Here is a 117157-nt window from a genome sequence, read left to right on the forward strand (position 1 = left end):
TTAACCAACTAAGCCCAGGCATGCCAGTTTCTTTTTTTATTTTTCTATAGGCTTATTTCTTATTTCCTATAGGTTTATTTCCAAAGAGGCAAGTTTTGCCCTTTTTGAGTATTCAAGATACATAATTTGGAATGAATACTCTGATTGCTACTATATACTGTAGATCATGGGGGTTGTTAAAATGCTGTATTAAGGGTTTTTTCAGGAAACTTAATCATTATTATTATCCAAAGCTCAATTTTTCATATTGGCCTAGAGAAAATAGTTCCAGACTTAAGGAGTCTCTTTATATATGTTTTATATTTATAATTAATGTATTTTCCCCAAGCAGTTGATAAGTTTGAATTTATTTGGAGGAAATACCTAGAATTTAGGTTGTTTTAGTTAAAACAACAATCTGTACCTCTGGTACCATCCAGTGAAGATTTTGTTCAGTAGACAGTTGTAAAGGGTGCTGACTTCAAGAAAATTATCCTCTCTGCATCCAGAACAGTCAGTTGTCAGAGGTCATTATAAAGCCAGCAAGTGCTGCCCATGATAGCATTTTATGGACAGGAGAGACAGTCAAAGTTTGCTACGATTGAGGGAAATGAAAACGTGAGGTGTCTACAGGCCTCAGATATCAGGATGAGAACATTCTGTTAGTTTCAGAGCATGAGAGAGAACACAAAGTTCAATAAAAGAAATACTAAAGAAAGCAAAGACTCTTAGTGGTTCAAAAGGAAAATACAATGGAAGAAACCGTTTCCATTCTGAGTAACGGGGAGCAAGGAGAAAAGCCCCAAGTCAGCATTTGTGAAATGTTTCTTTATGGACAGATCCCCATCATTTCTAGTGAACTCCCAACATGGGAACCCTGGATGTAAAAGGGTTAAGAGCAACATTTTAGTAGGATGAATTTGTAAGACGACAGTTTCAACATCATTCCTTACAAAACCAACCTGCGGGGCCGTTCTGCCTCCCAAGGTGGATGGCAGAGTTTCTGTCAGAAGTCCTCATGCCGGGGCGCCTGGGTAGCTCAGAGGGTTAAAGCCTCTGCCTTCAGCTCAGGTCATGATGATCCCAGGGTCCTGGGATTGAGCCCCACATCGGGCTCTCTGCTCAGCGGGGAGCCTGCTTCCCCCTCTCTCTGCCTGCCTCTCTGCCTACTTGTGATCTCTGTCAAATAAATAAATAAAAACCAAAAAAAAAAAAAAAAAAAAAGAAGTCCCCATGCCATTCCCTCCTGCCCACAGGCACTGGTGAGGGGAGCACCTCACCCGAGAGAGTGAGGGCTCAGGGAAGCGCTGTTATGAGCTGCTGGCAGGCACTCAGTATTGCGGGCAGGCTGAGCGGGGACTCTGTTTAACGAAGGGCCCTGATGACATTTTAGACATACGCGAAAATACTATGGCTTTGTGTCAGGAGGTAAAGACCTGAGCTGCTCTTCTTAAGAAATGAACAAGATTTCTGAAGGTGGGGGCTGCCAAAAGAAAGGGAAGAAAGACCAGAGAAGAGGGGGCAGAAAGCTGGGGTCCGGAGAAGGGTAAGTGGAAGGATAGTTGACATTAAAAATTATTAGATGTTAGGAAACAGAAAGATAGCCATAGAGAAGTACCTAGTGGCAGAAACAACCAAAGGACTTTTAAGAAGATGGATACATTTTATAACATCATCGTTTTACAGATGAGAAAACGGAGGCTCAGAGAGGTTAAGTGACTTGCTCCAGACCACACAGGAAGCTCTTCAGACCTGAGCTCGCTCAGCTCCAGAACCCAGGCTCGCAATCTACGCTACCAGCCTCAGGATCCAAATCTTAAAATATTCTGCTTTGTATTCCTGAGTAATATTGTGTCCCATATTGCGTAAAGGAATAAATAGGCTGTATTTTTTTTTGAAGACCGCAAAGGTACAACTTTCCTTACAGTGACACAAGTTTAAATCCTGCATGGGTGGACAGGAATGAAGGAAACTTCTTTCTGAGGGTGTCCAAACCAAGAGGGAGTTAGCATGACAATGTAAGTTAACAGTGTGTTAAAATACAGCATATAGGGGCACCTGGATGGCTCAGTCGATTGGGCGTCTGTCTTCGGCTCAGGTCATGATCTCAGGGTCCTGGGATTAAGCCCCTCATCAGTCTCTTTGCTCAGCAGGGAGCCTGCTTCTCCCTCTCATTCTGCCCCTTCCCCCTACCTCTGCTTGTGTGTGCTTTCTCTCTTTCTCTCAAAGAAAAATTTTTTTTTAAGATTTTATTTATTTGTCAGAGAGAGAGAGATCACAGCAGCCAGCAGAGAGAGAGGAGGAAGCAAGCTCCTTGCCAAGCAGAGAGCCCGATGCGGAGCTCCATCCCAGGACCCTGAGATCACGACCCGAGCTGAAAGCAGAGGCCTAACCCACAGAGCCACCCAGGCGCCCCTCTCTCAAAGAAATTTTTTAAAAATATGAAATATAATACATTTGGATCTATTTATCAACAAGTTTTTTTTTTGTTGTTTTTGTTTTTGTTTTTCAGTGAGATTTTGAACAAGCCCTTGCCAAACCTCTGATGCCTCCAAACAGCTTGGGAATCATGTCTTAGGGAATATCCAGCCAGGTCAGCAACTGGGGGCAATTAAGCCTGCGGACCCGAGAGATAGATGCTTTACAGCTTATGTTTCTGGGCGGTTTTCAACACCCTTAACTTATTCTCTTGTCATAGCTAGAAGCCATCCAGCCCTAAAAGGGTGATTTCCCACCCGCAAAGCCTAGCCTGGGCTTTCTGTGTCCAAATCACCAGCACTGCAGGAGGAAGGGTGGTTTATTTTCGCCAAACTGTCCGGGGAGAGGGTTTTAGGGGACAAGGTCAAGATTGTTTGACTTTCGACCCTATACTTGTCCATATTATTTGTGTTTTCCCAATGGATGTAAACTATTTTAGGCATCTACAAAGTTAAATGAAACAACAACAACAAAAACTAAATATGGTACCCGTTTTTAAAAAAAAAGAGACTCCAAACTGTGGGAACTTCTAAGGGCAGCTCTGGGCTGTAATTAAATCCTGCTTCTTTACTTCAGTAGAAACTTCATCCTAAGAGAGAAAAAGCTTTTAGTCTCTCACAGGTTTGTTTGAAAAGCTAACCTCGGGTGCACCTAGGTGGCCCAGTGGGTTAAGGCCTCTGCCTTTGGCTTAGGTCATGATCTTAGGGTCCTGGGATGGAGCCCCACATTGCATCAGGCTCTCTGCTCAGCAGGGAGCCTGCTTCCTCCTCTCTCTCTCTGCCTGCCTCTTTGCCTACTTGTGATCTCTCTGTCAAATAAATGTTTTTAAAAAAATCTTAAAAATAAAAAGATTAATTATACTAAAAAAAAAGATAAAGAAAAGCTACCCTCGCAATCAGGGCTATCCGACTGGAATTTCAAATTCACTTACCGACGTTACATATCTGCAAGCTCTCTCTAACACAGAAGCAGTAGGACTGAGAGGGGAGGACCCGGGGTGGGCCCTTCTCTCTCCTCAAAATTAAGAGAGTAGCCTTGGGCAAAGGGGTCCTCCTTTCAAGGCGCACTTTCCTCCGTTATTAGATGAGGCTCCTGATTAAAGACCAGCCCTTGTTGAAATCTGAGGAAGGTCATGAACATCTCTCTATCATCCTGCTGCCACTTCACCACTCCAAAAACAGAAAAGGGAAAGGAAAAGAAAAATGATGTTAGAAAAAACGTTAGTGAATTAGGCTTGTGCTAAACTTAGGAATAATAGGCATTGTTGAACCCCTTCCTTTCTTTTAATAAACCTTAAACTCCTGCTACATGCAGTCGTGATTTCAGCAGCTCGCTTTACAAAAGCAAATGGTGCTGGAAATTTTTAGTAACAAGTCCACAAGACTCAGATGTACAAAGACATTCTTTATTCCTATAAAACGGAAATCATCTTGAGCCCTGAGCTCACATTTTCCACCAAAGGTGGGAAAACTTAAAATTCACCTCTTGAGGCAAGTTAGTCACTTCTGATTTGAAACATGATCAACCCTAGATTAAAACCCAGTAAATCCAAGACCCCCTCCTCCTGACGCTTCCACCCACTTCTTTGCCCAGGGGAGACCTAGACTGGGGGCAGAGGGCGCCTTACCTCTCGTGTAGGTCAAGAGAGTATTTTGGGGCCCTCTTGCTGTCCCCCAACCTCAGTGGCCTCCCTGGCCTCTCGCTGGTCCCACCTGCTCCACCATTGGCCGCTGACATCATGGGCGCACCACAGCCTCCAGACCCCAGGTCCAAGGGCTTGTCCTCCTGGTTGTCCTGATTGTCCAGGCCGGCCCTTCACCTCTTCGCTCCTCTGCAGCCTGTTCACCTGGAGGGTCAGTAATTCCAGGCCACTTTTCCCCAGCCCTGCCCTGAGCCCCAGCCCCTGGGAGCCCTCTAGGTCTTGGCCAGTCCGGCTCCCGTGCAACTTCACACCAGGAGTCCCTGGAAATTGCAGTCTCCAGGCTATACCCTGGAAGCGACCTTGAGATTTCCTATTCTGGCCCTCGGAGTTACTGGTGTGCTGGCAAACTGGCTCGCAGGGAGCAGGCAAGGAAATTCTGATTTGCAGCTTTTGCCCTGTTGTCATATCCAGACTGTCCTCATGGTTGATTTCAAGCTGGGAGGCACCCCAGTAAGCTTTTGTGAGCCATGATACAGCAAACTCCAACTCTGTGTACCTGGGAAGCAAGGGGGTGGGCAGGGGGGTTTACACAGCTTTCCCCACACCCCTCGAGAAATCTTCCCCTTTTGTCTCATCTCCTCCGCTGGACTGTTAGCTCTTTTGGGGCAAGATTACATCTCAAAGCCTCATTTCCCAAAGCATTTTTCCCAGGGGCTTGGCAGGGGGCTCTCAGTGCTTACGTTGACTGATTACATTGTTTTTTTTTTTTTTTTTAAAGATTTTATTTATTTATTTGTCAGAGAGAGAGGGAGAGAGAGCGAGCACAGGCAGACAGAGAGGCAGGCAGAGGCAGAGGGAGAAGCAGGCTCCCTGCCGAGCAAGGAGCCCGATGCGGGACTCGATCCCAGGACGCTGGGATCATGACCTGAGCCGAAGGCAGCTGCTTAACCAACTGAGCCACCCAGGCGTCCCTACATTCTTTAACAATATTGCCACTAAAGACACTTTAATTACATTTTGTTTTTTTTTTACTAAAGTATAATTGACATACAGTATTACATTAGTTTCAGGTGCACATCATAGTGATTCAGTAATTTTATACGTTATGAAATGATCCCAGTGATGGGTTTAGTTACCACCTGCTGCTAAGGACTTAAAATCTCTTTGTTTTGCTGTTAGAGTCATGAAGGTGGCTCATTCCTTGTGATTTGTCCCTGCAGATCCGATGAAATTAATCCAGTGCCCCATAGCTCCTGAACGCGCACAGAGAGCATGCCGGCCACATTGCTAGGGACTTTTTTTTTTTTTGAGATTCTATTGTTTAAGTAATGTCTACACCCAACGTGGGGCTTAAAGTTACAAGCCTGAGATCAAGAGTCTCTCCACCAACTGAGCCGGCCAGGCGCCCCACCCAGGGAATTTTTTAATACAGCAAGGTGTGCAGTTTCGTGAAATGTGTTTAGTGGGATGGATTTGGTAGAAATCAAGTTAATTTCATCGCGATTTTAATTTCTAGGCAGAAAGACCTGACTGAGTTCACTAGCAGCCTCCAGTCAACATTATCAAATCGGTGTTAAGTCTTTGATCAACTTTTTAGCCCCAAGTGTATGAGTCATTGCAACAAAGACTGATTAAACACTTAATATTTGCAAAGAAGGTGCTTTATGAACTGAGGAAATGTGGGGTGCCTGGGTGGCTCAGTGGGTTAAAGCCTCTGCCTTTGGCTCAGGTCATGATCCCAGGGTCCTGGGATCGAGCCCCACATCAGCCCCACATCAGCCCCACAGCCTCTCTGCTTGGCAGGGAGCCTCTTTCCCCCCATCTCTCTGCCTACCTCTCTGCCTACTTATGATCTCTCTCTGTCAAATAAATGAATTTTTAAAAATCTTATTAAAAAAAAAATGAACTGAGGAAATGTGTAGGACCATGATTCTTGAAGCGGGGTCTGGGACCAGCAGCCCCGGGCCCGACGGTTCCTTGACGGGCAGCTGCAACATTGCCCCCTCCCTTATCCCGAAAGACTGACTGAGCTGGGAATTGCTTAGAGCCTCGCCTGGTGCACGTCTGCAGTCAAAAGGAGAACAGATTTGGGAAGTGACTCTTCTTTTCCTCCTTCCTTACACACCTACTCTCGCTCCATAAAATCGGCGCTCCTACCATTTATTGAGCACTTACAATAAACCAAGTACTTCTTCAGTCATTTAAAAGCATTTTATTTCAAACTCACGATGACCCTTCGGAGAAACTTTTTTTTTTTTTTTTTTACATAGGCTCCACACCCAGCATGGAGCCCAGTGTAGGGCTCAAACTCATGACCATGAGTTCAAGACCTGAGCCAAGATCAAGATCAATTAGCCGACTGAGCCACCCAGGTGCCCCCAGGACAAACATTTTATCCCCATATTATGAAAAAGGAAATGTGCTCATACAGTATTACATTAGTTTCAGGTGCACATCACCTGAAGGTGATATAAATCACCTTAAGTAAACCATCTAATACCATAGTCATGTTGCCTTATGGTCCCCCAAAGATATGTCCCTCCAGAGCCCGAGAATATGACTTTATTTGGCATAGATTCTTTTTATATGTATTAAGGTAATTAAGGCAAAGTAATTAAGGTAAGGAAATGAGAATATCTGCATTAGGGTGGGTCCTAAAGCCAATGCCAAGTCCTTGCAAGAGAAGGGGAAGAGGACAGAGACACACAGAGAAAAGGAGACCAAGTGAAGACGGAGGCAGACACGGAGTTACAGAGCCGCGAGCTAAGGAAGGCCAGTGCTTGTTGGCAGCTACCGGAATTAGGAAAGTGGCAGAAAGGGATTCTCCCTCAGCCTCCAGAGGGAACCTATCCTAATGACATCTTGATTTTGGACTTCCAGCCTTCAGAACTGTGAGAGAACACATGTCTGCCGTTGGGGGCCGCCCAGCTTGTAAAACTTGCTATGGCCGCTGCAGGAAACAGATCCTAAGAGCGGAACCCACATGCAGCCGGGGGCCTGACTTCTGAGCCCATACCCTTTGCCACCACATGACAAGGCTTTGGCCTGGTGTAATCTGGCCTCCTTCTACTATCTCTGCACTTACATCTCTTTACCCTCCTGTGTGCTCTAGGCACCCTGAACTTGGCCTTCTCTGAGTACATTGTACTGTTGATGGCTCTGTGCGTTTGTAACTCCTGCCCCCTTCCACCTAACACAGTGTGATGGACTGAGTGTTTGTCGTCCCCCCTCCCCAGCCCCCCAGAGTCCTATGCTGAAGCCCTCATCCCCAGTGTGATGGTATCGGAGGTGGGACTATTTGGAGGTCATGAGCGTGGAGCCCCTACAATGGGGCTGGTGTCCTTCTAAGTAGAGGAAGAGACGCCAGAGCTTCCTCCACCCACCACATGAAGACGCAGGAAGAAAGCAGCCATCTGCCAGCGGGGAGGAGCGCTCCCACCGAAGTCTGGGTCCGCTGGCACCTTGATCTGGGACTTCCAGCCTTCAGAACTGTGAGAAATGCATGCTTGCTGTCTAAGCCCCCCCGTTCTAACGGCCTCGAAGGCACACCCTCTTTCCCTTCTCCTCCTGGAGAAGGCAAACTCTTACTGTCCCCCAATATGTTGCTCATTAACTAATCAAATCTTGGTGTAATTTTCTTGATGAAATTTGTCTCAGTGTCTTCCTGGTTTGTGGAAGTTCCTTACAAAAATGACAAGCGAGGGGGCTTTGCTGGGAATCAGGCCTGGCCTGTGAGGGGCACCAGCACTGTTGATGGCCTGTCCAATCGTCGTTCCTCCCTCCTTCCTTGCTGGCAGATTTGTTATGCTACCCAGGAACGTATCCCTCCACAGGCTGGCTCAGTAGCGACTCGGGAGCTATTGGAACTGTCCACGGTGGGACCAGCTCCATGGTCAATGATTGGCTTGGAAATGGGCATGTGACCCTGCTCTGGCCAAAAAGACATAATGGGCATTTTTTCCCCAAGATTTTATGTATTTATTTGAGAGACAGGGAGAGCACAAGTTGGGGGAGGACAAAAGGAGAGGGAGAAGCAGACTCTCAGCTGAGCACAATGTCTGTCCATTCCAGGACCCCGAGATCACGACTTGAGCCGAAGTCAGAGGCTTAACCAACTGAGCCACCCAGGGACCCCCTTATGGGGAGCTTTTAGGAAGAACTTTGTACTCCTGGAAAAAGAGGCATGGGAGGAAACTGTTCCTCTTCTGTGGTACAATGTCCTATCTGCCTATGATGCTGGATTGTGGCGCCATCTTGTAGCCATGGGGAGTCTTAACTTTCGATGGTGACGCAGATATGCTAAGGGCAGCACGGTGTGAGGTGGAAAGTCACATGGACCTTAAAGACAGTATTTTACCACTGAATAACTAACCTTAGGCCTGCGCTGTCCAAAGACTGGGTAGACGTCCTATCCGAAGACGCAGCATAGGGGTAATACGTTTCTCTACCATTTAAGACATGTTGTAGTGAGTTTGGGATTACTTAAGACAGAAATCATCCCAACAACTATTGTACAACCCAACTGCCAAAAATATCTCCAGGCCCACCCTGGGAGAGAAGTCTGAGAACTCCACCGTTTTCAAATTATTGACGAAAACTTCCACATGTCAGACAGCAAGTGTACCCTAGAGAGGGATCGGTCACCGAGCTCTTCACACTTCAGAATGTGTTTATTGATTCCTAAGCAGCCTTTCCCCCGCACATTTATTCTGTGTCTTTTCTATGACAGTCACTCGGCTAGACTCTGGGATGAAGATATAATGAACAGTAAGTATCAACCTATAGCTAGCATGTAAATCTTCCTTTATGTCATTCTCTCTGAAGTTATTTTTTTTAAAAGAGTTTATTTATTTATTTGACAGAGATCACAAGTAGGCAGAGAGGCAGGCAGAGAGAGGGGAAAGGAAGCAGGCTCCCCGCTGAGCAGAGAGCCCTATGTGGGGCTCGATCCCAGGACCCTGGGATCATGACCTGAGCCGAAGGCAGAGGCTTTAACCCACTGAGCCACCCAGGCAACCCTCTCTGAAGTTATTTTAATGTGCAGCTGAACTTGAATGGCAGGGAGCGGTTAAAGACACCAACCTCCAAGCCTTTGAAGATCTGAGTATAACTTCTGACTCCCCCCCAAATTAGCTACTGATAGTCTACCTTTGACCAGAAGCCTTAGTGATAACATAAAGATTTGAACACATATTTTGTGTTCATACGCATTACTACTGTATTCTTATGAAAAAGTAAACCAGAGAAAAGAAAATGTCTTCAAAAAAATCATTAGGAAGCGAACATACATTTATAGTATATACTGTATTTTTTAAAAATCCACGTATAAGTGGATGCATGCAGTTCAAAACTGTGTTATTCAAGGATCAACTGTAAATTATTTTTTTAAAGATTTTTATTTATTTATTTATTTGACAGACAGAGACCACAAGTAGGTGGAGAGGCAGGCAGAGAGAGAGAAGGGGAAGCAGGCTCCCCGCTGAGCAGAAAAGCCCTATGTGGGGCTTGATCCCAGGACCCAGAGAGCAAGAACTGAGCCGAAGGCAGAGGCTTAACCCACTGAGCCACCTGGGCGCCCCTAAATTATTTTTGTTTAAAGGCATATTTGAACTTAGACTCCATTAAAATAAAAACCAAAACAAAACAAAACCCTAACTCCCACTTAGAGCTACATGAATACAAAATTATGAACAAGATGAAAAGTCTCGGGGCGCCTGGGTGGCTCAGTGGGTTAAGCCTCTGCCTTCGGCTCAGGTCATGATCTCAGGGTCCTGGGATCGAGCCCCACATAGGGCTCTCTGCTCAGCAGGGAGTCTGCTTCCCTTCCTCTCTCTCTCTGCCTGCCTGTCTGCCTACTTGTGATCTCTGTCTGTCAAATAAATAATAAATAAAATCTTTAAAAAAAAAATAAAGATGAAAAGTCTCCAGTTCCATCCAGGTTAGTGCGTGATTTGTGGAGTTTTTATTAAGAGATCTCAGCTCAGGTCTTGAGCTCAGAGTCGTGAGTTCAAGCCCTGTGTCAGACTCCATGCTGGGTGTGGAGCCTACTTTAAAAAAAAAAAAATGGAGAAGCAAGGAAATGCAGCTCCTGAAGTGCCCCTACCCCATGAAAATAACAAACAGGGGGATGCAGGCCAAAGCTGAGCAAGCCAGGGAGACAGGAGATGAGCTCAGCACTCTAAGACGGGAGCAAGTCCCTGACAGCGCGGGAAGGAGAGAGCAGAGGGCTGCAAGCCAGCAGAGAGACTGAGTCCATGCTGGCAGCTCCTAAAAATAGCAGAGCAGGGCTGTACGCATTCCTGTGCAAACAGATTTAAAGCTGACAGGTAGCGTGGGCTCTGTGGGGCTCCTAACAAAGGGAAGGGCTGGAGTCATCTTGACCGGAACGCCTCCCGCTGGAAGTTCCGGGCCCTCGCTTGGCAGCGAGGAAAGCCGCCGGGGTGGGTGGCACGTAAAGCCAGGGGCATCCTAGAGGGAAGGGAGGGGGAGAGACACACCTGCTAAAACCCACTCTGAACTCTGAACCCATTTCCCTGAGAGGAGTTTGAATCAAACGAAAAAGTTATAAATTAAAAACACTCAATAAGGGACGCCTGGGTGGCTCAGTTGGTTAAGCAGCTGCCTTCGGCTCATGTCATGATCCCAGCGTCCTGGGATCGAGTCCCATATCGGGCTCCTTGCTCGGCAGGGAGCCTGCTTCTCCCTCTGCCTATGTCTGCCTCTCTGTCTGCCTGTGCTCGCTCTCTCCCTCTCTCTATGACAAATAAATAAATAAAATCTTTAAAAAAAAAAACACTCAATAAAGGAAAAAAAGGACTAAGCTCTTGATCTGGTTTTGAGAAAGCTCAGCACGGGGTCCACTGAAGATAACACTTTTGGAAGGTGCCTGGCCTCCCCCACGTGGCACAGCAAGATTGAAAAAAGGATGACAAAGTGGGTAGCTGATTTATTTCCGCCAGCCCTTGCGCAGTAAACAGCCTCTTTTTTAAGAACTCAAGACGGAAAACAATGCCAGCATGAATTATTTAACAACGATAAAAATTACTATCTGTAAAAACACGTGAATGTGCTTACCCGAAACCCCGTGCGTCTGGGTGTAAGTCAGCATGACAGCTCACAAGCGAGACCTGAGCACTTTGTGGAATGAATCCTAGAGAGCATTACTTAATCTGGACCGCTGTCTTCCAGTAGTTTTTCTTTTGCGCCTTCTTGCCAGTTTTCCCTTGATAGTCTCTTCCTTTTCCAAACCATCTTTCATTCCAAATCAATCCTCTGAGAGAACGTAGCTGGTCAGGACCTGTGGTTTGTCGAAATGAATCCCCAGCGACTGTCAAATGGGAAGCCCTTGCTTTAGCTCGGCATTCAAGGCCTCTGGTGGTCTGGCCCCATTCTACGTCCCTTGCCTCACCACGACCTCCCTTTCTACACTCCACCTGCATGCCTCATCCCCAGGTCCAGGCTGGACTTCCCCGCCAACCTGTCTGCACTCACGGAGGCTCCCTCTGGGCCGGCTGTCCTTCCCTCATTCTGGGCAAATGCTCTTTCCCTTTCTCCTTCCCAGATGCGCCCTACTGCACACAGCCTTTCCTGGTTGCCTTTTTTGAGTAAACATTACGAATGCTGCTTAGTAGATTTCCACGAGACACCTGACCTGGAAGAAAGGAGTTAAGGCGGCAGCCGGAGGGAATGAAGAACATAGAAGCGTTGTCATTTGTTTGTGATTGATGATAAGAGCAGCCTTGTCTGTTGAGAGGGAAGTGCCTGGAGAGAAGGGGAAAAGGGGAAGGTCCAGAGTGGGGTGAGGGGTCAGTCCTGGACGGGAGGCAAGGACTTCTCTCTCCAATCCCCACTGTAGTTTTCAGATCATATACGCTCCGATATAATGGTAGTGGGAGTGGAGGTGGGGGTGCTTGGAAGGCCACTCTGCCTGTAGACTGCTGTCTTCCCTCACCTACTTAGTGCAGTTGGAAAGGCCATCGATCTGACTTTTATTCCTTTGACCATCAATTGAAGGTGTGTATGCAGGTATGTGTGTGTGTGTGTGTGTGTATAGATCACTGGAAGTGGGCTACCTCTCCCTCTTCTGCTTCTACAGAGATCCCTGGGGGGGTTCTCCTGGCCTCATTAACTTTCTTCTGGTGAAATGGAGAACAGGAACTGATCCCCATCTTCTTGGCCTTCTCACTCTGTTTTCCTTTGCAGGTTGGATGAGAGATGGCGTGCACTTTGTCCTCGCCCTTCTGTATCCCTGGGACAGGTTCTGTCCCCCTGGGGGGACCTTTGGCCAGCCCCGAGGCCTGGGACCGAGTAAAGGGGTTCAGGTCCAGAGAGAAGCAGGACTGCAGACTGTGGCCACATGTCCAAGTGCCAAGCTCCGGCTCAGCCTCCATCCTTTGGGATCTGTGCGTCCCATCTGCCTGCTTCCAGGGTCTGCTTCCTACAGGCGGAAGCGAGATGGATGCAGTAGCATGTAAATCGCTCCAGCTTTGGGGCGGGTCATCCTCTGGAGTCTGGTCCTGAGGAGGGAGAGACAAGAAGAGAAGGTGAGAGTCTCCAACACGGAGGTGAGGGCGGGGAGCCTTGCCCTTAAAAACCAAGGGAGACAATAAACCTCAGCTCTGCAGTCCTGGGCCTCACTGTGTGCTGCTGACTTAATAAATACAATCACTAAAGCTTGTACTCAGTGTTTCTTATTTTAAGATATTGAAAATGGGTCAGCGGTATGTAAATTAAGCTGACCTGAGTCCTTCCTGGGCTAGAACGCAGGCCTCCCCTCGGGTATTGCCCTGTCATGGGCCTGCTCTCTGGTTTTCCACCCCCCGACCTGGGTTGCCTTCCTGCCTCCCAGGCTGGGGGATGACTCTGGATTTGAACAGACACGCCTGAAGGCAAAGGCTCAGCTTCTCTCCTGCTTTGCTTTCCCCCGCCTGTGATCCAGCACTAACTTGACCCCTACCCAAGCAGTGGGGGAAGGTTACTGAGTCGGCCATTCCCGTAGCAATGACTGACAGGCGGGTGGATCAGATTGCTTGGTACATAGGTGCCAGGCCCTAAGGTCAGGTACATGGGTATAAACTTGGCAGTGCCCTTTATGGACTATGGAACCTTAGGTAAGTTCTGAACCTAGTCTCAGTTTTCTCATCTGTGAAATGGACATAATAAACATTTTACACCACAAAACTGTTGTGAAGATTGCAGGAGATAAGGAGCTTGGGACCCAACCAAGGAATAATATCCTGGATGCTAAGGACTTTAGAATCAAATCTGAAAACAGTAAGAAAACCACAGACATTCTTGAGGAAGTGCAACAATGGAAACTGGGCTTCTGGGAGACAATTCCAGGGGCAGCATGACGGGGATTGGAGAGTCTGGGAATGAATCCCATGAACCTCAGGTGTCCGGTCTGCTGCTGGGGTCACCTCGTGTTCCCAACCAGCCTTCCTGGAACATCAGATCTGTCCTGTTAATGCAGATTAGGTAACACGGAATGGAAGCCCCAGAGATCTCGGGCAGATGAGTTCCTTCTGCAGCTTGCTCTTGCATTAAAAGATTTCAAGGGCTCCTTCCCTATCAAAAAAAAAAAAAAAAAAGAAAAAGAAAAGCACCCTTTTACAGATTTTTAAGACGATTTATGATCTCCACATTTAACCTGCTAATACCATTGAGCACAACTCCAAGGTTGGAAACATCCAGGGAAGATTTGTTTAGGAAAAATAAGCTCACATGGGTCCTTGCTCTAATAGGCACCACCTGGACATCCTAGCAGGCGCTTACTGGGGGAGGCAGAGCAACGACCCCCTCACCCCAAGCTCAGTATTCTAATCTCTAGAATGTTACTTTACATGGCGAAAGGGATTTTGCAAGTATGATGAAGGACCTTGAGATGGGGAAATTATCCAGGTGGGTCTAACCTCATGCCATGGGTCCCTAAAACGGGAAAAACTTGCCAGGCTCTGGTCGGAGGGAGATGTGGCTATGGAAGAATGGCAGAGAGGTGTAATGTTGCTGGCTTCGAAGAAGGGGGCCATGAGCTAAGGAATGTGGGTGGTGTCTAGAAGCTGGAAAAACTGGATTTCCCTAGTCTCCAAAAAAGAACGCAGCTCTGCCAAAGGCATGACTTCTGCCCAATGAGATCCGTTTTGAACTTCTGACCTCCAGAACTGTAAAATAATAAATCTGTGCTATTTAGACCCTACATTTATAGTAATTTGTTATGGGAGCTTCAGTAAAGGAGTACATTCACTATGGGCTGACTTGATGCTAAGCACGTGAAAATCAACAGTTGAAAAAACCAAAACAAGGGTCACCTGGGTGGCTCAGTCAGTTAAATGTCCAGCTCTTGAGTTCCGCTCAGGTCGTGATCTCAGGTCTACGGGATGGAGCCCCGTGTCCGGCTCCATGCTCAGCTGGGAGTCTGCTGGAGAGTCTCTCTCTCTCCCTTCCCCTCTGCCCCTCCCCTCACTCTCTCTCTCAAATTAATTAAAAAATCTTAAAAGAAAAAAAAAGTGAAACAAGGCCCTTTTTCCAGCAGAACTCACATTCTATGGGGAAGAAACAAAACTTGTGAGCAAACAATTCCGCACTGTTGTTCCAGGCGGGCCGCGCCATCAAGAAACAAGAAGCAGGGGAGGGGAGGGATGGGGACACTTTGTCCACTTCTGAGGGCCTCGGCCAAGTGGAAGACAGACGAGCAGACTGTCCTCACAGTGGTTCCCAAAGGGCTGCCCCTGCTGGAGATCCGAGAAGACCTCACGGACCAGGTGACACGGGAAGGGGGTCTTTGAGGATGAGGAGGAGTGTGTCAGGTGGACAGTGGGGGCGGAGAGACCTGGGCAGAGGGAATGGCATATGCAAAGTATGGGGGCATGAGGGCATGAAGAGTGTGCTGGGGAGGGTGAGGAGCACCAAGTGGCTGGGCTCAGGAGGAGTATCGGGGCAGGTCCGGGGAGTGGCGTGGACCGTGGGCATCCCCAGCATTGCTGCAGGTGTAGAGAGAACGAGCCCCCATGAGAGCTGGAGGCGTGACCCAGAGATAGCCCCTTGTGTCCGTTTTCTTGCAGTCCTGCAACGACCAAACAGATACAAATCCATGGGTTCCACTCACCAGTCAAGCCCTGAAATCAATCCCTGGTTTCGTGATAAAAATAGTGATTAAAATTACTTACCAGTTAAATCATTCCACTTCCTGCCAAGGGTGTGTGTGTGGGGGGAATCACTTCTGGTAAAACTGAAGTCTGGGAATAACCAGGAGGTGGATCTTGCCACCTCCTGGCACATCTCTGGGTAATTGAAGAAGCTCTGGGATTGGGAAAGAGGACCCAACAGATCAGTTATTTATTTTATTTTATTTATTTATTTATTTTTAAGATTTTATTTATTTGACAGAGAGAGGTCACAAGTAGGCAGAGAGGCAGGCAGAGAGAGAGGAGGAAGCAGGCTCCCTGCTGAGCAGAGAGCCCGATGCGGGACTCGATCCCAGGACCCTGAGATCATGACCTGAGCCGAAGGCAGCGGCTCAACCCACTGAGCCACCCAGGCGCCCCAGATCAGTTATTTTAATTCAACGAGGCTCACTGATAACCTCGCAGGGCGGGCACTCCAGGTGTGAAGGTGAATCAAGGCCTTGAACCTGGGCTCAAAGTCCAGTGAATGGGGTGACAGGTAAAATTACACAAAATCCTAATAAGCGTTCAATAAAGGCCTAGAAAATGTGCTGTTGGATCCTGTCTTAGGTTTCTGCAGCTGTCATAACAACCACAGCCGGGTGGTTTAAAACAACAGGATTTATTTTCTTGCCATTCCAGAGTCCAGAAGCCTGCAATCAACATGGTCAGCAGGACTGCGCCTCCTCTGGAGGCTCAAGGGGAAATCGCCTTCTTGCCACGTGGCATTTTTGGTGGTTCCAGGGGCTTCCTGGCGTGGGGCCCCATCCCCCAAACCCTGCCTCCATCTTCACATGATCTGCTCTGTGCCTGTCTCTCCAAAGGACGCTAAGCTTTGGGATGACGGCCATCCAAGCAGTCCGGGATGGTCTTCTCTCAAAATCCGTAACTCAATTACACCTGCAAAGACGCTTGTTTCAAACAGTCACAGTCACAGGTTCCAGGGATCTGGACCCCCTTTGGGGGTCACCATTCAACCTAAGTAAAAATATCACTGAAGTTCCTTCAGTGCAACTTGAAAGGGAAGGTGACATCTGAGCATTTTACTAGTATTTTCTTATTTAATCCCCTAGCAGGTGGGAACTGGGCAGTCCTCCTACCTGGGAACAGGGACAGCTAGGGACCGAATATTCAAAGAAGATAGCGATGAGAACAGATCTGAATTTGGAAGGATCAGCCTGGTTGCAGGGTAGAGATTTGGCTGGCAGGGTGAGAAGGGCAGGGTCTAGGGTGATTCCCGAGATGGGCGTGGCACCCGTGGAGAGGGGAGGCTAGGGGCATGGGAGATCGTTCTCATCTGCTGGGAGAGCCCTAGACCACTCCTCTCTTTGCCCCTCCAGCCTGATGACCCCGTGGCGGTCTGAGCCTTGCTCTTCAGGGTGTTGTGACTTTCCACCTGTGAGAGGGACCGTGAAGGTGGAGGCCCCCAGCTCCTCCCCGCCTGGACCTTGTCTCACCATCTCTTGTTGTTCTCAGATCTGTGTCTGCTCCCTCTTATCCCCAGCAGGCCGGGGGAGAGGCTCGTTAGCACGGATTTCTATGGTGCCTCTTCCCAGAGGGGCCCTGGCTTGAGTGCTTTTGGAAACGTGACATTTCCACAGAGGCCCCGGGATTACTCAGCATTCACACATTGTTTCACGCTCCATGGGCATGGGTCTTGCCTTCCCCAAATCTAACCTGTCTGGGCTTTGACTTCCTCATCGGGCTGGAACAGGATGATGCCTCGTGTCCCCTCTGACATCCGGGGAGCCACGATTCTACAGGTGGCCTCTGGCTGTCAACTAAACACCAGGTCTCTGAGATTGAGTACACCCTTGGTTAAGGAAGCAGCAAATGACCAGAGGAAGCTTCTTGAGGATTCCTGCTTGAGTCAGACTTCTGCGTGGCCTAGTGCACATTCGGCATCCAAGCCTCTCTCTGCTGCCCCTAGCTGTGAGGTCACCGTGTCCTGAGGACGCTGGTGCTTATCTGGTTAAGCTAAAGGAGAGCCACAAACCACTGGGCCCATAAGGCCCGACCCCACACAGCATGGCGGCTGCGGATACTGACCTCACCGCCGACCCCACTAGGAGGCCCAGGTCCAGCGCAGGAACACTGACACGCGGTTAGGGTTTACTTGATGTCATTTTGGTGGCAAGTTAAGGAATAGCTGGTCTGTGTCTAATACTGAGCAGGAGGGACCAGGGGGCCCGGTCCTGCTCCTGAGGGGACGCTCATACCCAGGCACGGGACAGACCCAGAAACGCACCCGGTCCCGGAAGGCCGGTGCTGTGCTCTCTCTCTCTACTCGCTTCCCTCTGCCCACATGAGAGGCCGTGGAAGGGCCCACAGGCAGCGAGCAGGCCGTACCAGTGGGCAGCACAAGTGGGGCACGGGGACCCGAAGGGGAGGCCGGAGCCACATCTGCGGGACGCATGCGCACCTGCACACGTGCTCACTCACACGCGTGCTGACATACAGATCACACACGCCCACACTCAGCACGTTTGCTCACACGGCACATACACCACACTGAGCAGACGAGCTCACACTCAACACACCTACTCTCGCACTGATCACACATGCTTAGTCACAATGATCACACACACTGCACACCAACTGCACATACATGCAAGTGCACACTGACCTCATTCGCTCCCAACTCACACTGATCACACATACACAAAACACATACTCCTACACACAACACTCACACACATGCACTTCCTATCACGCTCCCCTTTATCAACACACACACACACACAGTGGCCTTGTCAGTGTCCCAGAAGCAGAGGCACCAAAAGGCACAGAAAGGGACATGGAGGACAGCAAGGACATTGGCGGATAGGCCGATGCTGTTGGAGAAGAAAACGGCAGCGGAATCAGGAGAGGCTCCCAGATGCAACCAGGGAGGGCTCCCGGGAGGTGGCAGCCCAGCCCAGCATGCATCACGCAAGGACAGCTGAGGCCAGAGCGCCATGGGGATCCCACCATGAGGTGGACCCGAGCTCCCTCAGACTGACTTGTTCTGTGGAGATTTGCCACCCACTTTGGTTCGCATTAAGTTCCTCCTTCCTGGGGCACCTGGGTGGCTCAGTGGGTTAAGCCGCTGCCTTCGGCTCATGTCATGATCTCAGGGTCCTGGGATCGAGTCCCACGTCGGGCTCTCTGTTCAGCAGGGAGCCTGCTTCCCTCTCTCTCTCTGCCTGCCTCTCCATCTACTTGTGATTTCTCTCTGTCAAATAAATACATAAAATCTTAAAAAAAAAAAAAAGTTCCTCCTTCCTCCCAGTGACCCCACTTGGGTGTGGGTGTGAGTGCTGTGTCATCGCACCCCCAGGACCCATGTTTGGGGAGGGTGAGTAACTGAGATCCCGCAGCCTCAGCTGCTTAGCCAGGGCCCAGGCTGAGTTCTCGGACTGCGGAGGGCCGGCTTCCTCCCGGACCACGTGGCGCTCTCCTCCAGTGACAGGGCTTGAACCTCCAAGCCGGTAGGAGTGGATGCAGGGTCTGGGTCCCTTCCTCTTGGCCCACTGCTCTCCTCCACCCTGCAGCATAGGCATCTAGGTCCTCTGTGCTGTCCTGTTTCCCGCCTCTGAGCCCATCACTCGGCCCCCTGCAGCTTGCACACACCTGCCAGTACTCCAGAGTGAATGTGCCACTCGACAACCCCTTCAGCACGGGATAGGAAGCAGGGATCAATGTCCCCCAACCTCCAGTCCTCCAGTGGAAAGTTCTGAGGTGCTCTGTGCACAAAGGAAATGAGCCCTACCAGCCACTGTGCCCCCTGTTCACACACCCTTGTCTTTACTGGGTTTCCTATCTTCTTTCCCTGGCAATCACTTGTCCAGCCAAACCAACTGCATGTAGGCCCTGGTCTCAGGCTCTGCCTTTAGCTAAGGCCCCAAACAGGGCCCTCCTGGGGCCCAGCAGCAGGGGAGCTAAAGACCTTCTCTCCTCCCTCTTCTCTTTCCCCAGGACACCAGGGCTCTGCTCTGATCTATTGTTTGCAGGGTTCAGGAGCCACCGCATCTCTCCAGGGGGCCAAACCACTCTTGTTTACGCAACAGCAATTACTGCTCTGCAATCATCTCCAGTCTCAAGCCGTACAAACAAGAGGTGTCTTCAGCAAAGAGATATCCTGTCCCCTATCCTGAGTGAGGGTGGGGGTCAGGACGCCCACCAAGCTTCTACCCAAGCTCAAGATTCCATCTTCACTTTAGAACATGCGTCCTAGGCAAGTCACCACACAACCATTCGTAGTCCTAGGTTGTGTGGGTGCGTGCCTATGTGTGTAACGTGTGTGTTTGAAGATAGACTCACTGTATCTTTGCATTATGAAAGCAAATGCTTGCCAGTTGTCCGGATTACAGCAACAGAAAATGTATAGCTTGGGAACAGAAGGCACCTCCTATCCTATTCTTGAATGGAGTTGTTTTGAATATTCTTGGACCAGGGCATTTTCAGCACCAATGAATGAGGTCTATTGGCTTCCTCATCAGCAGGAGGTGCCCTTATAAAGTGTCGTTTCTTCTTAGGGAAATCATTCATTCCTTGACTGTTTGGCTCCAGGTGCCGGAGACGTTGCCAAGAGTGAGACAGACAAGGAAGGCTCTCAGGCCTGTCGGCCTGTCTCCCAATATTGTGTTTTTCCCAGTCTCTGTGCACAGCACCTCAAGCAGCTTGCTTGCTCTGGAATACTCACTCAGTTGCCTCTGGCTCTTAGGGAGGTCCACGGAGCTTCCCATATCCACAGGGAAGGGCTGCACCCATTACCCAGAATGCAGAGCGGTGGTAGGGGGCTTGTCAGTCTTTGTCAGGAGGCTCCAGGCCTCTGAGGGTGCCCCTTTCAGGACAAGTCCCAAAAGGCCCAGTGTCAGGTCGCCTCTGATTGCTGCCCCCGCCCAGGGTCTGTCTTGTTGGGGGATCTGGTGCTCAGAGCCAGCGGGCATCCTGAGGGCAGGGGCCGGGGGTGGGGGGGTATCTCTGGCCTTCCCTGATACCTGGCTCAGCTGCTGAAGAGGTGCCCACAACAAAGAGAGGAAGAGTAGGGAAGGTCAGGGAGTTGGAGCAGTATAGGAGAGCAATAGGGCAGGAGCGTCAGGAGACTGTTTTTTTTTTTTTTTTAAATCAGAGATAACTGTGTGGAATCCTCTCCCTTCCCTCGGGGGGTTTGGAGCTGAGGCTGGGGCACAAGGGCAAAAACCCAGCAAGGAACACACACGGCCCAGGAGCTGGGCATGGTCTTGCCAAGTAGGGAGCCGCACAGGAGAACTCCAAGGGTAGTCACATGTACCAGGAGGGGGGGGTATCCTTTGTGCCAACGCAGACCCAAACAGTATTTTTTTAATTTAAATTCAATTTAGTTAACATATAGTGTATTATTAGTTTCAGGGGTAGAGTGTAATGAGTCATCAGTTTCATACAACACCCAGTGCCCGTTACATCAAATGCCCTCCTTAATGCCCATCGCCCTATCGTTCCATCCCCCAATCGAGGCCTAAACGTCACCCTCTTTTATTAACACCTGTCTCTTTGTTAAACATAGAAATCATGCCTCCTTTCACTGCACGCAACAATTCAAAATAAAAAACACTGGGACTCCAAACAAATGAAAACAATGGGAAAAGGTGTTTTATTCAAATTATGTTTCTCCTAAGTTTGAGCTGACGCCCCCCAACCTTGGTAATCAGAGCCCTGACAAGTTTGGACTGATGTTGGCTGCATTTCAGAATTAGTGTGAGGGACGGAGAGAAACAACTGTGATAGGATCCATTCTCTGACGAATCTTCTTCCTGAGGGCTGAGTTAACTGAGGTTCTGGAAAGGGATCACTCTTTCCAGGACCTGGATGGCTGAGTTTTCTCTCCTTTCTGATCCGTGTCTTCTGCTCTCCCTGATGCTGCTGGCTGTCCTCAGCAACCCCCCTCCCCGCCCCCCATGCTTTGTTCCCCTTTCCCTAAATTCTTAAAGCCTGTGGCCTGTAGTGGCGCTTGGCAAGGTTCTAGCAAAGCCTAGGAAAGGAATTTTTTTTTTTTTTTTTTTAGATTTTATTTATTTATTTGACACAGAGAGAGAGAGATCACAAGCAGGCAGACAGGCAAGCAGAGAGAGAGGGAAGCAGGCTCCCCGCTGAACAGAGAGCCCGATCCCAGGACCCTGAGATCATGACCTGAGCTGAAGGCAGAGGCTTAACCCACTGAGCCACCCAGGCGCCCTCCAAGGAAAGGAATTTATACTAAGGTGTAAGAGACTAATAGGCTTAACCATTCACAGGAGCATTTGGGTTTTTATAGGGAGTTCGTAAATTCAAACCCATCCCAGGTGGAATGTGCACAGGAGATCTTTCTGAAGCCAGGTCTCTGGCATTCCACGTGCCAGGTGCCCAGCGGGCCACTCCTCCCTTCTTCCTTCTGGAACGGAGCTCGGCTGCCGGCCCCTCTGCGGAAGGCTGGGGCTGCCAGGGTGGGCGGGGACACTTAGGCCCGGCGCGCCCGGCGGGGCAGGCGTCCCCAAACCTCAACCCCGGCCTCTCATCTCCAGGCCCAGAAGGAAACCGCGGCGAAGGAGGCGGCGGCGGGGGTGCCGCGAGCGCGCCTCACCTGCTGGAGGCGGGAGGACACGTCCCGGGCTCCCCTCTCCAGAGACCCGGCCTGCCGCGGAGCTAGGTGTCGGGTCGCCCATCCTTCCTGCCCGCCGCCCACCGCGGCGCCTCCACCGAGCGGCCGCCGCCTGCTCGCCGCCCCGGGTCAGAGCGCGGGGCCGCCGGCGCCTCGGCCCCTCGCCCCCGCTCTCCTCCGCGCCCTTCCCCTCCTTCCCCCCGCCGGCCGCTCTGCCGAAGCGGGGCGCTCCCCCCATCCCCCCAACTCCCCGACGCGCTCGCCGAGAGGGCGGTGACTGCGGGGAGGGAGGGGCGCCGCCCGCCTCCCGGGGCCTGGAGCGCGCGTGGCCCGGGAGCCGCCGGCGCCGCGCGGGGACTCACAGTGCAGCGCGCCGCGCCCGGACTCGGCTGGCTCGGCTCGGCGCGCGGGCGGCCCGGAGGATGCTGGCGGGCTGCCCCGGCCTCGGCCCGCGCTCCCGCCCGGGAGGGCCCCGGGCGCGCCCCTAGCCGCGCCGCCGCCACCGCCGCCAGCGCGGGGGCGAGAGGGAGGGGTCCGACCGCGCCGCGAGCCGCAGCCCCAGGGGTGGGCGCCCCCCGGTTTCCCAGCCCCCGCCGCCTCCTTCCTCCTGCCGCCGGGCGCCCGCGGATGCTGAGGGGCAGCCCCGCGCCTCCCCCTGCCGGATCCCTGGCCTGACGGCGGGGGTCGGGGGGTGCTCGCGCTCCGGCCGGGGACCGGGGACCCGGGCGCTGGCGGGGCGGCGCGGTCCCCGGGCGCGCTGAGCCCTCCTGCCCCCGCCCGCCACACGCGTGACCCAGCCCCGCAGCCCGCGCAGGGACCGGCCGAAGCACGCGGCTCCCGAGTTCCCGCACAGGTAAACGCAGGGGCAGGCCAGCCTTCCGGAGGGCAGGTAGTGCCCTGAGGTGGAGAGCCCGGGCCTCCAGGGGTCGGGTGGGAAAAGGAAGTAAACAGAAGGAAGATTCGGGAATCCCGAGGATGGTTCCAGCTGCTCTCGGGCACGTTTTATCTCCCGCTTCTAGGGCTTGGGCCTGGCGGCGTTTTAGGTGAGGAAGTGAGGGACGGAGGGAGCAGAGATGACACAGAGACGGACCCGGAGTGGGAGGGGTGGAGAGGTGGCCAGGCCTTTTGGCCAGCCGGGGACAAGAAGCTGTTCCACGAGGACAGGAGGGAGTGTGTGTGTGCGTGTGTGTGTGTGTGTGTGTGTGTGGCCGTGGCCGGGCGGTGGCCTGAGTGTGGGGGTGGCTGGAGAAGGCCCTGGTCCTGGAGCGTCGCGCAGCGATCCTCAGGAGGGGTAGGGTGGATCGTGCGGAACCACAGACAGGAAAGCAGAGGTGTTTCTACTTAGCCATGTCCTTCTAAGTTCCAGATGACCCGCGCTACCTGTGCCCTGGAGATCTGCGGTGCGTTGCTGCGGGAGGTGGCTGGCCCTCTGTTTTCCCCAGCTCTCCGAGAGCCCTGGTAGGTGGCCCAGTCCGGAGCCCTCCCTCCGTTCCCGGTTCCTTTCTCCTGGGCCAGTAGAAGCAGCCCGCAGCCAGGATGCCGAGGAACCAGGGCTTCTCCGAGCCTGAGTACTCGGCTGAGTACTCCGCAGAGTACTCGGTCAGCCTGCCCTCTGACCCTGACCGCGGGGTGGGCCGGACCCACGAAATCTCAGTCCGGAACTCGGGATCATGCCTCTGCCTGCCTCGGTTCATGCGGCTGACCTTCGTGCCCGAGTCCTTGGAGAACTTGTATCAGACCTACTTCAAACGGCAGCGCCACGAGACCCTGCTGGTGCTGGTGGTGTTCGCGGCCCTCTTTGACTGCTACGTGGTAGTGATGTGCGCCGTGGTCTTCTCCAGCGACAAGCTGGCTCCCCTCCTCGTGGCCGCCATGGGACTGCTGTTGGACCTCCTCCTCTTCGTGCTCTGCAAAAAGGGGCTGCTTCCAGACCGGGTCACCCGGAAAGTGGTGCCCTATGTGCTGTGGCTGCTGATCACCGCCCAGATTTTCTCCTACCTGGGCCTGAACTTTTCGAGAGCCCATGCGGCCAGCGACACAGTGGGCTGGCAGGCCTTCTTCGTATTCTCCTTCTTCATCACGCTGCCGCTCAGCCTCAGCCCCATCGTCATCATCTCCGTGGTCTCCTGTGTCGTGCACACACTCGTCTTGGGGGTCACCGTGGCCCAGCAGCAGCAGGACGGGCTGAAGGGCACGCACTTGCTGAGGGAGGTGAGTCCTGCCTCGGGTCCCACCCTGGGGCTTCCCTTCCCGCCAGCTCTCATCCAGGGTGGCCACAGTTTCTGGGGTGGGATGGCACTGTTTCCTTGGCCCTCGAGTCAACATGCGTTGGGGTGGGTACGTGCTTCTGGGGATCTCAGCTGCTTGTGCAGGAAGATCGTTTCTCCCTCAGCCCCTGGGCTTGGCGCTAGAGCTTTCTGTGCTGGGCCTGAGGGAGTGGAGGATGTCCGGACATTAGGCCTCAGGGCCACTGTGTCACTGGTGTCCTGCCCAAGTGGGTGGCAGGAAGGCCTATGAGGCCTGGTCCTAGGGCGGTAGTTATCAGCCATGTCCCTGCCCTTGATCCCTCCAGAAAGACCTCTTGTGGGGAAAGGAGCTCCCTTGGCTTCTGATCTCTAGCCTGTCACGGGCTAGCTTCAGCAGCTGTCTAACTCGTGCAGATGCAGTGATTCTCTGTCAAGTGGGGGCTGGCTGTCTGTCCTAGTGCTCATTTCCAAGATCAGAGGGACTGTGGGTGAAGACACACTAGGAGACCTGAAGGTGTGATGGCCCTAGATCCTGCTTGTGCCGCAGGGAGCTCAGGGTGCGGGCAGTACTTAGATGACGTGAGGTGTGGTGTGGGGACACAAACAGGGACAGTCGTGCTGGCCATGGCGGTGAAAGGTCTGCTAGTTCTTTGAGGACGTGTTTTGCTGGAAGGGGTGGAATTTTGGCCTCAGCTTAATTAAGAGCCCCGTGCTTTGCCCAGGACCCAAGAGCCTGGAGGTGCTGCAGGGCTGTAGAGATTGGGAGATGCCATTCTCAGCCTCCGTGTTTATCTGGTAAACCATTGGGAGGAGTTGGGGGGGGGGCTTAATAAATTCCATCATCCTGCTACCTCCTTTATGCACGAGATGGGAAGTGACCTGCCTAAGGCCCATCGGTTGGTACAGTAGTCACGTGCCCGGAGCGTCCATTTCTCACTTCAGTTTCATTGATCTTCCTACTTTATTGTGATGCTGGCTACATCTCGGCCAAAGCCATCATCCTGGTCTTTTGGGCTTTAGGGCTGAGTCTCCAGGGGCCCCGCGGGACTGTGGGGTGTTGACGCAAGAACCCTGTGGGGCTTGTCCCATCGCCTCCCCCTCGGTTAGAGGGAAACCACAAGTTTGCAGTTTTGACTTTTTCCTGGTTCTTGGACCCAGATTCTTCCTGTTCTTCCATTCTGGCTCACACACTGTGCTCACTCGGGAAGCTCTGTGCTCTCGTTCTGCAGAAGCCTAGCCCTGGGCTGGGACAGCATCTGAACCCTGTGGGTACAGCAACAGGTCCTTTGTTTTTCTCCGAACACCCCGTTCACATAAAGTGACGATCTGGGTCTGCCGTCGCTGTCTCAACTTCTGGGTCGGTCGACTTCAGCCTGTCCTTCTGCCACTCAAGGGCCCTGCTGGGAGCTGTCTGGGGAAGACTGGTGGGAGCCCTTCTGCTTGGAATCAGTAGGAAGCACAGACTGGGGCAGACAGGCAGGTGGACATGGCAGCATTTGGGGTCTGTGATCTGACTCTGAACCGTTCCTAGCTGCTGCGGGCATTTTCCTCTCTGCTGGAGCCCCTGAATCATGAGTCTCCCACATGCTTCACTGTCCGTTAAGGAAGCAAAGCAAAAATTCCATCCTTTGGAGCCTCAGATGCTAAACCCAGGATTGCTGGTGTCCTTTGGGCACTATTAAGAGGAGACAAAAACCCAAAAAGATTAAGAAACAGGAAAAGAAGTAAGTAAATAGAAGATAGCCACATTAGCATCCCAGGAGAGCATGGCCTTGACGTGGAGGCAGGGCCCTCCTTGTGGCTTTGGGGGATCGTGGGGAAGGAGGAGGTGGCTCTTGAGGTCCATTTGGGAGCCTGAGATAGAATGCAGGAGGCCCCGGCTTTCAGTGGGCTGTGTTCCAGAAGTTAGAGTCACTTGTTTGGAACTCCTGTGACTTTTTAAAAGGTGCCTGGGTTCCCAGGCCCACTCGCCAAAGTTTTCCTTAAGTCACAGAATCGCCGCCTTCAGTATATCTGGATGGGGTGGAAAGAGCCCAGGTGTGTGTGTGTATGTTATGAGGACACTGCATCCAGCTGTCCTCCAGCTGTGGAATGAAGCGACACTCCCCTGCCCGCTGCCCTGGTGGGCCCAGCTTACCTCCTGGGATGGGAGCACCATCAAGGGTAGGATGGCCCAGGGGCTGGGGGGCAGGGATGTGAGGCTGGGGGAGCCGGATACCCAGCCAGAGGGACACCAGGCAGGCACTCCAGACCCCCCGCCCCTCCTTGCTTTTCTGTCTCTTGCCTGCAGCCTCTTGTCTTCTTTTTCTTTGCCCATCACCTGTTGGTTCCAGCCAGGAATTCCCTCCTGGGCCTGTGGGGCGGGGGAGTGTGAACTAAGTTTCATGGTTCGAAGCAGACCCTGGATTTCGGGGCTTTGAGAATGCTTCTGTTGCTTCTGCCTTCTCTGCACCCTTTAATCTCTCAAACCCATGCTCTGCTCTCATGGGGGCTGTGGATTGACAGAGGGATGGGGGGGGGGTTCCTCACAGTAGCCCACATGTCCCAGGCAAGTCATGCAGCCCGCCCCTGGCTCTTCTCATGGGAGGCAAGCAGGTTGGGGTTCTGATAGGAAGAACAGGTGAAATCTGGCTGTCGGGTGGGATATAGGATGGGGTGTTGCTGGGACTTTATTCGTGAAGTAATATTACTGGGCAATAGGGATGGGCCTTAACCTGCAGGAATCCGATAATCACAGTCAGACCCTGGGGTGGAGGGGAGCCCGGGCTGTGGCTGGCAGGGTTTCCCTGCATCCCTCTCCTGGCCTCAGTCCTGGCACCGCTAGGTCTCTTATGGCACAACTTGCCTTCTGCTGCCCTGCACCACCCCCATGTGATGTGTCGGAGCAGGAGGGGGTCAAGGGCAGGACCAGGCAGCAGCCAGTGGGTGAAGATGGGGAGGGGGATGGGCAGAAAATACAGCCACGGTGATGAGGGGGTATTCCTGAGACCAGTGACCATTCCCGAGACCTTGATGCACTCAGGACCTATTAGCATGTGATGGGGGTATTAGAGCAAAGAGTCTGTGACAGGTTAGGGGACAAGGAACAACATTTACAAAATCACTGGTTGCTTTATTTCATAGCAGAAAGGCTATTTGGAAGCAAAATTTCCTCTTGGAATTAATAGCCTGTTAAGACCTTTCCTTACAAATTAGAACATGACAGAGCCGTGGATGTGGAATTCCCGCCACCCATACTGATGATCTAGACCGTTCACCCCGTGAAGGAACATTCGGCTCCGAGGGGCTGGAGGCAGCTACAGTAGGGGTGTTGCGGGAGGACTGATGCTTCCAGATGCCTTCATCGGCAGGCTGGAGTTTAGGGTTCTATGCACATCCTCCCATTCAATCCTGGATTGTTACCAGCTCCACTTGACTGATGAGGAAACCGAGGCCCAGGGAGGTTGAGGGATGGAGGGGCCGGGTAACTGGGGAGGGTCACCGGGGAGTGAGAAAGTGGGTGCAGGGGGTGGGCAGGATGGATCCCGGGGCTTCCCTGAAGGCCTCTTTCTCTGAATATGGCCTGAACCACCAGAGGCATCAAGGTAAGAGATGGGTGCAGGAAATGTGGGGCGGCAGGCAGCAAGGCCAACCCCGGATCAGCTCTGCCACCATCCCAGAGTGGGACAGAAACGGCCATCCACTGCCCCCACCCCTCAGAGTGTGCAAGTGGGCAGGTTTTAGGCGTCTGAATAATAAGGAAAGGCCTAGAAGGGGACGGGGAGGCATAGAAATCCAACTGTGGAAGAACAGTCAATTAACGAACACATAAACACCTTTGCAGCAAGTCACCCCCTCAGTCCCGTCCTGGGTTGCATTTCTCTGTGGCCTCTTTGGGTTCTTCCCTATGTGGAAACAGCTTTTTCAGTATGTCCTTGTCCTGCGCATGCGGTGGGCCCTGCCTTTCGCTGGCTGCATTGCCTCTCGGAGCTTTAGCCGTGAGTGTCCAATCCCTCATGTTTATTTTAAATCTGTGCTTTATCCTTAGTGGGCTTCACTGAAGAGGAAACCAGAGCCCAGGGCTGGGCCACTGGTGGGTAGCTGGGTAGCAGCAGGCTAGATTAGATACCAGTGTCCGTGCTTCGGTCTCCCTTTGCCCCCGCCAGCCCCGCCTTGTGGGCAGGTACATGTTGTACGTCCATCCATGCGTGTGTACACACATACGCACACACATGCACGCACACCAAGGCTTGGTCTGCCTCACAGCCTGCCTGAAAGCCCCTTGAGATGGTCGTGCCGGGACTCCAAGGTGACGCTCATCCTGCACTTTCTTGGTGCAGTAAATCCCACTAGGATGCTCCAAGCCTGAATAAATATTCGGACCTTCCCCACCCAAGCTCCCTCCCCTGTCCCTTCTTGATATGCACTCTTGGGGGTAGGCGTCCGTAGGGGTCATCCAGACCGACACTTGGATGTGTGTGCTCAGGGCTCACGCCCACGTTCAGGCCAGGCCCACGAACGTGGAGTATACACAGGTGCCCTCATTTACTGAGCTCCTGGGTTTTTTACTGCTGGGTTTCTGTCGAGGAGCTCCCGGCAGGAGGTGGATATCATTTTCATTTTACAGATAGGGAAACTAAAATGCATGATGAGTGACGTGACTTGTCCAAGGCCGTATAGCTAGCCGGTGGCGGAGCAGGATTCGAGCTCAGGTCGGTGGGATTACAGCGTTCCTTGTCTTCTGCAGTCCTAAAAGAACCCCTTGGATTAGCTATCCTCAGCCCTGTTCCAGTCGGGATAGGATTCTTGGTTCCTTAACTCACAATCCTTCCAAGGAGCAACGTGGAGGAGGAGGTGTTTCTGGGGGCAGGCATGGCGCCGTGGGTCAAGAGCACTGTGGTCTGGGGGTCCAGTGGGGGTTGCAGCCAAGAGCCTGTGCACTTCTGTGGCCGCTGGAGCCTTTGCTGTGCTCTGGGACCGTGTCTAACTGATGTGCGCCAGGCTGACTCGCTCATCCGGAAAACGCTGAATTACATCTTGTGTAAGATGGGGCGCGGTATGGTGCTCTGAAAACATTTTTGGGTCAGAATTGGGTAAAGACTTGTTTGAATATTTTGGTTCTCTAGGAAATTCAGTGCGGGGCGGCCCGTTTCTCAGTGGCCTTCCCGCACACATATGTGCTCACGGACTGTATGTTTCACTTACCCTTTCTGTGATAGTCTCAACACGAGATCCTACCGTCTCATGAGTCTCTGGGTCGGCTGTGCTCAGCAGGGCAGTTTTTCTGTTTCCAAGGCACCGACTGGGGTCACTCTCTTGACTGTGGCCCTCAGCCTTCGGCATCCAGCAGAATGCTGTCCTGGAACGCTCTAGGAAGCCTTGCATGTCCGGAGCCTCGGAGCTCCCCCAGGTGACTTCTCTGTGTGTTCCACTAGGGCTTCCTCACAGGTGTGGTGGTCCCTGAGAAAACATGGAAGCTACTAGAATGTTTTAGAGGCTAGACTGGTCACCGTGGTCAAAGCAGGTCACAAGGCTAAGCCGGATGCAAGTAAGGGGAAACGGATTCTACCCCTTGATGTGAGAGTGGCATGTTTATATCGGGAGGGAAGGGATGGAGGCCAGGCATCTTCTGAGGCTGCCCACAAACCAGGGGGGCACAGGGGGTGTGCTGGGAGAAGGGATGAAAGAAATCCATGAGTCTGGGGGGCGGTTTTAAAAAAAAATACCATGTGACCACAGGATGCTTCCAGAGTTAGAGATGTGATCCAGGCAGGGCGTATAGAACTTTAAGGCATTGCTTCTCTGTGAAATTCATCATTTCTAAGATTCTCAGAAAGTTCCAGAAACTGCATTGCACATAAAGAGACAGTGGCTCATAGTTCTTCTGCATGGGCTATGGCTTGCCTTCTGTTTTTGAGAAGACTTCATTCTCTAGTCAAACATGCAGACCCGCTCTGTCCAGGGCTCTGTGCCAGTTCCTGGGGAAGCTGTCCCTGCCTCCAGCCCTGGTCCTTTTGTCTCCATGCATCGGCTAGATTGGCAGCCTGGCTCTGATGTTTGTCTTCCTTTCCCAGAAGGTGGGAGTTTGCTCAGGTACGTGCTTCAGAAACATGTTGGATTCGTCTGTCTTAGCAGGTTGTCATTTATTTCAAGGAGATATTAAGAATGATTGAATTCCTTTTCAGCTCTTTGTGGTGCCTCGGTTGTGACTGTCACTCTGTAAATGTTGAATACATACATTCCTGCTTTGCTTTTACGTTTGTTTCCTTCCTTATCATCTCATGAAGAGTTTGATAAATTTTTGGTTCAATCCAAGGTGGGAATGTTCTAGTGCTAATCCCAGTGATTTGAGAATTTTTAAAATCAAGATTTATATTACCTTTCAGGGGGTGCTGATTCATACTCCCTTGCTGCTTGTTTGAGGAGAAAAGCAGCAACAAAGGAGGGTTCTTAGGAGCCCCCAAAATGAGTCCTAGATCCTGTTGGCCTAATTCTAATCTCCTCTTTGGACAAAAATGTGATTTGTATGAGATCATACAGAAGAATGGCTAAGCCGAGTTAGACCTCTTACCATCTCACTTCCTCTGCTTATTCCTGTAGTTTAAGGAACTTCATTCCTTCCACCACCTCTCAAATATTTCATCAGGACTGCAAGCAGTGATCTAGTGGGAGTATACGGAGAGGAAAACTTGGCTCCTTCCCTTTAGAAGCTCCTTCCCTCTAGAAGCTTCCCTCTTGGTACAAGTTCTGTTAGTGAGGACCTACCTAGGCAAACAAGAAGGCTTGTAAGGAGCTGGCCATTGATCTGGGTTTTGAAGGATGAGTAGGAGTTTTCCAGGGGGGAATAACAGGAATGGGGCTTTCCAGGAGAGTCATAGGAGTTTCACACTTGATTGGGACTGGTGAGCATCATTATGTGACAGGAACGTAAGTGGGTGACAGGAGCTGGAGAGACAAGGTGTAGAGAAGTCAGATTTGGGCTTTGTTCCTACAGTGGTGAGGTCCATCAAAGGAATTTAAGTAGGGGCAGATGGAGTCTGATTTACATTCTGAAGAGTCATTTTGGTGGACTTGGGTGAGGCCAAGATTGATTATAAGACTGTCGAGGTCATACGGGCATGATGCCATGGGGGCCATCCAGCAATATGGAAACAGGCTGGAGAAGAGGAGTTCAGTTTGAGGTGCCCATGGGACATCCACGTAGAATTATCAGCTTATTCAGTGGGTAATTATTTAACACTAGGCCCTATATTCAAGATCTGGAGCTTAGAGACATTTAAGAGTTCCAGATTTGGGAATCATCAGCATTTAAATGGTACCCATCTCCATGGGGAGGGTGAGTTTTGTCCAAGAAAAGTGTGTAGAATCAAGAGAGAAGAGTGCCTAGGACCTAGCTCTAGGGAATAGTCAGAGGAGGAGTCCCAAGCACAGAGCATCCATGCCCCTCCCCGCTTCCTACCAAGGTCCCTGGTTATGTATTGTTTTGTGTCCTCTATAATTTTTCTTGCTTACCAATATGGATGCCTCATTTCATTTTCTTGTCTGATTGCTATGGCTAGGACTTCTGGTACTATGTCGAATGAAAGTGGCAAGAGTAGACATCTTTGTGGTGTTCCTGATTGTAGAAGAAAAGGTCTCAGTTTTTCACTATTGAGTAGCATGTTGGCTGTGCATTCTTCATGTATGGCATTTATTACCTTGACGTATGTTCCCTCTGAACCCACTCTGAGAGTCTTTATTGTGAACAGTTGTTGAATTTTGTCAAATACTTTTTCTGCCTCTATTGAATTGTATGGTTTTTATGATTTTTATCCTTCATTTTGTTGATGTGGTATATTGTGTTGATTGATTTGCAAATATTGAGCCATCCTTGGATCTCTAGAATAAATTTCACTTGATTGTGAAAGATGATCTTTTCCGTGTATGGTTGAATGTGGTTTGCTCATATTTTGTTAAGGATTTTTGCATCTATGCTCATCAGGGATAATGGCCTGTAGTTCTTTCCTTGTGTCTTTGGCTGGTTTTGGCATCAGGGTAATGCTGGCCTCATAGAATAAGAATATATTTAGAAGCTTTCATTCCTTTTCTACTTTTTTGGAATAGTTTAAGGAAAGTACGTACTTGCTCTTCTTAAAATGTTCAGTAGAATTCTCCTGTGAATCCATCTGGTCCTGGATTTTTATTTTTTGGTCGTTTTCTGATTATTGATTCAATTTTGTTACTAGCAATCTGTTCAGGTTTTCTATTTTTTCCTGATTCAGTTTTGGAAGGCTGTATATTTCTAGGAATTTATCCATTTCTTCTAGGTTGGCCAATTTGTTGGCGTATAATTTTCCCGGGTGTTGTCTTACAATCCTTTCTCTTTCTGTGGAATCATTTATGACTTTTGTTTCTGATTTTATTTGGGTCCTTTCTCTTTTTTCCTTGAAGAGTCTGGCTAAGGGTATATCAATTTTGTTAAACTTTTCAAAGAACCAGTTTTTTTAGTTTCATTGATTTTTGTTTTTCAGTCTCTGTCATTTATTTCTGTTCTGATCTTCAGGATTTTCTTCCTTCTACTCACTTTGGGCTTTGTTCTTTTTCTTTTAGTTCCTTTAGGTATAAAGTTGGACTATTTGAGCTCCCTCCTAGCCATTTTCTGTCTGACGCGTCTTCCTTTCTCTGTTCAGGTTTTTAGCCATTTCTTCCAGCAAAATTCTTCTTTGTGGTTGTGAAGAAATTTCCTTTGATTAATAACGTAGGCTTTTCTTTTTCCCTTTCCTCTCTTCAAGAACCCTTTCTTTTTTTTTTTTTTAAAGATTTTATTTATTTATTTGAGAGAGAGACAGTGAGAGAGAGCATGAACGAGGAGAAGGTCAGAGAGAGAAGCAGGCTCCCCATGGAGCTGGGAGCCTGATGTGGGACTCGATCCCGGGACTCCAGGATCATGACCTGAGCCGAAGGCAGTCGTCCAACCAACTGAGCCACCCAGGCGTCCTGAAACCTTTCTTTATTGTAAACAAAACCAAAAATGACATGTTTAAGAAAAATTCCCACCCCACCCTTTACCCCCATTCAAAACCCCAAAGTAAGCAACTGGATTTGAACCTTTACAAGATTTCCATGGTTGTGGTCTCTTGTTCCCATGTCCTTTCAAGACTGCTCCCTATGCAGTGTAACTTGGGCCCAGCTAAGTGAGATCTGGCAGCATAAGGCCAGGCAGCTGCCTCTCCCAGTTCTCTGCTTGGCTCTAGATGGGCTTCTGGACTGCTTCTGGAAGGCTGTTTCCCACTCAGTGGGGCTGGGTCCTGGGTAATTGATCCCCACTGGCCAGATTCTGAAGAGACTGACTGATCAGCCCAAGGCTCGCTTACCAGCGTGATGATGATAGATGGACCTTGCCATCCTCCCGAGGAAGAGAATACTATGTATGTCTGTTCTTTGGTACAAATTGACTGCCAGTTCCTAAAAAACCAAATCCGTAATTTCCTGCAGGGGAATCTGAGCACAGGGCATCCAGCGCTGTTGAGGGCGGGTCATCCTCTCAGGCTGGGGCTGGGAGCTGTTCCTTCTGTTCCTGCTATCCTTACGGCCTGTTTCCCAGTATTGGACGAGGCCATTAGACACAGCCTCCCTCTGATGGCTGGCAAAGGGGCACGATGCCCTCTTTAGCTCTTTTTCTGAACTCCTACATGTGATTGTAGTTGATCCTTCATGAGCACTCTGGAAAACACTACCCTCCCCTCACCCCAAAAACTCGGATTGTAAATTATACTGCCCACCTCTGGGAACAAATCTGGGACTCTGCCTCTTTATTTCAGGAAGGATCCAGAGTAGTCTGGCCATTTTAGGGAGCGTTTCCTCTCCTTTCTGTAGCCTCTGGTCTCCAGCTGACCTCTACAGTTATAAACTGGTACAGGGGCCTTGGGAGCCTGGCCTGCCCATGAGCTTGCTGCTTTGGGAATCTGTAAAGGCAACTGGCTTCCCACATTTGACTTTGAGTACCTCCTGGTTCCCCAGCTTACCAGCTGTGAGCTCTTCAGTACATCATTTAATCTGTCTGTCCAGCATCTATCTCTGTGACCAGTGTCTGTGGCCTTCCAGCACAGGGCTGGTTCACTGCCAGTGCTAGCCATGCTTGTTGCTCCGGCTGGGGCTGGCCTTGTTCCTGGCTCCAATAGAGAGGAATTTCGAGCAGCTTGGGCCAGTCCCAGGGGAGAGAAGAGCAGCTCCATGTTCCAGATGTCTAGAGGGCATCTTAGTTGGTCACTGGACACTTAACCCCCTTTCTGGGAGGGGAGGGGAGCTCGGCCGCCATTTTGTTGTCATTGTTGTTGTTGCCTTGTAAATGTTAGAGGGAATGTGTTTTCAGCTGAGGTTTCCCATGAGGACAAAGAATTCTGTACTTTTTTTTTTTTAATTCTGTACTTTTGATACAGGGGTTTTTGTTTTTGTTTTTGGATTTGCTTCACAGCATTGGCCTTTCATTTAGTATCTTTCCCTATTTGGAAAGGACTGAATTAAGAGTAGGTCATGCGTGGGTGAAGAAAGTCTCCAGAACAGATTCGGATGGAGTCATATCAAATGTATTCTCCCAGAGTCAAATCACTTGAGCCATGTGGTGCTTGGTTTCTTTATTGGGATTAAAGGGGACCCTGGGGGCTGGGGGACATCCTGCCTGATCCTGGGTGGCCTTGCTATGCTCCTCTCCACCAGCATTAGTGACACACACCACCCAAGACTTCTCACTGGACTTAGGGGTGGAAAGAGTTGTGGGGCTCACGGTCCAACGCACAGGCTGTGGATGCCCCAATCCATTCTCTAGTCTTTGCTTCCTTTTCTCTGGGGCGGGGGGAGCTCCCTTTCTTTACGAACAACCTAATTGGCCTGAAGACGCTGTTCAAACTAGTTCTAAAGGACATTTACATAGATCTTTAGAGTACTTTTTAATCTGCTGAATGTCTTTAGTCCTCATACGTACTCTGAGTTGATATTCTTGTTTCTGGTAGAGCAGAGGGCAGAGGGGCATGGGGGTAGATGAGTGCCCAGGACCACGCACTGAAAATGCAGTGTAGGCTCATCTCAAGTCTTCTAGATCCAAATGTAGTGAAAGTGCTCTTGCCTGATGAAATAGGGGTGGGTCGCTGGCCAGTGAGTGTGCAAAGTTCCAGTGATAGTGGCCACACAACTGTGTGCCAAAGCACATAGACTATACACCGAGAGAGTAAATTCCACTGTATGTGACAGGAGTAAAAGCCCAGGCTGGATGGCTGTGGGTCAACAGATGATCTCAATGTGGTGCGGTAGGAGACACGCTACCTCAGCAGGACTGTTTGTGGGGTGAGGGCGCAGACTTGGATGGACCCTAATGGAACATTCTAGAGTGAAAAGAAATGTTCCGGATCATGATTGTGGATGGAGTCCCATAGCTGTTTGTATTTGTCAACACTCCTCAAAATACACACTTGCCGAGCATAAAGAAGAATGCAATGAGGTAGAATTTTTTAAAAAGTAGAATCCAGAGATCGCAAAGCAACTGTACATATGCAGATACATTTATATGTATTTAACATTATTTTAATTGAATACATTTAGCTGTATCACCGCTTGTTCGTCTTTTTTTGAGGGGAAGATCTTTCCTTTCCGTCCAGCTAATGTTCCTTAGAGCGAGGGTAAGTCATCTGTAACTTCCAGTTTCCTTAAGAGAGAGGATTGAGGGTCAGTTGGAAATAATCCAGATACAGAATTTTAGAGTATTTTTTTCTTAAGACTTTGTCAGAGAGAGTACAGAAGCAGGGGGGTGTCAGGCAGAGGAAGAAGCAGGTGCCTGCTGACACAGGACCCTGGAGTCATGACCTGAGATGAAGGCACACGTTTAACAGACGGAGCCACCCAGGTGTCCCAGAGTTTTAGATTTTTAGGATCTTTTTTTGGTCAAATTTTTGCTGGTATCTTGCTCACTTCTAATTTATCAGCAGTTTCTTCTAGCTGCTCAGTCAAAATTTTCCAAAATATTCACTTTACTTTCCTTAGAAACAATTGCCTTCTTTAAAAACTCAAACTTTATCCATTTAGGTTGTATTTAAATTATGTAAATATGATACCAAAAAAAAAAACAGTGGACAGACCCAGGTTTGGGACTAAACATAACTGCCTCTGGGGAAACACTCCAAAAGTTGGAGCAGAAATGCAGGCAAGTTCCAGAGATGATCCTGCCAGCTACGAAAGGCCAGGAAGTTTTAGAGAGGGACAGATGGTCTTGCCTTCTCTGGCGTATTGGTTCACAGGACTTTGGGGCTGTCCTGCACTCCTGGCCTTTCTCTCTGAGCCCCTTCCTTCCCTCTCTTAGCGTCTGTTCCTAGTTGTAGTTTATATCGAGAGAGATGTGCACCTGCCCTCTGCTTCCTGTCCGGCAGCCCTTCCAGTGTTTGAATTTGGCCACCTCGCTCCCCTCAGTCTTCTCAGCTGAAGCCACCTTACCTTTCCAACAAGTCCTCAGGTGACGTGGGTTTTGGGCCTTACAGGAGGCTGGGCACTTTCTGCCTGCAAATCGAAACGCGGTGCCTGGGAGTGCCGGCTCCTGTCTGACAGACCTCGTCCCCCGGCCTTGCTAAGAGCCTGCCTGGCTTGCCTGGTCGCAGGACACATGTGCTAGTGGCATACATCCTTCTACAGCTCTTCTTTAACATTTGGTGGCAAGGGTGGTCTCTGCTCTTGGACAATTAAGGGATCAAACCTTCAGGAAAGAATTATAGTCTCTGCAAATATTTACTGTAATGTAGAGAAACCCACTGCTGCTGGATGCCTGCTCGGTGGAGACTGTTGGAATGTTCCCCTGCCTGGCTGTGCTGTTTAAGGGAGTGGGGGGAAGGCAGAGGAGCCCTTCCAAGGGACCGTGCAGCTGGGGACTGCTGCTCAAGGCTGGAGGGTGTGTTAGCTAACCTGGGCTGCCCATGACCCCTGGCCATGATTCTGTAGCCTGCACGCCCCTGTGCCGTCTCCTTTCTCTGTTGCTTCTCCGATCCCGTGACCCGCCGGAATAGCCAAGATGAGTGTGACTTTCAAGTTAACCAGAGCCGGACCCATCCCCGTCTTTGCTGTTGTTTCCTGCAGGGATGATGCGTGTGATATTGACTACCCGGACTGGATAATTTCATTCGCACGTCTGCTGCTGGCCATCTGTGGTCCATCTAGCTAGTCATTCTTCTTTTTGCTCAGCCAAACACCTATGGCTCTGGATCCATGTTTGTGCAAGGTGCTGGGGCTACAGGAATGAGTAATCTGGGGTCCTGCCTACAAGGGGCACCCAGCTTGCTTTATTTACTTAACACCAAAAAAATTGTCTGAATATGAGCATGGCACAGAGTGGTGCCTCCATAAATATTTGTTGAATGTTGATGCATGAATGATTAGGTGGGATCATCTGAAATCACCAAAATCCAGCCACTTTCAATCTGTAAAAAAAAAAAAAAAAAAAAAAAAAGGTAATTGCATTGCTTATGGTTCAGTCTAATATAAAATTAACAAATGTGCCCATTATGGAAAGCTCGGAATATACTAAATAGTATAGGAAAATATTGCCCATGTTACCCCTCAAGGATGCCTACTGGTAACATCGGGCCCCTTTTTATCAATCGATAGATACGAAGATTGATTTTCTTCTGTGTTGTGTGAAGTGCTTGATGTAAGAAATTATTCGACCCAGGCAGGAGTTATAAATAGTTAATAGCGAAAGCCCCCCCCCACACTTCCTGCCCCTGCTCCCCTTTCCATAGGCCCCCACTGCCAAGTGTTTTGTGTGTGTGTACTTCCAGAGAACTTCCTATGAATTTGCGTATTTGTGTGAGTATATGCACATTTAGGATTGAGAGATTATTCATACGTTTATGCAAATCACTGAAACTAACTCCTCGCTAATGCCCACCCACTCCTCCTCTCCGTCACCCGGTTGCCCTCTCAAGGTGGGGACATATACCTGCGGCCTGCAGCAGCCAGGGGCTCCCACCCGAGGTCCACGCTGTGTCTCTCGTGTGCAGCTGTGGCTGCTCCTTGAGCCGAGGAAGAGCCGGGCTGGTGTGGCGAGGTGCTCCTGCGGCCTCCATGCCTCCCTGTGACAGCAAGGGGGACTCCCACGGAGCAGGAAGTGCAGGCCCAGCCCAGCGGGCTGAGGGGGGGTGGCTGGAGGGGTCGGGGAGGTGGACGGCAGCACCCTGGCCGCGGGTGAGGTGCTCCATGAGTCCCGGCACTTGCTGTGGCCCCGGTCCCGAGTGGGGCACTTAGAGGCACCCGCATCAGCACAAATCAACTTGCCGGGCAGAAGAGAGAGAGGGTGGCACTTTGTGCAGATGGAGGGGAGCCGAGCTGGGAGCTGGCCACCCAGGGCACTGCTGCAGAGTCGGGGCCCCGCAGCACCCACCTTTCCTGCCTGTGCTGACTTTCTTCACGCTTTGCCTGTTTCATCACTGTTTCGTCAGGGAACGGGAGCTGCGTTCCCACACTGGTCTTCTGTGGATGCTGGCATCTGAGGCAAGCCCTTTGATGTTCCAGGGGTTGGTTGGCTCCTCCCTGAGTGAGGAGGCTAGAGGGGCGCATCCCTGATGAGTAAGAGCCAGATGCAAGGCCAGATGCTGGGGTTCCAGGGCTGGGTCTGCCATTCATCAGCTCTGTGGTCTCGATCAAGTTGCTCAGCCCTGGCTGTGCCGCCCATGTTAAGCTTCTGCTCTGAGTGATCGTAGGTAAACCTCTCAGAGCAGCGCTGGCCTCTCAGGTTTGCTGAGATGCTGGGGACCAGCCTGCTGGCTTGTGGCGAGGAGGGTGGGAGGCGATGAGTGAAAGTCCTTTGTGAACCACCAAGCCCTGCTCACATGCAAGTGTTACTTTGCGTTTATCTGTAACCGTGTTAAACCAGAAAATGTATCCTCAGGGAGAGGTGCTAAATTGCATTTTGCTTGAATGGAATTTACAAATTGTGCTGAGTCCAAATTTACAAATTTGCAGCTAAAAGGACCTTGTTCCTTCCGCTTTCTGTCCCCTGCTTCGCATGTTGCTTCTGCCAGGTGGGGATGGCCTTGGAGAGGTTACTGTTTCCAGAGAGAAGATGCCGAGGCCCAGAGGGGAGGTCACTTGCCTGAGGTCACATGAGAGATGGTGTCCTGGCCCCTCTGGGTAGCGCTAGTCTCCTGGCTCTCAAGCCGGCTCTTTTCCATCCCCTCACAGAAGGGAGCTGATATGATGAGGCAGGGACGTGTAACAGGTACAGTAAATGGGAGGTAGAGGGTCTGTTTGTGCGTATCCTGTGTGGCTCTCCTCCAGGAACTTATGTGGAGATGGGAGAGCCTCAGAGGGCTGGGGGTGGAGGGGTAGGTGGGCATTGGGATATGGGGTGACAAGGGTACATGAGGGGTTAGTGGGGTATTATGAGGAATTTATTCAAGTGGAAGGGTATTGAGTGTGTGGTTGTGTGAAGATGTGGACAGGAGGTGGCGGTCAAGGGAAGGCGGGTGACCTAGGGTGGGCACACTTGGAGGGGATGGTCGGGAGTTCTGTACCTTGAAAGAGTTTCCAGTGTAAAACTGGGGTGGCCTTAGGTTTTGGATTTTTGCTGTGGAATTGTTCTCGGTTGCATGGTTAATCTTGCTTTTGTTTTCCCAATCTTGGGAAAGGTTTGTTGCCCTGGGGCCAGGGCTCTCTCCTCTGAGATCTGGAGCCAGGAGCTGTATGGTTTCCTGGGATGGGATTGCTTGCCCCTGCTCCCCTGGCTGAATAAGAAGGAAGTCAGAGGCTGGCGTGGTTTTCTCCCCAACTCCTGAGAGGCTGTATTGAGAGAAACTGATCTGACAGTAAATACCCGTAGAGGTATTTCCTCTGGCTCAGAATAATTGACTTAATCTGCAGTGTGGCTCATTTTTCCCTTTGGAAATAGGAGAGCTTCTGCCTGACTCACTCCTTCGTAAGATACTGTTGCTCACCTTCTCCCTCAGGAAAGTCTCTCATAGGCACATTTTGATATAATCGTTACTTCTACTCCCAAGACAGAGACATTTGGGTCCAGCACCTTTCCTTTTCCTGGGCATGAGGGTGGGGCTCACCCCAAACTGACTGAAAGGATGTCCTGAAGCCCTCAGAGTGCTGCTATGACACACAAGACTTGTGAGAGTACAAAGAATACAACTTCTTTCTATCTTGAGAGGGAGAAGGCTCATGGAGGAGGCAGTACTGAGCTGGGCCATGAAGGGCAAATTCCACTCTGAGCTCTGTATTAAGAGATGGAGGCAACTTTTGGTGAGCAGTGGTCTAGAGGATAAACATATATTAACAGAGATCCTTTGGAGAATTGGGTAAGATAGTAAGAGAAAAAACTAGAAGGTAATTTTGGATCTGAAGTGGAAGACCTGAATAGACATTTAAGACGACCTTGACAGCAATCTGTAGTCAGTGGGGAGCAGTGCAGTCCCAGAAAGGAGGACAGAAAAAATATTTGAAGTTGTGTCTGAAACTGTCAACCCATATTTTAAGAAGCACAGCATAATTCAAGTAGATACAAAAACCAAAACTAAAGAGAATCACATCGGCGCCAGGGTGGCTCAGTCAGTTGAGCAGCCGCCTTTGGCTGGGCCATGATCCCAGGGTCCTGGGATCAAGTCCCATACTGGGTTCCCTGCTAAGCAGAGAGTCTGCCACTGCCTCTCCCTGCTGCTGGTGCTCTCTTCCTCTCTTTCTCAAACAAATAAATCTTAAAAAAAAAAAAGCCTCATCAAGGTGCATCATAATCAAAATGCTTAATACTAGTAATAAGGAGAAACTAATGAAAACTGGAAAGAAAATGAAAAGACATGTTATATAGAGAGGAAAAAGAATGATAGCAGATGTCTGGTCAGAAATTATTCTAAGGCAGAAGACAGCAAAACTGAAAGATAAAAATGGTCAATCTAGAATTCTATACCCAACAAAAATATCCTTCAGAAAGTGAAGGTGAAATACATTTGAGGGGGGGCGTGCCTGGTGACTCAGTTGGGAGAGCATGTGACTCTTGATCTCAGGGTCATGAGTTCAAGCCCCACAGAGGGGGTAGAGATTAATATTTTTTTAAGAAATACTTTTTAAAAGATGTATTTATTTTAGAGAGTGTGCACATGAGAGATCATGTGGGAGTTGGGGGGAGGGGCGAAGGAGAGAGCTTCTTCAAGCAGACTCCCTGCTGAGCATGGCGCCTAATATGGGGCTTGGTCTCATGACCCATGAGATCATGACCTGAGCTGAAACCAAGAGTCAGACACTCAACTGAGTGAGCCACCCAGGCACCCCAAGAAATGCTTTCTTTTTATAGACAAACTAAAGAGAATTCATCACTAGCAGAACTTTACTACAAAAAGTATTTATGAAAGATTTTCAGTCAAAAGAAAAATGTACTGGACAGAAATTTGGACTGTACAAAGGAATGAGGAGACACTAAATGGTAAATATGTGGGAAAATATTTAAGTTCTTTTTTTCCTCATTTAATCTCTTTCAAAGACTGTCTAAAGTAAAAATATGAAGACTGCACTGTGAAGTTTGTAAACCAGAGGAAAGATGTATGACAACAGCAGCACAAGAGACCAGAGAGGAGACATGACTATAGACTATTGTAATTCTCTTATACTTTAGGTAAAGGAATATTTGAAATGGACTTTATTGAGTTAGTGATGTGTATTGTAAATATCAGAGCAACTGTTAAAAAAAGCATAACAAATAAGTATGGCACATAAGCCTATAAAGGAGGTAAAGGATAATGATAGAATCAAAAGATGGCAGGAAAAGAGGAGAAAAGCAACAGAACAAATGAGACAAATAGACAATATGATAGTTTAAATTCAGCCGTATTGATATAAATATTAAATATATGTGATGTAACGACTCCATTTAATAGGCAGATATTGTCTAGATGGATAACAAAGCAAGAACCAACTATAAGCTATTATAAGGAAACCCATATTAAATGTAAAGACACAACTAGATTAAAAGTAAAAGGATGGAAAAAGATATCCCATTCAAATATTAATCAAATGCAAGATGGCTCGGCTGGCTCTGTTAGGCAGTACAAAAAGACAATGGGACTTTGGAATATAGAACATTACCAGGGACAAAGAGGGACATTTCATAATGATGGAGACAATTCATCAAAAATTCATCATAATCCTAAATACATATGTACCTAATAACAAAGCTTCAAGATACATGAAGCAAAAACTGACAGAACTAAAAGGAAGAATAGACAATTCCATAATATTTGAAGATTGCATCATTCCTCTGTTACTGGTAAAACAAATAGGCAAATTAGTAAATATGTAGAACATTTGAACAATCTGAACAACCAGCTAGACCAAAGCGTTTTATAGAACTTTCCACCCATCTACAGAAAATGCATTATTTTCAGGTGCACTGAAATGTTCATTAAAAAAATGATTAAAAGCATATAACAAAGTATGTTCTCTGACAAAAAATGATGGATTGAAGTAGAAATAACAATTGTATCTTGAAAAATCATAAAGTATTTAGAAATGAAACCAATACCTAAAGAATCCATGGGTCAAGACAAATCACAAGAGACATTAGAAAATGTTGAGTTAAATGAAAATATACCAAAACTTGTGCAATGTAGGCAAAGTAGTACTAACAGGGAAATAAAGAAGGTCTAAAATAAATTATGCTTCCACCTTAAGAAAAATCCAGGTAAAAAGTTGGAAGGAATTAAAAAAAAAAATAACAGAAAATGGTGACAAATAATAAAAAACAGTGAATCCAAAGCTGGTTCTTTGAAAAAACCATATTGCTAAATCTCTAGTTAGATGATCAGGGAAATGAGAGCAAATACAAATTACAAATACCAGAAATGGAAATGGGAACACGATTCTAGGTCCTACAGACATTAACAGAAAAATAAGATAATATCATTATCTTTATCTAACTACTATATGCCAAAAAATCTGACAACTTTGATAAATTGAACAAATTACTTGAGAGATATAAACTACCAAAGTTGAGTAGTCCTATATCCATTAAATAAATTGGGCATGAACTTAGAAACCTTCTTCAAAGAGAACTCCAGTTCCATGTGACTTCAAGGCTAAATTCCACCAAACAATTAAGAGTGGAATAATATCAATTTTACACAAACTGTGCCAGAAAATAGGATGGAACATTTCCCTACTCATTTTATGAGGACAGCATTCCTGGATATCAAAACCAGAAAAAGACGTGGCGGCGGGGGATGACTATAGGCAAATAGCTCTTGTTGTGTATGTAAAAATCTTCGAAAGAACATTAGCAAATGAAACCCAGTATGTAAAAAGAATATGTAAAAAGAGTAACACATAATGACCAGTTAGGGATTTTCAAAGGAAAATAATGTTTTGACATGTTAAAGCCAATTGATATAATTCAACATATTAGACCAAAGAGGAAAATTCATGATTATTTCAATAAATGTGGGAAAAGTACTTGACAAAATTCAACACACATTTATGGTAAAATGTGTTAGCAAACTAGGAATAGAAGAAAATTTCTTTGACCTGAAAAAAGGCAGTTCTGAAAAACTTACATCCTATTTAATAGTGAAAATCTGAATTCTCTCCTCCTAAGCAGGCTTGGCTTTGTGGGCACATAACTTGTGCCGTCTTGAAATTTTTGACATTATCTCTGACCTTGTGTTTTGTCATTGAAGTCTACTGGGACTGCGGAACATGCCTGGGTACAGAGGAAATAATGCACAGTATGTGTGTCTTCCATTCTTTGGTCCATCTTCTTGTAGTGTTTGCAGAGCTCCAACAGCATGAATTCTGGGGGAACTCCTAGAGTCTGGGAGTTCAGCAAGATGCAAAACAAGTACAAAATAAACTTTTGTTGCATCTACAACTAAGTGGAGATCCTAACAACCCTGAGGGGCCTTGCTTTCTGTTCAAACTAGAATTTGCTTCTAATGTGGAAAGAAGTTCAGTGGCATTCTAAGAACATCTCTTTTTACCCACATTGCTTCCCTGTGTTAGCCAACCATTTAACGCAGAAATTGGTGGCATGGAAGGAAAGATAGAAACCATAGTCCCTTTTCTTTTCAGGCCTTCTTTAGTCAGCTGAAGGTAAGGTAGACAGTGTTAGTAGAGTGCGTGCATATCAAATGAAATAAGTTTAGTTTTGTACAGTGTTTCCACTGTTTTGGTAAGAATAAAACACACATATGAACCTATACGCGCGGAGCTACTCACTGTTTCATTTCAGTGTTCTACATATGTGTCATGTGCTCTTGTATTTGCATTTAAAATTGGCATTGTACAATGTAAAGATGGTGAAAATCCATGCTAATAATTTTTAAATTTAACTTAGACCAATGTTGCATAAAAAATAAAAATCACCATGACAAATCAAAGGAAATACCACGGAGGAAAGGACAAAGCTTTGTATTTTCGTACCTTCATTGGCGTTTTTTTCCTGCTTTTTGAATAAGGGAAACTTCATTTTTCCCTTTCCAGTAGTTATGTAGCTGACCCTGTCCCTCAGGTCAGGAACAAGAGAAGAAAGAAAATTGGTTCTTAGCACTTCTTTCATGAGGTCCTAGCCAATGCAATAAAGCAAGAAAAAGCAGTCCTACAAATAGGAAAGAAATGGAACTGTGTATTTTCATGTGATTGGATCATCTGCATAGAAAATCCTAAGGAATCCTCAAAAGAATAGGAAGTTACATGATTAGTGTTGAAAGATCTTTTGTGGGGGTGCCTGCGTGGCTCAGTTAAACGTCCAACTCTTGATTTCACCTCAGGTCATCTCAAGCTTGTGTCATCGAGCCCCATGTTGGGCTCCATGCTGGGTATGGAGGCTGCTTAAAATTCTGTCTCTCCCTGCTCTCATGCACTGTCTCTTAAAAAAAAAAAATAAAAAGTCTATTTTTTGTATACTGGCAACAATTAGAAATTGGAAAAAAAAATCCATTTAAAGTAGCATCCAAAACCGAGAACTACTTAAAGCTAAATTTAACAAGATGTGTGAAGACCTTTATAATAAAGAATAAAAATATTGCTGAAAAAAATTAAGACCTACATTAATGGAGAGATCACAGATATTAAAATGTCAATTCTCTCTGAATTGTTATAGATTGAATTCAGTGCAAATCAAAATCCTATCACTCTTTTTTGTAGAAACTAATAAGATTAAAAATTTATATGGATACATATGCTGGAAAGATAACAGTATTTTAAAAAAGGACTTATACTACCTGCTTATAAGATATAAGGTTATAGGGGCACCTGGGTGGCTCAGTGGGTTAAAACCTCTGCCTTCGGCTCAGGTCATGACCTCAGGGTCCTGGGATCGAGCCCTGTATCGGGCTGTCTGCTCAGCAGGGAGCCTGCTTCCCCTTCTCTCCCTGCCTTTCTGCCTACTTGTGATCTTTGTCTGTCAAATAAATAAAAATCTTAAAAAAAAAAAAGATATAAGGGTATAGCAATCAAGATAGTACAGTACTAGCCCAAGGATAGAATCCAAATGAAGTCCAGAAATGAGCACATCTATGATCAGTTAATATTCAATAAAAATGTCAAGGTAATTCAATAAAAAAATGACAATCTTTCAACAGATGATATTGGAATCGTTGATATCCATATGGCAAAAATCATAATCCATACCTCACCCCAAATATAAAAATTAACTTGAAATAGATCATAGTAAAACTTATAGAACTTTAAGAAAAAAAAAAAAATCCTTGTGACCTTGGGTTGGGCAAAGATTTCTTGAAAGGAGATAGTATTGGAGCTGCTAACCTCATTTTCCACATGAGGAAGTTGAAGAGGGTGGTTTTATGGGACCTGCGAACAGATGCTAGAATAGGAGTAGTCGGGCTCCAGAGCCACTGCTCGTCCCGTGGGGTCACACTGCCTCCTGTCGTGGGGCGGGAGAAGGGCTTGCTGACGAATGGCTGAGGTTCTTCATGTCTGTAGGGGGACAGCACTTGGGCCGGTGAGATGCTTGGAGCAGCTGCTGGCACTGCCGTCAAGGGCTTCCCGGTCGGAGTGGGTAAAGGGGCAGTGTATTCTCGGTTCACAGAAAAGGAGCCGGCTCACAGCGGCGGTGACTGGCGCAGGTCCCAGCCCCCAGCGACAGGGGCAGGATTCAAGCTCCATGTCTACCTGCCGTGTTAGTGGCCCTGACTGGTACTTCATGGAGGGAGCGGAGGGTGCGGGTGTGTTGGGGGACAGAGAGTCATCGGGGGCCCACAGCGGACGATGCCATGGGAGCGTGGAGTGCCGGTGGTGAGCTGGGGGGGTGCGGCAGCCCCCGTGGGCAGAGCTGGCTGTCGGACCGCCGGCCTTGCCTCCCCAGCCCAGCCCCGCCCCGCCCCCGGCCCGAGAGAGCCCAGGTCGGGACCCTTGTGTGTCAAAAACCTAAGGCCGATACGTGGGGAAAAACCAATGGAAATATGTTAAAAGCCAGGAACTTCTCAGGAAGCTGGGGTTGGTTTTTAGAACTCTTTGGAAGCCTGGAAAATGCGTGTTCCCAGGCCGGGAACATCCCTGCCACCTCCGTGGCAGGGGCCGTCTCCCAGGGAGAGCCTGATGACGGCTCCCGCAGGTGGAAAAGCGTTTGAGGCCACGAGGAAGGAAACTGGGTGGCTGCAGAGGAGATCAGCCCAACAAGCGAGTCCCGTGGCGTTTTTCGTCAGGGATGGTTGGGCTGATGGCAATGGCCCGACGGAGCCCCCCGCCCCGGGGACCGGCGGCAGAGCCATGCCTGTCAGCTCAAGTGGAGCCACTCAGCGCTGACCGTCGGCACCTTGTCAGCTGGGCTCCCCCTCGTGCCTGAGGGCAGGCTCCTCTGAGTGAGACGGTGACTGGGGACAGCCTGAGCCGGTTCTGTATCATGTGTGTGTCCTCAGTAAACGCTGGCACCGGTCGGTGAGGGAGAGAGGACGGGCTTGGCAGCAAGCGGGGCACGCAGGTCCCCCTTCTCCTTTCATTGCTGGGGGCCGTGACCCTGCAGTTCCCAATTCCTGCCTTTCACAAAGCAGAGCGGGAGGCCGGAGGGCGAGGCCGTCGGACTCCATGCCCGTGTGTGGTGGGAGGACCCTTGGGAGGTTTCTCTGCGCAGCTGATCCTTGGAAAGATCGGGTTGTGTGCGTAGAAGCAGGTGCCCAGAGAGGAGCTGTCCACTGGGCTCCCCGACCGGACGCCGAGGCTTTGGGATGGAGCCCCCGTCCATGGGGTGTTTACGGGGGGCCACTCCCAGTGTCCGTGAAGAGGAGGCTCTGTCCCAAAGTGTCCCCACGTCTGCTGGCGGTCCGGCTGTTCCACGAAGAGATTTGCTCTAGAAAGATGGTAAGGCAAAAAAGGACAACAGAAGTTGTCCTAAATGTACAGCCCTGGCCTCCCTCACCCCTGCAAGATAACCACGGCTGACATTTTGGTATTTCTGCTCCTGTCCTCTCCATCTCGTTCTGTGAGATCAGAGTGCGGCTGCATATTTAACTCCCCCCCTCCCCAGTAATTTATCCTGCACGTGTTTCCTCGTCAAGAAGCGTGGGGGAGACCGATGGCTCAGGCTGTCAAGGAAGGCTCTGTGGAGGAGGCAGGGCTTAGCTAGATTTGTAAGGGAAGGGTGGAAGGGGTGGGGGTCACAGGGGGCATTTCGGATGGGGCACTTCTCACATCCGGGTCTCACATCCGGGGCTGGGGGGGGGTGTTTGCCTGCTGTACTTGAAGCGTCAGGGTCCTAGCTATGGAGGCAGCATTTCCCTTCTCTCTCCATCCCTCTGTCTGTCCCTCCCTTTGCCCAGCAGTCACTGAGCACCGCGTGCGTGCCCGGGACATGGTGGTGATTGGAACAGATCTCGTCTCTGTCCTGCTGGCGCGTATAATATAACGGGCAGACATGTCTCTTTTACTCTTTTACAACATTTAAAGATAGTAATACAAAGGGGGCTTTCATGGACTAGAATGCCAAGTCCATGTGCCCTAGCAGGGTCGGAGGAGGTTTTCCTCCCAGATGCTTTAGTGGGAAAGTTCGAGAGCTCTCAAAGTGGGGGCCGTAGCCAGTGCTGAAGCCAGACGTGTCTGCTGGCCACCACATCAGGGATGTCAGCTTGGCTGGAGCAGATGTGTTATGTCAGGGACCTGGAGGACGGGAAATTTAGAAAAATCGATTGGGGCCAAAGTAGGACTTTGAGTGCCAGAATGAGGATTTTGACTTTCTACCTTTTAGACGATTGGAAGCTAGCTATGTGTTTTGAGCAGGAGATAGTGCTTGCAAAAAGACAATTTGGGAAGATTATGTGATTCCAGGGGGTGGATGGACAGGACCAGAGAGGGGCCAGGGAGTGCCCCATCCTGAGGGAGAGGTGATGACAAAGGAAGACCCAGAGAGAGGAGATGGGATGAGTGATCCATGGGTGCTGCTGAAGGGACCCCCCCCGCCCAACAGGGAAAATGGGCTAGTGCGGGTTCAGGCATTCAAGAAAGGTTTCCTGGGGTGTGCACAGTGTTGGGTGCTGGGTTCTAGTCATCTGGGGTGCACGGTCCCTGCGAACACCGGGGAACTGGACTAAAGGCAGGACCCTTGAACCGGCATTCACGGTGGAAGACCTCTCTGTGGGCGTGGCTTCCAATGTAAGGAAGAGATGCGGGTCGACAGGGAAGTGCGGTGAGGAGGTCCGGTGTCTTGGGGTGAGGAGTGAACATTGGAAAGAGAGTCAGCAGACAGGAGAAAAATAGGTGACGGGCGCAGGGGGGTGATGGGAAGCAGCCATGTATGTTTGGAGTTTGGTTTATAGAGCCAGGAAAGTGGGGGGAATCTTGGCTTTGCTTTTGTATTTATTACACCACCTAGAGCAGTGGCTTGTAGAAGAGACGCACCAGAAGTGGAGAGGGTGCAGTGCAGCGTCTTGTGCTGCAGGCAGGAGGGCCCCGGGAGTCCCGTTCTTCAGCTGGTCCCCTGGGGATGCCAACGCACTTGGCTCTGAAGCCCAGAGCTGGAGAGATAGCAACCGGGGGGGAAAGCCCTGGAGGGTTGAGTTGGAACCAGTGACTGAGAAATCCATCCCGGCTGTCATTGGACGGGCTCTGAGGGGCTGCAGGGAAGAAAAACCCCTGAGGAAGGCCTAAGCAGCACATTGGGAGAGAAGGGGATGGCGTCCCCAAGGAGGAGGAGCGGTGGCTGCTTTCTGCAGCTGGAGAACCTGTAGAAAGGCTCACTCTCAAGGTCTGAGCCTCTCTGAAATGAGAGGTCGGCAGCTCTGGAATCCTGAGAGCTTGCTCTCTCGGGCCCCGATGTTTTTGTGTGATTGGCGATCTCCCTGTACATTTCCGCATGCTCGGTTTATGTGAAGGTTCTGTTTCCGGAATTCCAAAAATCTCCTGTCTCTAGATGACGTGCTTCTCCTCCTCTGGGCTGGTACCTGTGTTCTCGAGTTCATTCGAAGACATTTCCAGAAATTCAGGGTCTATGCATTAAATGCAGCTGGATTGCTCAGCGGCAACAAGACCAGAGCAGGAGGCACGGAGCTCCGCTGTCACTCTGCTCACTATCGTGAGCTTCTAATTAATTATTTTTTGCCTTTTTTTTTTCATTTAATATTGGTCATCAGAAATTGGCTTAAATGTTCTTTACCATCCAGAACCCATATATTAAAACATCTATAAAAGCTCAGTGTTGTATGTGTGAAAGTCCACAACCAAGTTTGCCAGATCAGATTTTACTCCCTTGTGGGGGCCTTTGCTGACATGCCCTTTTTTATCCCCCCAAAGGTTTTATTTATTTGTCAGAGAGAGAAAACACAAGCAGGGGAAGAGGCGGGCAGAGAAGTAGGCTACTGGCTGAGCACAGAGCCTGATGTGGGGCTTGATCCCAGAACCCTGGAATCACAATCTAACCCATAGGCATGTGCTTAATCAACTGAGCCACCCAGGCATCCCTAGCCTTTTCTCCATCAGGATCAGTCTGTGCTTCCTCTCTTTCTAGTAGCTTCTTTATCCCCACTAGAGTTGAGCTCTTGAGGCCTTTTTTTTTTTTTTTTTTTTTTAATGTCAAGGACCCAGTATGGGACCCCACTGTTTCCCAAGACACTAGTGGGGTTGAGTTTTTTAAAAAAGGAACTGAAGCCAAACATGATTAAATGTTGTAAAATAGAGCCTTTTACGTAAAATCGGAATTATTTGGCCTGGAGAAGAGGACCAAGGTGACTAAGTAATGGGGTCACATCAGTAAGAGAAGACATGGAATGCTGGGACCAGATGTCTTCTGTCTGTAGTGAAGCCACTGGAGGAGAAGGGGGAGCTTCTGATGAGTTCAGTGGTTCTTACGTATCTGGGCTAACAGACCCTTCTGAGAATCTGGTGAGAGCAATGGACTTGCTTCCCCAGAAAAGGGTGAAACATTTGCCCCTAATTTTAGGGGTTTGCTGATTCCCTGTGTCCTAGTCCCCTTCAAGTGACTGATCCCTGGGTCAGTATAAAATATTAGGTGTGGGATGTTCATTCCTGCGTCTCCTCCTGCAGAGAGACAGGCAGGATGGCCTTCTCTGGTCTTCATCGCCCCGCCCCCAGGGACATGGCCGTCTTTCCATCCTGGGTGGGTTTGTCAAGATACCGTGTCCTTACGTTCAGTGGGCATCAGTCACGATTTCCTCTCAGCCCCAAGGCCTGTGACGGACATCAACATCTGCTTGCTCGCATCTTTGTCCTCAGAGTTCATTACCGTGCAGTTAAAAAACCTTAGGGAAGTTTCATGTGAATACTCGGGCATCAGAGAGGAAGATGATTTTTTTCTAGCCAAGGTTTCCCGACCTCAGGTCTATCAACACGGGGGGCTAGGTGATTAATTGCTGTGGGGACTGCTGTGTGCTTGGTAGGGTGTTCTGTAGCGTCCCTGGCCTCCGCTCAGCAGAGGCCGGGAGCCCTGTGTCTCCTTGTCGCTGTGGTCAGACACGTCCCCAGATGCACTGCTGCCTGGCCCCCGGCAGGCTGGAGCGCCCCCAGATCTAGCCTTTGTCTGCCTCATTTTGGCTCTTACCCAGGGGAACATGTCAGTGGAGGGTGGACCCTTCTCTGGCCTGCCTTCTCTTGCCATTAACTGTGCTCTGTGCCGGTGACTGTGCCGGCCCCGGAGGCTGCTGCAGAAGCGAGAGACGCCCCTGCCCTTGGGGACTTGGCTGTGTCCCGGGCAGGGAGAAGCAGCAGAAGGTACAGTGGGGGCGTCCGGTGGAAAAGAGGTGTGTGTTCTCCAGCCAGGATGCTCTTTCTTCTGAGTTTTCCCGTGGCGGGGTCTTTTTTGTCATTCATATCTCAGCTTCGAGGTTCTTGCTTCAGGAGCGCCTGCACTAACGACCCGTCCGACCCCGAGTGGCTCGCAGCCCCACGTTCCTCACTCGCACGAGCTCAGCGTGGACAGTGCGTGGCTCGTCGGGGCTGCGTTCAGCTGGGCTGGGCTCCAGGCGTAGCTTGGGTTTTGCGGGGCTCCCACGGGTCCCTCGTTCTGCTGGATCCCCGCGCGTCTCCATGCTTATTGTTCTCAAGGCAACGGCGGAAATGCGAGAGCACATGCGGGCGTGTCTCAGCGTTCGCTCGCGTCATCCACGCTGAGGTCCGTTTGGGCCAGAACGGATCCCGGGGTCAGAATCCACAGGAGGGAGGAGTCTCGGAGAGGGTGCGGCTGTACGGTGCTCCTCCGGGGAGTCGAGAATGGGGCCCGCCGGCTCCCTTGCCTTCTGATCCGAAGCAGCTGCCCGTCACTTCATCATCTCTATTCTCTGCTGAGCTCTGACCCTCTTGTTGTTGAATTATGTTTCTTTTCTATCTACTGTCACCAGAACATCCACTCCTGATAGCTGGAACTGCCTCTGCTGTGTTCACTGCGACATGCCAAGCATCTCCCTGGCACAGGGTGGACATTCACAAAACCTTCGAATGAATGAATGAATGAATGAATGAATGAATGAATGAATAGTTCTGTTTGGGGAATGGGGGTTGGAGCTGGGTCTTGGGACTGTAACAATAACAGGTATGTGCTGGGAGTTTGAGCCAGGTTATGCTGGAGGGTCATCCCGTGTGGCCCTCCACAGGCGGAGCAGAGGCAGGATGTTCTGGTTAGAGCTGTAGAGCCAATCTTACTGGAGGATTGGAGAGAGGATCAGTGTGGCTGGGGTGAGGGGAGCGCACTGGGCAGCAGCCAGGTAGAATAAATAAGTGATACTAGAACCCAGTTGTTAGGAATGCCATGTTCCACACCTGCAGGGGAGCCGTCAGGTCAGAGTCTGCAGAGTGGTGCCCCTGGGGTTGTGCAGTGCACAACCTGAGAGACTGTTCTGACAACCCAGTGGATCATGGAGGACTTCTTGTAACATGTCAGGTTGGCTGGATGCCTATTCTAGAAGCCGTTTTTATTTTGGCAAAGGGTAGACATTGAATGTTTTTTAGCAGAGGCATGCCCAAGCTATAAAACTAGCTGGAAGCTTCTAGAGGTTTTCTTGTTTTGAGGCCCCTGGTGGAAACTTGACAAATGCCCAGCTTGGAAGGATAGCTCAGTGGTACCCCAAGGCTCAAACCTTGAATGATAAGGAGTAGGGTTGTATTTACTGGAGACCCCAGACATCTCTTGGCACAGTGATGCGAGAGTTAGCTTTAGAGTAGCAGGAGAGTGGCCCCCGTTGTCCTTTCTGGGTTCTGTGCTCCCCATGGGCCGCAGGTGCCTCAGACTCCACCCAGCCTCTGCTGAGCCTCATCACAACTCAGCTGAGTAACGCAGGGCAGGTCCTGGACTCCTGCTCAGGTCCTGTGCTGGCTTGTCAGGGCGAGGCCAACAGAGGACCAGTTCCCGGGCAGTACAGGTCTGGTCAGGCTGCCTTCTAATGTTCAGTCTCCTGGGTTGGGGGCAGGTTTTTATTAATGTCTTAAAACTTGAACTCTGTGCTTGGAGTGGGGACAGAAGAGGAAAGAGATCTGGCTCTAGCGTCAGCACCGTCAGGAGACCATAGCCTTGTTGCTTCATGCCTCTGAATCCAATTGTCTTCCATAAAATGAGAATAGGAACTTGACTCGTGAACAAATGAGGATCGTGAACCTGGAGGCTCTGAGCAAACTGTTACAGTATCGTCAGGAGGGACTGATTTCCCAGAGTCACTCAGCACCTGCTCTGTGCTCAGCCCTGGACCAGGTGGTCTTGCTCATGACCTCTGTTTTGATCTTGTGGAGGAGCCTTCAGGACCACCGAGGGGACTGAGACACCTCTCAGTCTTGGGAGGGGAAGGGACTTGCTCCAAGCCACACAGCCTGACCTCTCTCTGCCATGCATTCATCCAGCGGGCACCGGCCTTCCCGTGTGGACTCACAGTCCTAGGGCTGGGGAATTGGCAGGGAAACAGAAACAGAGCCCTGTCCCCTGGGCGCTGGCTTTCTAGTGACGTAAACAGAGTAAATGGACAAATAAGAAGATCAGGGAATGGGAAGTGCAGGTACTTCTCTGCAGGGTCTAAAACAGGAAAATGTGAGAGTCGGGGGGTCGTCAGGGTAGGTCTCTGCGAAGAGGGGACATAGCAGGGACCTGGCTGATGAGGACCACCTATGGTCTGCAGTGAGCTCCAGAGAGGGGTGTCTCTCGGGCACTGTATGGGACCACCGCAGGCACTGGCCTGGCTTCCTTAGGTTGGGGAGCCTGGTTACCTACAGAGGGGCCTGCTCCCTTGCTCCTTCCTGCCCTACAGCTCCTTGGAGATTTTTTTTTTTTTTCCAAAACATCTAAGTTAGTTTTAATGAACAGAGGCTCCAATGTGGTCTTCCCCCGACACAGAGCATCACAAAGTCTCTGAGGGCAGCTGGTAAGGATGTTGATTCCCCAGAGCAGCTTTCTCTCTCTGGGTTTCTTCTCCCTAGTTCTAGAGTGTTCTGGAATCTCCAGGCTGGAATGAGCCTATGGGGAGGGGCCAGCCTAGGCAAGGGAGGCACCAGCCCTCCTCGGATAGGATGACTTCTTTTTTAAAGTCCTGCTTGGCCGGGCCCCGTGTCCCCGGGGGCTGTTAGAAATGTGCAGGATTTTGTGATTCATCAGATTCCAAGGGGAAGGATTTTGTGAAGGAATTTTCTCACGGCTGCGTCTCGGAGCTGGGGTATTAACAGACACTCCATCCGGCTGTCGTGGGTTAGATGAAGCTGTTTTCTGAATGTTTGCCCACTTGGGAGATTCATTCATTCTCCTCATTGTTTTAAAAATCTCACATTTAAAAAAACAAACAGTTCTTTTGCCCTGAGACTGAGGCCCAGTCTCTTTCTCTGGAGAAAGGGGACCACTGGGATAAGAAGAGGTGACCCTGATGGCACCCCAGAACGGGACTTCTCAGGCTTGCTGTGCGGGGGAATCACCCCAAGTCTGAAGCCTGGTGTGGGGCATCCAGTGGAACAGGCTCACGGTGGCACCACGGCCCCCTGCCTGAACCCCATCTCCCCTGGAGCCAGAGGCCATGCATCAAGGCTCCCATGGGCCTGCCCCGGCTGGGAACCTCTTCCCCTTCTGTTCCCAGGGTCATGTGTCCTGTGTGCGAACCCTGTCCCTGGAGTGCCCCAGGGCAGGCCGTGTTGACAGTGATGGAGAGGAGAAGCCTCCCGGCCATGCTGCCATGCTCAGGGGGTCACCGAGTGCGGTGTCCAAACCGGTCTTTGTTTCCAAGACTGGAGACTTCCTGAAGCTGGGCAACACCTCCCTGACCCAGTGTGACCCTCCCAACTGCCTGGCCTCTGTTGGGACTCTTTGCAGGCTCAGCCTTCGCCTCTGGATATTTCCTGCACGGGATGGTCTCCCCTGCTGTCCTGGCCTGCACGGTCCCCAGGGAAGTGACCGAGCCTTGTTCCTCTGTTCTGATCTGGGGTGGGGTGGGGTGGGGTGGGAAAGGTGTGGGGTGCACAGAGGGGATATTGACTCGAGGGCTGGCTCCCAGGGAGATCTTGAGGCTGGGAGGTCAGGTCTGTGATGGTTTCTAGTCAGCTGACCAGAGGCTGAAGGGGTCGGGGCAGGGGGTGAGTTGTGACGTGGTTGCACTACCTCTCAGGTGGGCCGGGGGAGCACAGGGGTGGCGGGGGGTGCCGCCGGGGGCCTAAGCAGGGCTCTTGAGGAGAAGGAGGGGCCTGCTGGGTAGGTCAGGTGTAGCTGGGGGTGGGCGAAGGCAGCCCTGGAGGGCGGAGATGAGTCCTGAAAAGGAGACCCTCCCCCCTTACCCTGGCATGAGGAGGGGGGGCGTGCCCCAGGACTTACTGTAAGACAGCAGGGCTCAGGGCTCAGCTTGGAGATGCCTGTTTGTCCCAGTCACATGAGAGACAAGGGTCAGATGCTTGCTGGGGTTCAAGTTTTCCTTGGTTCTACAATTGTTAACCTGTAGTGGGAGCAGAACTCATCAGTGTGTTTTGGAGAGAGGACAGCCTCCCTGCTTACCCCATCTTGTCCTCCCTGGACTGGGGCCACCTCCCGCCAGCGGCAGCCCTGGGGGCAGGGACAGTGTCTCAGTCCCCGCGGATTCCTCGATGCCTGCACCGTGCTGGGCTGAGAACGGGAGGAGGTTTTCTGGCCCTGGGCACACAGCAGGCCGCACAGCAGGATCACCCAGCAGCGTTGGCAGACCTCTGCCCCCCACGTCCAACCCCTGAGCACCCCCCACCCCCCCGGGGTGGAGCCGGCCGGGCAGCCATTACCCAGGTGACTGTGTTGCTGTGTGTTTTGCATGTTGAGAGCCTCCCCGATGAGCAGAGCAGCAACTCCTCACTCCCGAACCTTCCTCCTTCCTAGTGAACCCTGGCTTCCTGGCTGGAGGTCTCCTTGGCTTAGCAGCATCGCCCGATCTGATTCATGGCCTGGACCTGGAGGCAGAGAGTCACCTGTGGGGCCTTGGCTATCCTTCCACCACTTGCTGCCTGGCAGGGGTTGGGGGGGGCTGCCAAGCTCCTTCCAAGCCTGGGAGCCATGGCTGCGTGGAACAGAGGGGTTGGGTTGGAACAGAGCAACAGCAACCCTGAGGACCCTTTCTTTTGTCGAGGCAAGTTTAGAGACCTGAGGGAGCTCTGAGAATCCCACAGCCTGGGGCTTCTGGGAGAATTCTCTAGGAAGGAATAAGCTCCCTGGGAGGCCAGGAAAGAATTCCCTGGCATGGGAGGGACCTGCAGGACCCACATGGGTCTCCAGTGTGTGACCCAGTCATGGCCATTTGCCTCCACGTCCCTGCACACGTGAGCTGAAGGCGCAGGTCAAGAAGGGGTGGGCCACGCCCTCTGTAATTCGGGGTGCTCCGGGAACAAGACGCAGTGTGAACGACCCGTCCTTGCCTTCCTTCCTCCCTCCAGCCTTTTCGAGTGGGTTCTCTCCAGGCCCAACCTTCACCCTCCCAAGTGCAGCCTGATGAGGGCCAGATGGGGTCAGGACGGCAGGGACGTGCGAGAGGAGTTGGCCCGCTCCTCAGCTCATAGACGGCAAAGCAGGGACCCAGAGAAGGTACCTGAACTAGTGGGTCGCCCATCCAGCAAGAGGCTGCTCCCCTGGCCAGTCTGCCTTCTACACTTGTTGTCTGCACCTACAAGTGGAAGGCAGAAGGGGAACCTGTTTCAAAATAGGGTTCGTGGAAGGGAGTGTGGCGCCATGTAAATGGTTGCCAAGTGCGAGCCGAGCCTGAATCTTGTTTTGCTCCTTGGATAACCATCTTTGGTGGGGGTTGTCTGAGGCTTTCCCACTGTAGTTGCTGACTGTCACAGAGTGGGTGTGATTTTCTCAGAGGGTAGCCCGATGGGTCGTGACAACAGTAATCCTGGCACAGCCTCAGCGAAGTTCGCTTCACAGAGTCTGTTCCATCCACCGTGCCAGGTGGTCAGGCTGAGCCTGTTGCGGGGCAAAGAGACCCTTGAGCATGAAGCTCTGTCCCTGGTCCGGTATGGCAGCCTAGACTAGTTGTGGCTGGGACCCAAGATGAGCCTATGGCCCCAGGCAAGCTTCCCTGGGGCCTCTGGTTTGGAGTCATGGACACTGGTAGCTATGGGGCCCAGACATGTGACTCCTGATGTGCAGGTACTCCCCTGACCTCTAGGACCCAGAGTCCCATAAAGCCGGAGACCCTTGGCCTTGGTGACTGCTGTATCTGGACCCCACGTGGACTCTGGCAAAGTGCGACTGCTCAGTGAGGATGTGTGAGGTACAGCCTGACCTTGTTGACTGGCTTCCTGTACCCTGAACTTGGGGCTGGGCAGATGTCCAAAGTTATACTGCCTTGGAAATACAGGTAGCCTCTGGGCTGGTAGGAGGTCCTGGACCTCAGGCCAAGACTGGCTTTCAGACTCAGCATGGTCTGTGTGATTTGCTTGGACCCAACATAAACTGGTGGCTCTTTGGACTCGCGGGTATTTAGTAAGTAGCCTGAGGCCATACAGATACTGAGAGCTCAGGTGAAAATGGTCTGTCATGCCCAAGCAGAAGAGCAGGAGACGTCCCATGGGACTTTGAAATTGCCCACCCACCGCATGAATGGTGTGGGCGTTCGGGGCTGCCCAGACCCAAAAACACAGTGAGGTGGTATTTGCTGGAACCAGCCACTGAAGGAGCTCGTGACATCTGTGTTTGATGACCAGTAGCAACACACACGTCACCCAGGCCTGCAGGAACGTTCTGCTGGGGACTGATCAGCCCTGGTGAAACAGAAGTAGGAATATGGCACAACCAAGAGTCCCCAGGACATTCACGTCAGAGTTAACCTCTCTTATTGTCTATTAAACCATCTTGTTCAAGAATCTAAAATTGATGTTCCTGCATTTTTCACCTATTCAGAAAATTCGGAAAACATGATACTTCACTAGGAGAACTTGTCTCTCCAAGGGGTCAGAAATGAAGAACCTTTGTCACCCTACCCACATCTCAGCTACAAACTTCTGCCTGAAGAGCCACACCCTTCAGAGAAGGGGTCAGGCCTCCCCTGGCGGGGATCAGGGAGCCCAGGTGGGGAGGATGTGAGCTGCCCTCCTGGGGGATGTGGGAGGAACCCAACCTGGAAATGGGCCTCATGGGAGCTGGAGAAATGGTAGAGCGAGAACCTGGGCCAGCCCTAGATGGGACCCAGTCAAGGTCAAAGGCTGTGGCCATTTGCACAAGCATTAGGAAATCAGATGTGGTTTTATGTTCGGGTCCAAAGCCAAGGTTGCGTCTGGCAGGAGGCAGTCAGGTCTGCGATCCCAGTAGCCTATGGAAGGCTGGGGACCACAGGCACCAGGGGGAGCCTGCAGGGGGCCAAGGAGGGAGGAATAGACTCTCAATGCCCCAAGGAGGGCTTTGTGCCACTGAGCTTGCAGAACAGGAGTCTGGCCCCACAGTTGCCCTTTCCCCTTCCTGTAGCTTCCTCATGGCACCCGGGTACTGGGACTGGCAGGTGGGCTGGCTGAGGGGGTGCCCATGAAGCCCAGCCCCCTCCACGCCTGCAGCCCACACATAAGGTCGCGTGATGACTGCGGGTCGGCCCGGGGTGGCTGCCTGTCCCTTGTGACCTTCCATACAACCTGTAGCTTTTAGAGTCATACGCTCCTGCCTGGTGGATCTGGGGGCTGGACCCTCTCCAGCCCTGCTAATCAGCACAGCAGCTAAGGGCACCTACTAGGTCCTCAGCAAGTACTGGTTGAATGAATGAGTACGTGAATGAATGAATGAATGAATGAACGAACTGGGTAGCAGAGGGACCTCACAGGTGGACAGGATTGGCCAGTTTAGCTGTGGTGTGAAGCAGGTGGGGAGAACAGCCCCTTGACCAGGCTTCCAGGCCTGGGCCTCACCCACCAGTGGCAAGTGGGACAGGGTCTGTTCCCGGGACCCAGATAGGCTCGCTGGGGTCCCCCATGGGCACCGTGCAGCTTGGGAGTTGATTTTTGTTACTCCTGCGCCCCCCTCCCCTCCATCCCTCCTCCTGAGCTGGCACCTTCATCGTTGTCCTTTTCTCTCCTCGGGGTACAGATCCTGGCCAACGTCTTCCTCTACCTGTGCGCCATCGTCGTGGGCATCATGTCCTACTACATGGCGGACCGCAAGCACCGCAAGGCCTTCCTGGAGGCCCGCCAGTCGCTGGAGGTGAAGATGAACCTGGAGGAGCAGAGCCAACAGCAGGCGAGTCTCCTTTGGGGTGGCCGCCGGCCTGGATCTGGGGGTGGGGGGGTGGGGGGGAACCAGGGCCGGACCCAGCGGGGGAGGAGGGGTCAGAGTTCACTGCCAGGGTCAGGGGTTGGCAGCCTCCCGGGCCTCTCGCCCCCAGAGAGCTCCTCCTGACGTCAGGGAGTTTCTCTCGCTGGAACCTCCCTCCTCTCTCCTCCTCCGTGCTTGACCTAAACCTCCCCTTCATCTGTGTGTTTTCCCCTGTAATTTAAAACTTTGTAAAGAACTGCATTGACCCAAGCAGTCACCGGTGACTTCCTGTGTTCCTCTCTCAGGCTAAAAAGTTCTGTGTGTTTCTTTTGAATACTTTTCCCCCCGGGGCATCACCTCCACTGCTGCGCTTTCTGGTTCTCTGGCCCCCTGGCTGCGAGCACCTGCCGCGGGCTGGCCGGCGCTGGGGTCTCTGCTGCTGTGGTGGGCCCAGCCGTAGCTGGGGGCCTTGCCTGTGAGGTCCCCCAGCCTGCTCCCCTCCACCCAGGGTGCTCAGTTTCCTTTGGGCTCAGGGCAGGTTCCTATTTCCTTCTCCTTCTAAGTCATTGATGAAGAAGTAAAACCAGCCCAAACGCGGGGGACCCCGCTGTTTACATTTTTCCATGGAGAGAAGTGCCTGCTGTCCCCACTCTTTGTTTACTGGCTTTACTCCAGCCTGACCCATCCGGTTCTCCTGTGATTCAGTCGTTTAAATAGTTTCTGGTCTGGATTCATCTCAAATGCCTTTCAAAGGTCTGCAGAAGTTACATCTGCCACCTTCCTGTTACCCATAGGCTTGTTTCCCCCTAACAGACTCAATAGGTTGAAGATACAGGATTCTCTGGGCTGGGAACCATGTCATTTTGGGCTCAGGTGGTGCTCTTGGCTCTGGATTTGCTGAAATTGTTGTTTTTACAGACCCTGCCACTCAGGTGGACAGAGCCATAGTTTTGGGGGGCCGTTCTGGAAGGCTTGCTGGGGAGCCCTGTGGTCGGGCCTCACCCTCTCTCAATGGTGCTCTTCAAAGGCACACACTGAGTTGTTGGCTGAGTCCCGAGGATGGGCTTTGTCTGTTTACCAGGGATTGCTAGAAGCTTCTGAGCTGGGCCTGGGAGCCAGCTTCTTCAGAAGACAGGTTTTAGCAGAGAAGTCTCCCCAGCCTCCGTTGCCCCAAAGGGCCAAGTTCAAGCTGAGAGTGCACTGTGTGTCTCCTTCTCCCATCCCTGTATCCCGTGGTTCCCCAGGAGCTGCTCCTGCTTGCCTGGACGTAGAGAATCCCGCTGTACCAGCTTTATGGAGTCTCTTGAAAGGTGTTTTTCAGTTTCTGGCTTTTATGCTGTCTTGTCTGTCTTCGCATCTCCTCTCTCCTACTGCGGAGGCATCCCACTGGGTTCTCGACGTTAACAACCACTTGTGTCCCCGCTCAGCTAGGTCAGGAGTTTTTGTCCCTCGGACTTGTGTGGTTCCCAGCATCCCTGTTCATCTTGTCTGTCTCACAACGTGTAACTGGCTAACCCAGGACATCTTCGGTCACAGGAGAGGGGGCGCTGCTCCTGGGGTGCTGGGGAAGGTCCTGTGTCTCCCCTGGACCTGTTATCCTCTGCAGAGATAATTTAGACAAGCTGCCCACCTCTTGCAGCCTCGCTTTCCTCGTCTGCAAAGCAGGAGTGTTGTTACTTGTCTTGTGGGGTTCCCTGCAGGTAGGAACCCGGCGGGAGTGCTTCATAGCCTGTAGAGCTTGGACATGCTGCTGATCAGGCTGCAGTGCACGGGCCATGCAGTGCTTGGGCATTTTCTGATGTCCCCTCGAGGCAGGGTCAGCGTCAGGAGCCTGGGGACCACGCGCTCTAGGACTTCCGCATGCCACATGGCAGCCAGGGGGCGCTGCTGCGTGTCCAGGCTGTAGAACTGCTGTTCCACGTTGTTGTTGTTGTGGAACTGCTGTTCCACGTTATTGCCTGCCCAGGGCCGCAACCGCAGAGCAGACCCTGGTTGCAAGAGTGGGAGGTCCAGGGAGGCAGAAGGGAGGTGGGGGGGCGGGGGAGGAGACACACAAACAGGCCAAGCTGGGACAACACAGGTGCCTGTAAATGCCCATCACGTGGAATGAATTTGGCTCGCCCTGCTCTAGCCCCAGTGTGACCTTGGGACAGCATCTTCCCCTTTTTGGGCCTCAGTTTCCCTATGTGTAAAGCGTACATGAGAATAAAACCTTTGGCGAAGATGGGATAACATGCGTGAATCCCTCTGGAAATGAGGAAGGCACTGTCCCCTTCAGGAGGGGCAGAATTCTGCAGCCCCCCAGCACCACTGTGCCTTGCACTTGGCTCATGTTTCCCTTAGGACTCTTGTGGCTGTGCATGGAAGAGAGCTGCTTGCATTTTTGTTTTCTTCCCACGTCCTTGGCAGGTTTGGGCATCGCGGTTGTGCTGGACTTAGGAGCTAATTTGAAAAGTGTTTCCTTTTTTTTAACCTGGGATGGCTTGAAGAATGTACGGGTTCTTTACAGGATTGAAAGGACTCACGAGTGAGGTCCCGTGGCTCAGGAGTTTCCTTTATGAGACTCCGTTTCCTTCACAAGTACAAGGTTTTTGGTTTTTTGGTTTTTTGTGTAAGTTATAGATTGCTTTTGTTTTTTTCAGGAACTCATCCATTTCATATATATATGTTGCATTTTTGACATGTTTATTCTCTATCTTTGTGGTATTTGTAGTGATATTCCTTTTTCATTACTGGTGTTGGTAGTTTGTACCTTCTGTTTTTTTTATTTGTCCTTAATCTGTCTTAGTTGAGGTTTATTAATGTTTGGGCCTTTTCGGTGAACCACTTTTTGTTGCTTTTTTTTTTTACACTTCTATAATTAGTTGTTTTTTACTTTGATTTTCTTCTGCTTTCTTCACGGTTAACATCATGTTCTTTTTTTACCTTCTCAAGATGGAATTTAGCAAATAATTTTAGCGTTTTTATTTTCTAAAACATGCACCAGATGCTATAGATTTCCCTCACTCCTTGTTTTTTGCTTTCTTCTACAAATTTTGATATGTCTTAATTTCCATCAAGGTATCTTTGATCCACAGGCTATTTGAGAGGACATTAATTAATTTGCAAAGTTACAGGGAATTTTTTTTTTAAAGATTTTATTTATTTATTTGACAGAGAGAAATCACAAGTAGATGGAGAGGCAGGCAGAGAGAGAGAGGGGAAGCAGGCTCCCTGCTGAGCAGAGAGCCCGATGCGGGACTCGATCCCAGGACCCTGAGATCATGACCTGAGCCGAAGGCAGCGGCTTAACCCACTGAGCCACCCAGGCGCCCCAAGATACAGGGAATTTTTAAGGTCGTCTTTTCATTACTGATTTTTAGTTTACTTCTGGTGCAGTCAGAGAACATACTCTGTATGATTTCAGTCCTTTGGAATCTGTCGAAACTTTATTTTTGACGTTGCATTTTTTGCTTGACTTTGATGTACTTAAGGATGACATGTATTTTGCAAAATGCATCAAAATATCTTTCAGCAATGACATAATGTCGGTACGTGTCAATTGTGCGTTTTCATCTACTCCAAACTAGTACTGTGACCTTTTTGGTCACAGTGCAAGGACCTCACAACGCTCAATTCCCCCTCCCCCAGACTTTCTGGCAATTGTAATATATTTTAACTCCACATATATCTGAAGCCCCGTCAGACGGTATGACTGCATCTTCCCACAGCAAATAGCCAGTGCACACACTTGCCCCCATTCTGCCTTCTCAGATGCTCTCTTGTTTCTTCATTTTTGTGCTTCCATCCTGAAGAATTCCCTTTAGTGTCACTTTTCTTGAAGGTCTGTTGGTGGTAAATTCTCTCCATTTCTAATTGCCTAGAAATGTGTCCATTTTGCTTTCAGTTTTGAAGTTCATTTCTCAGAAGGAGAATTCTAGGTTGACTCTGCTTTACTCTGAGCCCTTTGAAGGTGTCTTTCCAATATCTTGTGGCTTCCACTATTTTCGTTGAAATGCCAGCTGTCAGACACACGCTGCTCCTCTTGAAGTAATGCAGTAGTTTTTCCTCTGGTTGCTTTTACAATTTTCTTTGGTGTCCACAGTTTCCTAAGGATGAGCTTAGCACTTTTCTTTACAGCTACTCTGCCTGGTATTTGAAGAGCTCCTTGAATTGATGGCTTGAGGTTTTTCGTCAGTTTTGAAATTTTCAGCCAGTGTCTTTTTGCTTCATTCTGTCCTTTCCTTCCAGGACTCTAGATGTCCTTATTAGACATTTTTACCATGTTCCATGAATCTCTCTCTATCTCTCTCTTTTTATTCCCCTGAGTCATCTTCTTCATTTTTTTTTTTTTCTGGGCTCCAGACTGAATATTTTTACTGACCTAACCTCTGGGTTACTAATCCTTTTATCTGCTTTATTAAATCAATGCTTGAGCTCCTCTGTTGAATTCTTAATTTCACTATTTTTTCATTTCTAGAACTTCCACTTGATTTAAAACGAAACAGAACAGATTCCAGTTCTCCGGTTAAGTTCTGTGCATTGTCATCTATTCTTTGGAACATATGGAACATTTTAAAGGCTCTGACAACTGTGATGTCTGACAGACCAATGGGTCTGCTTTTCCTTCATGATTTTTGGTTTTTCCCTATTGACTTTTGCCTCTCGTGGCATTCTGGACTTTTTTTTTTTTTTTTTTTTTTTAATGCTGGATAAATTAAATGCTGAATGTCGTGTACAGAGAGTAGTCATGGCTCTGGTGAATATGTTTCTCCTGAGAGGACTTACTTCTCTTGCAGATCATCTTGATCCAGCGTGGGGACGAGAAGATTTAGGGCTGGGTTTTGGTCTGAGAGCGGGTTTCTCTTTGTGCCTCCTCTTGGGAAAGTGTCCTTCGGGGGTTTTAAGTCAAAGGCTGCTTCCACTCTTGAGGGGCCCTGAACTCCCAGCACTGAGAGGACTGCCCAGACTCCCCTTTGACTTCAGCCTTTCCGCTGTCACTTTCTGCTTGGGTTCTCCGTCTCTCTCGCCTCCTGTAGCTTGGGGGTCAGCAGATGCTTCGAGAAGATGTATGTAGAGAAAGGATCTCTCCTCTCCAGGACCTCGCCCCTCTGTTCCGCCTTGGAATCCTAGCTCAGCAATCCCCGTCTCTCCAGCCCCTCAAAAGCATATAGCCCTCGCTCTCTGGCTGGCCTCCGACCCCTGGTCTCAAGGGCGAAAGGGGGCAGAGTGTGTCGGCCTCACTGAAATGTGTTTCCCTGCCCTCAGAACCTTGTCCCTTCTCATCCTAGCTCCCTGTGTGGTTTCCCGTGGTTTTCAGATAGCCGTCTTATCCAGCGTTTCTGGTTGGTCTTGGCTGAAGCGTTGATCTGGTGTAAGCACCTCTATAATAGCAAGAAGAAAAGGTTGGACATCCTCTTCAATGCCTTGAAGTTAAATCTTAAGTAGCTCAGAGTGTACATGGTATAAAATTATGAAGGAGTGAAAAAGGCTATTCCGTGGAAAGTAAGGTTCCCTGCATGGCCATCCACTTCACCATCCCTCAGACCGCCACCGTCACCTTGTGGACCCTTTCAGGATTCCAGTTACTTCCAAATCTGGGGCACAGACTTTGCACACACAGGCAAGTAGTATACCCCTTTCCTGCCCCAGGTCTTTCACCTGCTCTTCTAGAGGGTTCTACGGTGACATTGCATTGCCTTATCCTTGTAAATGACTGCATCATATTCTGTGATCGAGAAGTAACGTTTACTTAACTGGGCTTCCAAGTGTACTGTTCTCAGTGGCATTGAGTTCACGCTGTTGTGTGCAACCTTCACTGCTATTCCTTTCCAGAACTTTTTTATCATCTCAGACCGAAACTCTGTGGCCATGAAACACTAGCTGCTCCCCCTTCCTTTCCCCTGGCTGCCACCATCCTACTTTCTGTCTCTCTGAGTTTCCCTTTCCTCGGTACCGCACGTCGGTAGTATCACGTCCGTCTGCGACCAGCTTCTCATTCTTTGCACAACGTCTTCGGAATTGATCTGTGGTGCCACACGTGGCGGGACGTCCTTCCTTTTCAAGGCCCAGTAATGTTCTGTTGCCCGTACACACGACATCTGTGTATCCCCTTGTTTGTGGATGCCCAGTTGGGTTGTTTCCTTCCCAGCTGAGGGGCATCGCGCTGCTGTGAACACGGGCGGACGCCGACCTGTTTGACTCTCTGCTCTCGATTCTTCGGGGTGTAAACCCAGAGGTAGAATTAACGGCTCATGTGGTAGTTCTCGGTAGTAGTTCTCATTTTTTAGGAAACCAGGCACATTCATGGTTAATGTTGAGAAATATTACTGAATTGTCTCATGTAGAGGTTCAAAGAATTTACACTTCTCCCAGCAGTGAACGAGAATGCACTTGGGTGGTTAAATCTTCCTGGTTTATTGAGAAAATGCTGCTTTGATATGGGATTGCAGCAGCTCCTCCAGAAATGCCTGTTTGAAAACCCCAGTGGCAGGGCGGGGGCCCCGAGGAGGTCGTGGCGTCCCGTGAGCTCTTTCCTGCTGAGGACTCCTTTGGCTCAAGTCACGGGCCAGGTAGACTGAGGCTGGGAAGAGCTTTCCTTGTCTGTGTATTTTAGAATACATTGTAGACTATTTGGTAAATGCAGACAAGTATAAAAAAAAAAAAAAAACCACTGATAGAGATTTATCCCTACCAGTCTTTTTTTCTTCCTCTGTGTTTTGAGAGTGTCCTCAGCATGTTTTCCTGATTATAGAAGTAACACGTTATTCTCGTAGATAGCTGGTAAGAATAGCGGCTAAGAACCAGCTGTCCGAGCGTGGACGCCTGCGTCACGTGGCACTGTGGATGCCGGATGGAGAGTCCATTTTGCACGGTGCACCTGGGCTGTCTCCTATCGGATGGTGGTTGTCGGATAAAAATCTGAAGATAGAAGCGTAGAAAAGACCACCCAAACTTCTCATCCTTTGGGTGTTTGGGAAATATTTAAAAATAACTTTAGGCGTGGCTGGGTGGCTCAGTCTTGGATGTCTGCCTTCGGCTCAGGTCACGATCTCAGGGTCCTGGGAGGAGCCCTGCATCGGGCTCTCTGCTCCGTGGGAAGCCTGCTTCTCCCTCTCCCACTGCCCCTGCTTGTGTTCCCTCTCTCGCTGTCTCTCTCTCTCTGTCAAATAAATAAAATCTTTCAAAAAAAACCTTAAAAACTACAATGTGCTAAGTTGTTCTCTGCTAGAAAAGGTCTTAGAGCTTTCCAAATTTGCTTTTTTTTTCTTTTTTCCTTTTTATGGAGGTGAAATTCTTGTACCATCAAGTTAACCATACGAAAGGGTGCCGTTGAGTACTTTCCCAAGGCTGTGCAGACACCATATCTAGTTCTAAAACATGTTCATTGCTCTGAAAGAAAACCCCGTACCCACGCCTGATCTTCAAAACCGCATGGGAAGGCACTGTGTGAGCGTCAGGCCAGCCCCGAGCAGCTGGTTGCTTTTCTCGCCCGTAAGGACTGAGGCCTGAGGTCCTTGCACGCACCTGCCGTTCTGTGTGCGCCTCTCCCTGGGACCGACTCCAGGGTCTGAAGCCTGCACCACAGGTGGGCCCCGCTGATGAACTTGGCCCTAGGATTTGTGTCCATTACTCACTCCTCCAGCATTTTCTAGGGAGAAGTGAGACCCGGCTTTCCCACCTCCTCGCCTTGTGATGTTGGCACTCTGCCTGTTTGGTCTTCACTTTTCTGCAAAAGTGAGATTACAGATAATGCCATCATCATGGGGTTGTCTGGAAATCGCTGAAGTAAGAACACGGAGATGGTGAGAACACTAGAGATGGTGAAGCCCTTTCCTGCTATTGGCTGCTGTCACGCTGGCTCCTGCCTTGGGGACATTGGCTGGGGAAGGGGCCCCAGGTAGGATGGGACCCGGCTGCCTCCCTCCCTGGGTGGCAGGGCCGACCTGACATCTGGGAAGGTCGGCTGAGTGCCAGTGAGGAGGAAAGGTCAGCAATCCCATATCACTGTCCTCCCACGAGGACCTCTGGTGACAATAAAAATGTGATTGTAGGGGCGCTTCGGTGGCTCATTGGTTTAGGTCAGCTCAGGTCATGATCCCAGGGTCCTGGGATCGAGCCCCACATCGCATCGGGCTCTCTGCTCAGCAGGGAGCCTGCTTCCCCCTCTCTCTGCCTGCCTCTCTGCCTACTTGTGATCTGTCTGTCAAATAAATAAATAAATAAATAAATAAAATCTTTTAAAAAAAATGGGATTGTAGATGTGAAAATGCTAGAAAGGGCTGCAGAAAGTCGGGGAAGCTGGTTTGGTTGTGGCTCCCGTGTGAGGAGCTGTCTGAGGTCTTGGCCTCTGTGGTCCCTCACAGTGTTTAGATGCCTCGGTGAAAAATTTTTAATTAAAAATACGCTCAGTAGATCCTTTGCAGAGGAGGCCTCATTTCAGAATTGAGTATATCATGGTTCATGTCTCACTTTGGATTTTGTCGGTGTGTATTTATCTTGTTTTCTAAGCCTTGCCGGGGGTGGGGGTGGCGGGGATAAAGCAGCATGTACACTGACGGGGGGTGTGGGGAGATGCCCTGGCGGCTGGGCGGCCTCCAGCAGGACGCTGGCTTCTCTGGGCCTCCTCCCCTTCTTCAGCCAGGCTGAGGGGAACCCATCCCAGCTCTTCTGATTCTGTTTTCTTTGCCCCTGTCACCTGAGAGGTCGTACTCTCCTTCACAAAGATGGCCAGTGTCCTGCTGGTAATGGCAGGTGACCCCTGACAGTGGGCCCCCGGACCTTGGTGTACAGGCTTCCCCTTCTGTTTTGGCACCGAAGTGGGCATGTCTGTGTCGTGAGAAGGAGTGGGATGGGGGTTCTCAGATTCCAGTCGCCCGGTCGCAGCAGCCTCCCTCACCCCAGTCTCCTGTCTGCAGGATGGGATCAGGGGGGTCCTGACTGCCCCGAGGTCGTCGAGAGCCGGAGTTATGGGACGGCACCTCTGGCAGGCACGGGGCACTCTTTCTGCTGAGCACCTGTCCCCCTGCGGAGGCAACCTCTGCACCAGCCTGGGGCACGGGGCCATAGGATGGACTTGGGGCCTCGCTCCCTCCTCCCCAGCTCCAGGGGCCTGTTAGGGTAGAGCAGGGAGCCCAGAGGACTGGAGGACTGGCGTTGTTTTTCTGTATTCCCGTGTGGCCATACCCCAGGGTGTGCTTGGGGACCTCGAGGGTTGCTAAGTGGCCCAACCGCGGTGTGGCAACGGCAGGCCGACAGGAAACCTGCGCAGCACATACCTGTCTCCAGGTGCAAACGACAGGATTCCGAGCTTCTCTGGATCTCACACTCCGAATTAACTTCCCAGAGAGTGGGACAGGGTTGGAGGAGGACGCCAGGGAGGATGGAGGGATGACAGGATGTGGCAGCGGCAAGCGTTTCCTTCAGACCACGTTCTAGTAGATGGGTGGGCCTGTCCTTACTCGGGGAAGGGAGGCCTGCCCCGGATCCCACCCATCAGAAGGGAGGAGGGAGAGCCCAGGGCTGACTGCGCAGGGTTGATTCTAAGTCAGAGAAGCATCCGCTGGCCTCAGGGAGGGCCAGGGAGCCAGGTCATCTTCATCTGGGGCACCCTGGGGAGTGTGGTGCGGGTGGTTTCCATGGGGGCATGTGCAGGACAGAACAGCCCCTTCACTCTGCTTTTCCTTCTACTTAAAGCCAACTGTGGCTTTAAGGGTCACTGTGACCAGGGGGTGGCGTTTCTTCTTCCTGCTGGAGTCTTTCCTCCGGGGAAAGACTTCTGCCTTGACACCTTGGAGGGAAGAACCACCTGTTCGCCGGAAAAGGCACAGACTTCTCTCCTGGGAGCCCCAGAGCTTGGGACTCTGGAGTGCTGTCATTTCGTAAGCTCCGCTGCTTGTCTTCTTGAACGGTCCTCCTCACTGACCTCTGCCCATGCCTCACGAGAGGCTGGCTGGGGAGAGGGAAGTCAGGGCAGGAGAGAGACAGACACACAGACACAGAGCAAGAAAGACATACACAGAGAGAGACCAGCTACCTCTTGCCCTGCGGTTGGGGCATCTGGTGTCCCTCCTTAACATGCTGGCTCGTGTCCTGGCAACAGTGAGGTTGGGGTTGGGGACCTGCCTTCCGGGGAGCCACTGGGCAGGGGTTGGGGGGCAGGCGGGATGGGAGGAACGTGGTCCCAGCAGCTGTGCCTCTAGCCCCTCGTGTGGTGGCCCAGGGCCAGGCTGCTGTGCCATCAGCCCCTGATGTGGGCGGGACAGACCCATCAACCCCCAGAGAGCCACAGACGACCCTGCACCCCAACACCAGGCTCGAATATACTTGCCACCTGAACTTCCAGTGTATCAGATATTTTTAAGTTTCATTTCAGCCACGAGCATGTCTTGGTTTGAGAAAAGCCAGAAGGCGAGTTGCCTGGGGTGTGAAGCAGGAATTCATGCTTCTGTGGGCTACACCCCCACCCCTTGGATTTGACAAAATGTTCTTCATTCTAACGTTTTAGGACTTAGCAGAATAAATCCACGTTTTAAATAATGCAAGGGATGAACCCACAGAGGGCAGGTTTTTCCCAAGCCATGGGGCCTCCGGGGGGCGGGCGAGCGTCCGCAGGGTCGGGCAGCCCCAGGACTGAGTGAGGGCTGCGTGGCATCAGAACTATGGCCCAGGGGCGGGTGGCGGTGGCGGTCAGAGCTGCAGCGCCTGCCCCCCCCTCCCCCCACTGCTGTGTGTGTGTCCCCAGTTTTAGCGACTCCCATCTGTGTCCAGTGTGGACGGGGCTGTGCTGAGTCCCACCCTCTCTCTGGCCAGGGGCCCGACGTTTTGTTTCATCATGGGGTAGTTATTAGCAGGTTACTTTGTGTCGAGCCTTGGGCTGCGTTTTTACCGGATTACCTCCTTGAATCGTCCCGGCAAACCCAGTGGACAGGTGGCGCGCCTCCCTCCCAGCGGGGGCCTCTGTTCCGGGTACCAGCAGCTTCACGGGTATCTTCTTTGGACCACACCTGGCCTGTGGGGATCTGCTTCCTTTGACCTTGCTTAGAGTTTAAAACATTTGTAATGCTTAAAAATTTGGACTTAAAAGAGAGCATTTAATGCACAAATGTTGTGGGCCCTGTCCTTGGTGCTGGGATGTGGTTTTAAGCAAAACAGATTCCAGTGGGGAGACAGATATTAAATGAGCGTATGCTATTAGCAGGTAGGAAGGTTGTGGGCAAAGCAGGGGATGGAGCATGGGAGGCTTTCAGATAAAATAAGATTTGAGCAGAGACCGGAAGTCAGGGTGGGAGCTGTACAGTGTTTAGGGAGAGGAAGCAGTAAGTGCCAAGGCCCTGCGGTAGGTTCACGTGACATCATGGCAGTGGCTGCAGGTTGAGTAGAAGTCAGGGGAAGAGAGGGAGGAGGTGAGGCAGGGAGTGGGTGGGGGTCAGTCCTGCAAGGTCTTGTAAGGACCATGGCTTTCCCTTGGGGGAGATGGGAGACCCTGGAGGGTGGTAGGTTTGAACTGGATCCATCTGGCTGCTGGTAGAGAATAGCGAGCAGTGGAAGCAGGGCGACCAATTTGAAGTAATGCAGTAATTTTGGGGAGAGAGGATAGTGGCTCAGACCAGGATGGAGGGCATGAGGGGAACACTTCTGGATGTGTTTTCAAGGCAGAGCCAACAGGATTGACTGCTGAGTGACCCAGGAGGTGAGAGGGTGGGGAGTCCGTGATGGCGGTCAGGATTTGGGCCAGGAGGCAATTGGAGGGGGAGGACGGTGAGAGGCCCAGCTTCGGTGGGGGGTGGAGAGTCCATCTTTCTGACGTCTAGGAGGAGAATTGATGGCACCCAGCTCATCCTGTGCCCTGCCTGCATGTTTGGGAGGCTCTCTGGGCTAAGTCTGCATCTGCATCCTCCGGAGGGGCCCTCCAGGGGTGAGGAGGGGGTTCCTGTAAGACAGAACCTCATGCTGGGAGTCCAGTGAAAGTTGGCAACCAGACGGCCCGGGTCAGAAGGGCTGGGAGACGTGTGTTCAGGCTCGCATTTGTAACGTGATGGGTGTGGATTCTTGGGTGGCTTTTCAAGAAGCCGGGTGGGTGCTGGCCAGTGCACACTGGGGAGAATGGAGTCCCGATCCATGTGGAAGGGCAGAAGTGGGTCAGCGGGGGCTGAGTGCAGAGGTGAAGCAGGACACGTGGCGGACGGAGTCCTCCCCAGAGCACCCATCGTTCGTCACTTGCATGGGAGAGCCTGGGGCCAGAAGCCCAGCCAGAACTGGGCTGGGGCTGAGCAGAGGCCCAGAGAATAAAGGAAGGGGGGAGCTGTGTTTGGGAAACGCACTGGTAAGATTTACTGCTCCAGTGGGAGGAGCAAAGGGAGCGAACCCAAACCACCACGACCCTCACAGGTGGAGAGCTGGTCTGTCAGACTCGCTGGAACCTTCACGCCTGGGTGGGTTGAGCAAGGACGGAAGCCCGTGGTTGTGCTCCCACCGCAGACACGGCAGGTCTTTCCCAGTGACCACAGATGTGGCCTCGGGGTCCTCCAGGCATCGGCTCTCGGTTACCCAGAGTTGGCCCGTCCGCCGCACTTGCTTGCTACAGTGTCTAGAACTGCACTGATAGGGAAGTTACTAGTCATATGTGGCCATGTACATTTAAATTAATTAAAATTTAAAAATTAAGTGTCAGTGCGTCTGTTGTACCAGCCACGTCTCCCGTGCCCCGTGGCTACAAGTGGCTCGTGGCTACCATCTTGGACAGCACAGACCACACAGCGTTTGTTTGATTGCCGAAAGTTGGTGCTGTTCTCGAAGGCGACAGCTTGCCCCTTGGGCCGCGGCTCCTAGTTGACAGCTCATTATCCCGCCAAACCTCTGTGGAGCACCTGCTCCGTGTCAACCGTGCCGCGCGAGGGCTGCACACACCACACACGTGGCCGTCTCTGGGCCCAAAGGGCGGTCTCCTGAGATGGCAGAGTCCCCTCGGCCCGCACGGTGGCCCCCATCTCGGGAGACTGTACAGGAGTCCAGGCAAGTGTCCCCTCTCCCCCTCTAGCAGGGTCAGGGTTCTGCGCTGCCCTTGGGTCCGTGTGGTTTCCGCACTGTCGCTGATGACATGGCCTGGTGGTGACTTGTTGGCCCGCCCCCCTCCCCGTCCTGAGATTAAGCACGACGCTGCTTCCTTCTCGGAGCTGACAACTTGGGAGACTCTGGGGATGCTGTTTTCACATCCGAGGGGCTTGTTTAAAGAGATGCCGGTCTTTGAGCTGCCTGTGAATGCCCACAGCCCTTGGCTGAAGACAGCAAAGCGCTCCGGCCCCGTGAGACCAGTCACTGCGGGAGGACCTGAATGCCCAGGCCGTCGGACCTCTCGGGAGGACTGTGTACCTTTGACCTTGCTGGCATTTAGCTCGGGGACTTGCAGAGATGACCAGTGACTGTTCTTTGAGGGACGTGGTGACCGTGTCTTTGGATGGGGCAGCCCGTGCGGGTCCCTCGTCTATATGCTGGCTGCGCGCCCCGGGCACACAGCAGCTCGGGAGTGTCCCGATTTCACACGTCGTGGCCCTTCGCCCTCTCACTGGGGAGAGGTGAGCTGTGTGGATTCTCGCCTCCCGGGGCCTGCCAGGTCCTCCCGCTCCTTGTTTCCTTCCTTGTGCTGCCTCCTCTGCTCAGCTGGTCAGGCCAGGACGGCCACCTGTTGTGGTCCTTGGACGTTTCTTTGGCTTTCAAGTGTCCTGGGAGCTCCAAGAATCTGGAGAAATCAGGCCCAGAGCAGATGTGTTTTTTTTTTTTTTTAAAGATTTTATTTATTTATTGGACAGAGAGATCACAAGTAGGCAGAGAGGCAGGCAGAGAAAGAGAGGAGGAAGCAGGCTCCCTGCTGAGCAGAGAGCCCGATGCGGGACTCGATCCCAGGACCCTGAGATCATGACCTGAGCCGAAGGCAGTGGCCTAACCCACTGAGCCACCCAGGTGCCCCCAGATGTGTTTGTGGACAGCTGTGCATGTGCTCACAGCCCGTGATGGGTTGTAGTGAGGGGTGTGTGTGTGTGTGTGTGTGTGTGTGCACAGCACACACAGAGGACATATGTGAGTGTGCACAAGGACACAGCATGCAGACAGACTCCGTGCTTGCTCGGTGCAGACGCCGCACACAGCCCCCAGCTACCCGGGTGCTGCTGATTTCTCTCTCCCTTTTAAGCCTCCCTCCCTCCGCCCCTTGACAAGGATGTTGTAGAAACTTAGCCGCTCATCTGCCAAGCTCAGGTATCCACACCCCTGCAGCCCACGTGCTCTAATCCACTCCCGAGTGCCGCCCCAGGCCCCCCGGGGGTAGCAGGGGCCTCCTGCTTCTGTCTCAGTCCTGAGCCTCACAAAGGCGAGGCCTGGCCTGAGTCACTGCTAAGGAGAAGGGGACGCGATTGGTTCCTTCCCAGAGCCTGGTGGCAGCCATACAGACCACCTGTCCCTGTCAGGGGTTCAGGGCCCACCTGAGCAGTGCGGCAAATACCTGTTTCCAGATCCCTGCCCGGGCCCGGGACACACGCTGCACCCCAGCCCGTCCCCACCCCACCCCACCTCCGCACAGTGCCCAGGGCGGGCTCCGGTTCTTCTCCATGGGATCTGGGTACCCAGAAAGTCTACTAGAAACTTTCAGGGCTTGTTCGTTCTTTTGCTTCCTTTGGTTCTTTTCCCAGAGCAGGTCAAGGCCTTGACTTGGTGCGCATTTCTAGGACAGCCCACAAAGCACAGCGAACTGGGGAGAGACCACGTGAGGCAGCTGCCCACCTTCCCCATCTCTCTGTGTGGACCCATGTGGCAGGCCCCCTGGCCTCGGCCTGACGGGTCTGGCATGTCCCTGTCCCCTGAACCATCCTGTGGTTGGCCCCCTCCAGTAGCCTCCTCATCCGGCGTCTGGGACCAGAGCTCACTAGCTCTCTGGGCAACATATTCCTTGTTTGAACTGCTTTGACTCGTAGAACATTTTTTTCCTGCTCTAGAAGCGACAGTCTGTTCCCCAAAGCCTTGCCTCACCAGCTTCCTGTTGTGGGAACCTCCAGGCAAGCACCATTCCTTCTCCGCACACCCTCAGGCCTGAAGGTTGCTCCGTGTGGCCTCTGGGTGGCTTCCCAGCCCCTCCGCCCACCTCTGATCCCTGGCCTCAGACTCCTGCGCCCTGTGGTCCCTCCCCGATGAGGGCCCAGGTGAACAGTTTCCTTTAAGGGGGAGCTTCTAAACTTTAATGTGGTCGCAAGTTACCTGAGGTCATCTGGGCCTCATCAGGAAGCGGCCTCCGGTGATGCTTGAGGCTGCCACTCGGAGAGCCAGACGGGGCTCTGGGGCCCGAGGTCCTGAGGGATGGGCTCGTTGGAAGCAGGGACCTCCTGAAGCCCAGACGTCCAGGGATTTGCCATAGATTTCTGCTCTTGCGGGTAGCGGTGTCAAACGATGCCACATTTCCCCCATTAACCTTACTGGGCCCCTTGCGGGCAGTTGGATGGCCTCATGCTGTGGATGTGTCATGGTGGAGGCCTTCTGGGGCCCCCACAGCTGGTCTCTGTCACAGCTGTAGGGTGACTCAGCATTTGGCCCTCACATTTGGCCCTGTTGGTTACATTCAGGGTCCACGGCCAGTCACCGAGACCAGGCCTCGTGGCATTGGCCCTCTCTCCTCCCCTCAGCCTGTGAGGAGGGTGTACAGAGGCTGAGGGAGGTCACTGTGGCCTGCCGGGGTCTGTCATGGAGAGCCAGGAGTCTCCCTCAGTAGCACCTGTCTCCTCTCCTCTGCTCTGCTGACCCATCAGAAGGAATGCCAGCAGCTGCCACAAGCCCTGGCCTGCTCTCCCTGAGGCCCAGAAGGGTCTGGTCTGGGGCGCCTGGGTGGCTTGGTGGGTTAGGCCTCTGCCCTTGGCTCAGGTCATGATCCCAGGCTCCTGGGATCGAGTCCCACATCGGGCTCTCTGCTGAGCGGGGAGCCTGCTTCCCTTCCTCTCTCTGCCTGCCTCTCTGCCTACTTGTGATCTCGGTCTGTCAAATAAATAAATAAAATCTTTAAAAAAAAGAAGGTGGTCTGCTGCCGGGCCACCGTGCTGAGGCAGCCACAGGGGTCTCGGCTGGGTTTGCCTCTGCAAGGAGGACCCGCGTCAGGAGTGGCCGGACGTCCCAGCTCTACTCCACGAGCTCGGGGCAGCACAGAAGGGACGTTCCAGTGGCTCACCCACAGGAGAGTCCTCATACGGGTTTCTAGAACAACACCGTCGGGTCCTTACTAGGGAAGATTTGGTTACGTCATGTTCCTTCATATTTGCAGCAAAATAGTGTCCACTTTGGATGAGAGAATTGCTGTGTCAAAAGCACATTTTTTTGGTGAAAAAGAAAATCCCACCCGTTCTTTCGGTCCAGGAGCCCTGGGTTCTGGTTCTGGATCCGTCACTGACTCTGAGGTACCTGGGGGAAACCACTTACCCCCTCCATGGTTTGATGTGGTCAAAATGGAAGCAGAATTACACACACAGGAAAATACAGGGGAAGTGAGGAAGTTTTAGCAAAGAGGGACGGTGTTGATATTAGCCCGTAGTGTCCATCTGCCTGGAGAGTGGCGAGACTTGAGAACAACAGACAGAAACCAGCCGAGGGGATCGTTCTGTCACTTGGCCCCCCCAGAGAGGACCCCTGCCACCTTCCTCTTGTGCTGTGGGGAGGGGGTCCCCCCCGGCTTCGAACCTGGGCATCAGTCTCCTTCCTCAGCTCATATCCAGGCGGACGTGGGAGTCCGGAGTGAGCCCGGTGGAGTTGCAGGGCCCTTCCCTTTCTAAGAAATCTGGTCATTGCAGCCAAGTGGGGTCAGGGTCACAGCTGGCGTTAACAGGAAGTTTTGTGTTTATTTCCTGTTTAAGAAGCACGTGAAAAATCAGCGGCAGCATAACCATATAACAGTTTTGAAAAACCTCCCGTTTTCTCTGGATTCCATTCGCCAGGTCACAGTACCCTGTTCTCTCCCGCACACGCTCTCCTGCCGTGGTTCAGGGCCACACCTGGGTCTGCCGTCGCCTCCTCAGAATACGGTGTTGGGTCTTTTTCCCTTTGGTCATGTTCGCCTCACGGCACTAGTCATTATGATGATTTCTGAGGTTCATCCCAAGGATGTGTCCCAGTTGAATGAGCCACTTCCTGGGCATTTGGGCCTTCTGGTCTTTTCCACAAGTGAGTGATGTTGCCTTGAAGTCTCTCTGGCATGTATGTCTTTTTCTTTTCGTGGATTCTATCTGTTAGAAAAATTCCCAGGAGAGCCATTAGTGGGCCAGAGGCCTGGAACATTCTTGTGACTCCCAAAACATGTAGTAGTTTCTGTTTGAGGAAGAGCAGGCTCTGCCTCTATGCTGGGGAGACCAAGCCACAGCCCTCAGCTGCTCTGGGTGGCCCTGTTCCCCTGTAGAGGCCTAGCTATGTTTTTAGGGCAATTGGGACTGTGGTCCGGGGCACAGAGCACCTCTCAGGACTGAACTGGTTCCCAGGTTGCCCAGAGAGGCTCTTCCGGAGGGGCGGGGCTCTGAGATGGGGTCTGAGCACGGGGGAAAGGCCTGATCCTGTGGGCGCTGGGTGCGGGCTGCTGGGGCTGGTAGGCGGATTGGCCGGGAGTCCAGCTCAACACTGGGACTTCCTAATCCTTGGTGTCCTGCGACCCCTCCCTGCGCACACACCTGCGTGCCCTCTTCCCTGGGGTGGTGGGCCCTCCCGCACTCCTCACACGTCTACCTCTTCTTCCCCTTAGCGAGCACCTGCACACACACGTGGCGGGGTCCAGGGGATGGGGGGACAGAGGGAGAGCAAGCCTGGGACATGCATGGAAGGAGGGAGCCAGTTCCCTTTCATTGTTGTGCCTGGACCAGACAGAGTTCCTAGGCCTGGCCAAGTGACCCCAGGGACTTTCTTCTCACCCTGGACACCCCACTGGGACTCTTAACCTGTCATAAACCTGTGTGGCCAGCTTCAAGGCCCAAAGGATTTTAGGCCTCGTCTTTCTGAGGCACCTGCTGTCTCCACACCCTCAGGAGCACTTCTGCTCGGGTGACATAACAGCTGCTGTGTATTGAGTGCTTACTGTATACAGGCACCGTCCTGCATGCCCTACGGTGAGGAGTCACTTTTCCTCCTGCTTTACCAATGAGGAAACCAAGGCCAGGGACAGTGAAGAGTCGTGTGGTGTCACCCCGCGTGTCTCGGTGGCGGGGCCTGAATTGGGCCGTGGGGTCCAGAGCTCAAGCTCTTCCCGTCCATGTGCTCCTGTCCCTACCGGCCGGATTCCTGCCCCAGCGCTCACCGCCTTCACCCCTCCAGACTCCAGCAGCTCCCCGCAGGCCGCCCTGAGAGCTGGCGGGGCCCCAGGTCTCCGGCTTGTCCGGAAAACCCCTCCTGGTAGCCCCCGTTCTGCCCCCGCTGAGTGCTTGCCCCTGCCTGGGGTCAGTCCGGTTTCCGAAGGCCCCTCACCACGCGCGGGTAGCGGGCACAGGGACCGTGCCCCGTGCTCCTTCCTGGGCTCAGGGCGGGGGGGGGGGCACGGCAGGGCACACCAGGCTGATTTGGGCCCCTCATTTCTCCGCAGTGGTGCCTCCCGGGGGGTGGTTAGCTGTGGGGGCCACATAGCTGTGGAAATGGGAGGAAGGCGGTAATGGCTGTGGTGCTTCAGGTAAGACCCGTGCCCCGCACGCTGGACCGAGGGCCCACCTGGTCCTTAATGGGGTGATTAGCCACAAGAAGGAGGGACAGGCGAGAGGGACTTCCTGTGGCAGGGGTGAGTGGGCCGGGCTCTGGTCTGCGCACAGTCGTGGGAGCAGAAGGGAGGGGCTGCCCCTGCCGCACAGCCATCTTCTCCCAGAGCAGGTGAGGCCCCAGCCCTCTGCCTTATGGGGGGCACGGGCCTGGGCCCCTGAGGGGCTCCTGGCTGCCTCACTCCGGGGAGAAGAGCAGAACCTCCACACCTTGGTTCTCCTGCCCCAGTGAGAGGCATGTTTAATATGCAGGGCTGGGGCCTCTGGCCTCGGGGTCCACTGAACACAACAGAGAACAAGAGCCAGTGGGACCCGCATCCTCCCAGGCCCTTGTGGAAGGCGGGGTCCCCACTCCTGTGCCCAACAGGACCCACAGTCCCTGTTTCTCTGTGGTCCTGTGACGCCTGGCCTGGCCCCGGGCGCTGAGGACGCGGAGCAGCTCTTGGTTTCCTGCCACCCCTGCACCAGCAGCGGGCCGGCTAGACACGGTGCTCCTGGACCCCCCTCCCCTCCCGCCTGGCCCCTCCCTGTCCGTCAACCTGGTCAGCAGCACGTGGTCTGGTCCCTCAGAATCACTCCAGCACAGGGGACAGACCCAGACGCGCCTCTCCGTTCCCTCCCATTCCCGCTGTGCCCCCCCCCGCCCCCCGCTTCTCCCAGGCTGCCCTCAGTTTTGCTGCCGCGCCCCACAGGCCTCCGGAGAGCCTCACCTTAGCCACACTTCCCGAAGCCGTTGACGCTTCTGAGCTTCCATCCCGCAAACCTCAGCTTGAGCCTCAGCCTCAGGTTTCTCCCCACTGCCCTTCACTGCCCGCCCTCGGGGGAGGCCGCGCACCCTTGGTGACGTGGCGCCCGGCCTGGGCTTCCCTGTCCGGCTTCACCTCCTCCTGGGGTCCGTCTCCTGCCCGGGCTCCCAGCCCCACAGCCGGCTCAGCCTCTGCCTGCAGTATGTCCCAAACCAGCCCTGTCTCTCCCTTCACGTCTCTCTGCCTCTCTGGTCCTGACCCTCAGACCAGCACCTTCCACCCAGAAGCCCAAGCCATGGGCCTGTCCTGCCTGCTTGGTGCAGACCCTCCCTCTGCCTGGGTGACAGCTGACTGGTCACCCCGCCCCACCCCACCGTGTCTGCCCTGGTCCTTCTCTGCAGCTTTCAGGAAGGAGCAGTCCTGTTCCTCTCCTGGCACCTGAGGCCCTTTGTGTGCAAAATGGGGGTCAGCAGACATTTTCTGGAAAGGGCCGGAAGAGCCCTTTCAGTTTTGCAGGCCATATGTTCTCTGTCACAACAACTCAGCTCTGCTGTTGGAGGGAGAAGACAGCCGTAGATGACACGGAAACAAGCGAGTGTGGCTGGGGGGCCAGCAAGACTACTTTTGTGCAAACAGGCAGTGGCGGGATTCGCCCAGCAGATGGCAGTGTGCTGACTGCGCCCCCCACACCGCCCCCCTCCCCGACACCCCCATCCGAACCCACCTCTGGAGCTGCAGTTCCCTGTTTCTCCCTCCACTGAAGGACTTGCAGGTCCCTGAACCTGGGGTCCTTAGGTCTCTGTGCCTTATTTTTGTGGCTCCCTCAGACGAGATGTTCTCAACATCTTAATCTTCAAGCCTCACTTCCAGGAAGCCCTCCTGATTGCCCCTGACACCCCCCGGCTGATTCTGGAACCCTTCTTTCTTACTCCCCTGCTCTCCCTCGCTCATCTGGGCACGTACCATACCACACCGCAGTGGGCACACTTACCTGTCCCCCATGAGACCCTCAGCCCTCTGAGGGCAAAGACTCACTCCTTCGGTAGCGTTGGTACCCAGCGGGCTACCTGGCACCTGGTAGGTCTTCGGTCATGTCGAGTCAGAATTCTTAAGTGATTGCTCTGTGCAAGGTGGGGTGGATGACACAGGTCCTGCCCTTGGGGGCTCCCAGCGATGTAGGCACTGTCGGCTTCCCTGTGGCCTTGAGGATGTTCTAGAGGCACAGAAACAAGCATGGGTTTCTTTATGAGTGTCTGACTCCCGTCAGGGCCCGAAGAAGCTCCGTCACAGGAAGTTGCTGCCTCGGCCTGTGGCTGCTTCCCCGCGTGGGGTCTGCGCGGAAGGGCTCTGGCCGACGTCTGCGGCCGGAAACCTCCGAACCCGCCTCTGGAAGGATGCAGGCCAGACCTGCCTCCCCATAATAACCCTGTCCTCCTCCTCGCAGGAGAACCTTATGCTTTCCATCCTGCCCAAGCACGTGGCTGACGAGATGCTGAAGGACATGAAGAAGGACGAGAGCCAGAAGGACCAGCAGCAGTTCAACACCATGTACATGTACCGGCACGAGAACGTCAGGTGCGCCGCCCCCCCGCCCGGGCAGCAAGAGCGGGACGGGGGCCGGACGTCGTGGGTCGGCCGTGCCCTGCGGAGTTCCAGAGCCCTCCCCAGGCCTAGAAGCCGGGCCACCCCCGCCGTGTGAGCCGCAGCCCCTGCGGGAGCAGTGGCGCTGGCCAGTGCTGGGGCTGAGACATCTGGGCCTTGTGGTCCAGCCCGTCATCCTACAGACATCACCCTGGGCGGGGAGGTGACATCCGGGAGGTCACCCAGCCATTCAGGGCCAGCACTGGAGCTCACAGCCACGCTCCTTCTAGGAAGGGTGGGTTCACCCTGGAGCCAGGAGCAGGCAGCGTTGGGGAAGGGGGCCCTGTTGAGGAGGGGCTCACAAAGTAGCAGAGCCCCAAATCTGCCCTGGAAGTGCGGGATCTCACTGCTTTGGGGCCTGAGCAAGGGCAGCCCCGCCAGGATCCTGGCTGCCTGCGCTTGGGAGCCGGGGCTGGCGGGGGGGGGGGCCAGTGCGATGTCTGCAGCCTCATGGCCGTGGCCCTCCCTCCCCCCGCAGCATCCTCTTTGCGGACATCGTGGGCTTCACCCAGCTGTCCTCGGCCTGCAGCGCCCAGGAGCTGGTGAAGCTGCTCAATGAGCTGTTTGCCCGCTTCGACAAGCTGGCTGCCGTGAGTACCCGGGCTCATCTGGCTTTCGGGGTCGGGGGCCCCCTCGGGGCGCGGGCCTGGCCCTCCCTAGTGCACCCGGTTTCCTCCCGCTGTGTCAAGGAGGGACTCAGAGCCACCCCCACCCCCGTCCCTTCAGAAATACCACCAGCTGCGGATTAAGATCCTGGGCGACTGCTACTACTGCATCTGCGGCCTGCCCGACTACCGGGAGGACCACGCCGTCTGCTCCATCCTCATGGGGCTCGCCATGGTGGAGGCCATCTCGTGAGTGGGGGGGTCTGGGGCGAGGGCCGGGGACTACGGGAGAGGCAGGCCTTCATGGTGTGCACCGCCGGGCGGGTGCCGTGTTGGTCGGCAGGCTGCTCGGTGCCCAGTTCTGGGCAGCGGGGACGTGGTTCGCATTCATCACGGCCGAGGGGCCGCGAGCCTTCCACGGTCTCCGAGGGGCCCAGCCTCCATCCGCCAGGGTTTTCTGGAGAAGTGGCAGTCACGGTGAAGTCTGTCACGCCCCTTCACGCTTGCTGGGCCTCTCCTCTCAGATCCCCTATCCTTCTCTCGGTGTTTTCTCACTGTGAGCCTCCAGGCTCATCTCAGAATGCCCTTGTGTGGCCATGTGGGACTGGAATCCTGGCCTCTACTCTGGGCTCCCAGCCAGGGCTCCTGCCTCCGGTGCTGTGAGGCATGAGGACGTGACCCTTGTCTTCACACTTCCCATCGCTGTCCTCCCACAAGCCCCTTGGAGGCCCGACCAGGCAGGCCCTGGCCACATCAGACCCCCAAAGGAGACCCCCAAAGGGAAGGGGGCTCCTTGCTGAAGCTTCTCCCCTCAACCATGGTGGGGACCAACAGGGGTCACCTTGCCACCAGAGGGCTGTTTTGCATTGTTATCCTCTTCTGGGTTAGAGCTCCTTTGACATTGGCCTAGAAACAGATGCTGTGCTGGGGTGGGGGGCAGTTTTCGCGGCTGCACGTGGGCCCCGGCGTGGTGTCCAGCACAGGTGGATGTGGGGAAGCAGCAGCCTTTGCTCTGTTGTCTCCCGCCTGCACCCCCATCACATGAGCCTGTGATGGGGAGTCTGGGCGCAGGCCTGCTGGACCCCCAACCGCAGGTTACTCAGCTCAGGTGGAGGCAGAGAGCTGGGGGGGGTGCCGGGAGTCCGCTGGGCCTGGAGGGGAAAAACCCCATGTAGAACTCCTCCCACGGGCACAGAGGGCTGGTCACCTTGCCACGGCCAAGCCTGAGCCCCCCTCCTCTCCACGTGTGCCTGGCAGGTACGTGCGGGAGAAGACGAAGACGGGGGTGGACATGCGTGTGGGGGTGCACACGGGTACCGTGCTGGGGGGCGTCCTGGGCCAGAAACGCTGGCAGTACGACGTGTGGTCGACCGACGTCACTGTGGCCAACAAGATGGAGGCCGGTGGCATCCCCGGGTGAGCAGCGTTTCTTCCCGGCGGGGAGGTGCGGGGGCTGAGGCAGGGGTTGGCAGTGACCATGCAGCCGCCCACCTGGCGGGAGCTCTTTCCCGGACTCAGCCGGTCAGGGTGGACACCCCCGAGGGCAGTCATGATTCATTTCTCTGCGGTGACTCCCCAGAAATGGGTTCCTTACCCCCGACAGCCGTGTTGCAGCTAGGAACCCACGAGGTACCCAGCTAGGTACCTCACGGCAGACTTGAGGGCGGCCTTCCGAATTCCTTACCTCCCTCAGTGCTCTGGGCGGCCGAGGACGTGTCCTCCCTGCCTCATGGGTGTAGCGCTGAGGCTCAGAGGGCTGGGTGGCCTCCCCTGGGGTCTGCCGGCCTGATGGGCCTGATGGGCCCTGGGCCCGGGCCTCTCGCTGCCGTCCAGGCGCGTGCACATCTCCCAGAGCACCCTGGACTGCCTGAAGGGCGAGTTCGACGTGGAGCCAGGCGAGGGGGGCAGCCGCTGTGAGTACCTGGACGAGAAGGGCATCGAGACCTACCTCATCATCGCGTCCAAGCCGGAGGTGAAGAAGACAGCCGCCCAGCATGGCCTCGGCGGCCCGGTGAGTCCCCCACCCGCCCCGGACAGGGCACGGGAAGGCGGGTTCTAGCAGCAGGGCAGGTAGAAGAGAGGGCAGGGGTGTGTGGAGGGGGCACCCTGGTGGGGGCGGGAGGAAGCAGGCTCTGGGGAAAGGAATGGGCCTGGCTCCGGCGGGTTGAGAGAGGGGAGGCCCCCGGAGGTGTCTCTGTCGCCCTGGGATGGCAGCTGGTGAAGACAGGTCTTCCCTACGTGGGGGAAGCGGTCGGAGCCATGGGAGAGCTGGCCAGGATGCCAGCAGGCCGGGGGCAGGGAGTGGGGTTGGCTGGGTCACCGAGGGGAAGAACGGAGGCCGGGGAGGTTTGCTGGGTGGGAGATGAAGCAAGAACAGGATGGAAACCGTGAAACCGTCCCGCCCTGTTCTCGTCCCTGTGCCACTTCCCTGCATCTCCTCAGACCGGGTGCCCTCAGCAGCTGCCTGGCTTCTCCTGCCCTGCGCTGGCCTCCTGGCAGGCCATCTGGTTAGGAGCCACCAGGGGCCGCTGCAGAAATGGGCCTTCTGTCGTCCTCTACTGAACCTGGGAATTGTTTTGGTCCTTGTAACGTTGTACTTAGGAACCCACCCGTCATGAGAATCGAATGACTGAGGAGTTTGGTGCTCTCGGGGTCGACTTGTGGTCCGAGACCGAGACCGTCCCAGGGCTGGGGCTTTGCATAGTAATGACAAAAGCAGAGTGTGAGCCGGTCTGGGGAGGCTTCAGGGACTGTGGCTGAAGATGTGGCCCGTGGGGAAAAGAAAAATACACACCTTCTCCCCTTCCCAAAAATGTATGGTGATGACCAGCAAATCAAACACAAAGACTCATCCGTTAACTTTAATCACAACCACTATTCCGGGAGTGCTTCTGGGCATCTGTTATCTCATTCTTCAAGACAACCCTGCGAGAAGGGGGCTGTTGTCATACCCACTTTGCAGAGGAGGAAACTGAGGCCCAGAACTCTGCAGGCGAGTTGCAGATCTAGTAGGCAGCAGAGTAGGGCCTGGTCCCCCGGCCTGCCGGCCACCCTGCCTCCCAAATGTGTGTGGGTCGCTCCCGTGTGCAGCTCACACAGACTCAGCACCGGAGGGGACGCACGGGTGTGTGGGCCACCGCCTCACTCCGAGTAATGTAAAATCCCCCGGTGCCCGTGGTAAAGCGGAGGACAGCTCAAGATGCATTGTGTTGCATGTAAGGTTTGAGCTACAGTTAAATGCTCCAAAGAACTCAGAAGAGTAGGAACCGGTCTTTCAGAAATTAGGAACTGTCAGAGTAGAAAGGAAAGCCTCATGAGAGAAGACTTGACCTTGCCCCCAAATTAACAAGTCCTTTGTATTTGTCAGAGTGCTGCATACAGAACTTCAACATACTCCCTAGCACATGTTAAAAATGTGTCTCCTAGGCTGTTCTACGAGACCGTAATAGACAATACTTTAGAAAATCACCTACTTTTTTGTGAAGTGCTTGGAAATTTATAATTTCTGGGATATAAAATTTTGTAAGTAGAGAAATGTTCTTCCATTCAAAATTACCCCCAAATTGGGTTTTACCAGGGACCACCGTGAAGTCACAAAGCAGCAGTCAGATAGGTCTTTGGGACACTCATTCCCGTTTGTTCTAATCTTGTATTCTATTGTGCTGATTCTAACAACCCTTGCATGGTGTGAAATTTGGGTCCGGCATTGTTTGCCTGACAGCCCCACTCCGAGGGTGCAGATGAGGCCACTGAGGCACAGGGAGCGCGGGCAGAGCGGGCCTTATGAAGCTGTTGAGCTTGAGTTCTTAGTCAGCTTCCAAAGGAGAGAAAGGTTGAGCTTGTGGTCGCATCGTTTCACACGTGAGCACGGAAGCCATGAGCGAGGAGGAAGGGGTCCGCGCGGAGGCTGCTGCCCGCACAGGATGGGTGGCGGTGGCCGCCGGCACACTGACCTTGCCGTCCGGGGTGCCCCGTCACACGCGTCAGCCAGCGCCCCTTCTGATGGAAACATGGACAGCGTTCTCTCTTCAACACTTCTTTCAGTGACATGTTGTGGCCATCGAGGTTTTCAGTATTTTGTAAAGTTGATTTTTAACGGTTTCTTAATGCTCCTGCCGGAAAAATTTCTTGAAGTAGGAAGGCTGGGTGAAGGGTTCTGCACGTGGGAAGTTTTTTTTTTTTTTTAAAGATTTTATTTATTCATTTGACAGACAGAGATCACAAGTAGGCAGAGAGGCAGGCATAGAGAAAGGGGGAAGCAGGCTGATGCAGAGAGGAGCAGAGAGCCTGATGCAGGGCTCGATCCCAGGATCCTGAGACCATGACCTGAACCAAAAGCAGAGGCTTAACCCACTGAGCCACCCAGGTGCCCCTGCACGTGAGAAGTTTTACTCCTGTCCCCGCTCACTCACCTCCTGATGCCCCCCCGCCCCCGGGCACCCTCCCTGCCTGGCTCTATACCCGGCTTTGGCCCCCTTCAGCTTTGTGGGGGCTCCTGGTTGACCAGAGCAGGGAACCCTCGCTCAGGCGGCCGTCATCAGGCTCTTGTCAGACGTCCAGCACGTGTCAGCCCTGCTGCATCTCGGGGACTTTGAACGTTTAGCTGTGGTAGCTCGTCCCCCCTCCCCCCCGCCCCTGTGTCCCCTTGTTCATGGCAGGGCAATGCACAGATGAACCACGCATCACGGCTGGTGTAGCTCGTGTGGCCAGCTCGGCGACTGTTCCAGAAGTCTCCTCCTCAGCCAGATGTGTATAAGGCGACATCTCCATGCATCAGGAGCAGTAACGCATGGACGATATGGGGGGGGGGTGACGCAGGTGTAGTGGGGGGGACAGTGGGGCGAAAGAAGGAAGGTGGTGAGGGGATCTCCTCGGGAAGTCACAGCAGCGAGCGCGGTCCCACTTGCAGAAATCTGGGCCGGCGGTTCAGCGCAGCAGAGCGATGGACGGGGAGGAGGAGAATCCTCGCGAGTCCTTCCCGGCTGTTGAAGAGCTTCCAGGCCTCTCCCTGCCCACCCTGCCCTGTTGCAGGCTCACCCAGTCTCCTTGTCTCAAATGCCGCCTCTGACGACTCCCGGGTCTCCACCTCAGGCCCAGCGGCTTGCCCGCACTCACCCCTGCACGAGCAGGACAGCTCCGTCCCAGGCCCGGGGCCTGCTCATCCCTCCGTCCGCCCATCTCCTCGGCGGCCACTTCGTTCTTTCAGCAGCTCAGACCGAACACTGAACACAGGCTCGAGCCCTGTCTCTACGGGACACAAGCCAGCTCTGTCGACCCTCCTGTGAGGGAGGGCTCTCCCCGCCCCCCCACCCAGCACCCTCCCACCGGCCACCACCTCCCACCGCGAGCCAGGCAGGGCTGTGCCTGTGTGGCCAGATCGCAGGTCTCCAGCCAGTCATCCTGCTGCTGACCCGGTCCCGCCGTCCCTTCTCCACAGCAGGCAGTGCTCCCGCTGAGTGACAGGGGACATCCTGTCACTGCCTTGGTCTCTGCCTCCCTCCGAGGAGGGAGGCCTCCCATGGAGGCCGGGAGAACCCAGGACACCCAGGCCTTTGCTCTGCTGTCACTCATTGCTTTGGCAGCAGCACGGGCCTCCTGGAGGCGGGGGGACATGCCTGTTGCAGGACCTTTGCACCAGCTTCTCTCTCTTCTTGGGGTGGGGGAGAGGGGGTGGGGGCATCCCCCCGGGAGCTGCAGGATTCACTCCTTCGGGTCATCACTGAACTGTCTCCCTCGCGGGGACACCTCCCCTGACCTCGTTACCATCTCGCTCCCCAGCGATCCCTATGCCCCTTTCCCACTTTACCTTTCTCCAGAGCACTTCCCCCTTCTTCCAGACTGTACTGATTTGACTGACTTGCCTTCCTGCTGCCTTTCCTCGCTAGAATGTGAGCTCCACAGTCAGGATTTCCGGTGTACCCCCAGAAGTTTAGGGATTCGGCCAACGCCCATGAATCGAGAGGACTGTTCGGCCGTGTTACAGGGTTTGACTTACTCTGTCAAGGAAAGGGACTCGTCACTGGGGAGACGGGCTGGTGGGACTTAATCAGACTTTTGGAAGGCGTTCGTCAGGTTCTTTGACCGACAAGGACCTCTGTGTCAGGGACTGTGTCAAGCTATTGTTTTAGAAATAGGGGGGTGGGAGGTTGGGGTACCAGGTGGTGGGTATTATAGAGGGCACGGCTTGCATGGAGCACTGGGTGTGGTGAAAAAATAATGAATACTGTTTTTCTGAAAATAAATAAATTGGGAAAAAAAAAAAAAGAAATAGGAGTGGGAACAGGAGGGTCTTTCTCTGCTTAGAAAAATTCCAATCGTAGAAACAGGTACCGGCAGAGTACAGCGTTTTAAAATCAACGTCCTAGAGAAGGAGTCAGGTAGTGACCTTTCTTAGCCTCCCGTGGCAAGATTCCAGACGGAGGGTGGACCGAGCGGGGGTGCCGGGGCGGGCGGGCAGCTGACGGCCGCTCCTTCCCGCGCAGGCCCTGCTGAACGGCGCCCCGGCCTCCTCCAAGCCCGGGTCCCCCGCCCTCATTGAGACCAAGGAGCCCAACGGGAGTGTCCACACCAGTGGCTCCACGTCGGAGGAGCCCGAGGACCAGGATGCCCAGGTGCGTGCAGGGTGAGGGCCGGGGCGTGAAGGTTGCCAGAGGAGGTGTCCTGTATGGGACTCGGGCACCTGGCCACTGGCTCTGCTCCTTTTCAGCACTGTCCCCTTGGGCGTCACCTCCTCCCCTGGTCCCACGGTCTCCTTAGTAGTTCCTGGGCTGGGGGTGGGTAGGGACAAAAGAGGTTCTCAGCTCGGAGGCTTTTGTCTAGCCCTCCTGTCCCAGAATCCTGTGGCTTTGTCAGTGAGGACATCCGTGGAAAATTCTGTAGGGACTGACGAGACCTCAGCGTGGGCTCACCCGTCTGGCGAGGTCCAGACTCCACGAGGCCTGGGCACAGATGGGGCATTTCCAAAGCAGTGAACATGGTCCCCGCCGAGGACGGGGTCCTTGCTGGGAGAACATCCAGGGCCTGCCCTTGACTACGGAGCTGCCCGGCTACGTTCACTGACGAAGGCAGCTGCCCTGTGACCGGAAGCCCGGCCTTGCCTGTCCTCCCTGTCCCGGTCCCTCTAGGTCAGGCTCTGCGGACCGAGAGGGGACACAGGGCGGGGAGCTGCTGGGTTTTTCTGGATCACGATGACACTCAGCAGCTTTTCCCTAGTGTGATTTTCTTGATGCAAAGTGGAAATACAGACCCGACGTGACTCAGCAACAAGGGCGCCGTGGTTTTAGCAGCCTCTGGCTTTCCTGTCCTCAAGCTCAGCCACTCTCCCACGCGTACTTTGGGGACACAGGTTCTCGGTGCTGGAGCAGACCTCCCACGTCATTTTAACAGGGAAGAAAGTTGGAGCGGGGGAACAGGCGTGACATGGGTCCTAATGTCAGCCAGTGGCACCGGAGCTTAAGGCCGGGCCGTCTTGGTTCTGGCTTCGCGTGCACTCTGGACCGGTACACACAGCTCCGATGGGCCCAGTGTCCCTTGTTATTTGGGCCGATGGCCGTGGAATCAGTCTGGATTCCCATCTCTGGAGCCGAAGCTTATCCGTTATGGGAATAAAAATGGTAGCGGCCCCAGCCCCACCAGCCCCAGCCCCACCAGCCCGCTAGTGACAAGGGCGTCCTTTCCTCTCCAAGCACTTCCACCCCCCAGACCTTCCTTCCCCAGGTGAGCTTGATGTGTGTTCCTTTAAGAGCTCCCAGAAGCCCAAGGGTTGGGGGTGGTTCACCTCCCCAGGGATAACCAGGGGTGACCCCACGGCTGGGTCACAGCAGTCTCACACCGCCGGCCCCCGCTCCCCGACGGGCTGCTGTTAGCAGGTGGTCACTGCAGAGCCGTGGGGCCAGGAAACCAGGAAGAACTGTGTCTTTGGGTCCAGACCCAAGCAGGACGCAGCTGCAGGGGGGCATCGGGAACACTTCCCACCAAGTGGTTCCTAGAGTGGAGGGCCTAGTCCTCCTGAGTGTGATTCCTTTTGTTCCCCTCCCCTGACCACCCTCTTCCCCCAACTCGCCCCGCGTCCCTCCCGCCCGCCCCCACCTGGCGCACTGGCTCGCAGGCCGACAATCCCTCGTTCCCCAACCCGCGCCGGAGGCTGCGCCTTCAGGACCTGGCAGACCGAGTGGTGGATGCCTCCGAGGACGAGCACGAGCTCAACCAGCTGCTCAACGAGGCGCTGCTGGAGCGAGAGTCCGCCCAGGTGTAAGTGGTCCCCCTGCGCGCACCTCGTAGGCCCTAGCTCAGGGGTCAGCTGTCCCGGGTGGGGACCCTTCCGATGGGCCAAGACGGGTGTGACATTTATCATTTCCTGGGTCTCATTTCCTTTGCAGAGTGAAGAAGAGAAACACCTTCCTCCTTTCCATGCGGTTCATGGACCCCGATATGGAAACCCGCTACTCGGTGGAGAAGGAAAAGCAGAGCGGGGCTGCCTTCAGCTGCTCCTGTGTTGTCCTGCTCTGTACGGCCCTGGTCGAGATACTCATCGACCCCTGGTGAGGGAGGGCATGGCAGGAGCCGAGAGGCCGGGAGAGGGTGAGGGGGTGAGCGTCCTAGGCCAGGCGGGAGGGAGGAGGTCGCTGGCTCCGCTGGAGCAGGACACTGGGGCAGAAGCTTGGTCTCGTTCTTGCCTCCAGTGGAGCTGCCCAGGTGAATTCAGGCCCAGGTGTCGCTAGGACCGTGCTCTGGACCCCCTTCTTCCTGTGTACCCCGGGGTTCTAGAATAGCACTAGCATCAAAACCCAGACCGAGAAAGCCCAGGGACAGAGAGGGGTCCAGGAGGTTGGAGATCTTGGCTGCGTGGGCCTGAGTGGGGCGGGGACAAGGAGACAGAAGATGGGGACACTCCTCAAGCCCAGTCGTCAGGGCTGATCTGGCTCCCATCTCTTGCTTCATCTTAGCAGATGGATTTCAGGCTCTGGGTATAACCAGACCCCTGGCACCCAGCAGTAGGTTGTCCGGGGCAAGGAATGTTCTGGAGTCCTCGCCCCAACTGTTGAGACCCGAGTAGAGGGCGGCTGCCCGCCCCCTCCCTCCCCATAACCCCCCCCCCCACCGCAGCTCGCTCCTATGCAGGGTTCCTGCTCCCTGTGAAGGGGGGCGGTGGAGACCTGCCCCAGCTGTAGCTGGGGGAACCGTGAGGAGCCTTGGATTTCGTCACAGCTTCTGGACACAGTTTCCTTGCCAGTCTGTTGCACCGCTGTATCACCAAGCTTCCCTAAGCCAGACGATGGTGGTACTGAACGCTTGAAGGTGGTCACGTCTGCCACTAACCCCTGGGAGGGCTGGGTCACATGCGTTCGTTCAGCGCACAGACGGCGGCTACTCCGCGCCAGGCACCGGGGGGGCCAGGACGTGCCGTGAACACAGCGCAGCAGCTCCCCGGCCCGCGTGGAGCTGATGCCCTCGTAGCGGGCATCAGAACGGGCGCGCAGGCAGGGGCCAGCGGGGCGGGTGAAAGTGAAGAAGGCGGCAGGAATGCGGGCGCCGAGTTTCATTTCTTCTGCGCCGCCTCTGCCTAGCGCGGGGCGGAGCGGGCCTCACGCACGGGGACAGGGCGGTGTTGCGGCAAAGACCCAGAGTCGGGGGAGAAGTGGCCGCGAACCAGGCGCTGGCCTAGCAGCGGGGGTCCCTCTGGATCCAGATGGTGGGGTTGTGCGAACGGGGAGGATTTCTCAGTCATGAAGATGGTGTTCAACTGTGAAGCCGTGTGGCTGCCCGGGGGTCACCGCCCTGCCGGCACCACCCCCGCCCCGGCAGCCGAGCTGCCCGGTCCCAGGCTGCCCCCTCGCAAGCACAGTGCTTACCCTGAAGCACCCCCAGGTTTCCGCTGGGCATCTGCACCCCAGCAGCGGGGGAGGGGCACACGTTCCCAGGCCCTGTGCTTGGCCGGCAGCCGCCTGGCTCGGCCTCCCTCTCGCCTGTGCGGCAGGAGGCAGGAGTCGGTGGCGTCGTGGGGACACCTGAGGTGTGGGCGCAGAGGGCCTGCTCTTCTACCTTCTCCCTTCTCCCAGCCCTCCCACCTCGACCCTGATCTCACTGGTTCCTCTGTCCCCCTCCCTGTCGTCTCCCTGTTACAGGCTAATGACCAACTACATGACCTTTGTGGTTGGGGAGGTTCTGCTGCTGATCCTGACGGTCTGCTCGCTGGCTGCCATCTTTCCCCGGGTAAGAGCCGCTTGGGCTCAGGAGCCCTCCCGGAGGCGGAAGGGGTCCGGACGGAGTTTTGCGTCCCCCGACTCCTTCCGAATAGACTGTTGTGTTGGGACAGCGCAGGCGTGTGTCCATCCATTCATTCCATGTCACTCACTCGCATCTGCTGAGCTAACAAGGCACCTACACCGGAGCCCAGACCAATGGGAAACTGTAGGACAGCAGTGGGGGCCCGGCTGGAAGTGGGTTGGCCCTGGATTGTGAAGGACCGGGAGAGCCAGACAAAGGGACTGAGGTTTCCTCCTGTAAGAACTGGGGTGCCACGCAGAGTTTTTGATCAGAATGACAAGAGAAAAGCAGTGTCTGGGGGGAATGGGTCCAGCAGCTGGCTTGCCGGGTAACTTGGAGGATTTCGGGTGAACTGACCCAGGAAAGGCGGGGGCAGCCAGGCAAAGACGGCTGCCCCGAGACTCCTTCCCCACCACGGCCTCGCTGCTGAGACTTACACGGAGCCGGCTGCCGCTGGCTGGTGCTGCCCACAGCCTCCTGGGCTGGTCACGGCGACTGCTCCAGAAAGGGCTCCTGTGTGGCCCTGCTGGGTCACAAACCCCTCCAGAGGGACTGACAAAGAGCACCAGGATCCTGCTCTACCTTCTCAGCTCTGCCAGGTTTTGGCTGACTCACAGGCAAAGGTCTACATTTTAGGTTCCTGGGAGGTAGGGGAGCAACCAGAGTCATTAGTAGAGACCTTTTATAGGAGAAAAAAACCATCAAAAGTTTATGAAATTCCATTCCTGAATGGAATGGAATTCAATTCCTTCTAGGCCTTTCCTAAGAAGCTCGTTGCCTTCTCGACCTGGATTGACCGGACCCGCTGGGCCAGGAACACCTGGGCCATGTTAGCCATCTTCATTCTGGTCATGGCAAACGTCGTGGACATGGTGAGCTCCCGCTGTGCCTGGTGAAGGGACCCCCCCCCCGGTCCAGTGGAGAAAGGCTTCTGTATTGGCCAGTATGAGCAGGTGGTCAACCAGTCCTCCCCCACTACACACAGGTTTAGAGTGGCACTTAGTTTCCTAAACAGATCACCTTGGCCAAGTGGAGGGGATCTTCTACCCCAGAAACCTGAGACTGACCAGTTTCCCCCAGCTCCTCGCTCTCTCAGAGTCCAAGGGCTCAACCCCAGGCCCCAGGCCCCGTGGCACACGCTGACTCATTGAATCTTTCTAACATTCCCAAGACACTGGTATCATTATCTACAGCTGCAAAGCTCAGGTTAACTCACTTAAGGTCACAGTCAGTAAGTGACAGAATCAAGGATCAAGCAGTTCTAGATCCCAGTCCTGTGAGGAAACGCTGTCTCACTGCCAGGGGGCACAGTGCTCGCCGCTGGCAGCCCGGCACTGTGGACTCCGAGCCACCAGGCAGCCACTGGGCCTTAGCGGCTTGGAGCTGCAGGGAATGTTCTCGTCAGTCCTCACGGTCCCCAACAATTTTGGCTGTACTGTATACGTGCTCTTAAAAAGTCCTACTTTTTTCAAATAAATGTTACATCATTGGCTTAATTTTCTCTAACAATTTAAGCCCCGGGGTTGGGGGGGACCTCACTGTGGAGACTTGTTCTGTAGCAGCATAGGTGAAAAGGCCCCCGGGCCAGCTGCTCCGAAGTCCAGTTAGAATGCCAAGTTCGGATCTGCAGAACCCCACAAGCCCGGGTCACGTGGTGCCTGAGCGCAGGGAAGGAAGTCTGAGCCCCCGGCCTGCCTGAGTACCCCTGGAGCCTGGCGCCGGGTCTGGGGACCACTGTTTAGCAGGGTCACGGACACTGTGCAGGACAGGATTTCGAGATCCCGTCGCCAGGGCAGGGTGAAAGACCAGGGCGGTAGGACAGCTTTTCACTGAGAACTTCCCCGGGGCTGGCCGAGTACCGGTGGGTGGAAGTTCCTGGAAGTGGGTTTGCTGCGGCAGATGGACGGACTTGCCGTTGACTTACGTCTGCCAGGCAGCGGGCCCAGGCCCCAGAAATGGAAGCATCTGAGCAGAGACTGGCTGCCGGGCGGCGAAACCGGGACCGAGGCCCCCTGGCTGGCCCCGCGGCCCCTCCTTAAGCAACAGTGAGAAGGGACAAGAGCGCGTTGTACGGGAAACCTGAACGCTGGACCGCTCGCTCTGGCGGTCCCGCTTGCTGAGCGCGCTGCTGGGCGCAAGCCTAGCCTCGGGGGGGCTTTCTGTAAAGGTGGCGACACTACAGATACTCGATGATTTTCATAAACATCCAGCAAGATAGGGTTCAGTTCTTAGTGAGAACTACTAACATTGTTCCTTGGTAGTTGTCCCATCTGTCAGTGTTTCTGAGGGAGCTGTGGGGCGTGGTGGCCACAACCCAGCTGCCTCTAACCGGTGTCTGCTGTCCCCTTGCGCTCCGTGTCCTCCTGCCCCCTGGTCCTGGCCTCCAGCTCAGCTGTCTCCAATACTACACTGGGCCCAACAACAGCACCACAGGGCTGGACGTGGAGGACGGCTGCGTGGAGAACCCCAAGTATTACAACTATGTCGCCGTGCTGTCCCTCATCGCCACCATCATGCTGGTGCAGGTCAGCCACATGGTGAAGCTCACACTCATGCTGCTCGTCACGGGGGCCGTGGCCGTCATCAACATCTACGCCTGGCGCCCCATCTTCGATGAATACGACCGCAAGCGCTTTCAGGAACACGAGTAAGATGAAGCCTGTCTGGGGATCTGTATTGTCTCCTTCCTCCCACCCCAAGGTCCCCACTTCCAGGTCCCAGGCCTGGGGCTCATCGGAGGATGGTACGGGAGTCGGGGTTCGCGGCTTCTCACAGATACGCCACTAGTGGGCTGTGACCCTGGGGTAGATCCTTGCATTCTCGATGAGCAGACGATCCTGGCTCCCTCCGTGTTTGGCTGTTGGATGTCAGCCACTTGTCCCCAGGGGGGAACTGAGGGCGCTACATTCTGTCCCGCAGCTTTCCCGTGGTCGCCTTAGAGAAGATGCAGGGACTTTCCACCCCTGGGCTCAACAGCACTGGCAGGTAAGGGCAGCGGCTTTCCCCTTCTTGGTCGGGACTTAGTCGCCCTCTCTTCTAGAGACAAGAGAAGGCCATGATCTCCCCCCTTCAAAGGCGCACGTTGTGGGATATTCATTGGAGGAGGGTTGGAGAGAGGCAGAAGGATGCTAGTCTGGACCCTCCGGGGCCAAAGCAAAGCAGGGGAGCAGCAGCAGTGTGCTTTAGTGGGTGGGACAGGGCTGGGTTGAGGTGAGGAGAGTGGGAACCAGTGGGACAGACGGCAGATGAGGAAGAAGGAGGACTGCACCCAGTCTAGAAGGTTCGAGGATGTAGCTTTGCTCCCTGCTGCACGGCTGTCTCTGGGGCCACAGGCAGGCCAGTTTTTTAGTCTATTTCACATCTTAAAGAGGATATTGGACTAGAAGTTCTCCAAGGTCCCTTCTAGCTCTAACGTTTTGATTCAGTGACTTGATTAGACCTTCAAGTTAAAAAAAAAAAAAACAACAGCTTATGTAACAGAATTCGGGCAGAAGAACAGAATAGGCCCTTCCTAAAAGAAATCTAAATGGCTACTAATAAATGAAAGGCATTCACGTAATCACAGATGTGAACATTAGGACCACAACAAAAGACCACTACGCACCTATCAGTTGGGCAAGGATGGAGAAGTCTGGTACTATCAAGTACAATAGTGACTCACTCCTGATGGGAGTATAAACCGGTACAACCATTTTAGAAAACAACTTGGAGTTATTTAGTAAAGTTGCAAATAGTCCTACGACGCAGCATTCCCACTAAGCCCTACGTACATCACAGAAATCCGTGCGCACCTCTCCACCCCGGGATGCGCGCGCAATCGTCCAGCCCCGTCGTTCATCATAGCTGCACATACACAGAACACACAAAGCAGATGAGAACCCAAACCACACCAACAGCAAGTGGCTACACAAGCTGTGATACATTCATACAACAGACTACTGTATAGTAATGCAAAGGGTAGCTCCATACAGAAATGTGAAGTTATTAAAAAGAATCATACCCTCGTATGTACCCTTATCTCATCACTGCAACGCCAGGTTCTCCTTTCTCCAGAGGCTTCCATGGTTGCACCTATGGTGTTTTCTTAATACCTGGGGAGCCCTGAGGTGGATTCTGGGAGGGGCCAGGGCTGGGCTGCCCGTTAGGAGCCCAGTGGTTGAAGAAAGATTGACGTGTGGGATTCCAGACTTGCTGTGAAGGTGCCTAAGGAGCTGGGAGAAGTTTCTGGCCCCGGGTGACAGGAAGGGCCCAGTCCCATTGGAGGGAATCAAGCTCTTCTCTGGCCCACAGGCTGCCCCTGGTGCCCTCTAAGTACTCCATGACTGTGATGATCTTCATCATGATGCTGAGCTTCTACTACTTCTCGCGTCACGTGAGTGCCGGCACGCCCCCCCCCCCTTGCACACAACCCGGTGGGGCCTCCTGAGAAGCTCAGGATCCAAGAACCCGAGCTCCTCAGGAATGCTGCTTCCCTTGCGCAGCCTGACATGTGGCCCTGCCTGAGCCATCACCCCCTCCATTTTTCGGTTTCCTCCTGTAATACAAGAAGAGTTCTTTGCCTCTTCCTCCTGACCGCCTCCGGGATGCTGAAGCAGAGCACAGAGACTAAAAGCGGAGAGAAAATCTGTTTCCTAGGTCGGGGCCCGTGGGTTCTCACCCACCCTGGCTCTGGGGGTCACTAACACACCATGGAGCCAGAAGAGAAAGGGAAAGAAGCTGATGAAGTTTTGTTTGCTTAAAAGGAAGAAGAAAAAAAGCAAGCAGACCTCGAGAGTATGGGGGGAAATAGCTCCTGGAAAGCCCAAGTGCCCCCCAGTGGTTTGCCAGGGGAAGTACAGCCTTCCCTAGCCACTTGCTGGCCGATGGGGCCTGCTGGAAGTGGGGGCTCCACCCCAGGCTAGGAGGTCCCCACTGCTGCCACCAGCCTCCCAGACAGACCCGTAGCTAGAATGAGGTCCCAGAGTTAGGCCCCCACATACCCAGAAGGCTCTAGGAGCTCTACACAACCACGGCGAGGCCGGGAAGCCCACTGAGGTGTCGGCGCTTCTCTCCGTGTCCTCTTTCCTTGGCCACTTGGCCGTCTTCCTGCGGGTGTTTCCCCCGTGGAACCCCTCCGAGTTCCGCTCTTCGCCTTTCCATCCGGTGGCCGGCTGAAGCACACACCTTGCCCGCGTCTGTCCACAGGTGGAAAAACTGGCAAGGACGCTGTTCTTGTGGAAGATCGAGGTCCACGACCAGAAAGAACGTGTCTACGAGATGCGGCGCTGGAATGAGGCCTTGGTCACCAACATGCTGCCTGAGCACGTGGCCCGCCATTTCCTGGGGTCCAAGAAGAGAGATGAGGTGAGGGGTGGCCTCACACGCTCGCAGGCAGCCAGGACGCTGTGTGTCTCCGTCTGGCTGTCGGCGGCAGTGCACGGGCTTCCGACGTTTTCCGCGGCCACGCGGCCCCGGAAGGCCCCACCCTCTGCCAGGGGTCATCGCCTCACACAAGGGCTCTGATGCCTCATTTCCCGACTCCATCCTCCCTCCTCCTCACAGCCGGGGCTCTTACAGGGCCCAGGGAAACTACTTATTCGAAGTCGCGGTGGGCCGCATCCTTACAAGTTGGCAGTCCATCCACAAAGCGGAGTCCGCCGTCCGGGGGGTGGGGGGGGTTCATTCCTGGGCACCGACCCCACCCGCGTTCTTTGAGCGCTCCGGCCCTGCCTCCTCTTAGGAGCTGTACAGCCAGTCCTACGACGAGATCGGAGTCATGTTCGCCTCCCTGCCCAACTTCGCCGACTTCTACACGGAGGAGAGCATCAACAACGGCGGCATCGAGTGTCTGCGCTTCCTCAACGAGATCATCTCAGACTTTGATTCTGTGAGTGCCCTCCTGCCCCTCCCTCGCCCCGTGCCAGCCCGTCCCGGGTTATAGCTCGGGCCGGGCCGCAGCGGTCGGAGAAGCTGCAGCTATGCCAGCGGCTCGGTTTTCCCGTGTGCGCCTCTCCCGGGAGCGCAGGAGCTTCTGCGGCCTGGCGGGTCTGCGTGGGGCAGGCAGGAGCCCGGGGGGGGGGGGCAGTTACCTACACGATCACAGCGGAAGCACTGGCCCAACTAAGATTGAGGCACCAGACTGCTCCAAACCGGATTCAGACTCCGTAACTGTCTACTGGGTGACTTGTGTTGCCGAGGAAAATACTTTTCCAGCCGGGCTCAAGCACCCTAGGGGCCTGGCAGTTTTGTCGCATGTTAAGGTGACAGAAATGGAGGCTGTCGGCAAGTCTGCCTAACATTATGTGACCGATAAGTGGCAGAGCTTTTGTGGAGTCCTGTGGGGCTGCTGTAAACAGGCACAACTGTCACTTAGTTGACTCATTTATCTCCTTGGACTCTGCTGTCCTTTCTCTCCTGGCCTCAGCTGCTGGACAACCCCAAATTCCGGGTCATCACCAAGATCAAAACCATTGGCAGCACGTACATGGCAGCTTCAGGAGTCACCCCAGATGTCAACACCAATGGCTTTGCCAGCTCCAACAAGGTAGCTAAGCGCCCCCCATGGCTGGAGGGGAAGGGGCGCTGTCTCCGGAGGCAGGAGCGCGGCAGTCCACGGCTCGCATGTGAAGCAAGGAGTCACCAGGGTAGCTGACGTTAGCGAGCACTGCTGGCTCAGTGGGTCACACACACACCACCAGCACGTGATGCAAACTTAAAATTAGGTTTAAGGTTTTTTTTTTTTATTTGTCAGAGAGGGAGAGAGAGAGCACGCACAACCAGGCAGGGTGGCAGGCAGAGGTGGAGAAAGAAGCAGGCTCCCTGCCGAGCAAGGAGCCCAATGGCGGCACTGGATTCCAGGACCCTGGGATCATGACCTGAGCCACAGGCAGCAGCTTAACTGACTGAGCCACCCTGGGGTCCCTTTACCAACACAGTTTAAGGGGCAGAGAAAGAGTAGGCTACACAGCCCCCCGCCATCCCTGCAACTGGTGCCCAGCTTAAGCCAGGCAGAACTGCTCTAACCATGGCCACGCTCCCTTTACGCTCTAAACTTTCTAAAGAGCTGGGGAGTACGCAACCATCCACGCAATTATGACAATGAAAACATCCAGGTTGGGGGAGCAGTTCTGATAGAAAAGAAGTCTTCAGAGCTCACTGGCCTGCATCAGCCTGTTCTTTTGTCTTGTCGGACTTGCAGAGCTAGCTGTTTACGAGAGGAAATGAGCTGTGGGGGCCCAGGGCCCAAGAGCTGTTCTTAAACTGTTCTCATCCTATTTTGTTTTTCAACTGTCCTATACAAGTACTACTACCATCTCCATTTTATGGATGAGGCTAAAGAAACCTAAGATGGGTCATGACCTTCAAGGGCTTAGAATCTAGTTAAGAAATCAAAATGAGGACAACCCCAGACATGAGCCCAGGCAAGGCGTTGAGGTAGGACTCCCTGATCGGCCGCATAGCAGAGGGGAAGCAACGTAGCTGGCCAGGATCAGCCCCACCCCACTTGGGGACCCTCGGGACCCTAAGGGATCCAGGGGAACTGTCAGTGACAAGCCAAGGTAGAGGTCATGGCCTCATTTGTGGGAGATGTAGGAATTCGCCTCCAGAATGCTGTGAAGGGAGGAAGGTGTCCATAGCGGCTCCTCATGCTCTCGCCACTGCTCCCCGGCCCAGGAGGAGAAGTCAGACAAGGAGCGCTGGCAGCACCTGGCTGACCTGGCGGACTTCGCTCTGGCCATGAAGGACACGCTCACAAACATCAACAACCAGTCCTTCAACAACTTCATGCTGCGCATCGGTAAGGGCTCTCGGGCCTGCGCGCCCCTTGCCATGCTCCGAGGCAAGGGCTTCAGCACATCCTGGGCAGGAAGGGCGAGAGATTTAGCCTTGGAGGAGGCGTTTAGGTTGGGGAGGGTCGCACTCGCACAGCTCTGGGACCGTAGGGATCTCTTCCAGATGATCAGACGGCACATCTGGCAACATGGCCATACCTCATGGCGATGAGCCTGCCTTCGGAGCGTGGCTGCGGTCAGGCTGCCTACCCCGGCCCCCCAGGGCAATCCTGCATGCGTGCGGAGAGTTCTGCTGCCTCAGTCCAGCGTCTTAGGAGTTCATGTCCCCTGCTGTCCCCTCTGTGAAGAGGTGGGGGTGGGATTCTCACTCCTGGCTGAGCTCACAGGACCCCTGCAGTGACAGATACGCGTTGAAACTGGCAGCTTCTGTGCTGCGTGAGTTAGCATGGTGGCCAGGACAGACAGGAGACGTATCTGCCCTCTGGTGGCTTAGAGATGAGCTTCCCGAGGACTATGTTCACAGACTTGGGAGCCTTGTGGCTGGGATCAGGTGGTGAATTCCCCGGGAAAGGAGCTGGTGGCTTCTGAGATGGGATAATGAATGGGATAAATGATGGCTCGTGGCTGTGCTCAGTTTTCTGTCCCTCCACCAGGCATGAACAAAGGAGGGGTCCTGGCTGGGGTCATTGGAGCCCGGAAACCACACTATGACATCTGGGGCAATACGGTCAATGTGGCCAGCAGGATGGAGTCCACGGGGGTCATGGGCAACATTCAGGTGAGGCCCGCAGCGGAGCGGAGCGTGTGCGCAGACGCAGGGGCCGGGAACAAGATCGGACTAGCGCGTGCTGCCATGCGCTCCTGCCTGTCTGTTGGCCCGGGGAATCAAGGGGGTAGCTCTGGAAGGTCGCAGGCAAGGGTGGGAAATACCTCACTCCCCTTTGCAAAATTTAGGCTTAAGCTCTTGGTAACTGTCCTTTTGGTATGCACTTTCTAATCTCTTGAACCACCACCAACTTCCCCCTGAAGCCACCCCGAATCATGCCAGCTGGGTCTGGCAGAGTGCCACAAAGCAGGGAGAGGGGACAAAAGAACAGGGAGCGATGCTGCCAGAGACAACCTAGGGCTGTCCTTTGGGTCAGCGAGTGCTATTGCTGTGAGAGAGACCGGCCCCAGGCAAACTGGCCTGGCCCCGTCGTGTGCGGAATAAGGGGCCTGGCCGAACACATCTGGAAAAGAGCACTATAGGCCGACTCATCGGGACCCGCAGGCCCCATGTGGACCCCTCTGGGCAGCCCCGGTCTGAGCTCACACAGTGTTCTCCCTCTACAGGTGGTGGAAGAAACACAAGCCATCCTTCGAGAGTACGGCTTCCGCTTTGTGAGGCGAGGGCCCATCTTTGTGAAGGGGAAGGGGGAGCTGCTAACTTTTTTCCTGAAGGGGCGTGATAAGCCAGCTGCCTTCCCTAACGGCTCCTCGGTCACCCTGCCCCACCAGGTGGTGGATAACTCCTGAACGGCCTCCAGTTTCACCACAGTCCAGGTGGGAAGGAAGAATCTATTTTTTGGAATCAGAGAAAGGCCTTGGGAAAGGACACATGACCAAGTCCCGACATTCCCAAACTGTTGAAGTGCACACTCACATAGACTTTAGGTTTAAAAACCTCCTCAAGCCTTCATTTGTTCATGGATACGTGAGCTCTGAGGGTGGCCATACTCTTCCTCAGTGTGCCTGTAGCTTCCTCAGAGAGTAGGGGTCTTAGGCATAGTCCTGGAACGGAATCCTTCCAGAGCCCTGGGTCTGACCAGCCCTCCTTCCCCCAGAGAGGCCATGGCCACTGTGAGCAGGAAACATGTCCGAGGTGGAACAAAGCTGCCTTTGCTTCTGGGCCGGGAGCACAGACGGGAAAGCTGTGCTTCAGATGAGGACGTGGTGGGACAGGACGGCCGAGCAGGCAAGTGTTCTGCTCCCCAGCGCTCACCTGGAAGCAGTCTTTCAAGCAGGAGACCTGCTCGTCTCAATCTGGTCCAGGTTAGGTGAACTGGCCCTCATGCTATGTTCCTGATAATCTTGAAAGGTTCTTCTGGAACCCCTGCCACCTTAGTCATGACAGCAGAAAGTGCAATATTTCCTTTTACCTGGTGGGAGGGAGGGAAAGGGAATTTATTTCTGAGAGAAAAATATATAAACAGATCTTCTACATTTATATTTTTAACTTTCTGTTTAAAAAAAAAACCACTTTCCGATATTGCCTTGCCTCTTGAGCTCTTGCTACAGTCAGTCGCCTTTGCTACTGCTTTAAAAGAGAATTTACAGGTATTGATAAAGAACAAGACTGTTTTATTAAAAGCTTTATTCAACTTGAATGTGATCATTGTGAAAATTCCGTGTAGTACTTTGCTGACTCACACCGCGCATCCTTACCAGGTGCCTGGAAGGCAAGAGCCTGAACTAAGACGGCTGATCCTTCTCAAGCTCCTTTCTTCTAAATGGTGGTCTGAGCCGACTCGACTTGCCCCACGGGCGCCCACACATGCAGCGCTGCTCCCTGGTCACCTGGTCTAGGAAGTGACCGTGTTAGGGCAGGATGCAGCTGTGGGCCCAGGGCAGGATGGGGAGTAAGGACCCCTACTTGTGCCTGGGCAAAGTGCGGACAGGCACTCAACAGCTGGACCCTGCCAGACGTAGGCTTTCACATCCGGGCGCTGTCCCTCTACATATTCCCATAAGGAACAAAACATGTCAGCAAGGCTGAGGCCGGGGTTATAATGTAAGGAGAAATGATCCTTGTAACTGAGATCAGGAGAGGGGGGGGAGGCAACTGTGCAGCTGTGGCCAAGAGCCTGCAGGAGAGTGAGGAGGGAGGGTCTGCGGCCCCTGACAAGCACGGAGTAAGAGCAGACTTCAGATCACACTGTTTATAGCTGACTTAATACACTCAACTCTCTACTAACGTGTTTAGAAACAAAGTATTAGCTACATACAGCCCTGATTATCCATTCTTTATAAAACAGTAGCCTAGAACACAGGGCTTCAAACTAACGATCAAACACTCTTTTCTTAGCCGTGTGATTCCTGTCCTATCTGGAACCTGCAGTGTTCTAAGAACTTTCTTTTCAAAAGTCTCAGGAAAATGAAACAGAATTACGTAAAGCTTTCATAAAAGCTAAGAATACTCTCTAGTTAAAGGTACATACTCCCTCTTTCCCAACATGCCTTCGACTGCCCCATCACATCCACTCTGGTTTTCAGCTAAAACACCATCAGACCGACACCAAAACTGTCCGAACCGCCCCGACCACCCCGACGGGCTGCCCAACTGCACTCACGGCAAGGATGGTCCCCAGGCAGGGGGTCTGAACCTTTCAACAGTTTTCAGTTCACAGGACCTAGCCTGGGGACTGTGCACAGTATTATTTTACTCACTTTTTGACATGTTCCCAATGAAAATATTCTAGGAGACCAGGCTCATATCCAGCTTTTCTCCTTTTCTTGCAAATGAAGTAAACACTTGATGTAGGGGCTTCGAAAAAAACAGATTTTCATGGGATGCTCGCTGTTCTTCCCACGAGGGGGATAATGCGTCCGTTCCTAGAACAGATTATATCGACCTCATTTGGTGCGATTGAAGGAATGAGAACCCAGATTGCTGATGTTCTGGACCCATGTAACCTTTTTTTTTTTTGGGGGGGGGGTGTCTGGAACTGAAACTGCCCTTTATTGGACCAATGGCATTTTAAGCCCCAAACAGACTCTGCCGAGAAGTCTAAAACCTATAGTGTAAAATGTGTGGCAGCTTCGAACTTTCCAACTTCCTAAAAATACTTGATCCTTTTTTACATTATGTCCCATGTCACGTTACTCTGGTTCGTTTAACCAAAACAGTTACACACTCTCTCTCAGCCAGTCCTCCAGAATTCCCACACACCGGAGGGTCTCTAGAGAGCTAAGTGTATCCTTGTTCGTCTAATTGGCTGCCTAGCGCAACGAGTCTGCTGGCCGCTTCACGAGTGACCCCACGACTCGGCCTCATTAGCTGTCTCTCGAGAGGGGTCTCCAATGGCGACGAACATAAACTGAAGGAACACTGGCCGAGTCCGACGGGGCAGAGGAGGTGGGAGCTAGGGTAATTATGTTCACTTACAAAGACGAGAGGAAAAATGGTAGAAAAAAGGAAAATAGTCTTTGTATTGTACTGAGTAAACATGTAGAGTAACAGAAGAATGGGGCTCCGGGAGAGAGTCCACCATTTTACCCGGTTTCATCCCACCCGACCCCACAGAGCACACCATCATTTCTTTGCCAAGGCGTCCTTCCTCTCACCTCGGTACGTAACGGTGACGTCAGTTGGCAGGGTTGTCGTGAGGTCCTTATACCGCAGTCTGGCCCAAAACGGGACCGACTGACCCCGCGGCTCCACTTTGTAAGTGAAGGAGAGCAAGTTGCACAGCGAGTTTCTCCGCAAGGGCCCGGCCAGGAAGGCTGCAAAGTCACTCTGAGGAGGGTGGGGGTCAAAACAGACACGATACGGGATGGTGACAGTTCCAAAGGCAGTGAGTGCCTGTGACACTACAAACATGTCTACAAAAATACGGCCTGTGAATCAAATTTCAGAGAAATAAAGGGCAGAAAGAAGCCTGTGAAAAGGACTAATGATAAAGACTTATAAGATAACCAAGAGTTGGCAGCATCCTAGAAAGGGCGGCAGGAAGCACTGGATAAATGGCCCAGGGCATGAGGGAGATACAGGGCCTTTGTGCAGCCGGCGGAGAGGCTCTGCGTCCGCGTTCTCGCATCCGTCTACCCGAAACCCGAGCACGTCGGAGGCAGGCGGAATGCGGGCAAGCCGGGGGGAGAACAGGACACGAAGCTGACAAGATTCACATATTCCTTATCTGCATTCATTTTCCATCTATGTAAAAAAATTTGTTTTGGCCCAACCCTAGTTCCATTACAACCCCCCAAAAGGCCAGAGTTTAGACAAAGATGGACAGTACTCCCTATGTATTATCCCGCACCCGGCACAAGGCAGGTACTCGATAAACCCCTGCTGAAGTGAAAGCACAGAAACTATACGGACATACACTGGAGATACTGTGGGTTCATTTCCCGACCACCGCAATAAACTGGAATTTTTTGGTTTCCTAGGACAATTATGTTTATACTACACTGTAGTCTATTAAGTATGTAATAATATTATGTCAAAAAAACTAGTGTATACATTTTAGTTAAAAAATACTTGAATTTGGGCGCCTGGGTGGCTCAGTGGGTTAAACCACTGCCTTCGGCTCAGGTCATGATCTCAGGGTCCTGGGATCGAGTCCCGCATCGGGCTCTCTGCTCAGCGGGGAGCCTGCTTCCTCCTCTCTCTCTCTCTGCCTGCCTCTCTGCCTACTTGTGATCTCTCTCTGTCAAATAAATAAATAAAATCTTTAAAAAAAAAAAATACTTGAATTAAAAAATACTTTAGTGCTAAAACAAGGCTAACCCTCATTTGAACTTTTAATGAGTTGTAATCAATGATCAGATCGCCATAACAAATAATGAAAAATTTGGTAATACTGTGAGAATTAGCAAAATGTGACACAGAGACACAAAGTGAGAAAATACTGTTGGACAAATGGCACCGATAGGCTTAACACACGCAGTTGCCACAAACCTTCGATCTGTAGAAAAATGCAGTATCTGCAAAGCACAATGAAGAGAAGTACCAGAAAATGAGCTGTGACTGTACTACTCTGTGAAGGGAAGACAGGGTCAAGTGTACAAGCCTGAGGACCACCATCAGGGAGTAAATAATCCCTTAACCAGTATCCATGCTTCAACAGCATCCACCATTTCAAGAGGGGAAGAAGGTGGAAAACAGCTTGAATATAAATAAGAAACATGCACCATAAGGATAATGGTCAAATTTCAGGCTCAGAATTATAAAGCATTTTAGAATACGAAAGAAAACTTGTTCGCCTCCCCCCTTTCTTTCCCCTTTTTAAGCCTATTCTGAGCTCATAAAATATGATATATAAGATCCCAGACAGGGTCACCTGGGTGGCTCAGTGAGTAAAGCGTCTGCCTTCAGCTCAGGTCATGATCCCAGCATCCTGGGATCGAGCCCCACATCCAGCTTCCTGCTCAGTGGACAGTCTGCTTCTCTCTCTCCCTCTGCCAGTGCCCCTGCTTATACTTTCTTTCTCTCTTTCCCCATCAAATAGATAAAATCTTTAAAAAAACAAATAAACAGGGGCGCCTGGGCGGCTCAGTGAGTTAAGCTTCTGCCTTCGGCTTAGGTCATGATCCCAGGGTCCTGGGATCGAGCCCCGCTTCGGGCTCTCTTCAGCGGGGAGCCTGACACCCGCCCCCCCGCCACCGCCTGCCTCTCTGCCTACTTGTGATCTCTGTCAAATAAATCAATCTTTAAATAAATACATACATACATACATACATACACCAAAAACCCCAGACAGATACCTGAAGTCGATCTGCCTGGTACTTCCTTCCAGCGTAAGCATTTAAGTATTCACAAAGACAGAACAGGAAGTGCTGAATATTAGTCTGTAAGTATTTTGCAGAGATCTCCTCGAGGGGAATGAAGACCGGAATGGAATGGTGATGTATCCGAAGTGGCTTCTGTATGACAAGGTCGACGAAATAGGAATCCAGCAGATTTCCCTCAAAAGCAGTGCTGATGCAGACACAGACCCCTCGGCTGGTCAGCTTCCCACTGAGCCCTGCAGAAAACAAGAGGAGCCTCTCAACAGACAGCAGCAAAGGGAGTGTCTTCTTCAGCTACGCACCCCTTCGCTTCAGCACTGCCGTATACATACAGTATGAGCTCAAACTGTGTTGAAGGAACATCATAGACACTTTCTGCTCACTCTGGCTCATTTTAAGTTTGAGCTGCTAAAACCAGAGAAAATGGTGGAAAAGATCAAACATCTTAATATCAAATTATGGAAGAAGAGATTTCTAAATTTTCATTTTACCTCTTCTTTTTCTCTGTCAATTAATGTACAATAAGAGTCCAGTTCCTTCCACAATTCTCTATGCCACAGATAATGGGCAGGATAAATCCCCATTTTAATGGGGAAACAGAGACTTAATGGGTTCGAACTATTTGACAGTGGCATCAAACCAGCCAGTAGCAAAGGCAGTTCTAGTACCAGTTCTGATACACACTGAAGAGCTAAAATGAATCCTCTAAGCTGGCCACCAACCAATCTTCTGCAAAAAGAGGCCAATTTTCTAGGTCAAGATGCCTACAGAGAGTATGCCAGCTTTGTATGCTATGTTGAGGAAGGCAAAAACCCAAGCTCATGAAATAAGTCCAGGATCAGTAATGTATCTAGCAAACCAACTCACTAAAAACAAGAGATTCGAACTGAAGCAGGTCAGAAAATAAATTATACCCGTGAAACGATACGCCCGCAGGATGGCTTTCATATTTTCCCGTCTTCTTTCCGCAACTTCTTGCTCACTGATTTCTAGGGTTTGGTCAGGTTCTACGTTGGCAGCAGATGCTTTAACCTGCAAAATATGTAGTAAATCAAACTGGGGTAGGGGCATAGCACAGAGTTCTAACCCTGACACAAGTAGAAAAAAAGCTAAATGCAGAGTTTGTTTTTTGTTTTTAAAGACTTTTTATTTATTTATTTGACAGACAGAGATCACAGGTAGGCAGAGAGGCAGCCAGAGAGAGAGGAAGGGAAGCAGGCTCCCTGCTGAGCAGAGAGCCCGATGCGGGGCTCGATCCCAGGACCCCGGGATCATGACCCGAGCTGAAGGCAGAGGCTTTAACCCACTGAGCCACCCAGGCGCCCCAAATGCAGAGTTTTTTAAATTATTATGTAGTATCTCAAGAAATGCTACAGTGACCAGGTAATGCTATGAATTCACAACAGAGGAAGAAACTTGTGGGTCACAGAAGTAGAAACTGTGCTTGCCTGAAGAACAAATTAAGGCTTTGGTGGGACTGGAGAGTATTGTGAGAGGAACAAGACAAGGGTGTGAGGGAAGTCTAGGATGAGTACAGGGTGAGCAAAGCAATGAAAACATGACATACCACAACTTGAGGGATATAGTTAAAGCCATGTGCTATGGACTGAATGTGAGTATCCCTCAGAATTCATTCGTTGCTGGTGATTAGGTCACAATGTTAGAGCCCTCACGAATGGGATTAGTGCCCTTGTAACTAGTGCCCAGAGGGCTAGCTCGCCGCTTCTACCATGTGACGTTACATGAGAACAGTACCATCAATGAGGAAACAGGTCCTCACTAGATGGACATTGAATCTGCCGGGTCCACAGTCTTGGACTTCCCAGCCTCTAGAACTGTGAGACATAAGTGTTGCTGTAAGCCACCCAAATCACGGTATTTTTGTTACAAGAGCCCATATTGACTAAGACACTGTTTAGTGGGAAATTTATAATCTCACATACAAAAAGGGGAAAAGAAAGACTTAAAAAAAAAAACAAAACTAAGTATTCGTCTCAGGAAGCTAAAAAGCAACTTAAATCCAACAAGAATGATAGAATGATGAGACGATATCAATGAAAATACAACACAAATGTACAACAGAGAAAATAAATAACACCAAAATTAATAAAACTAATACAAAATTGATAAAACTTAAGAGCAATCAAGAAGAGATAAAGAGTAGAACAGTGAACACAAATTACCAATAATAAAAACAAAAATTACCAGAATAAAAAATGAGACATTACTGACTAATCCTACTCACAAGCTGGTTAAGTTGTTTGAGAAGGTTCAAACAACTTTATAAAAGTGAGTTTAGATGAAATGGACAAATTCCCTGAGAAGTGCGACTTATCAAAGATGACCCAAGAGGAAATAGGAAATATAAAACCTTTATATTAATCAAAGAAATTGAAACAGATGATTTTATTTATTATTTGACAGAGAGATGGAGAGGGCGAGAGCAAGCACAAGCAAGGGGAACAGCAGGCAGAGGGAGAAGCAGGTTCCCCTCTCAGGAGAGAGCCCGATGTGGGGCTCGATCCCAGGATCCTGGGATCATGACCTGAGCTGAAGGAAGATGCTTAACCGACTGAGCCACCCAGGATTCCCCAAATTAGAAATCTAAAACCTTCCCACAGGGGAGTTCCCACAAGGGCTTTCCTAGGTAATTCTTTATAAAAATTTAAGGAAAAACCACACTATTTTATATAAACTCTACGATCAAATTGAGGAAAAAAAGGGAAAACATCTGAAAAGTTGCATTCTGAGACCAGGTTAAATGTGATGTCAAAACCTGACAGGGACATTAAAAAAAAATTCATAAGACAATCTCATGAATTGAGATGTAAAAGTCCAATGAGCAAATATCAGCAAATAAAATTCAGCATTATACAGAAAGGATAACACATCAAGCCAAATTAGGTTTATTCCAAAAAAGTAAGCCATTATCAAACACCAACCAATATGTAGCACCACATTAATAAAAGAAGAGAAACATGACCACTTTAATATATGCAGTAAAAACATTTAATAAACCTCAATACCTGATCACAATTAAAACTCCAGCAAACTAGCCGTACAAGAGGATTTCCTTAATCTGATAAGAATATACAAAATTTAGAGGGAACATGTTAACCCTAAGACTATTTCTACTCAACAATATAATGAAGATCTCAGCTAACAGAATAAGGCAAGAAAAACAAGTTACAAGGATTGGCAAGCAGTAAAACTGTGATCGTTTGCATATGACATGATTCCAAATGTAGAAATCCCCAAAGAATAGAGAGAGAAATAGAATGTAGATTTAGCAAAGTTGTGAAATATAAAGTCAGTACACAAAAATCAAATATATTTCTACACGACAATTTGAAAATCAAATTTCTAAAAAACAATCCATGTATCAGAGGTCATCAAAATGTGGCTTGTGGGTCAGACCTAATTGGACACTTATTTTTGTAGATAAGGTTTCACACCCATTAATTTACATATTGTTTGCACCGCTTCACAATACAACAGCAGAGCTAAGTAGCTGCCCGAGAGACGGTCTGGTTCACAAAGCTTCATATACTGACGATCTGGCCTCACACAGGAAAAGTCTGCTGACCCCTGCCTTATATGGTAACATCAGGAAAAATCAAATACCCAAAGATAAATATAATGACTGATTTAAGACCTCTACACATAAAAACTACACACATTGCTGAGAGATTGAAGAACTAAATAAATGGAGAGAGAGATCATATACACTGGCTGGAAGATGCAATACTGAAAGTATTTCAGTTCTCTCCAAACTGGTGTAGAGATTCAATGCAATCCCAAATCAAATGTATAGGTTTGTTTTTGGAAACTGATGGCTGATTCCTGAATTTATGAAAAATTCAAGGGGCCAAGAATAGCCCAAGATAATTCTGAAAAAGAGGACATATATGACAGACGTGTATCATATAGGACATATATACAGTAAATGAACCTCTGGTACTAGCACAAACAGACCAATGGAACAGAAGTCAGAAACAGGCCCGCGAGGGACCCAAAGATCCATTACAATACAATGGGGAAAGAGTGGACTTCAGAAAGTGATACTGGATGCAGTGGATATCCATATGGAAAACCAAAAAAAGTATGACCTCTATCGCATACCATACACAAAAATCAATTCCAGATGAACTGTAATTCTGAAAGTACAAAGTATAATAGAGCGTTTAGAAAATACCACAGAACAGCTTCATCATCTTAAGTTAGGCAAAGATTTATTAAAGGAAAACAAAAGCAGGAAGTCAAAAGTTAGATTCCTAAATCAAACTTCACTGAAATGAAGACTTTCTTTTCATCACAAGACACCATTAGGGAGTGAAAAGGCAAGCCACAGGCCAAGAGAAAATTCGTAATAAATATCCCAAACAAAGAATTCATATTCAAAATAAGTAAAGATTCTACAATGCAGTAAGAGATAGACAATGCAATAAAATTTCTGTGCAAGCCTTGAAAAGCACATTTCACAACAGAAGACTTTCAAATTTCCAATACAAGCCCTTAGCAGCATTAGTTATGAGGCAATAGAGATTCTAGGACGCTCCCACCAGAGAGACGGATTTTTTAAACTGACAATATCAAGTTCTGGTAAAGATGCAGAGCAATGGAAATCTCATACCCTGCTGCTGGGAATGCAAAATTGGTATAATCACTTCAGAAACTGTTTGGCAGTATTTACCAAAGACAGTATACATACCCTATGACCTAGCAACTCTACAAGGTATATACCCAATAGAAAAGTATATATTTCCATCAAAAGACAGAAATAAGAATGTTTCACAGCCCCAAAGTGAAACAACCCAAATAACCCAAATGTCACCAACAATACAATTTAGTAAATAAGTTGTGGACTAGTCATAAAATGAAATTACTATACAGCAACAAAAAAGAATGACCACTATATGCAGCAGTTTGGATCAATCTCACAGAACATTCAGGGAAAAAAAAAAAAAGTCGGACAAGAAAGAGTTTACACTTTTTACATTTATATTAAGTCCAATGATGTGGTGTTTTATGAAGCATTTTCTTGCCTGTGCAGGAGTTATTAGAGCAGCAGAGGTACAGAAAGAGAAATAACTAGCAGACTACTGCAATAATCCTGGCACCCAAATCACCTAGTAAACATTTTACAACATGTGGATAATAACTGAAGGACAAAGACAATCTAAAGGAAAATCTGACAGGTCATGCTGACTCTGGGCTTGAGAGAAAACTGAAAAGAGGGGAGAACTGAAGTTCACTGTGTCGTTTCAAGTGTGGGTAAGGGAAAGATGGCGCTCATGACAAAAGAGCCAATGACTCAAGTCAGGCGGAGATTGAGGGAAGACCCGTGCGTCTGAGTGCGGGCTAAGAAACGATTCGAAGAACTTGCCTGGCCTGTCAGTGGTGTCTGACAATTACTGGTTCATACTGATATTAGCTGACTCTACAGGATTGATCACTTGAGAGGTCGAGGGCTGAAATCAATCCAGGAAGATCACAGGTGAAACCCAGTATACAAATCTGCTAATTCCCAGATCCTGCCTGCTCTTTACACTCTCGGAAAACCTGCTAACGTTACCCTTGCACTCACTCTGGCTTGACGCTGCTTTGCTTCAGCTCTCAGCTCATCTCGCAGACATCTCAGTTTATGAATCTTGGTCCTAAGAGAGCCTTCGACGGCCTGTGCTCTCTGCAGATCTTCTGAGTTTTTATGGGATCTAGTCACTTGAATCTCTAGTCTTTCCAAGTGAGCTAAAACACCTGAGGAAAGAAAAAAGGCCATTTCACAAGAAGCCAGGGATTTCTAACTCTGGCAACAGGAAACATTTCAGGGGGAAACAAAGGGTGACTCTTTCCAGAATTGGGGTCAGCTAAAATGTTGGACCTTAGCCACAATTCATAAAACCAGAGAAGTTGACAAGAGAAATCAATGACAAGCCACCTCATAGCTCAGCACTAATGTACAAGCAGTTCCTGACCAGGACACTGTCCAAAGAGAGCATTTTCTGAATATAACTCATCTCAGTTACCCATGATAATAAGGACCATGGGAAAACGAGGTCACCAAATTCAGACTTTCTCAGAACCTTTTTTAAAAATGTAGAATGATTTTTTAAATTGTCTTTTATGCATGTTTTCCCAAAGCGCTAATGCATAACTCTTTGGATTTAGACATCCAGAGAGACTTAAATGAAGTACTTTAAAGCTCCGAAAAGTATTACTCACACAGGACTATAAAGACACACGAGAGCGAACTGCCTACCAGTACTACTGGGTATTAGAAAGGAAAACAAGTTCGTGGTTGGACAGAAATTCAGAGGCAAATCTCAGTTCCCAAGAGCTTAAAGACCAATACAGGAGAGGTCACAGTTTCAAAATGCCAATCAAGTCCAACAACGAACCGCCTGAACATTTCCTACCTCTAAAAAGACTCTTGTGCTGGAGGCTTCACTTGCAAACCACGTAAAGACTGAAAGCATAGAGAGAATGAAGTCCTTATCTAATCTCTACAACCACCACCATAAGGCTATTCTTTGCCTCCCCTTTCCAGATGAAGAAATTAGGGCAGAGAAAGGTAAAATAACTTGCCTAAGACCACAGTATTTCTCAGGGCAGAGCCGGGACTCAAACCTAGGCCTAACCAACACCAAAGTCACTGCCTGGCATCGACCCTTCCACAGGCATAATGCATAGATGACCCCAAAAAATCCTGGAAAGAGGCCTCGCTGGCTAAAACTGAACTCTGAATATAAACACTGAGCATAGTACGAACTCTACCCTATCGGTTTAGAAAGGGGCAGGAGCCTAGAAACGTTTTAAGTAATTTTCCTTGTGCCATGAATGATCTTAGCTGCCTGTCGCTTTCAGTCTCCTGTGTGTTCCTCTCACCATAATGCTCCCAATCAGGCCAGGTCACACCCGTCAGAGGAGGAAAGGGCTCCTTGAACCTAGGGGTCGTCTAGGCAGCAGTGGTGGGGAGGGGAGGCGACCCTGTGAATACCTCCTTTGGACTTGCCGTCATTCGCCCACTCCATCTCCTCAGATTTCCACAGGCGCCCCTGTGAAGCTGGGCAGGCAAGCGGTAACAGACACCCAGATTTCCTTGCTGGTAAAAGAAAAAAGGCAAGAAAGTCACACCTATTCACGGCAGGACGCGCACAAGTCAGGAACGCACCGTCGGCCTCCGGACACCTACCTGCCCCAGAACACGCCGTTATAAGAAGCCGTTCAGCCTTCCACCCTAGCCACGGTCCCGTCCGTCACCAGGTCTTACGTTTACTCTTACCTCCGCTCCTCTCGCTTAGGCAGGACGAGGACGAGGAGTTCCCGCCGTCCACGCCTTCAAAAAATCAAACCAGTCGGACCCAGGGTGCTTTGCGCCGCCGCCGTACAAAAACATGGCTGCCCTCAGGGCCCCTCCCTCATCCCGGCATGCACCGGGGAGTAGGGCCGGCCTTTCGGTGGGCCAGGAAGATGGCGTCCTCTGGCCCAGAGCCGCAGATCCTAGTCCAGTACTTGGTGTTACGAAAGGATCTATCGCAGGCCCCATTCTCCTGGCCGGCGGGCGCACTGGTAGCGCAGGCCTGTCACGCAGCCACCGCGGCCTTGCACATTCACCGCGACCATCCCCACACGGCCGCATACCTCCAGGACCTGGGGCGCATGCGCAAGGTGGTCCTCGAGGTGAGGCATCCGGCGGAGGGGGAGGGGCATCGAGGCCGTCGAGAGCGGAAGTGGGTGTGGTGTTGAGGCTGAGGCTTAACTTCGTAGAGCGGGTACGGCGATAGTTGGGAGGGGTCGTTTACGTCTAAGTTTTGGAAATGGTTCGGGGGCTTCAACTGTTTCCCCGGGCGTCTTCCCATGGCTGGAGCGGGTCTGTGTAAAGAACGGACTTCGGGCCACTTATTAATGCTTCCCGCACCCCTCCGCCCTCACCCACGGATGTCTTAGGAGGTGCCGGTGAGGGTGGAGGCCGGTGGAAACGGGCCCTGCCCTTCTACCTGTGCACTGGGCCAGCCTTTTATTGCAACTCCCGAAGGTACTGTCACGCTCCCTCCCGGAAAAACCGATTCGGAAGGGACAAGGACACGGAGTTCCTATTGCAAGTGAAGTGAATCTGAAGCATTACCGGGATATGACGCCTAATTATTTGAACGTAAATGTGTACTTAATGTAAGTTGAACCTAGCATCATAAATACCAGACACAGGGCGCCTGGGTGGCTCAGTGGGTTAAAGCCTCTGCCTTCCGCTCAGGTCATGATCTCAGGGTCCTGGGATCGAGCCCCCCATCGGGTTCTCAGCTCAGCAGGGAGCCTGCTTCCCCCGCCCTCCCCACCTGCCTCTCTGCGTACCTGTGATCTGTCAAAAAAAAAAAAAAATCTTTAAAATACATACATACATACATACATACCAGACATCACCGGTGAAGACAGAGGTAAGGTTCTTTTTGCAGGTAGCCAAACAGATCTTACCCTCACCTTTACCCTTTGTCAGTTCTGCTGCTGCTGGAAATGTATCACGGGAAGATAATCAGATGCGCCGAGGCGCACTGTATACTACAAGAATATAAATAGGAGCACTTTATAATAGTAAAAAATGTGGAAATTACCAAATTTTCAAAACAAGTGATTGGTTCATTTTATGCCCATAAAATGGGCTATAATAAAGCTAGCGTATCGTGGTTTTGGAGCATATTTAGTTGGCATGGAAGAGTGCTCATTATGTGATGCTAACTGAACTGTATTCTATACAAAATGATCCAGATTTTGGAAAGAAAAACTAAGGAAGTACATCCAAATATTAAGCTAGTGGTAGGATTTTGGTTTGTTTCTAAGGCTTCTCTATTCTTTTTAGTTTTCTATGTAAAGCACATCTTTTACTTTACATTGTAAAATTTATTTTAAACAAACCAGAACCCTGAGGTGCAGTAATACTTTATGGCTAACTGGCACAAACCGATTTATCTGTCAAGAGAAAAACTTCTGTTGGGTAGTAAAATATCAAGCAGTAATTTCTATGGGGAAATGTCTTGAGAATCCGAGTAGACAGAAATGAAACAGATTTTTTAAAAAAGATATTATTCATTTATTTGTCAGAGAGAGAGCACAAGCAGGGGGAGCAGCAGGAAGAGATAGAAGCAGGCTCCTCGCTGAGCAGGGAGCCTGATGCAGGATTTAATCCGAGGACCTGGGATCATGACCTGAGCCAAATGCAGACGTTTAACTGACTGAGCCACCCTGGTGTCCCAGCCGATAGCTTTTTGTTTGTTTCTTTGCTTTAAGATTTTATTTATTTACTTGAGAGAGAGAGGGGGCATGAAAGGGGAGAAGTCAGAGGGAGAAGCAGACCCCTGCTGAGCAGGGAGCCTGATGCTGGACTTGATCCGTGAACTCCAGGATCATGACCTGAGCTAAAAGCAGTTGCTTAGCCAACTGAGCTACCCAGGCACCCTAGCAGATAGCTTTTTATTTAGACTCTTCTTGTAGGAAGCAGCTCAAGAAATTATCTGGTTCAGACAACCCCCTCTCCCTCACTTTCAGGCAGATAATATATTATTTACCCCATTTCTCAGATGAAAGCTCTGAAGCCCACAGAGATTAGGTGACCTCCCCTAAGTCTGAAAGACATCTGATGATTCCTAACTAATAGCCATACCCAAGAAAGGGACCAAGGAATCACCCCTGAGTAAATTAAGGTGCTGCTGCAGCCATAAAGACCAATAAAATATAAGACCATGCCAAGGCTAATCCCATTTCTTGGGTGCCTGCTATGTGCCAAGGCACTAGTCTGAGCCTAATTTCTTTGAGTCATCACTACAAAGAAAGTCCCTGCTAAGTCACGTAACTCATCAAAGATCACACAATTACTGGAGCGCTTGGGTAGCTCGGCTGGTTAAGGGTCTGACTGTTGATCTCAGCTCAGGTCTTGATCTTGGGATTGTGACTTCGGCCAAATTGGGCTCCATACTGGGTGTGGAGCCTGCTTAAAATACACACATGTACAAAACACAATCAGTAAGGAGCAGAGCAAGAGTTTGGGCTTACTCTCACTGTCCTATGCTAACGTCTGGTGCTGAAGGAGGGAGGGGAAGTCCATGAGTTCTTCAGCGTGGCTGTGCCCAGAGGACTCTAGGTAAAGAGTGACAGTCTCAATTTCCTCTACTTCGATGACACATATCTCTAGTTACCTTATTGGCTTCTGCCTTCCTAGGCAAAAAAAGGGGAAAAAAAGAAAAATACCTTATTTTAAATAGCACACTAATTATCATTATTTTCTGAGAGCTAGCTCTAATACTTCCTGCTAATGAGAGCCAGCACAGTGATAAGGATGATGAGAAACAATGGGAGAGGATGTGAGAGATTTGCCCGTTGAGCCAACCAGCGGGCATCTATCCCAGCAGAAGGAAAGCCCTTCAGCTTTGGTCAGGTGGGAAAGGAGGGGAGGACAGAGATGGAGGTGATGTGTGTTAGAACTCCTTTCCTACAACTCTTTTTTTTTTTTTTAAGATTTTATTTATTTATTTGACAGAGAGATCACAAGTAGGCAGAGAGGCAGGCAGAGAGAGAGGAAAGCAGACTCCCTGCGGGGCAGAGAGCCCGATGTGGGGCTCGATCCCAGGACCCTGGGATCATGACCTGAGCCAAAGGCAGAGGCTTTAACCCACTGAGCCACCCCGGCACCCCCTGTCCTACAACTCTTAAAGTCAAAGCTGGCTGAAGGATTAGGGATAGCTGGATGGACACCAGCCATAAGAGAAGTAGAGCATAATTACAGTCAATGCATACAGCATCTCAGGAGGGAAGAGAAAAATCGTTTCCATTTTAGAAACAGATTACACCTCTCCCTCTCCGACCCCCCAAACCACTTATCTAAGGTCCTTCAGAGAGTGAACAGCAAATGGGCAGTGAAGCTCTTGCTTCTGGAGCCTCGCTCTCCAGCTCCTTCGTTGAGAAAAGCTATTCCTCCACTTTGAGTCAGGAGGAACCCCCCCCAGCCCCCACACTTTTTTTTCATTGCCTCCCGACACTTCCTCAAAGGGCCATTCATTCTGTGTTCTGTGCTCTGCTCCTTGTAGGCCGCCGATGAGCGCACCCTGAAGGATCTGGCTGAGACCCTACAACAGAAGAACATTGACCACATGCTGTGGCTAGAGCAGCCGGAGAATATCGCCACTTGCATTGCGCTCCGTCCCTACCCCAAGGAAGAAGTGAACCAGTATTTGAAGAAGTACCGATTGTTCAAATGACTAAGGTTAGCAGTTGCCTTGATGTATTTGAGCATCAGCTGGATCCAGAAACTTCATGCCATCCATCCCTAAGCATCATGTACTCCTAAAGGCAACTCACCCTTCCTTTAAGTTACAAATGTTTCTTGAGGGTCAAACCCATGTTCATATTAAAGTTGTCATTAAGAAGTACTTCCTCCTATTCTTAATTATTAATTAGTTCCAATGGGCAACTAATTAATAGTAGGTGAGCCGCAGTATTGTCTATGCGACATTGCTCAAATGGAAGATCTGGTTAGACTCCTGTCCGGGGGTCAAGGAAACGAACACCCGTCCTTCCAGTCATCCGGTCACCCAAGTTTAAAACTTTGCCTTTGAATTCTTTATTTCTTATTCACATCCAGATATCATATTCATTGAATCTTGGACACTATCAACTTTAAGATACACCATTATTTTACATGTTGTTAGGAAAGAAGAGACGC

General features: G+C 52.0%; 3 protein-coding genes across 4 annotated transcripts; 2 read left to right on the forward strand and 1 right to left on the reverse strand.

Annotated features, from left to right (window-relative positions):
- The first annotated feature begins 21788 nt into the window (after positions 1 to 21788).
- Positions 21789 to 101327, forward strand: ADCY3 (adenylate cyclase 3). The gene is made up of 22 exons (XM_044261968.1): positions 21789 to 22712; positions 23220 to 24070; positions 59033 to 59182; positions 80122 to 80252; positions 80797 to 80908; positions 81045 to 81172; positions 82181 to 82339; positions 82757 to 82934; positions 87406 to 87534; positions 89031 to 89173; positions 89302 to 89463; positions 91048 to 91135; positions 91945 to 92061; positions 93577 to 93836; positions 94109 to 94174; positions 95480 to 95561; positions 96374 to 96532; positions 96909 to 97055; positions 97593 to 97712; positions 98843 to 98966; positions 99615 to 99739; positions 100294 to 101327. The coding sequence occupies exons 2-22, from the start codon at positions 23396 to 23398 to the stop codon at positions 100474 to 100476; spliced, it is 3438 nt and encodes a 1145-aa protein (XP_044117903.1). The 5' UTR covers positions 21789 to 22712; positions 23220 to 23395; the 3' UTR covers positions 100477 to 101327.
- On the reverse strand, positions 100505 to 112791 carry CENPO (centromere protein O). 2 transcript variants are annotated; one of them, XM_044261971.1, is made up of 8 exons: positions 112733 to 112791; positions 112448 to 112552; positions 111038 to 111207; positions 106365 to 106482; positions 105427 to 105686; positions 103285 to 103456; positions 102388 to 102552; positions 100505 to 101099 (listed from the first exon to the last, which is right to left on the reverse strand). In XM_044261971.1, exons 2-7 carry the CDS (start codon positions 112479 to 112481, stop codon positions 102416 to 102418), a joined length of 891 nt encoding a protein of 296 aa, XP_044117906.1. In that variant the 5' UTR covers positions 112482 to 112552; positions 112733 to 112791; the 3' UTR covers positions 100505 to 101099; positions 102388 to 102415. The 2 variants fall into 2 exon arrangements, with proteins under 2 accessions (XP_044117906.1, XP_044117905.1); XM_044261970.1 differs by lacking the exon at positions 112733 to 112791 and adding an exon at positions 112643 to 112700.
- A 29-nt stretch (positions 112792 to 112820) lies between these two features.
- Positions 112821 to 116864, forward strand: PTRHD1 (peptidyl-tRNA hydrolase domain containing 1). The gene is made up of 2 exons (XM_044261972.1): positions 112821 to 113130; positions 116523 to 116864. The coding sequence occupies exons 1-2, from the start codon at positions 112879 to 112881 to the stop codon at positions 116691 to 116693; spliced, it is 423 nt and encodes a 140-aa protein (XP_044117907.1). The 5' UTR covers positions 112821 to 112878; the 3' UTR covers positions 116694 to 116864.
- The last annotated feature ends 293 nt before the right edge of the window (positions 116865 to 117157 follow it).

This window comes from Neovison vison, chromosome 8 (genome assembly GCF_020171115.1).
Source record: "Neovison vison isolate M4711 chromosome 8, ASM_NN_V1, whole genome shotgun sequence".
Classification (NCBI taxonomy): Eukaryota; Metazoa; Chordata; class Mammalia; order Carnivora; family Mustelidae; genus Neogale; species Neogale vison.

Coding starts and splice junctions, on each gene's coding strand:
- PTRHD1 (XM_044261972.1), top strand. CDS start 112,879: ATGCACCGGGGAGTAGGGCCGGCCTTTCGGTGGGCCAGGAAGATGGCG. Junction 113,131..116,522: donor TGCGCAAGGTGGTCCTCGAG/GTGAGGCATCCG, acceptor TGCTCCTTGTAG/GCCGCCGATGAGCGCACCCT.
- ADCY3 (XM_044261968.1), top strand. CDS start 23,396: ATGCCGAGGAACCAGGGCTTCTCCGAGCCTGAGTACTCGGCTGAGTAC. Junction 92,062..93,576: donor TGGCAAACGTCGTGGACATG/GTGAGCTCCCGC, acceptor CCTGGCCTCCAG/CTCAGCTGTCTCCAATACTA. Junction 97,713..98,842: donor GCTTTGCCAGCTCCAACAAG/GTAGCTAAGCGC, acceptor TCCCCGGCCCAG/GAGGAGAAGTCAGACAAGGA.
- CENPO (XM_044261971.1), bottom strand. CDS start 112,481: ATGGAGTGGGCGAATGACGGCAAGTCCAAAGGAG. Junction 111,208..112,447: donor TGACGGCAAGTCCAAAGGAG/GTATTCACAGGG, acceptor TTCTTTCCTCAG/GTGTTTTAGCTCACTTGGAA. Junction 102,553..103,284: donor CGTCACCGTTACGTACCGAG/GTGAGAGGAAGG, acceptor AATCTGTTCTAG/GAACGGACGCATTATCCCCC.